This window comes from Dreissena polymorpha, chromosome 7, assembly GCF_020536995.1.
Source record: "Dreissena polymorpha isolate Duluth1 chromosome 7, UMN_Dpol_1.0, whole genome shotgun sequence".
NCBI classification, from domain to species: domain Eukaryota; kingdom Metazoa; phylum Mollusca; class Bivalvia; order Myida; family Dreissenidae; genus Dreissena; species Dreissena polymorpha.
Window position 1 is genome coordinate 83,011,727 of NC_068361.1, and position 144,179 is coordinate 83,155,905.

Consider the following 144,179-nt stretch of genomic DNA (forward strand, 5'->3'; position numbering starts at 1 on the left):
TGGAATGCTTTGTTCAACCGAAGTCTTCTTACCTATGATCCACTTTATGCAGAATGTTTCTCCCTCATTAGCTAACTTGGGACGATACTACGCAGATGCATTAAGCCCAGTTTTCCCAGAACAAGTTTCATATGGCGACCGTGATTAAAATATCACAGAAAGTCGGACATTTAAGAAGCGAAATTCGAAAATGAATAACAATTATCTTATACTGTGATTAAATAATTATAATACTTGTTGTGCAATTATCCATAATAAAAAAAAAACATTACACATACAATAAGTGAAAACTGTTATTTATATTAATTTTACGGGGCTGGATGATTTCTTCGCGTTTTGATTGTGTCCGTCTTTTTTCATATCGCATGCGTTTTTGTACTGTTTTATATCCTGTACTTTTACTTCTGTAAATAAACATGCGAAAATTACTTTAAACGTTTTTATTATTCTGCAAATAATCTTAATTAAACAAACACAAATTGCAGTGAAAAAGTTCGTTGTAGTAATTAACTCTCAAGTTTAAAAGGTTTGTTACTTCTGCGCTTGCTGTTTTTTTTGCATATTATAAACGTTTTTCTACTATTTTTCTTATTGCTAATTTATAAATTGTCTGTAATAACGTTGTGTTTGACATTGTCTGCATCGATTATTTTTCTAAAGAAATATGGAATAAACAATTGCAACTTGTTTTGTTGTATGTGATATTTCACTTTTTGAAAGTAATAGTATGTATTTTATGTATATTAATTATACACATTAAATACATAGCATTACTTTCAAAAAGTGAAATGTCACTCACAACGAAACAAGTTGCAATTGTTTATCATAATTTCTTTAGAGAAATTATAATATATGCAAAAACATTTTAAAATCATTTTTTTCAGATTAAGATATGAAGATAGTAAACGTTCATTAATAAATTTCCGGTATTTGAGTAAGGCACATATGTTTTGATTGTGAAGAAAATTTATTCGTTAAGGTACAAATATTTAAGATTTGCAAATCGGTGGCATATAATGCAAAATACAGAAATCCATATTAATTTATATATAGTCATATAAGACAAAAGGCAACAAACTAACATAAAAAGAAATAAACCAAAGCCGTTAATTAACGATAACATGATTAATCAGACTAATGTTAACACATAATTTTTATTTGTATTCATTTGTTGTAAACACACACACATATGTTTTTGAAAATTTACAGACTAATTATTACTTTATGAATGTTCGTTCTTTAAATAAAACCCAGATATAAAAAACTCTCACTCGTTTAAATAGTTGTTCTTACAAAACTATGTGAAGGTAAATAAATATATGCTCATAAGTTTCCTACAATGTATGACAACATGTTAACGTTTTTTTTTACATATATGGGTGTTCAATCTTTATCTATATTGAATGCGTTTTTATCGTATGCACTTTAGCCAACGTTAATCTTTATATTGTAGTTTATATATGGTAAACATCTTTTAACAAGTGTTATATACAAACACAGATAATAATGATAGCATCTATATCAAAAAAAATAATATAAACAAATCATCGTTTACATATATAAACAGAAATTTGCATGTGTCGGAAGTCACCAATAACGAATGCGATATGGGTAACTGGAATAAGGTGACAGTTTGAATTTCCTACGTGTACTCCGACTTCTCCACACAGCATAAAAACCACATCACAATTAAGTTTTTCAGTTAAAACTAAATAGCTGCTTTATTTCAAATTTATAAGCGAAACACAAGTGTACGAATGTGATAGACAAAATGCACAGAAACAAAACAAAAACACACATTAATAGATTTGGGGTCACCGGTTCTGAAGGCTGAATGCACACCCTGTTGTGAGGAGTATAAAACTTATAATGCAAACCGTGGGGCAGTTTCATAAATGATCGTACGACAATTGTAGCATACGAGAAAATTTTGTAATCTTAATAAGTAGACGAACTAGCTCGCCATGCTCGTCAAATATATACGGCGCTGGAGATGCCAATGTAATTGATTAAGTACTGAAAATGAATTAACATATGATATGGACTTTAGCAATTATGTATCTTCAAAAAATGTACCGTATCGTACATGTGTACTACGATGTTTATTGAAAGAGTCCCCTGGTTGTTATGAGTGCAAACCTTATAATGCAAACCAGGTGATAAGGAGTCCAAACCCGGTTGTAAGAAGTCAAAACCTTATTATGCAATCCAGGTTGTAATAAGTCCAAACCTGATATTTGGCTCAGAGTCACAGCCAAAACAAGTGTTTATAAAGATAGGATATGCGTAACAAAACTACAGATAGGCATTCTTGTCAAGAATACCATATAGAATTATATAATATTATGGACATATTTGAGTACCTGATAATAATCTGGAACTAAATGAAAACTAAAGGTATGCAACTTTTTCTGTTTGCATATAAAAGATTAATATATATTTGCAAAATAATCTGGTTACTGTTATCTGTAATTACAAACCTTAAAATCAACATGACACGAACCGTCTGTAAGAAGCAACTTAACACATATTATTATATGATTTATTCTAAGACGACAAGCAGTTTGAATTCTATAGCTAATAAGGGATCAAATGTATTTGATATTCTGCAATAGTCATGGGTATAGCAACTTTTTTTTAAAAGCAGTTCTGTAATATGTGCACAAGATGAACATATATATGTGCTTCAACGCGAACTAGAAACAACGCACACATATAATTTACTTCGCACATAAATAATGCAGCAAAACCAGTACATGATATCCTGTATTGGCTATGAAATGAAACTGCGTGGCGTGTTAGAATTCATGGTTTTTGTATACTTCAAAGACTTACAAAAAAGGCATGTATTTCATCAAGCATTTTCCATTAACGTTTACACACCAATAAAACGTCACAAAATGTTAAGATTATTTGTACTGGTTAAATTAATGCTTGACGATGCCTACTGTCAATGTATGATATCCAAGAGAGATCGAGACATTATAGTAAATACAATTGTACTCATTATCAGGTGTCGCAGTCGCAGTTATTGACAATTCATGAGTTTGAGGATGGAGTAATCAGAAGTCGCATTGATATTCTAGTAATGATTTCACGACTCATTCTGCAATCGAATTCTTTATATGAAACATCTTTAACGTTATCATCATATTTAGTACCGTCATGGACACCACCAATGTCACGTACAGACCAGTCAGACGCGGCATCATCATCATCAACATACACATCGGTTTGAATTGTCCGGTCTAATATTTGGAATCGCTTCACTTCAACATTTTTCCTCATCTCTAGTTCTTTTTTGACGACAATGTATTCCTCAGGTGGAATTCGTTTAAAAGTGGAATCGTCCAAAGACGCACAACAAAAGTCTAGGTTACTCTCGATTGTCTGAGTACATGCAGACAGTGCGTCCACAAGATCGCGTAATTCGGATGGAAGCAATACCATACAGTAGCTATTTAAATGCTTCAATGACTGAGGTAGCTTTATGTCGATATATGTCCAAAATACAGAAAGCGTTTCAAGCTGTTTAAGCGATGATAGTGACCGTGCTATCGACTCTGCATGCTCAATAGCACTCAGACTCAGACTCTTGATATTCAGACCATGGAGAGCCTCCAACAGACCGGGACTGTCAACATATGTGCAAATACTAAGCGTGTCAAGATAAGTGAGCGATAAAAGTGACTGGGACATAGAGTCTGCAGATTTTACATCAAAACCTCCATATCGACCACTCAGACTCAGGCTCTTGATATTCAGACCATGGAGAGCCTCCCACAGACCGGGAATGTAATCAGCCGCATTAATACTAAGCGTGTCCAGATGAGTGAGTGATGAAAGTGACTGGGACATAGAGTCTGCATATTTTACCTTTAAACCTATATTCCTAAAACTAAGACTCAGGCTCTTGATATTCAGACCATGGAGAGCCTCCCACAGACCGGGAATGTAATCAATGTGATCATACACTTTAATGCTAAGCTTGTCCAGATGAGTGAGCGATGAAAGTGACTGGGACATAGAGTCTACAGAATTTACCTTAAAACCTCCAAATCGACCACTCAGACTCAGGCTCTTGATATTCAGACCACGGAGAGCCTCCCACAGACCGGGAATGTCATCACATGATTTAATACTAAGCGTGTCCAGATGAGTAAGTGATGAAAGTGACTGGGACATAGAGTCTGGATATTTTACCTTAAAGCCTCCATACCAAACACTCAGCCTCTTGATATTCAGACCATGGAGAGCCTCCCACAGACCGGGACTGTCATTATTCAATACAATACTAAGCTTGTCCAGTTGAGTGAGCGATGAAAGTAATTGTGACATCGAGTCTGCATATGTTTCATTAAAAAGTCCATACCCAACACTAAGACTCAGGCTCTTGATATTCAGACCATGGAGAGCCTCCCACAGACCGCGACTGACACTTCCAAAAGCGTTCATGAGTGTCAATGTATCCTTAAAACTCAATAATGTTGCGTCTGTCTCTGTATCTTCCCATCTAACTGGATCTTCTTTACAAGATGTTATGTAACATGCAATCAGAATAAACTTCACGTAATGATCGAGTGTAAGCAATGTGCTGAGCAGACTGCGTAGCCAGGTAGACGAACATGTATTGTAAAATTCAATGTGTTTTATGCAAGGCAGAACTGGTTGAGGATCTGCACACTGGGCTTGATTTGCACTATTTAGTACAATACACACCGGAAGTGTCGATGAGACCGAACTCGACGAATCTGTAAACATTCAATTACATTTATAACAGTTATGGACATATTTACTACGGTAACAAGTGTTAACGTAGGTAAAAATTTTGATAAATTTAAAACGTTTGAACCTATCGCCATAACAAAATCCAATACATTGGGAATTATTACTTGGATTTGAAATGAGCAATACTACTTATACATTTTCAATCGGTTCATAAGTATTATATGCGTGTTGTTTATGTTTCTTATCAAATTTTCCTTTCCGTGTATATGTCGTGAACTATGTTCACATACTTGTAAGTGTTTGATCAGTATTCAAAAACGAATTATTCAACGCATATTCGTTTTCAATAAAATAGTATTATCGAAGGTAGACAACAATACACTTTTTAACAAACTCGTTATAACGCCATGTGTTGTACCATTAAAACTTACATCAAAAGTAAAAGCTTTGTAATTATTGGAAAGAAGCTTACACAATAAAATTCGTGCAACAACTTGTATAATTTAAACATGCAATCAGAACTTCGAAATTATGACAAACATATAAATATAAATACATATTAAAATTTCTAAAAAATGAATATACTTTGCATAGATTCACATTGTAATCGACTAAAAACGTAGATAGCAAATCCTCAACATGTAAATCATGTTTAAAGAAATGTGCTACACGGTTTTTACATTTTTACTCTAATATTTGTTTTGAGGTTTACTATCATTTATCTGGGTATTTATGTATTAGCCTATGCATAATTACGTGGATAACACGGACTGATATAACATACTTGTCAGTATATGCTTGTCTTTTGATGTTTTTAGTTAATGTTTTATATCATATACTAGTATCCGTATTTAAACATGTTAAACACACTTTTAATTGTTTAAAAGTTTTAAATATTTGATTAGCGTTTAAAAACTACTTATTCAACACAAATAATTTTCAAATAAATTTCATTATCTAAGGGAGAAACCCATACAGTTATATCAAAAACGCTTCATAAAAATTACGTCTCCTATAAGTTGTAACATTACAACTGCAATTGCAAGTATAAACCTTCAAGATATGATACGATTGATAATTAATAACGTGCTCTTATTAATGGGATCTTTTCACGTTTGGGTAAATTGACCACAATGAAAAAAGTTGTTTCAGATTCGCACATTTTCGTTTTAGTTATGATATTTGTGAGGACAATAGTAATACTGAACATTTACCATGGTCTAATATAGCCCTTATATGCATCTTTTGACGATTTAAAAACCTGAAAATTATAAAGCGTTGCAACGCGAAACGATTAAATAATTTGGAGAGTTCTGTTGTTGTCTTTTTTATGTTGAGAAACTACGAAGATTGCTTATATAAAGTATAAAATACGTCTTTCATATATACTTGGCAGGATGACCGAGCGGTCTAATTGGATTTTACTCCAGGACTCTGGAGGTCACTGGTTCGAGCCCTGATGCGGTTCAAAACATGCCAAAATCTGTGAAAAGGTCCCTTAAAATACGAATCGAAAAAAAAATAGTTGGCTAACAACGTATTTAGAAACATAAATGTAAATTGTTTAAATATTTATAATAGAATTTTTTTTTAAATAAATTCGAATCGCGTGTTAATAAAATAACATCGTATATATAAAGCCTAAACAAGTGCATCACGCAGCCATAAACGTAGTAAACAAAATGTACTTTTTTACTCAGTGTTCAGTATTACTGTTACCTCAAAAATATCATAACTTAAACGAACATTTGCGAATATGACACAATTTTTATAATTTTGTCATTAAAAAAAACGTGAAGAAGGCCCCTTTAATGTGACTCTTTATATTTTGAACTATGAACGTATTTTTTTACGTCAGGTAGCATAGTTTCAAATATTGGCACAATAATTGAGTACATAGGGACACATGTTTTGAAAATGTTTTATACAGATTGGAAAATAAGATTTGCTAATAGCGCATTAATAGCGCATTAACAATGTGTCACTTTGACCATATACGGAAATCCGCTTCGCTTCCTGGCGGTCATGATTTCAAAGGGACCAAACAATTGTTTAACTCGGAAGAGATACTATTACACAAATGTTCTAAACAAGTATCTTAAAAAATAAGACAAAAATGAGGCTTCTAGAGTATCATTGTTACAATATAGCAAATTGATGAAATTTCCCAATCCCCGTTTGGTCATGTTTTCGTTCGACAAACACAAACCATTTTAAAACTGAATGGAGACGTCATTACAACAAATGTTCTTACCAAGATTCATAAAGGTTCGACTTTAAATGTGTTTTCTAGAGTGTTTATAAGCCGTTTGTATAATTTGACATAGTGATCTAATGTTTTTTGATATTTTTGAGACAAACGTGTTGACCAGGATACATGAAGTTTTTTTCCAAAAGTTTGAACAATTTAATATTGACGACGGATGAAGCACGGCGCAGGACGAACGACGGACAAAAGGCAAGTACAATAGCTCACTATGAGCACGTTATACTAAGGTGAGCTGAATAATACCTTAACTGTCACCCTAACATATATTAACTTTCAATAACTTCTGTTGGTACGCGAGAGTACAAGAACAAGAACCGGTCATAAAATGAAATGAAGGTTGAGCGATGCAACAATGCGTAATTACCTATAGAGGTCTTGACATGAATAACACGATCATGCATTTAAATAAGTCGACTGCTCTCTTAAATTCGATTCGCGATCTCGCCCTTATTTATCAAAAGCTTAAAATGGCAAACCAACATCAACAAAAAAATCGTTGTTGCGCAATGTCTCTCTCGATCTCGAATCGTATTATATTAACCACAAACCGTAATCTTCCATCTTATGTTCGCATTCACAAATCGCATTTTCCATACCTCGAATATATTTTAGCGCACACGATTATGTTAAATGATTGTGTATGACAAAATATTCTTAAATACGATATGAACTCAAGTAAACCCAATGCGAATTTGCGAAATGAAATATCACGGTTTCGCATGTCTTTTCGTTCTTTTCGCATTTACATCGGTTGAGATTTCGTGCGTGGTCAACTACTTAAAATAGGAGGTCGGCATAATCCAGATTCCGTTTCATACCAATAATCATAGGCATCACCTCACCGATCACGGAGAACAATTAAAAAAGCCCGTAATTGTATTATGCTCATTCGTTTTCAGAGATGCAAAGCGTCAACGAATGGTAGTAAAGGACCAGCATACATTTTTAACAAGAAGGAACCATTAATATAATTACATGTTTCATCGAAAGTGTACACCTTATAAGAAACTAATGTATTTTTAACACTATGCAGCAGTAACTGTGAATGTGCATTTGTAACGGATATGAAACACATTTATGTTATATCCTGTTCCATCGCTAGCTTACATATAATAAAAACGGATGTATTTTTAACAATATGTCGGGCTTTGCACATGTTTTTTTTAAACGTCCCTTGTCATTATGGGAGGGTTAGGTGCCCACTGCTTACGTTGATATTTTTTTCACAATAAGCATTTTAAATGACGTTATTTGGTTCGTAATAACATTTAAATAAACTAGCTATTAAGTTATTGAAACGATACGTTGTTACTGCGTTCCGACCTTTCCACTATACATACACTCACAATACTTTGTAGAAGTTACTCGCATTCACATGTTTAAAAAATATGCAATTAATTCGTAGAATGTTCCGTTTCTTCGCTAGTGAAACTGAGGTAATTTTAATATATCGCACTACTTACTGTAAATTCTAACACAAAAAACCAACAATAAAGTGTGTTAGTTCTTCTACGACAATTTAATTTCCAACTATAAGGTGGGCGTACCGACGGATTGAATTATGTAGTTTTATCACAGAATTACTCTCAATATGGATTTTATCGTACCCAACATGACACAAAACACTATGATTTAAGGCTGAGAGACACCTCTTAATCGAAAAATTATTTTTTTAAAGATATTTATTGATTATATCTGAAATAAATTAATCAAAACACATCCCAATAAATCAGATGAATATGTTATTGTATTTTGAATCATATATTGCAATTACTTTTATTATGGCGGTTAATTACGCGTGAAAAACATATATCTACACTGATAACTGAAATTTTGAATCTTTTCGTATGAAAAAAATGACGATTTGTACATTATTTACCTTAAATAAAATAAGAATCTCCACATTTCCAAATATTCTTGCTAGTTACGAAACCCAACTGTATCACTTTGTCCTATTCTTGCAAGAATCGGGAAAGACTGACGTTTTAAATGACTCCCGGAACGACGTGTATATTTGTTTTCTGTTAAATCACAAACCTAATTTTTAACCAAAAAAAGAAATTCGACGTCAACAACCAATATGCATGTAGTTGGAATATTAGCGAATTTATATTTATCACAAAGATGAATGTTTTTGCATAAGGTAACTCTGGATTTCGGATCAAATAGTGTACCAGGGTGAAGGATCAAATGACTATGGGGTTTACAAATCGATGTTAACCGGTAAGTGGTGCTTTGTTCAAATAACTTTTTAAAACTATTTTTCATAAGCATTTAAACCTGTGCATTAATTGCAGTTTGTATGCGGCTAATGGTAATGTGAAAATCATCATAATTACTTTATTTAATTAGCCTGTGTTCTTGGCAAAAATTCGATGTAATCAGCAATTCATATACACGGTAATGCTGCACGCAACGTGAAATGTTGGCATCAAATTCATAAATTTTGAATAATATATTCTTAAATCTGAAAGGGACCTTGCCACGTTTTGGTAATTTGACACAATTAAAAACAATCCGATTCGCAAATTCTCGTTGTAGTTATGATATTGGTGAGTAAACAGTAATTATGCACATTTACCAAGCTTTAAAATATCCATAATATGCATGTCATCGTTATGTTTTGTGAAACTACGAGGGTGAAATGTTGGCATCAAATTCATAAATTTTGAATAATATATTCTTAAATCTGAAAGGGACCTTGCCACGTTTTGGTAATTTGACACAATTAAAAACAATCCGATTCGCAAATTCTCGTTGTAGTTATGATATTGGTGAGTAAACAGTAATTATGCACATTTACCATGCTTTAAAATATCCATAATATGCATGTCATCGTTATGTTTTGTGAAACTACGAGGGTTGCTAAGATAAAGTATAAAATACAACACTCTTTGTATGATCACGAATTGCCGAGTGGTCGAATAGTTGCACTTTTACTCCATGGGTCATTGGTTCGATTCCAGCTTAGGGATATTGTTTTCTTCAATTTTATTCTTGTTTTTTTTTTACTGAAGCTTTTTAGATCCAATGTTTACATAAATCAATAAAACATTTAACACCAAATTTCGATAATATCAAAATCTGTGAAAACCACATTAAGGGAACGGCACAAACTGCAATAAAGACTGCACGAAAAGTTGTAAAAACACGTATCTCTAAAAGTATCATTATGCAAGCGCAATGGTGTCTTTGATCAAAAGTTTCAAAAGCACGGTGTGTATTTCCAGAAAAATAATGGTCAAACCAAGCAATAAGTAATTGATCCCGTTCAAGAAAATGCATTTGACATCATGTACGTGATACGGGATATGATTATTGATTCCACTTTATGTATACCGATCAGAGCACGTTATTATGCATGCATAGAATAGCTTTATGAACTATTGATGTTAATAGCATAAAAAACTAAACACTCTGATATAAATTTCAATTATATTTTTATTCATTGTTCATTTTTGAGAAATAAAAAACTTGATCGAAAACCTACTATGTTGTTTTGTTGTATATATTACCTTGCATGTGTATGCCGCTTCCCCAAAGTTTCAAATATTTCAGATTGAGGCACGATGACAGGTCAAATTCAACCTGCGATGTTGGCTCGCCATGTGTAGATGAACTACGTATGGCACGATCCGTTTCGTCGTGTACCTCTATTTCCAAAGCCAGGGCATTGGACTTGTTTTCTCTCCATACGTTGTTCATGACCATTAAGTTGTTCCCAACGATATAAAAGTGACTGAGTCTGAGGAGAATGTCAGTTTGGTCATTTGAAACAGCTTCTCTGTATCCTGCCTCTATGATGCTTTGAAAAGCAACGTGTTTCATTGAACTGTATGTTAAACCACGTGCGTCCATTATTTTACTATGATGTTCATTTATAATGCCAGATAGCGTATTGGCAGCCGATATGTTCAGTCCACATAGGAATATGAACACCTGGGATATGTCGAGATATGCATCCGAATGACGTCCAAGATATCCGATAATGACGTCATCAATCAAATGTGCATTGTGGGCAATATGATAAGCAGCCAGGAATTCCTGCATGCTTTTGTGGATAAATGAGATAGACGAATTTAAAGCACTTTTGGTTTTCCGTTTTGATATCAGTCCCGCTTTGAGAGCAAACTCTTGTTCAGATGGTGTAAGATAGTTTGACAATTCCTGATCGTTGAATACAATAGACTTTTCCTTTTCAGGAGAATACAAAAGATGAAAAGCAGCTTTTGAAATGACATCTACGTTTTGAATGATAGGCCGAAGGTAACTTGTTCTTGAAAAACACTTCACATGAGGAGGGTTTAAATCGTTAAAAAAGCCAGTTGTATCGTTCGCCTTCTTACACAGGCTTTCAAGAAAAGTAGTATACAATGCACACAATGAAGATCCGTTCAAATGTTCCTCCTCCTCCATAGTGCCCACCCACGTGCAAATAACAAGTGTGTACAACATCGGTAAATTTGATAACCAGGTCAGCCGACGCTCCATTATGAAGCTCCAAATTTCCCTCGCGGTTGTCTTAAGATCCTTGCTCTTGTCAAGTATGCACCGCAGTACTCTTTCACTAAATGTATATGAATCGCTAATACCCTCGATCTCTACGAGGATGTCGATCCGTGAATTCTTGATACGCTCATCAGCAAGTTTCCATGGTCGAGAAGTTGTAAGAACCGCGCACTTGTCCTTTGGAAATCCCGCAATAGAAGGTTCAGCAAGGTTACTACCGTCAGGAGCCACCCATTCATCTAGACCGTCACGTATTACAAGGCATATTTCCGTCTCTATTATTTTGAGTAAAAGAGTGTACATGACCTGACGTTTTTCATCAGAATATATTGTGTCTATGATTTGTTTCTTTATCATATGCGTTACTTCGGTCTGACCTCTTGATTCTCCCAACGAGAGGAAAAAAATGAACTGGAAATTTTGAATGATTAACACGTCACCAAACGATGCATTTTTGTTGGGAGCTGCCGTTGAAGGCCGATTTTCGTCGCACCAATCATGAACTAACTTGGCTGCAAAGGTTGACTTGCCGCTGCCGGGCTCGCCTTGTACGTATACACGTCGATTTGACTTTGTGTCGTCTGTGTAAAAGAGTTCCTTGTATGTCAGTACTTGCTCCTTTTTAACACGTTTCCCATCACTTGCTATATCAAAAAGGTGCATTTTCGGCGTTGCATATATATCGGTTATACGTTTATCAAGACTCTGATCCAATACTGAGAGAGCCACATTGCTCGAAGTGTCATTGTAATGTTCCACTAAACGACGGCGAAAATCTGAAATGATAATGAAACAATGCCTTACATCAATATAAAAAAGTACGCTATTTAAATTTATTGCAAAACACGAAAGTGAAACTCGCAAACAAAGTCGCTCGCTACAGTCAAAGCATTTTACAACTGGTTAGATAATTTACATAAAGGACGCTACTGTAAATTAGCAAGTATCTATATCAAAATAACAATAATGTTACCCATAAACAAATAATGGTGCGATCTACGTACACAAGACTTGATATTTACGATTTGGTTGCTGACACTGATTTTAAAAGAAAGTGTAATGAATACACATGGTTCATGCTCTGTTTTGCTATTAATACTGTTAATGATGCATCCACTGAAGTGATATACATACAATATGTAACTATAAAGCTTTGTTATACGGTATACATGAAGAGGCTTAAAGGGGTCTTTTCACAGATTTTGACATGTATTAAAGTTTGTCATTAAAATGCTTTATTTGGATAAATGAAAACATTGGATCTAAAATGCTCAGGTAAAACCAAGAATAAAATTAAAAACAGAACAAAGTAACCTTCAACTGGGCTTGAACCACTGACCGCTGAAGTAAAAGTCTATCGCTTTGACCACTCGGCCATCCGCGTTCATACAATGAGTGATATATTTTATACCTTATATAAGCAGTCCTCGTTGTATCACAAAATATAACGACAACAACAGCACTCTCCAAATAAGTTAATAGTTTCGCGTTGCAACGCTTTATAATTTTCGTTTTTATTTAATCGTTAGACGATGCATATAATTAATATTTTAGAGAATGGTAAATGTTCAGTATTACTGTTTCCCTACAAATATAACTACAACGACAATTTGCGAATTTGAAACATTTTTTATTTTGTCAATTAACCAAAACGTGAAAATGTCCCTTTAACTTATTAAACAAATACAGCAATCAATGTACATCCGTGTTCATGTTATTAAATTTAGCCGTGTCCATTAAGTAGACTACTTAACGAATAAACAATAACATTTTAGATATTTTTTTAACTGTTTGTTTCCCACATTAGTCTTATGCTATGCCGTGAAGTTTGAAGTAAAATAGTGCTTATATCCATCTTCATCTACTATTAACTGTTTTAGCTTAAATTAAGAACAGCAATTCTGTTTCCTCTTTACTGCTTCACAACATAAGTTCGTCAAATGTTGCGTAATTAAGTACTAGTATGTTTGGAGATGTACTTGTTCAACATGGTATCTAAAACTTGCTGATTATAAAAAAAGATGGAAATGTTTTCATCAATTGATTATATACAAGCAAATTCGTTGAATTTATATTCCCCGCAAATAAATTGTGTTTATTATTCTTGTGCAAAGCAATTTTTCCCATGGATTTCTACACACACATGAAAAGTGCCATCACACAAAAACAACAAATGGCATTAACTCTTATTTAAGAAAGTGAAGGGTTATGTTTTCAAGCATGGCACTTCTCCTTATTAATATCAATACACCTATGAAGTTTCATGTTGAATTCCTGCATGATATCTGAGGTATAGCCCTGAAAATGTACAAAAGGGCAATTACTCTTAATAAAGAAATGTATGGTTATGGTTGTTGTACATGACATTTTGCCGCATTGATATCTATACACCTATGAAGTTTCATGTTCACATCTTATATAGTTTCTGAGATATAGACCTAAAATAATTGTGACAGACGGACGGTCTGACAGACGGACAGACAGGGTCAATTCTTTATCCCTCCGCCTGTGGCGGGGGATAATTAAGAACATCTTTCAGAGCGAGTGTTTATTGATTACAGTTGACAAAGAGAGTTTAATATCACATATATCTAAAATATGGTCATTGCGTCATAAAAAAAATATGCGTGAATCAATTTATGAGACCCATTTAAGATGAACTAGCTTGTATGAGGCTATCTATGTTTCTTTTGCTTTTGTATGAGCATTACAATACATACACACGACTAATAGTTATTTATTGCTTTACATCTGCTGAGACGAGTTAAAGGGAACACGAAATTGTGGGACTTTATTTTGTACACTTGCTATGATATATCCAATTACTGTGATTTTTTTATATTAATAATATGCTTCTAAAGCAACATAGGATGTTTTAAAGTGCTGTCAGTAGTAGACAGGCATACTCGTGAATTGGAATTTAATATGTATAAGCCTGCTTAGTAATATATCAGATATAAAAGAATTCGTCAGTAACCTGAAAGATACTGGGTAGTTGCCATTGTGTATATGGTATAGTAAAACATATATAGTTGTGTCGCACGCACCCCTTAATCTCATAATCGTATGTACTAAACTGTACCGTTTTAATTGAAAATAAGCGTTGTTGGCTTTGTAAAATGCCTTAAATGAAGACTCCAAAACATATTTTTAGTTTTAAATGGATATGATTTGTAAAGATCCAGTTCCAATGGACAACCCATTGTTGTTGCAAGAAAAGGTACTTGCACGCATAAACGTAACTCTAAAATTCGAAGTATTAGAAGCGGCATCGCTTTGCTAAATGGCACGTCGGAGTTTTCAGCTTTGGTATGTTTAACATGCGTTTTAAATGTCTACAACATATGTGAAGTAGTGACAGGGATGCCCAATGTTTGAACGCAGACGCTAGTTTTAACACCCCATCGGGGTAGAGATAGTACTTTTTCGTTTTGCAGCAGCTCCCAAGAGTGGGCTGGTACACCTGGTTCTCACCTGACACTCAAATCTCACTTCTGATTCCGAGACCTTGACACAACCACACCATGGTAACCGCTTCTGCTGACGAACGAAACAAAAAGAGGTGACTGGCTCATTTTCTATGAACAGATGCAAGTTCTTCGACAGAAAATTGGCGCCGCCAAGATTTATTCAAGCCTTTGGAAAGAAAATGCAGAAACCAAAAATACAGAATACAAAGCGGGCTCGGTCGGGGCTTGGAATAACCATGATCGCGCACTCCACTGTGAGTCCCCAGGGTGGATGTGACAAGTAGGATAATAAAGTTTACCAAGCGATCAAGATGGCAGCAAGGGACCAATCATACACACGTGAAACATCAGAACACTCCTTGCATGCGGATAAATCCACATACTTAAGCATGAGCTGAAGCACTACCGCTTGGAAATGTTCTTACTAGCCGAGGCCAGGTGGCAAGGCTTCGGAAAAACATCAACGGACAAACGACACAAGTTACGGATCATCGGAGAGAATTCCAAACATCGGGTTGCTTACATCGTTAGGAAGGAGGTAGCCAACAGCATCATCAGTTGCATCCCATTCTCCAGGAGACTCATCTCCATTTGTATCTCAGCTAGACCTCACAACATCAACATAATCAAGGTTTACGCATCGACATCAGACTACGACAACGAGGAGAATACATATACTATCTGCATAAATGTTGCACACTAAACTAACCCTAGCATTTGACCAACGCCTGCAAACCAGTTTACAGTACCGATTAAAAGCATTAACAATATGTCCATCTTTAATTGCCGGAAAAAGGTCAATTTTCGTAAATAAACCCCTCTAGTGTTATACTGCGGACTTTGTACAATGTTGTGTCATTAAAATTACATAAAAAACAAAGCTCCTACGGAAAGGTTTCATTTAGTAATATGTAATAGTTATATGTAAACATTTCCTATAGCATATATATTAATTATCATTTTAAATCAATTGATAAATAATATGCAAACTTAAAATGGTTATTATTCTAATTAATTGCAGGATGTAATGTTATGTGCCTTTTAAGGGACCTAGTATTAAACATATTTTAAGTTCAAATAGAATAAAATACATACACACTTTTTACAAACAAAACACCTAAACCAGATCATAACGCTGACGAACAGGTCAGAAGTGTATCTCAATCAACTCCTGTACAAATAATTGTGTAACTTAACACGTCTTTTTATGCACGAAATATATGGATTTTGGGGCAAATTTAAATCCTAATTGGGTTCACTTTGTTTTTGAAATGATAATTTGCAAATGGATTACTTATATTGAGACGAACTGGTGTTCAAAACAAAACCTGTTTACGAACCTGCTACGTCTCGTTCGTAGTTTCCTTGTGCAGTTTTGTTTGCTGCCTGTTGCATGCGCTCAATGCCATGCTGTACACTGATTTCGATGCGTTGTGTTCCATCATGTACCATGCTATCAATACATTGATCCGCATCGTTTGTCTTTTGTTCGATGCGTTGTTCCCCATTCCGAGTCCTGCTATAAATTATCTGTGCCCCAAATTGTGTCTTTCTTTCAAGGCGATGTTTCCCATCGTTTGTCTTTTTTTCGATGCGTTGTTCCCCATTCCGAGTCCTGCTATAAATTATCTGTGCCCCAAATTGTGTCTTTCTTTCAAGGCGATGTTCCCCAACTTTCGTCTTGCTATGAAGGCGTTGTTCCCCAACTGTTGTCTTCTTTTTAAGGCGTATCAGCCCCAACTGATTAGTAGCATCCAATTTCTGCAGATGTTTTGACAAGGTCTTTTCCGCCATCTCAGAAAAACGTTCGCCGGTCTTTTTTGCTTCTTCGAGCGTTTGATTGACCTCTTTCAACAGCTTGCCCAGTTCTTCAAAGGACATACGATCATTCTGCAACTGCATGCAAATCCAAACAAATATTGTGTTGTTTTTGCCCAAAACAAATATTAAATATGTCAAATCATGTTGAAAATAATACGGTTTGATGGATATGTGTTTATGTCCTTGAGAGATCGTAGTATCATTTCATGAATGGTAACATTTATTTTTCATGAGTTGCAGAGCCATTGGTGAAGTCATATCTTTCATATTACTTATACTTTTATAAAACAAAATCTTATATTGAAACATATTGAAACATAACATTATTTTAACTTAATATAACTGTTTAGTCCATGCCAATAAGTTTCGTGAACTGTGACCTTATTAACGCGTATTAGTATGATTTTATAGAAATGACGTTTAGTGATGAAACTGTACAATTGTGTTTCAATTTCTTCATCCTCGTCAATTGTCCCTCAATTATACTCGTCAATTTATTACATTTTTTTTCAACTTTATTTTACGTTTTATATTTTACATGTTTATATCAATTATACGATTTACAATTGATATTAATACATTCATAGCTGAATAATGATCATGTTAGTTGGCTCTTCGACTGAGTTTCTTTACCACAAAACTTTATTCACCATTTTTTACAGCAAACCAACAATTTGTTTTTAAAACTTTGCGCGTGTGCATTATCCAAACATTTATATATTGTACAAGATAAGTATTGATGCAAAGCATCAAAGGGCGTCGGGAATTTCAGTGTAAAAGGCACTCAATGAAGTTACATGGAACGATTTTTTTCTACTGTAAATATTAATCTATTGGCCGATTATTTTAAACAAAATAGAAAAAGATACTGGTATAACCATTATCTATGATTTTGTGTTATAACCCCAAATAACCATAATCTATGAAGTTGTGTTATAAACTCCAAATAAACATTATCTATGATTTTGTGTTGTAACCCCCAAATATTTCATACTTCATTTTATTTACATTGGTTTCCTTTTTTTACTGGCATCCGAGTGCAGTTTTCATTAATGGAACAGAACTGTGTAGGTTTTAAAAAATCTGCTTCTCCTTGTATGCGTAATTTATAAATTTAATATTTTTCTCAACTTCAAGGGGAGATGATTCTGAACTTATTCTTACGTTGCTCATTTACGATAGGGGTTGAGTACTCATTGATATGAAAACACTGTAAAAGTTTTAATGTGTTTACGACCCCCCCCCCACACACACACCCTCTCACACATATATTTTATGGGCATAATAAAAACAAACAAAAGATGTGTTTGTCAGAAACACAATGCCCCCTAATGCGCCGCTTTTTTATTATTTTTTTACCTTTGACCTTGAAAGATGACCTTGACCTTGACATTTTACCAATCAAAAGCTTCATGAGATACACATGCATGCCAAATACCAAGTTGCTATCTTTAATATTTTAAAAGTTATTGCAAAACTTCAATGTAAGGTTGTTGTTTTTTACCTTTAACCTTTAATGATGACCTTGACCTTAACCTTTTACCACTCAAAATGTGCAGCTCCATGAGATACACATGCATGCAAAATATCAAGACCCATATGAATCAAAATGCCTTAACCTTTACCAAACGACACATTTTGGACATTCCCAATTTGAAAGAGGTTGCAGACGACAATTAAATTGTAATGGAATCTGAAGGAAGGATAGGGAAGAAATAATTGTGATAAAAGGAGAAATTGCTCATCTTGAACAATTTCTCCTTTTATCACAATTATTTATAAAGTCGTCAGCTACAAACCTGTAAAATCCTGTTAGTGTTTGGTAAAGGGTTAATAATCTCTGGTTCCTTCTTAAGAGCCTTTCACACATTTATAACAAATACAATAGTAGTATCTTTCTTTGTAAAGAATCATCTCAAAATATAACAAGGGCTGTTTGTAAAACATGCATGCCCCCCATATGGGCTGTCAGTTGTAGTGGCAGCCATTGTGTGAATACATTATTTGGCACTGTGACCTTGACCTTTGACCAAGTGACCTAAAATCAATAGGGGTCATCTGCGAGTCATGATCAATGTACCTATGAAGTTTCATGATCCTATGTGTATTAGCTTTCTTGAGTTATCATCCGGAAACCATTTTTCTTTGTAAAGTCACCGTGACCTTGACCTTTGACCTAGTGACCTGAAAATCAATAGGGGGTCATCTGCGAGTCATTAACAAATTTGGTAGAGGACTATTACATACCAAATTTAGTAGCCCTAGGCTCTATAATTATAAACAAGAAGATTTTAAAAGTTTGCACAAAATAGGACTTATTTAAGCATATGTTCATTTTTGTGACACCCGGGGCAGGGTCAAATTTGTCCCCAGGGGCATAATTTGAACAAACTAAGTAGAGACCTATTAGATGTCACTACATACCGAATTTGGTAGAAATAGGCCCAATAGTTATGGCCAAGACGATTTTTAAAGTTTGCACAAAATGGGCTCAATATAAGCATGTTCAATTTTGTGACCCCTGGGGAATAGTCAAATTTGATCCCAGGGGCTTAATTTGAACAAACTTGGTAGAGGACTATTAGATGTCATTACATACCAAATTTGGTAGCCCTATGCAATACGGTTATGGACAAGAAGAGTTTTAAAGTTTGCACAAAACAGGCCTTATATAAGCAAATTTTCAATTTTTTGACCCCCCGGGCCCGGGGTCAAATTTGACCCCAGTGACATAATTTGAAGAAACACGGTCGAGGACTATAAGATGTCACTACATACTAAATTTGGTAGCTCTAAGCCCAATGGTTATGGACGAGAAGATTTTTAAAGTTTTCACAAAATAGGCCTTATATAAGCAAATTTTCAACTTTTTGACCCCCCAGGGCAGGGTCAAATATAACCCCAGGAGCATAATTTGAAGAAACTTGGAAGAGGACTATAAGATGTCACTACATATCAAATTTGGTAGCCCTAGGCTCTATGGTTATGGAGAAGAAGATGTCTAAAGTTTTCACAAAATATGCCTTATAAAAGCAAATTTTCAATTTTTTGACCCCCCGGGCAGGGTCAAATTTGACCCCAGGAGCATAATTTGAAAAAAACTTGGTAGAGAACTATAAGATGTCACTACATACCAAATTTGGTAGCCCTAGGCCTAATGGTTATGGACAAGAAGATTTTTACAGTTTTCACAAAAAAGGCCTTATATAAGCAAATTTTCAATTTTTTGACCCCCGGGCAGGGTCAAATTTGACCCCAGGGGCATAATTTGAAAAAACTTGGTAGAGGACTAAAAGATGTCACTACAATCCAAATTTGGTAGCCCTAGACCCAATGGTTATTGACAAGAAGATTTTAAAAGTTTTCACAAAATAGGCCTTATATAGGCAAATTTTAATTTTTTTGACCCCCGGGGCAGGGTCAAATTTGACCCCAGGGGCATAATTTGAAGAAACTTGGTAGAGGACTATAAGATGTCACTACATACCAAATTTAGTAGCCCTACTCCAATGGTTATGGACGAGAAGATTTTTAAAGTTTTCACAAAATAGGCCTTATATAAGAAAATTTTTAATTTTTGACCCCCCAGGGCAGGTTTAAATTTGACCCCAGGAGCAAAATTTGAAAAAATTTGGAAGAGGTTCACCCAAGGAACATTCCTGAGAAATTTCATCAGAATTGGACCAGTAGTTAAGGAGAAGAAGATGTTTAAAGAAAAAGTTAACGCACGGACGGACGCACGCACGCACGCACGACGGACACAGGACCATGACATAAGCCCGCTGGCCTCTGGCCAGTGGAGCTAAAAAACACAAGATAAATATAATTTGATTATGTTTTGTTTTTATGCAAAACCAGAAAGTTTCACCGGTTCGCGTATTTGCCCAGTCCCTGTGATCTTTTATTATTGCCCAGTCCCTGTGATCAGTTATTAATTAAAAAAATTAGCTTTGCATTATTTGCAATAAATGTTGTAGTAAATGTAATAGGCATAAATGCAGTACTTATTTACACTAATTTACACAAAAAAATCACCACTGTGCAAGATATTCTGACAACAAAAATATATACATTGATCCGTAAAATAACTTCTCCCATAAGCGAAAAAAAACGTATTACATACGAGTCGCCGCACTTCAGCGCGACGCCAATCATAATTATAAAATGTGCAGCGGATACATATAGGATCTGGCACTAGTTATTATATCAAACCATATTTTATTGAACGAGTTCAGGAATTTTGTAAGTAAGCGAGCCTATGGCGAGCTTACTTACGAATTTCCTAGACGAGTTTAATAAAATATGGTATGATATGACAACGAGTGTCAGATCTTTTTTATCACATGCTTTTTAGTGAGCAAATTAAATAAATATTTACGCAAATGATAAATTTCCGAATGGTGTTTACATTTCTTGTCGTCATTTGACGTTGCAACGTCATTTCAGCAAAATAACAAAACGCGATTGGACAATAAACGAAAACTAAGCCTATGAAAACGCTTGAAAAGTATATTACACATGTGTAAGATAAAATTATATGTAATGGTTATATTACATGGGAAACAGGGTATGTCATGTGATGAAATTCCATCCTTTATGATCAAACACCCATTAAGATGATTAAGCTGTGAAAGTTTGAGCGAAATTGGCCAAGAAGTTAAAGACAATCAGAGTAGACACATTTTATGCATATGTAATATATAATTGTCAATAGTGGAAACCAAGAAAAACCACAATAATTCTCCAAACTAATGTTGCAGCAAAATTCCACATTAAGGTAATTCAGATGTGAATATTATGCGAAATCAATTCAAGAGAAGGAGCTTCGGGGCGGTCTCACATATGTAGGTACGGACGGAAAAGTGCAATACTTATTGCCTACCCATTTCTGGGAAAACAACGATATGTTATAAAACATGTATTTTGCCTATGTGTCGTTGTTAATTGTATTATAGTTTTATGATTTGCACTATTCTTTGCTGTTTGACAGACGTTACAAACCATTCTAAATTTATAAATATATAAACTGGTCTCTTTAACTTACATCACTAAGTCTTGTACATGCTATGATGGCTGAAGGATCATGTTGTAAGTATTGTGGGTCAGCAAGGAGCGTGGACAGTGTCTTGAAATAGTCCTGCAAGTCAGCATCTTTAACCTTGCAGTCGGATGTGTGTCGCACATCTCGGCCAATCTGACGGACCTAAGAAAAAACAAATCATGATAAATAAACAAGTATTATATTCGAATTTTAAAGCGATTATGAAGAATGTTAATGTCGACATTTCTCTCTCACAATCTTATAAGCTTATCAATATGATTTATGCATGTTAATAAAGTTTATAAAAAATAAAGGACCATCAATGAAATAAAGTATACTGCAGTATACTGTATACAGCAAAATTAACGCCGATACCGACACGTTTATTATTACAAACCAAAGCGTGTCTGCGTGTCGTATGAACAAAGATGCGTCAGCTAATGGGCATTTCCAAATAGAGAACAATTCTTGTGCACATGAAGGATTTTTTACGTAAACAATTATTGCAATTTAATTAAACTTAATTTATTTAATGGTACTACTTTTTCTGAATTATTGTGTTTGTGTTTGGTGTTTTATTTGTTTTAATAACAAGTATAAATATCGTAAATACTCGCTTTGATGTATACATACTTGAAATGACAAGTGTGCGTTAATGCAGTATTTAGGAAGTCAGACAATAGAAGTTAATGAAATATGCAACAGCTTTTATGAAATACTCTTTAATGTTCGCAAACACATTCAGATATGAGTAAAACAAATAGACACACTACTGTTTAAACACTTAACTCGTGCTTTGTATTACCTTTTCTAGTGGACATTGCTTATCAGGCGGTGGAGGTGATAAACATAAGGAGGAGAGACATGTCTGGAAATGTAGGCAATTCAACATGATGCTTATCACACCATTAAAGTCCGATTCCTGGACCGAGGAAATGCTGCTATATCCGTCCGGAGGGAGGTAGCATTTACCTATTTCCCAATAGTCGTGTGCCCACTTCTCCGCATGAGTGTTCTTCAAGGAAGGTCCACCAAATCTGTGCTGTGATATAATATTCTGTTTTACGTTATCACATGTTGGGCACGGCTGTGGTTTCTGTGATTTGTGAAAAGGACACTTATTTCGTTTCCTCTTGTTACAATATGGGTTTGTGGGACAAGGTATGAGTTTTTCAATCGTACAGTTTCCACAACTTCTCCCAACAATGGTGTGTACATTCTGTAATTGTGTGTCCAAAAAGTTAGTGAGCCCTTGCTTCGTCACATTGAGTGCTATTGACGCCTTGAACCAGTTATTGGTCTCCTTGTCAGTGAACAATTTGGTGTTGGTGGCCATCCTGTCACAATTACAAGCACTGCTTAGTTGTGAGTTTGTCGATGCACAAACATAAACACGACATTAATTCCATTATATGTAAGACTCCTCTTTTTGATTTTCACTCCGAGTATATGACCGTTATGACAGTGGTATTCATACGTCATCTACAAGAAAAGAAGGTGATGTACAAAACAAATAAGCTATTTTTAGATCTACCCGTCTAGCATAGCGCGCTTATATACATGAGATAGGTTCATAGGCATATAAATAAAGTTTATCTACATGTACACTACGCGACCCGTGATTTTTGCCGCAATTCTCGTATCACCGCAATTGACATGACGCCTTATCATGATCGCTCCGCCCACTAGAATTGATCCACCAATCAGCGATCGATTAATCGGGCGCACTCGTTAGCAACGACCTGTCCGCCATTTTCTAGACAAGCTACATGTTTAGGTTCACTTTTATTCCAACGAGTTTCTTTTGTTTTTCTCTTTAAAAAAAACGATTAAAAATGGTTTAATGGTGTCAATGGGGATTATGTAACTCGGACAATCGATATCCTGAAAGATTAGTTGGTGACATCTAATTTATACCGTTTCCAAAGCCGAAAAGAGATCTTGAGAAGTGTAAGAGATGAATAAATACATGCGGTCGTCACCACGAACAACTGAACGTCAACACTGTCAAAGACAATTATAATATATTTTTATCGGATATACTAGCAGATTCAAATAGTTTATGTTATCGATCTGATTATCACATAATATTTCACTTTTTAAAAATAGTTTTATTTCCCAATCATTTAGTGCCCACTTTTCCGCACGAGTGTTCCTCCAGGAAGGTCCACCATATCTGTGGTGTAATATGATATTATGTTTTATTTTATGCTTTCCGGTGGTTTATAGAGAAATATCAGTGAAATAAAAGTGGTATTTCACTGTTTTAAACAGTGAAAAATAACAGTGAAAAATATCGATATTTTTCATTGTTTTACTGTGAAATGACGTCATTTTTTCGATGAAATGACGTCATAAATCCAGCTAAATTATGCAGTTTAAACTCTTTTACAATGTAAATAAACGGTGAAAAGAGCATAAAATAAAAAGAAAATTTGTTGGATTTGATGGAATATCGATTTTAATTCACTCGTGATAATATAAAATACATATTTTCACTCGTGGCTGCGCCACTCGTGAAAATATTATTTTTTATGATCACTCGTGAAATAAAATCAATATTCCATCGAATCCAACAAATATCCTCTATTTACATTATCACATATTGGGCATGGCTGCGGTTTGTGTGATTTGTGAAAAGGACAAGAATTCCGTTTCCTTTTGTTACAATATGGGTGTGTCGGACATTGTATGAGGTTTTCAATTGGGCAGTTCCCACAACTTTTACCAACAACGGTGTGTACTTTCTGTAATTCTGCGCAAAGAAAGTTACTGAGTCCTTCCTTCGTAACATTGAGTCCTATGCACGCTTTGAACCAATTATTGGTCTCCTTGTCGCCGATCAGGTGTGTGTTAGCGGCCATACTGCACCACTAGCATGTACTGGTGACTTTGTTAATGAACAAGCATAAACACAACATACATTCCTTGATATGTTACATTTCTCTTGTCAATATAGACTCCGATTATATGGCCTTTTGAGTGGAATTCATCATCTACAATAAACAAAACGTCCATGAACAAAACTCATAAATTTGATTTAGATTATAGCTGTTTAGCATACATTGTTTATATACATGCTATTGGTGCATAAGCATAAAGTTTATCTTTTCACTCAGTTATACTGGCTGACTGTGTGCATATGAGCTCTGCTTCATAAAATCCTGTCATGACAGTACGATGAGATTAGTCGAGATTGGCATTTTTGACGCCACATATAATATTGCCTCTGCATTTGACACGCTCATAAGACAAAGCTGTTTTGAATCAAGCCGATTTATAAGAAAGCCTTAGTGTTGCTATTTGAAACCAAGAAAAGTACACACTTATCTAAAGGACGTATATTTCGGATTTCGTGGATTTTTTCCGGCAAACTTTGTGTTTGAAAGATGATTTAAACTAGGTCACTAATGAGTCGCTTGTTGCAAGTATCATAGTCTCGAGATAGATTTGGTTAAATTTTTTTAAAAAGTATTGGTTTAGTAGAAAATCGGTAAATGTGAACGTTATTTTCCGCCAAAAACATGTCTATTTGTTTTGTGAGTACAAGTATTTGTTTAATTGTAAACCAAGTTTTAATGCTAGTGTCACGTAATAACACATTGTTCGTTGATAACACACAGTAACAACCAAAGTTCATTTCTGATTTAATCGCGATTTATTTATGTCGAATATTTCTTTAACACAACGCTTGCTAATGTACACGAACTACAATTTTACAGCGCGGCAGCCAACATGGCCGCCACGTCAAGAAGACGTGACAGCTCTCCAAGTTCTTTTCAAATCTAACCGCAGATCCTTTTTTCACTACTAACTAAAACACTGCATTTTATCCACAGGTTAATTTACATACATTTCCATTGGTCACCAAGGTCCGGGCTTATTACGGATTGGTTGACTTATTAGAATGTTCTAGAAGGAACAATATATTCATGTATTTACTTGCTCGCCAAATGCACTAAAAACTAATCAATTTATATTGGTATAGAGTAATCCCGTTATATTTGTCAGTGCCATAACTTGTGTATCCTTTGCAAATAAGCTTTTCGGTGACCCTTTCATCTGTGCTGTTTCGATGACCATGTGTGGGTACTATTAATCTCGTGTCTATATGCTGACCCTGAACTCATTGTTACGTATATGGTCCTTCGATTCTTTTATCTAAATGACTTTTCATTTTATTGATCCCAATTATACCCCACCCTGGGTGTAAACGTATCTGTGTTTTTACTTGAAATAAATCTTAAACCAGGTCTTAGTTTATGCAAATATCTCTCAAAAATGTATTATTAAATTCTCAAACTTCATCTTAACATTGCATATACATATTATTGAAATATCCCCTTATTAATTTCCATCATAAGAATAAACTCATAAGAATAAACGATATGTTATAAGCTGTTACATGACACTAGTCTGTAATTATCAGTACTGGCATGTTTTTCAAATGTTGGAAAAGTTTAACTATATTTGCTTTTAAAAAAGTTGAAATTTGGGATTTCAACATGATTTATAACAGAAGCACCGCATAACAGGTGCCACGCTCGGCTGCGAAAGCTTGTCAGAATATTTTTTTAGAGGTCACAGTGACCTTGACCTTTGACCTAGTGACCCAACAAGAGATGTGTTTGTCAGAAACACAATGCCCCCCCTACTGCGCCGCATTGAATTTTTTATTTATTTATCATTTGGCAGGTATAGAAATCATCTCCCTTTAAAGGTTATTACTTCCCTTGAATTTAGTCCAATCCAACCGGGGAGGGAGAGTCTCACAGTCAATTATGACCATGTCAGACATCACTGACAACCAAGGCCTGTGGTTTAATAGAGATCATAGCCAGAGTTGATCATACGTCCAAAGGTATGTAATGAGCTTGTTGTTGTTGTTTTTCTTTTTTATCGAGTGCACCGGGATTGTCTCCCATATGGCCATCGCCCCCAGAAAGACGTGTTAGTTGGTTACGGGGGATAGTGCAAGATACAGGAGACACCCCGTTCCAGAGGTGACTCTTGGTCTTTTAGTGCCCGGTGTATAGCACCTAGTACACTGCACCTCGGTTTAACGTCTCATGCGAAAGACGAGTTAGTAGGTTAGGTGCAGCGGGGGATCGAACCAGCGATCTCTGGATTGTGAAGCCAGTGTGTTACCACTAGACAATGTATGTAATGAGCATCAAAGAAATTATAATTATATCATTTAAAAAAAAACTTTGACAAATCAATTATTTGGGTTATACATAATCTTAATAATAAATCTGTACAGTAACTGTGAAAAGAACTTCAATTCTTGGTAAGGAAATATATACTATGAGATTTATAATTATATAAATTACTTCCCTTTAAAATAATTGTCTGTAACAAATCTCTATATTAAGAAGCAAATAATTAAAAGCAACTACCGTGACTGTAGATTCACCACTCACAATGTGCAGCTCCATGAGGTACACATTCATGTCAAATATATACAGTGGCTATGTTCAATATGAATCATTATCTCCCTTTAAAGCTTATTACTTCCCTTAAATTTGTATTTTTTACCGTAGACCGTAAAGGATGACCTTGACCTGACCTTTACCACAATGTGTTTGTCACAAACACAATGTCGCTACTGCGCTGCTTTGATTTATTTAACAAAATATATACGTGGGCAGGTCAGATAACTATGTCCATTTAAAGCTTATTACATTTATAATAAGAAACTAAAATATATTTAATAGCATCTTTGAATATCAATATGTCTAAACAAAGAGACGCACGATATTTTTCGCGACAGTCGCGGCGACGCACGATATTTTTCGCGACAGTCGCGGCGACGCACGATATTTTATGCGACAGTCGCGGCGATGCACGATAGTTTGCGCGACAGTCACAGCGACGCACGATATATTTAACAAGATATATCGCCTTTTGGGCTACCAACACAAGGGTGATATATCGTGTTAAATATATCGTGCGTCGCCGCGACTGTCGCGCAAACTATCGTGAGTCGCCGCGACTGTCGCGAAAAATATCGTGCGTCGCCGCGACATTCGCGAAAAATATATTGTATCGCTTCGTGTATCTAGTGTCGCCCTTGATGAAAGAATGGCGAGATTATAGATGGCACTATCCAGATTCCTTAGTTAAGTAACAGCATAAGATTAAACTGTTAATAATAAAAGAATTGAGGTTATTATATACTAAATAGTTTCCCTATATATATATTGTAAGCGAAAATAAATGCAACATGTTACGCATAGAGACCCCCATAACCATACATATTCTTAAAGGCCATTCTAAGCGGAATCGATTAATGCAATACAAAAATATCATGTTCAAACCAAGAAAGAACTTGACAAAAATCAAAATCGACTGTTTTTGCAACTTTTTTCCGGTCGTTTTCTAGTGGAATGTAACCTTTGTCAATGCAATGTTTTACTATAGTCTCTAAGTTTATAATATTTCAGGAACTAAGTATTGAACAACTATTTATGCCCTACCACTATCTTCAGAAGATAAAACCAGAACAATAGTTTATAGTGTCAAACATGCTTGCGAGTCAACTCTGATATTTTTTAGAGAGTACAGCTCTGCATAAAACTAGTATTTAGTATACTGTAACCTGGGACGACAAATCTGCGTGGAGATTGGTAAAGGTCACAATATACTAAAAGTTTTCCTTCACACATTAAATGTAAAAGCAATAATTTAACAAAACATAAAGTTAAACTTGTGCGCATAGAGACCCTCATAACCATACCTTTTCCCAAACAGCATTCCAAGCCGAATTGATTTAAAAAAATAAAAAATATAGGTCACGCGATATGTAAGAAAGAACTCGACGTGAATTAAATGTCACAGTTGTACGGCCATCTATTCACCGGCTTCTCTCCAGTAGATGAGGGTTTCCCGCAATCTCTCGAAGCCTTGTGTATTCCCCAAACTTCAAGCAAAAGAGTTAATTTCTGGTAAACAACAATGTTTCCATGCCACTTGCAGACAAAAATATTCTCAAATAAAGTCATTGTAAGTGACCCTACAGAAAATCGTGTCTTCAAATAAAGTTCAGGTTTTTAGAGGGTATAGCATTGCACACCAAAAGTATATACTGTAACATATAAGAGACATTTTATTCTGATAAAAATGTGTTTTTCTTGCATAGTATTATCTTCCTATGCATATTGAACCAACATATTAAATTTGGCTGGTTTATCTTTCGATGGGGTCATGCTGTTTCATATTTTCAAACGCAGGTGATTTAGGTCCAAATAAGGCGGTTTTGAGCCTTTTAAAGCTTGAATGTCCCTTTATGATTTAAAGCTGGTGCGTTGGATATTTTCAACAAAATACCAAAACAAACCAAATATGCGTGTTGTGTTTATATCGGGTGGGGAAAGAATGACTGTGTTAGATATTTTCACTCTTAGCAATTGTGATAATGTATTTTTGTGTATTTTTTTTTAAATCCTCCCAGTAATGTCAAGTTCATATTTAACAAAAAGCCAATTTGTTCCAAGACATTAGTCAAAATGAGTGATCAAATAAAATTTGAAGTGTAGGAATCATTCAGCTTCCAATTAACTGATTGTTTCACACCAATAACGTCAATTCATGACATGTAACAATGATGTGGGATGAATATATTATAACGACATCTTCATTTAAGATAAATACAACTCAGCATGAATTAGGTCTTGATTGTCACTATACATGCTATTTGAAGGTGACGCGTGATATCTTATCTAAATAACGGTATCTACACATGTGCAGATATTTGATGTCATGGGCATACACATACACCATTTTAATCCACACTTGGGACATCGCCTCCCAATTAGCGAATGCGTTCGTGCCTCTATCGCAAATAATTTTGTAATACCATTATCTTGCTTTAATTGATAATCCGTAATGAGGGTGCAGAATCAACGGGGTTTACACAAGGGTTAGAGAGAATGTAAACACACCGTTAAGAACTTCATTTTTAAAATATCCTAAGTTATTGAAATACATTTGCGAAAAATTTTAGCGCATATAATACAGTTTTTCTTGCAGTTTGCACCGATATCTTAAGGTGAAAGAATAAATCCTTAAATACGACTGAAATCTTTGACATATGTTCACGTTGCGTGAAGCATAATCGTGCAGTATACATGGCATTTTTGAACAAGAACACAGGACTATTAAATAAAGTAATTATGATGTATTTCACAGTGCCATTAGCAGTATAAAAATATTTCCTTTATGCACTAGTGGAATTTCTTAAGAAAATGTGTTTTAAAAAGTTATTTGGAAAGAAGCAACACTTACCGGTGTGTTTCTATACATTTACGTTTAATTGGGAACCAACAAAGACACGTGAACCTGCATCCTGGTTATTTATGAACAACCAAAGCACGTTTTTTCGTGCGTTTTTTTTCAGCGTACATTTAAACTTTATTACGAACATATAAAAAAGACATAGTTGGAAAATATAGAGGGCATAAGTGGAGCTATTAAAGTTTATGTAAGGCTCAAGTGTTATTCTGATTGAAAATTTGTATCGTTCATTTAGGATTTATAAATTGAGTAAATTTTGAGAACACACACAAACTTATTTACAGGCTATGGACTCTTATTGTCCCTGTTATACGTAAATTAAATGATAATTTAAAAATAGTTACCTACAAACGCTGATGTGTATTTTTAAATAAAAATAATCTGATATCTAACACCTTTTTCTAATGAATAGCTCCGGTGCTGGTTAATTTCAAACCACCTAATTCATTTCCGGCACGGGTGTGTTGTAGAAGCTTAAAAGCGATAATTGAAAGATATCAATAAGAACACTTAAGTTTTAAACTTAACTAGAAACATACTTTTTATACAAATTTGTTTCTACATGAAATTTTACAGACTTTCGCACAAATATAAATATAAATATGTCCGGACCAGTTTAAGTTAAAATCAAAAACTTCATTTCGTCTAAAGATCTTGTATAACCTTTAAAGCGAAATATCCATAAATAAATAGAACAGGTTTAGACAGTCAAAGATATGTACTATTTAATAAAGAATTGAATCTTACAATATTTTATACTGAGTATATCCGGAACTATATTTATATAAAGAAATAATACAGGTATAAACAAAGGCAGATATCTACTGTTTAATAAAATAGTCAACCTCGGCCTTACATCTTTCAAAGTTTCACAATTAATATCTCCGGCACAATTTAAGCTGAAATCACAAAGTTTACTTCAGACTAGATATTGCTATAACCTTAATAATTATTCTTGAAAAATTACCTTCCATATAGAAAACAAAACATTCTATGCAAGAGCATTATTAAAAGATTTGCTTAAAAAAAGCTAACACAGCCTCGCACATTACATGTTGTCACTGAATATTCTTGCAGAGACATATATTATATATATATATATATATATATATATATATATATATATATATATATATATATATATATATATATATATATATATATATATATATATCATGTGTATTTCTTATTTAACTTCTATTGATTTACGATGTATACGTATCGAAACTTTGTTCCGTGTTTCAATTGTTTTCTACTAAGCGAAATCATTAACAAGAGCTGTCAGAGGACAGCGCGCTATTCGAGTGCTTGACATAACGTAAGCCATCATGGAGAGGGGGTATAATAAGGGTGTGTTGTCATTTAAAAGATGATATTTCAAAAAAAGGGGGATTCTGGGATGGGGCGTGGGGGATGGTTTGGGTGGAGTCCATTGTGGTATGTCAAGTAAGTGTTGTTTTATCAAAGTATGAATCAAATGTGATCATAAATAAAGAATTTATGGCAATTTAAGCAAAATGTATTAATTTGACATTGAGAGTCGAGGTCATTCAAAGGCCAATGTCAAATTCAACTTACCAGGTACAGTAACATCATGATTGTAAGAAAGTATTTGAAGTTTGAAAGCAAAAGCATTGATTCTTTAAAAGTAAAGTGGATCTAAACACAAAATTTAACAAAATATTCAAAGTAACAAAGACAAAAAGGGCCATAATTCCGTTAAAAAGCCAACCAGAGTTATGCAACATTCCGTGTACAGTCCCCTTACGATAATTAGCGTGTTTTCTAATTCTAAAAAGTCATAGCTATGATACTCTAGAAGTAAAATGGACCAAAACACAAAACTTAACCAAATGTTCAATTATCCAAGTATAAAAGGGGCCATAATTCTGTCTAAATGCTTGATACAGTTGTCTGATCTTGTTTATACATCGGGGTCATGTTGGTAAAGAAGTATGCAAAATATGAGCAATATGTTAAAGGACATTGGAAATATTTGAGGTGGTACACAAACTTTAACATAGATTTATCAATAATATGCATATTCTAAGTGAAATAAGGGCCATAATTCTTACAAAATACTTGATACAGTTGTCTGCTCTTATTTATAGATTGGGGTCATGTTGGTATAGAAGTTTGCAAGATAAGAAAGCAAAATGTCAAAGGATAAAGGAAATATTTGGGGTGGTTCGCAAACATAAACATAGAGTTATCAATAATATGCATATTCTAAGTGGACAAAGGGCCTTACTTCTTACAAAATGCTTGACACAGTTGTCTGCTCTTGTTTATAGGTTGGGGTCATTTTGGTAAAGTAGTATGCAGAATATGAAAGCAATATGTCAAGGGAAATAGGAAATATTTGGGGTGGTACGCAAGCTTTAACATTTGCACGCTAACGCTAACGCCGACGCGGGGGAGAGTAGGATAGCTCCACTATATATATTTCATATATAATAGTCGAGCTAAAAACTGTATTGGAAACAGGCGGATGTACACACTGATTAAGATGTAAACTGCAAAATTGTTCAGTACCGTAATGACAGCGGGTCACGTGATAGCTAATATATTGGCGGTCAATTTATCGATTATGGGATTGTCTTTACCAACGATTGGAAATATCCATTTGGACAAATAGAAAGTATCAGAAATTCTCGCTGCGAATACGAGACTTGCCTCACGTGACATTAATCGATCAGTCTCTCGTGTCCCTATATTATCTGGCGATATCATTCGCAATTGCATCGTATCTGCCCGCTTGATTCAAATAAATATAATTCAAAACTTCGCACAATAAAACTAAAACATGTTTTTAAAAATTCCAATATTTATAGTAGCGTTGATATATAAAAAGTTATTTAAAAAAATAAAATAAAAATAGATTTGAAAAAAAAAGTCTCTCAACTAACAGTAACGCAACAATACATAATAATAGAATTTAACGCCGAGTTAGCTTCTTACAAGTTAACCTTTCTATACGCCATTTCCTTAAAACTTATTAGTTCGTTTTGGAAATAATTACTAAATTATAAGTATATAGCATATATCGAAATGTATAATCTATAAATTGTGCTTTTAACTGTGATATTCTCGCAGGTATTAAGTAAAAAAATGAAAGATTTCAGGCCGAGTTAGACAATTTAAAGGTATATATCTGCTTTTTCCAAAAACTCTATTGTTTCTTTATAAATACTTCTGATTTACGTTTTATTTTAAAGGTAATAATAAAATGTACATGGCTAAGAAAACGTTTTTATTTTAATGTGAATAGTCTAGCAGATTTTCATCAGCGTATCTTTGTAATATTTCAGGCCGGTGCAGATTTTCTCCTGTTGAAAAGTACATATCCGCCTTCGCCAAGAACTGTATTGTTTCTTTACAAATACTTCTGATTTACGTATTATTTTAAAGGTAATATAAAAATGTACACGGGTTCGAAAACGTTTTGATTTTATCGAAAATTGTCTCGGAGATATTCCTAATCGAATCTTTTAAACATTTAATGCCTTTCTATATTATGTAATTGAAAAATACATGTCCGCCTTTGTCCTCAATTTTACTATTTCTAAATTAACATTTCATGTTTGAATGTGTAGAGGTTATATAAAGAGCTATAGCCGAAAATATATTAAGCGATTTTTCGAAAGTAGTTCAGACGATATTCAGTGGAGAAACTTTGAAATATTTTAGGCCGTGGCTTACTTTTGTATTAAAAAGTTCATATCTGCCTTTGCCTTAATCTGTAATTTCATTTAAGTTTCTTAATCACGCATCATTTTAAAATTAATATAAAAAACCAACGGTTGAATTAAAATGGATTAATTTATATCAAACTGTTCCGGCGATTTTCTCTATATTTCCTAAATTGATATATTTCTACATTAAATTTTCCAAAAAAGGAATACATTTTAGAGTAAACTATACAACAAAATACAATATGTTGATTTTGCCTGCACTTATTAGTGATTTATAATATTAGAAAGACAATAAACATTTTGAATACACATCTGCGATGCAAAGCATTCTCCTCAAGGGAGACCATGTCTTCATTGTGGATCTACAGCGTTTACTGGTATGCCCATGACACCATATAACTGCACATGTGTAGATCACTTTATCACGATCAGATAACGCGCATCACTGACTCAAGTGACTTAAATCTCGTCGCCGGGCGAATTTTCGTGAAAAACGATAACGCTAATCAGGGACCTATACAAACAAAATTCCAAATTTGTTTGTATAGGTCCCTGCGCTAATATTTGATTCTTGATGGATCTTTGTACATAGCCGCTTTAAGTTGACTGTTTGATATTTGAATTCCCAATATTCAAATATGAAGATTGTCAGGGTGTTACGTACAATTAATCATATGCTAATAAATAACTGTTAACCACATACACTAGGTATCATATCTATTTACATGCTGCAAAGAGTTAAATGGTCCTTACACTCGTAATTTTCTCTAAACAGATGGGGTAATCACGTGATGTTCAAGATGGCGACGTCCATGGCGAGACAGTTTTTGTTGTTCGCCGTTTTATATCCGTGATTACTTTTGTTTAATATCTAAATGGCGCTCACTTTCCAGCCATATCAGTAAAAAGATGATAAGCGTTTATTTTGAATTAAAACTTGGTTAATATTTCGCCTTTACTCCCCGCGAATGTTATTAGCGGAGATGTAATGAGTTCATCCCGCTATGATATTTCGCAGTGAGTAAGGTCGAGATATAGAATGAATTTAATATGAAATAAACGCTAGTTACCTTCCTGCTGATTTGGCTGGAAACTGACCTGTATTTCAAAAAGTAATAAAAGTTATAAAGTGTAATACACGTCGAAAAATACCTGTATCGGCATGCACGTCGCCATCTTGATCATCACGTGGTTACCCCCTATGTCAATGTCATTTATCTTTATCAGAAGGTTGATTTGTCTCAACTAAAATCAACATCAATTTCCGCATGAAATAAAAGCTATGATGGCATTAATCGACATTATATATATTAATGTTCCGCGTGAATAAATATACGATAAAAAGCATTGATACGAATAATACTCAACTGTATTTTTCGATTGATTGAGTAGTAACTTGAACGTCTTTCAAATAACAGTTAATCAAATAATGGAAAGGGTACTTCTTCATTGCTAGAGATAGAATAAATAGGTTTGTTTTTCACTGTGCATATCACCAATACATTCCAATTTTAACCGGAATACGTCTGTGCGTACTTATTGTCACCGTGTTTTTTGTAAGTTTTCATGTTTTATTCACATAATAAGATATTAAAAAACGTGTTTATTTAATTCAAACATATGATGATTTAAAAGACACATTTTGTTCGTATTTAATCAAATAGTTTTTTATCTTAAATGTGTGTCAAAATGATTAGTGGATGTTAACTGTCTGAATCACTTTAGCATTTTTTGTGATCGGATTTATTATCTTCATTCGTCAGCAATAAACCAAAACACAAGCTCGTAGTGTACTACAAAAAAGGACAATTAAGTTCAAATGTATGCTTAGTCTGAATACAATTTGAATCACAATATTTATCCTTAAATAATAAGTATTATATTAAAAACGAGTAGAACTCTGAAATTCAAAAAACATCCTACCTGAGCACGCCCAGTCCTCAAACAATTACACAATGCGATGTTTACCCGGCCGTCGACAACTATTGAATGCAAACCGCAATGATAAGAGCAAGTTTATATGAACTTCGCGTGATATCAGGGTGCATGATCACGTGACTTTGTGGGGTTCCCAATTAAACGATAATGGATGTAAACACACCGGTTAGTAGTGTTTTTTTTTATATTTCAAATAACGTTTTAAACCATTTTACTTAAGCATTTCAACTAGTGCAAAAAAGACAGATGTTTATGCTGCTGATGGCAATTTGAAATACATCACAATTACTTTATTTAATGAGCCTGTTTCTTGTTCAAAAATTCCATGAGTACTGCACGGTTATGCTTCACGCATTTAAAAATTTTGACAACGATTTCAGACATATTTACGGATTGATTCTAATAGCTTAAGATATCGGCACAAACTGCAAGAAAACTGTTTTTTATGCATTAAAGATTTTTGCAAATTTATTTAAATAACTCAAGTTATTTGCAAAAGTAATATTCATAACGGTGTGTTTACATTCTGTCCAGACCGTGTGTAAACCCTTGAAAAATCCGTTGATAATTTACCCTATTGATATCGTTCTGTATTATGCACATTTTAAATAATATCTGACGTAAGTCACTCCATTGTTGAACACATATGGATAGTTTACATTATGGTAAATTGGTTATTATAACATTTTTTTTAATTTATCGCGCGATACTGAGTAAGGCATTTCAATAAAATGCTTTGAATTAATATTTTTAAAAAGCAAACGCCTAAAAGACGTTTTTGTTTGTGAATTTTTACAAAGATACATATCTATCTTAAGGTGGCTTATAACTGCATTGAGATAAACAACCAATGAGAAGTAAATTTTGAACAAGAATTACTACTTGTAGTAAATTACTGGTCCATATTCTTTCGCATCATTCTGACTGTTTTATGTTTCAATTACATAAAAGTACCAACCGGTGATATATGTAACATTTATTGGGACTACTATGTTATCAAATATATCCTTTGCTAAGTTTTGTCACAAACCTAGAGCAATACCCAATTCACGCAGTTTTTTTTATAGTTTTTTGTTGATACCATGTTACCTAAATCATTATTATACAAAGCAATGCGTCATGTTAACTTGTATGTGCTTTGTTTTTTATGTATCCTACTTAAGCGAGTTTTATCTCGATTGTTAATTAACAAGTCATTTTATAGGTCATTATATAACACGCTCGCGTTTGTAATATATACGTGTCATTTAATTTAAACTAAAAAAATGGTGTCAGTTGTGTGTACTTTAAGTCAAGCATTGTGTTAAGCAAGTACAAGTAAACCTCACACAGAACATCAACATAAATACTCTAAAGATGCAGTTCGGCTGGCTCCTTTGGATAATTGGTGGACTTCAAATCCGAGTGGTTCCTACACGGTACACATATGTTTTGCAGGGATTCGTTCTGAAACAAATATTACGCCCATTTAACCCTTACATTGGATTTAAATATGACAGTTTCCAATTAATAGCGTAGGCATGAACGATTAAAACTTGAAAATCTGAAGAACTAGGAAAAGTTTAATTAAGTTAACACTGGCCGCCGTGATAACAGTGATATAACTTTGAAACTGCTGGATAAGGCATATCCCCCTCCTTGCCATTACAACAGTATATAGGACTTATCAAGTTCTGATTTATTAATGAGATTTAGAGGCAAATGAGTGATTCAAATCGTGGATGTATCGAACCAAATTCAGCCACAGAGAGCAGTTTAGTATTAGCACATGGCAATAACCATGCAATCATGGTATTTATAATTATGCTCTTGTACACTGCACCTTCTGTCAATAATATACATTTGTCTATGAAACTTCATGTTGATCTCGGTGATAAATTTCAATATAAAAGTAGCAAAGATCTCCTTAACAAATCGTTCAAATTGTGGATTTTTCGAAATAAATACAGCCACAGAGAGCAGTTTAGTTTTGGCCATTAACACATGACAATAACCATGCAAACATGGTTTCTTTATCCCATTTTTATACCGACATTGACGGTATAACACCCCATGATATAAACTAGCCTGTATCCCACCTTGTTGAATATACCTGTCGCGTGCACGGATTACTTTGTATTCTACCACATAATTATTTTTCATAAGAAATCTCTAGAGTCGAGAAAACTTAAGCTTTAAAATTATACGAACTTCAACATTTAAATCTAGTCGAGGGACATAATTTTTCGCCACCTGTATAATGAATTAGCTGATTGATGGCGTCATAAAATGACATACGTATTGCGTCATTTTCCAAAAATATGTTATGTCATCGTTTGGTGCACACGAAACTAGTATGCGAAGTCAGGAAATTAAACCTTCGTGTTAATGTATCCTGGATGCAATTGTGAAACAATGCATATTCTATGGACTACTTACCTCGGATGGAACCGGTGAGACGACGGATTTAGATCTACATGTTGATCTAGCGTATTCGTCTAATTGATTTTCAGAATGTGCGTGCCTATTTGGATGTGAAATTGTGAATATAACATACTGCTGGGTGTGTATTTTGGTTCAGTATTCTATTCAAATTGTTTTGCTTTTGGATGTAAGTAAACGTAAGGGTATTTTCTTTGATGAATAAACTTTGTCTTTGTTATCTTATCAAAGAAAGCCTATTCAGTAAGAATAACCCGTTTGCAACAAGTGTTTCAAAGCTTAATATAATTATTACGGATTATCTTGTGTTTGGGTCACAAACTGAAGGATGTGAAGGCTAGATCTAGACTCCATCAAAATTTGCAGCGTCTATGAAAAAAGGAGTGTATAGTGTTTTGATAATTTATGTTAAGAACGACTCTGTGTGTAAATCTGCATGTACATGTATGTTGACATCGACATAATTTTGTTAGGAGCAATCGCCGTCATATTGGATCTTGATCATTTTCTTTCGAAAATCAAGTTAATTATGTTAAAGTAAAATTTATTTCGCGGTCGTAATGTGTTACAATTTGCATGCTGCGTTAAATTGAATCGACGCATATGGTGATATTTTTTCTCGTTGTACAGTTTTTGCGTGAAATTTTTAAAGACTTTTTTGCGAACCAGAACAAAAACATTCTCTATCATTGCGAATGGTTACATTCGTTAGATTTCGAGCGCTTTTACAAATGAATTAAAATTATTGTTAAGGGATTTATATATATTTATGTTAAATGTCTGTAATGTAAATGTAAATCAATGGGATAAATAGAATACTAGGGTTACCGTTGAATAGAGAGACGTTTATGTTGCTTGTCACAAACACCGAAAGCGCTCGCCAAGGCTCGCGCTCTATGTGTTCAAAGCTTCGCAACATAAACTTTTATCTACTCAACGCTAAGCTAGTATTCTCTATATAATTATGGCTCTCGTACACTGCACCTTCTGTCAATAATATACATTTATCTATTAAACTTCATGTTTATCTCAGTGATCATTTTAAACATAAACGTAGCCAAGCTCTCTTTATTTATTTAAACGCATACAACGCATTTACAACATTACCGGAGAGAAAACGCATTTAACGCATGTAAAATGTTCATAATTGACCAAAACAGGTCAAACGTAAAATTAAGCAATATGCAGACGTATTACCATAAATGTCTTGAACACAAATATATGTATAAAATCAGGAGTTACTTGAGTTGGACTGAAGTTAAATTTAACAAAACAATTCGATACGAAGTTAGTGGCAAATAGACAATCAATCACAAATGTAGAGCATCCAGACTTAAAATAAACTGTAGGAAACAGACGTTACGTTACCCTATTTTTTAAACGAAAACAAGGATCAATATAGTTGTAGGCAACTGCAAAACACGCAGACACATACACTTTAGAAAAAAATAATTGTCGATACGGCACACATGCTCTCTCATTTCACTTTAGTTTCAAAATTTGGCTATGTGTGACGATGACCATAAAGATATGGGGAAATGTATATCACGCTTAAAGTTATGTTATGTTTTTAATTAAAAACGTTCTAAATCCATCAATATTATGGCAAAATAGTTCGTATTATACAATCTGCAAAACGCTGTCCGAGCCGGACCAGTTACAGCATTCAAGACCATAATAATCTCCTTAACCTACTTTCGTTTCAACAAGAAGCGCTATGTCTCCTTACAGTGTTTGTGATGGGGCGTGTGGGAGGGGATGATTAGGATCTAACTTTTGATGTTTTATGATGTCAGGATTATACAATAGTAATGATAATCCTTCATTTATTTTCGATTTGTCGTAAGTAGCATAGAGTTTGTGTTATGGTAGTTGTATACTTACATCTTTTCATCGAGTATGGAATTGCCATGTAATTTATCTGCTGCAATCAGGGTTATTTGCCGGTGTGATTGATGTATTGGTTGGTATTTGGGATTTGTTGGTATTTGTTCTCACTCCGTCCCGAGACAGGTGTTCATTATGGCTCAAACGAGTACCCAAAAATGAATCGGATTCGCTGGTCAAAATAACCCGAGGATCATGAACACAATTTTTGCGAACGAAAATGGGTCGATAAACTGTGAAAGGGAAGACTATTTATAGGCAGGTTAATCAACTGGAGTAGACAATTTAATTGTCTTCGTAACTACTAACAACGTAGGTCTCATCCCAAGTTGTGAGAATACACCAACCAAAACGTTAATTTTCTTTATTTCGGACATCTCAATTCGCTTTAGGTAACACGTTATTAAAAGCAGTTTTATTTTGTGTGTGTAAACTTATCACACTCCTTATCAGATCCGTCCCAGAATTCCTCTAGTGTTTTGTTTTATTTGAACCTGCATACTCGACGGAATATTGTATTGACCTGTTCAAGCCATAGTGTTCATGGGGTCTCAAGCAGAATACAACGGACGCCCCAGAAGCAGTCCTGGTTCAATAAATTGCTCGATGTAGAGCATGAATTTAACAATTTAAAGAAAGAAAGGAATCTTCGGACGGACATGTTGGCACTAACAAATACGCTCTGATGGACAATGTTGTATGCGGTTGCTAACGTTATATATAGAACATTTGTTTTTCCGTTAAGTTTCAGTGTGGCAACCTTTTTTCCACGTCTGGTCACATATGACTACAGTATTGCTCGATTGGTCGTTTTCGGCTTAGGTACTACGGAGGGATAGAAACAAATAGTGGAAAGTAGTTGTTACAGACGCTCTGCTGTCTTAAGATGCTTGGTCGGCAGCAACCGTATCGAGCAACAAGCCATAATAAACACTTAGACAATTAAGAAATTTGTGTTCGGACAACTGGGAAATACAGCAATTTTGCTTACATTTTTTTGAAACGCTACGTGGACATAGACTTCTTAGAATATTTAGGTTCGGAACGACAGAGTAAAATTGTTGACTTTCAACTTGATCATTTCCTTGGTTGTGCATTGTGTCTGTGCATGTCACTTTTGCGTTTATTCTTGTCTTGGAAATTTGAGGTTGAAAACACTGTAGTAAATAAGCTGCAGCCATAGCCAGGTAAGCCATTTGCTCATTGGCAGTAGTACTAAAAAAGCCATATAATTTGCTCATTGGCAGTAGTACTAAAAAAGCCATATATTTAGTCTAAAAAATGCAGTTATCAAAATGAGCTGTTTACCCAAGTCAACATAAATTTCGGTACTTTATATAACCTAGTTTTTATTTGGGCCGGTTATAAGCAGTACTAGATTAGCACCATAGAGGCCCTTAGGCAGTGACACTTTCGGGGCCCAAGACCCAGGCCCCTAGTTGGCCTAGTGCTTATTAAAGCGTCAGTGCCCAGTCGAGTTCCATAGCCAAGGCTGGCAAGACCTTCTTACTATGCATTTAATCGTAAACATATCATGGATGAAAAATCATTGGATTTGTCAAGTCATAATATGAGGCTAAGTAAGTAAAAACTTTTATCCCATTTTCAACGCGGCATTGACGGTATAACGCCTTATCGAATATACTAGCCTGTATTCAACCTTGTGAGATATACCTGAGATATACCTGTCGCGTGCACGGACTACTTTTTACTGTACCACTGAATGATTTTTCATAATTAATAAAGTAGAGAAAACTTTAGCTTCAAAATTATACGACCTTCAACCATTAAATCTAGTCATATGACATAATTTTTTGTCGTCCGTATAATGAATCAGCTGATTGATGGCGTCATAAAATGACAATAATTGCGTCATTTTCCAAAAAAAAAATGACGATTTATTATAAACGCGACTTATTTCACATGTACATGTACTGTATATCGACATGCGGTATTTGAATTGTCAATTTATCACATTTTCCTTATTTCGTGTAATGTGCATTGTTTATAATGCATGCATATACGTTTGACATTTAAGAATGTACAACAAGTCATACAAATATCGCACAATTAATAAATTATCTGCAATATTTGCTATCCGATTTAATTCACGTTAAGCATAGAGCTGTGTAAAGTATAAGATGGTAAAAATAGCACCACACTGGAATTCGGAACGTCCCATTTTGTACACGGGTATTATCCCCTGATTTATTTGTTGGGTAATGGAATGTTTTCCATTCTTTGTGTTTTTATATATTAAATTGTTTTCTTGTACAATAAGGGCATTTACCATAGACAAATAACATTGTGCAAGTTTAATCATAATTATGTTTCACAGTTTGTATGCAGAAATCTGCAAATGCAACCTAGTTTACCAACGGCTATTATTTGATAAACTGCTCCGGTTCATTTTACAGCAGTAATGTACATAGAGTACATGACGTAGCGTTCGACGAAGATGAAAGTGTACTGAGTTCATAAATTCATTTGAAAATAGTGATAGGATGGCATAAGGGTCTTTATTTAACTATGCTAAAATAATTATTAAAGACCCTAGATGCAAAATCGCCAATTATTGAATTAAATGGATTATTAGATGGATTTTAAAGGATAATTAAAGGTAAGATACTAGTTCGAATGTGTTGGTTTTTGTTTGTACTTTTGTCGTTCCCTGACCCTGTTCTCGGGGAAATGATTTTAACATGGGCGCCATTGATTCATTGGATCACACACGGCATACCCATAACATTATATAAAAACACGTTCTGCGCGTCCTTAAATTCGTCGTCCGAAGTCGGAAAACGTATTGCCCTGCACATTAAGTCAAATAAAGTGTCAGTCGCTGCAATTGTCTGTTAACTCGTCGATAGTGTACATGTAGAATCTATGTTGACATCGACATCATTTTGTCAGGAGCCATCGCCGCCATATTGGATTTTTATCATTTTCTTTCGAAAATCAAATTTATTACAGTAAAGTAAAATCTTCTTTTCGCGGTCGTAATGTGTTACAATTCGCATGCTGCGTAAAATTGAATCGAGGCATATGGTGATATTTTTACTAGTTGTACAGTTTGTGTGTGAGTTTTTTTTAGACTATTTTGCGTACCAGAACAAATACATTATCACTACGCATGGTAACATTCGTTAGATTTTAAGCGATTTTTAAAAATGAATTAAAATAATTTTGTGTTTATGTTGGTTTGTATTGTGCTGTATTGTGCTGCTTTGTACTGTTTGGGCAATCGGTCACTTGCCTTAAATAAAGGAACCACTAATTGTTTTTAATGAAAATTCAATACTGCTCCAGCGGCTGGAGTTTCACTTCTTTATATTGACTTTGAATTGACTTGATCCTGAGTTTATTTGTCATCTGCTGCGGGATTAGTCCCAGTAGTTGGGGTAGGCAGCAGGCGGCTAGAGCGTCTAACCCCTGATTTCCACGCTCCTCTGTTCTGTGGGTCAGTGTCACCCATGCCACAGGTGTGCAGGTCATCCTTAATACAGTCAGACCACGATTTTCTTGGTCTCTCTCTACCTCTAGCACCAGGAATGGCCATCTTCGAGATTGAATTGATGCAAGAGGTGGCACGCTCGACATGCCCATACCACCTCAGGCGTCTGGCTCTCAGTGATGCAGTGACTTCTGGTATCCCTAGTTTGCCATACAGCATGTCAGTGTGGACTCCGCTAAAGTTATTATATCTATTTATGTTAAATGTCACGTTGAAAAAAATCAAATGGGATAAATATAATACTAGGATTAGCGTTGAATAGAGAGAAGTTTATGTTGCTCGGCTCGAACACCGAAAGCGCTCACCAAGGCTCGCGCTCCTCGCAACATAAACTTCTCTGTATTCAACGCTAACCTAGTATTCTCTATATTTCGTCATGGCCTCGTGTGGCTCCCTAAAGTTACAGGTGACATAAACAGTTACCAATTCTGTCTAATGATTAATCTGGGACAGATTATATTAACGATATTTCATTAATGGCCTCTGCTTGTGTTATCAAATTAAATCTACGTGACCTTCCTTCCAAAGGCGCATTATCTGCAAGTAAACACATACAATGAACAATGCAACTGAACATTTCAAGTCGTATTGCCTGTAAATAAAAAAGTCGCCGTGGTGTAATAAATAAGGTGTTCGCCTTGTGACAGGGAGGTCACGAGTTTGCTTCCTACTTTGGGAGCGTATTTAAAATTTCCTCCAGAAACACCAAGTACTGGTTCTAGGCCCAGGAAACAGACCCGAAAATGTTTCAAATAAGAAGTAAGTATTCAAATTGCAATCGAGCTAAAATCTTTATGTTTAAACTAACTAATTTGTGTAAACGACTAATTGTATTGGTTTGTGCACTTTATACACAGCAATAATAAAGACCCATAATTCCCAATCGGAAGTTTTCACTAGGCAAATGTTCCCTCTGACAGGGTTCGGGGCGGTAATTTGAAACAACTTTTCCCAAGTAGGCACACACAATTTCTGATAAGGGAGTAAAACAAACCATTGTCGCCATGCGACATGACACTCGAAGTTGAAGACAACATTAATTATTCTCGCCATGTAAAGCCATACATGTACCAGGCAGATTAAGTGCCAAGCTCATTGTACCATTTGGACCCACTCTTAGATGCTACTGGTACTTTGGACTTTATCTATGGAGCAAGGAGAAGAGATACTAGCTTAAAACACACCACAACCATAAATAAAGAGAAACCCAGTATGAATTTCCTGCAATAGAATGCATAATAAGGGGGCATCAAGAAGACAGCATAACATAACTTTGTATCATTCAAAACACACATCTTTAAGAGGAGAACCCCTTTGAAATCAATGTGAATGTAAACAAAAAAAAGTGATGAGCAGTAACCCTGTCCAGGAACAACCTAGATGTTAGCCAAAATAAGAACAACATGGAGAAGGCAGAGAACATCCACCAAAGTTCTCCACTAAGGATAACACACTAGAGCTGGTCGACTTCCAGCGAATTTTCCCAATTGCGAAATCTAAAACAAATAGATAGATAAAAGTATATAAACAACCCCACTCAATACACAAAAATCGGTGGTTTTCAATTTGCACTTAATGTCGATTGCCACTATTTGAAAACACAGATCATGAAAACAAATTATCCAGTGTTATTTGTTCATATAAGGCCTCGACAAAACGGCCGACTTTTCTTCGTCCCGTAAAAAGATTGACTTCAAAACGCGCTTTTATTTGGACCGACTTTATATTGAACCGCAACGCATGATTCAAATACTAGTAACCGATGCTTTCTAAATTATATATAGTTAAATGATCGTTTAATATACATCAGAAATCCATAAATAGGCCGGCTACACTACGTGTAATATGAAGGGATGAATATTCAAACGTGCATCATAACGAAATTGTATTGTATTGTATAACACCAATTTGAGAGTAATCCAACTATAAACCTAATGTGGACGATATTATCTGTTTCTAACGTGTTCTCTTATACATGGTGTTTTTAAAACGATGAACATCATACTCGTTGAAAACACCAATGCTCAACGTTTAATTTAAATCTCAAGTATTACAAGTAAATCTTTATGATTATGACATTATGTCTAACAAAGTTTAGATTATTGTTGTTTTAATTAGAAAGATTAATACATTTGTATTGTGAAATGTATTATTTCAAAGCACCACCAAGTCTTCTTTAAGTCCTCGGGTTGTGTTTTCAATAAAGCAATACATCACGTTAACAAAGACACGGAAACAAAATGATTGTATTCTTTAATAAACAAGCAAATACATATGTATTGTTGTTGTTTTTTGTTTATGAAAAAGGTAATGCTTCGTCATACGCGGAAAGATCTCATAAACTTCAAAACATTTATCAGCCAGTTTGTACACGCGTGTTTCATCTGAGCGATCCGGGTTCGATCCCCGCTCCAGGCGCATTTGAGGTTGGTGCTTGGGATAAGTGGAGTTTCCAGCGGGTACTTCGGCTTTCCACAAGAAAGCTGGCTGCACATTACGGTGTCATTACGATGCAGTCTGCCTTGCAGAAGTTGTTTTGAAGCCGCTACTAATTTCGAAGACAATTCTAATGACCCAAGGCATCCGATGTGTGTTTCAGATGTGTGTGAGATCAGCAATAAGATAGCATAAATGATCACGTATCTTCTAGTTATCTTACATTCATTACTCATACTTTAATGGCAAAAGAAATCTTGGTAAAAAAATGCAACACTATTATAGTGACTCTTGTTAAGTCACATGTATGGTCCAATCTTCATTAAAATAAGTCATATTTTTCTGATAATATCTGGTCCGAGTTTAAAACATGTTTCCGCTCCATTAAAAGGCTCGACCGCCAGGGGGCAGGTCTGTTTTTCGTATATGACTATAGTAAAACCTTGTTATTACTATAAACGTCACATTTAATCTGCACGCAACTTGGTCAGATCATTTGTTCTTATACTATATTGGTTGTGGATTAAAACTAGTTCCGGTTTCTTAAAAAAACATGATCACCAAGAGGCGGGGCAGTTTTCATTATATGGCTATATTTAAACCTTGTTAACGCTCTATGATCAGATCATGAAACCTGGGCAGAACACTTGCCCCCAATGAACTTGAGTTTGGAACTGGGTCATGAGAGCTAAAAAAATAGGCCATTAGGTCAAATATAAAAACTGATGTATATACTATAGAAGGCACTTTCTTTTTCCAAGTGTCATGAACCTTAGTTGAAACATTTGTTTAAAAGATATCCCAGACGAGTTAAAAAGGGGCCTAGGAAATAAATACATTGTGTTTTTGATTCTTAAAGTACTTTCATTATTTTGGCTCTACCTTGTCAGAAATATTTAGTTTCTTTGGGCTGAGGTGAGCGCCTTAGCTCATAGCCCCTTGTTTAAGTTTTTTGCAATAATGAAAAATGTTGTTGTTTTTTCCTTTCCATTATGTACTGTTTTTTATTATTTGATCTAAATGTACTGCCAATTGTTTAACCGTCTAATACGTAGTGTAATAAGGTATTGCCAATTGTTTAAATGTCTAATTATTTTACAAAAATGTTTTTCAAAATCTTTAAATGTCTTATTCTAATAGAATAATATACAACCATTTGTTTACCTGTCCAATGCTTTTACACTAATGGACTGCCAAGTTTAAAAATTTAAACGTTGCAATTGAAGTCCCAAGCCCTTGAGTGGTCACAAACCTAGATTTGTTAGATTTTATTTTAAGAACTGTTTAAACACTTTGCTGGAATTTGTCATTATCAACGTTATAAATAATCAATATAAAGAATCCGGTTTAAATGTAAACATATACAATAAAAATGAAATATATGAAATAAAAATAATCGCGAGTGATCTGAGCGAATGTGAATGTTTTCAATGGATGAAATATATTAATATGGACTATTACAGGAAAGCCAAGTAATGACATTTTGTTTAAACGTGCTTTAAATGGTAGTTCTCACTTGCAATACCCCTCGCTTTATTTTCGAGCGGGTGGGGTGCGATATTTTTCAAATCTTATAAAGATAAAGATAAAAATAGCATTCACAAACTTATAAAAAAACTGACAAACAAGCTAAATCCTTTCAGCTTAATACCCATTATGTTCAGTTAATTCGTCACGCTTGACCAGGTTTTTCTACTTGAAAATTTTGAAGTCGCGACGATCTGAAGTAACCGTTAATCACTTGCACGGTCACGGGAAAAAACTGACAACATCTCACAACTTCAAAAGCGCATTATAATGAGTAAAAGGCAACACTCATCAACAGCGAGTGAAAGCAACACAGCCGATACAAGCCTCCTGGATTTACCTGTCTTCGAAACACCAAATTCAATTAAACAAAGCAAGCAAACCAAAAAAAGAGGTAAAAAATCGAAGACAGAACAAGACAAAACAAACCAGAAAAGTATGGCTGACTTTGTGAACAAAACCGCGACAGAAAAAAATGAATCCTCGATCGAAAAACGCCTCGATGAAATCTGTTCCAAACTGTCCAATGTGCTAACTAAAAATGACACCTCCTTAATAAAAAATATAATCAAGGAAACACTGGATGAAATTAAAGAAAAATTCCTTGGAAGTGTACTAAAAAAGCTTGAAATCATGGAAGGAAGCATTTTCGAACACAAAAATGAGCTAGATGCATTGAAAAAACAAGTTAACGATCAGAAAGTCGAGATAGAGGCCCTTAAATTAAAACAATGCGAAACAGAATATAGCCAAAGTTCCAGTCTCAACGATCTAGAGAAATACGGAAGACGAAACAGTATCCGGATTTCTGGCCTCTCAAATGACACTGACCAACAAGCATCAATGACCGTGGCCGATGAAACTATGAAAATGTTGAGTCAAAAGATTGGCCTTAAATTGGGAAGTACGGATGTTGACGTTGCCCATCGTCTTGGGAAATACATACCAAATAAAAGCCGACCAGTTATCGTCAAATTTGTCAGGCGGCAAACAAAAATTGAGGTCATGAAACGTGCCAAACTATTGAAAGGTACTGGCATTTATATAAACGAGGACCTCACAAAGACAAATGCAGAAGTTTTAGCTTCATTACGTCTGAAAGAACCCGAATTAGTGGAGAAGGCTTGGTCCCGCGACGGAAAGCTATTCGTGCGATACCGAGGACATGAGCGCAATGAGATAGTGTCATCTGACAAAAACAGACTTTGGCTGGCAAAACCATGGCCAAACAGAAACCAGATGACACCCGGTACAACATATGCCCGCAAAGTGTCAGATGGAAGCAACCCAAGACCGGCCAACAGATCTTAAACCTTCGAACAGTTTCAATAACCCTGGTCCCGGATATGGCTCCATTGTGCACCCGTAGAAACGTTGTCGTGCAACTATTTCATAAACTGTTGTTTTTGTAACTGTTCAACACACAGACACACACACGCACGTACGCATGCACGCACGAAATGAACCTGGTACGAATGAAAAATAGTTATGTTTATTATACAAAAGTACATAATTGTCTAATGATGTAACATCTTATATTTGTCAATATAGCTATTCATGCTCATTTATACTTGATCCTAGATATTTTACACGTGCATTATTATAATACCACACATCTGTACACTGTTTTTATGTAATTGATATATACTTTAATATATAACGGATATGGCTCCTTTGAGCACCTGTTGTCTGCAACCCTTTTCATAAACTGTGGTTCTTTATAATTATACAACACACACACAAACGCGCAAGCACCCATGCACGCACGCATTCACCGACATATCATTATATATACCTACATCCCCTACAAACACGAGAGCACACACGCATGCACACATCACGTGCTTTACAACCACCGATTAACATAAAAACACATCCATTCATAAAAATATTAAAAATATGTTTATTATACAGTATACCATAATTATCTAATAATGTAAAATTTTATATTTGTCGATGTAGCTATGTTTATTATACAATAGTATACAATTATCTAAGGATGTAACATTTTAATATTTGTCAATGTAGCTACTCATGCTTATTTATACTTGAACCTAGATATTTTACACGTGCATTGCTATAATTCCACACATCTGTACACTGTTTTTATGCCACCGATATATATTTAAATATGTAGCGTGCGGTGCTTATAATATATACCGAACGTTTGTGCTAAACATGCAGATATATGCAATCTGTAAATTAGATTTACTCTATAATACCACATCACCTATGTTGTTATCTAACTACTCTCGTAAACATTTTTTAATCAAATACTTCATTCCCATTAGAGTTACACGCTCATAATTTTGATAACTTAGTATAAGCACATCCGGTAGTTAGTCTAGTTCATCTTTTTTTCGGAGCTAGATAAACTGACGGCCGGATACAGACGAAATTAAAATATGAGATTTTCATTCCAAATGTAGATTACTTCTAACAAACCTTTCTTTATTTAGTAAAAAGTGTGAGTACCCGTTAGTCGATCTAAGCATATTTCGTTTTTCGTATATTTGGATCGACAAGGAGACGGATGTACAAAATAACCTGTTAACCTGTTTTAATTTAGCAGTTTTACCCTACGTTTTCGTGTGCGTTTCTTTATAGAGCATATGTTTCTTAATATTAACACATATTTTTGTAACTGCAATAACCATATTTAGTTATTATTGTTATTAAAGTTATCTACGCTTAATAAGTATGATAACGTACACAGACGGGCAAACCCACACGTACGGACGCACAAACACATACACGTACGCGCAACCACATAGCGCGCATACCCAAAACTCACACGTTCGCGTGCACGAAAAGTTAAACCTGCATACGCACACACTCAATTGAATACACACACACACACATGCGCGCATGCACACACACGAAAGCGCACTCACGCGCACGCGGAAACACACGCGCTCACACACACGCACGTACACTCACACACAAACGCACGAGCACACACACGTAGGCACAAACGCGTGTGTGGATACACACGCGCTTACACACACACAAGTACACGCAAACACACGCACGCGCGCACACGCGCATACACAAACTTGCACACACACGCTCATGCCCGCACAAACGCGCGTACGGATACACACCCGCTCACACACACACGCAAGTACACGCAAACACACGCACAAACACAAACTTGTGGACACACGCTCATGCCCGCACCAACACAACACACGCACACAGCAAGCACGCACACACCCACATACCCACCCCCAACACACACCAGGTTACGTGTAACTTGTTAAATGTTGATGTCGATAATAACACATTGGTGGATCGACTCTTTTTACATTATTAAATGTAAACTATATCATATTGAAACCAGGAAACGTACATTTATAATACTAAATATAAAATCGATTTCTTTTTATACGTAGAAAAAGAAATTCACTATTCAGTGATTTATTTTCCAAAGAGTGATCATCCATTGCACGGTGTCATATATACTAATTGTTTGTTGTTGTTGTTTTTTTCAGATCATTATCAATAATTTTACGATGTTGACAAAACAGTGTTTAGTCATCCCTGAACATAATATTCGTATTCCTTTTTGTACATATAACCTTTTTGTGTTGTTTTCTTTTTAATCTTGCATGTGTATTTAGACGCGAAATCATCCCAAAGACGATAATACTAAGAAAAACACAAAGTATTTTTATGAAATAGCTATTTTTGTAATTTGGATTGTGATTTTCTGCGCACAGTGTACTTATCTGACCTTTTATTTCTATTACACTAAAATTATCTTTTGAAGATATGAAAAAACAACAACTGTTTTTTAGAATTTACTGCCATACATTTTATGTCTCAGATCACTTTTATTACTCAATTAGTTTGAGTATTTCCAGTGTACGGAAATATGTTTTTTTTATGTCTCTATTGGAAGGCAGTCGTTTATTGTTCTTTTTTTCTCACTTTTGTTATTATTTCCTTTTACTTCCTCATTTCTATGGTATATTCATCTTTTTGTATCTCTAATCTTTGTTTCCTTTTTTTGTTTGTATGTATGGACATATGTCTTAAAATAGAAACCAACTGGACAAGCACACACAAATTATCATGTACATTACCCTCTACTGCTTTAAATGATTAAAATATGTACTTTGAATGTAAAAGGGCTAAACAATAAAGACAAACGAATAAAAATCTTCAAATGGTTAGACGAAAAAAAAAAATACTTTATGCCTACTACAAGAAAGTCACTTGACACACTCTTTAGCACAAATCTTAAAGGATGAATGGGACGGAGACATCTATCTTAGTGGACAACATACTAATAAACAAGGCATTGCTTTTTTAATTAAAAACAATACAGGGATCACAGTCGATAACTTAAACGAAATAATAATTGGCAGACTAGCAAGTATAGATATCAAAATACACGAAACACAATTAACATTAATCAACGTCTACGGTCCTAACATAGACGATTCCACATTTTACGAAACATTACAAACCTTCATAATTAATAACCAAAATAAAAATATAATAATCGGTGGTGATTTCAATACTGTCCTGAACCCATCAGTAGATAAAAAGAAGGGAAACCTTTATAGTCATACTAAAAATAGAAACATTTTGAATAACATTATTGAAAACTACAATATGATAGACATCTGGCGTACAGTAAATCCAAAAGAAAGCAAATTCACCTGGCACTCAAACACAAAACCAACAATATTTTGTAGATTAGACTATTTTTTAATATCTGAGTCACTTTGAAACATTATTGACTCATGTAGCATTAAACCAGGATTTATGACAGACCACTCTCTAGTTGAACTTAAACTGCACAATATACAACCTGAAAGAGGCCCAGGATACTTTAAAATTAACAACAGCATCTTATTAGATACACAATACCAAACACAAATAAAACAGGAAATATTAAATACTGTTCAAAATAATAAAGACGCAAACCCAAACACCTTATGGGAAGTAATTAAAGGAAATATACGTAATACAACAATTAGATACACATCATTTAAACAAAAAGAAACACACAAACTTGAAACTGAAACCATCAAAACCATTGAAACACTTGAAAAACAATTGCATCAAACAAACACAAATGATACCACCGACATTGAAAATGAAATAACAATAAAAAAACAAATATTAGATGGAATCTATCATACACATCTCAATGGAATAATACTAAGAGCGCGTGCACAGCATGTTGAACACAATGAAAAAAACACAAAATATTTCGCAAACATTGAAAAACGTAGAAGTGAACAAAAAACTATACACAAATTAGTAGTCAATGGCAAAGATATAACAAACAGAACTCAAATACTAGAAGAACAACGTTTATTTTTCGAAACCCTCTATAAACGAAAAAATGTTGAAGATAACACCCTTTTTAAAAATACACATCACGCTTTAAACCAGGAGGAAAAACAACTGTGCGACGGATTGCTTAATGAATATGAATGTGGATTAGCCCTAAAAGAAATGCAAAATAACAAAAGCCCAGGATCTGATGGCATCACAATCGAATTTTATAAAATATTCTGGAATGATATAAAAACACATCTAATTAATTCACTTAACTATTCATTTAACAACGAAAACTTAACTACTCTACAAAAACAAGGTATTATATCACTTATTCCAAAACCTGGAAAAAACTTAGAATCGTTATCAAACTGGCGCCCGATTAGTTTACTAAACAATGATTATAAAATTGCAACTAAAAGTATAGCAAACAGAATTAAAAAAATATTACCATCAATCATTTCAAAATCTCAATCTGGTTTCATAAAAGGACGCTACATTGGTGAAAACGTTCGTCTTATCCAAGAATGCATCAACTATTTCAACAATTCAAATAATCCTGGTCTAATATTCTTTGCAGACTTTGAAAAGGCATTCGATTCGCTTGATCATTCATTTATGTTCTCTTGCTTAGAAAATATGAATTTTGGCGAAAGTCTCATTCAATGGGTCAAACTATTCTATACCGATATTAACAGTATAATCATAAACAATGGCTTCTTTTCAAACAGTTTTAACATCGAACGAGGGGTTCGACAAGGATGTCCACTCTCATCATCGCTATTTATTATTTGCATCGAGTATCTATCACATCACATCCAATCAAATAAACACATAAAAGGCATATCACTAGAACCTGACGAAGAAATCAAACAATCCCTATTTGCCGACGATGCAACTTATTTTTTAAATGACAAATACGATTCTTTCCATAACCTAATAGAGTCGCTAACCCTTTACGGAATGACATCGGGTCTTAAACTAAACAAAAGTAAATGTACTGTGCTACGAGTAGGTAAATTAAAACAAAGTAATGTTCAATATAAAAAAGAAATGAAATTTAATTGGACAACCGATGAAGCCACAACGTTAGGAATTACTTTCACAAATAATGAAAAGGATACAGTTCTTAAAAACATACTACCTAAATTACAGAATTTCAAAAACTGCTTAAAATCATGGCATCATCGTAAACTTACACTCATCGGAAAAAACACAGTATTGAAAACGTTTGCACTTCCTAAATTAATATATGTATTAACAGTTCTCCCAAATCCACCAAATGATGTTATTAACGATATAAAATCAGCAATATTTAATTTCATATGGGACGGTAAGCCTGATAAAATAAAAAGAACTCAGTTAATTCAATCTGTAGAAAATGGAGGTATCCAATTAACAAACATTGACTCATTCTTAAATGCAATCAAATGCAGCTGGGTTAAAAGATACCTAGATAATACCAATACGAGTAAATGGAAATTATTCTACCAGAAAATCCTAAAAAAATATGGTGACTCCTTACTCTTTGAATGTAACATCAGCAATACTATCTTACATGAAATTGCAAACGAAAACATATTTCTGTCTGATGTTCTATCAGCGTGGAGTGATGTCACTCATAACTTAGAAACCCAAACCAGCAGTAAAACAATTTTGTGGAACAATAAAGACATAACTTCAAACAATAAGACGTTTTTCTATAAAGACTGGTTTGAACGAAGCATTAAATATGTCGACCAATTATATGACTACAGAATTAAGGATTTCTACTCTTTTGATAATATATGCTACATATACGGAATACCTTCAAATAATTTTCTGAAATACTACACACTAATCAAAAGCATACCCATACATATTAAATCTGAAATCAATACAAATAATACACCATGTACTCAAACAACATTTGTAGAAAACATACTTGGAAGAAAAAACAAAACAAATAAAATATTTTACACACTACAAATTAAAAACCCTACAGAAAACTCCAAAATCCAAAATAAATGGCAAGTCCTTTTTGGAGAAAATGAACTTAATTGGAAACACATATTTACCATGCCATATAAAGCAACTATTGAAAGCACACTGAGAAATTTTCAATATAAATACATCCAAAGAATTATAGCTACAAATAAATATCTCTTTAAATGCAAATTATCTAACTCAAATCTGTGTGACTTCTGCAGTGAAAACATTGAAACTATAGAACATCTTTTTTGGGAGTGCAAACACATCCAGCCTATTTGGAATCAATTAATATCTTTTCTTGAACAACATCAACTAAACGTTAAACTATCTTTCTTAGATATAAGTTTCGGAATTAACTCATTGAAATCAATAGACTGTAATAATATTGTGAATTTTATGGTCATATTGATGAAATATTTTATCTTAAACATGAAGTACAAAAAACTAGTACCAAATTTTAATTGTTTTGTCCATAGTCTTAAACTAAAAATCCAGATTGAGAAAGAAATAGCCCTCAGTAATGACTCATTACAAATCTTTGAACAAAAATGGAATCGGATTAAATTCTCATAATGTTTTGTCCACTTATATACATTCACTATAATGTTAGTTTATCTCTCTAAAACAGTTATGTTTATTTATTTATTTTTGTCAATCTGACAAGATCACTGTGAATATACAACAAAACACACAAGTCCAGCATGCTTTCTTACGACTTTATACAACTCATCATTTTTCATAACTATTCCTCTGTTGTTCTTTTCTTTTCTCTCTAAAAAAATATATATTAGCATATCTTGTATAACATGTTTGAACTTTATTGCTTTGTACAATCACTATTTTGTATGATCATATGCATGTTTACATTGTATGTATGATATTGAATTATAAAAATAAAAAATAAAAAAATAGAGAAGTGAAACTCCAGCTGCTGGAGCAGTATTGAATTTTCATTAAAACTGTCAAATAATGATGAGAAATTGGGTGAATGTCAAATAATGATGAGAAATTGGGTGAAATATTTGGGTTTTCTTTATGTACGAAATATTGACAAGTATATCAAAAAGATTAAATATTTGGATCTGGTGTATGTTTAACAACAAAGGGGTTACGATGCTGTTAACACAAGCCTTGGGCTGTATTTGCATTATTTATTGGTATCACAATGCGGATTAGCGGGTGCATACTTGAATAGTGACTTCTCCAATGCTAGGTTGTAATTCAGCCAATCAGAAATAAACACGCATAGAACACTGACCAATGGGATTCATAACAGAGTTTCATGGGGCAAATGTTAGAGGGGAATAGGCAGTAAGCGTTTAGACCTAGAGGTGGATGGTTAGAAAAAAGACACAATCATGTAGCAATCACAACGTATTTGTATAACTGAAATATTAGTTAAGTCAGCCATTAAATTGGATTAGAAACAGATATATGGTGTTGTTGAATATTTTATCCTACGTAATGCAGAGAAATTAACTTTAATAGAGAGGGACCGACTTGTCCCATGCGTGACACGAGAAAATGGTAGTTAATGCAAAACTCGTCATCTTGGCAATACGCGCATGACGAGATATCGAATAATAGGCTACACACCGGTAATTTAAGAGTTATGAACATTGTTAGTAACTATGTGTCGTCCATGAACTATGAACGATTACGGGACACAGGACGTTAAATGGTGCTCGTGAACCAAGGATTCGAACAAAGAAATACTACCACTTACGATTACGAAGCCATGAAAAACAACGCGAAGAAACTCCGTTTCGGCAACTTCTGTAACCAGTAACAACGACCGTGAGCCGGGAACAACGACATCAGACCACACATATTCTGCAACTTCCGGTGAGTGACTGTTTTATTTCCTAACGCTTGTATCAAAATGGCAAATCAAATAATCCCTGAATTATTTCAAAATTTAAATGAACAAATTAAAGATGTTAAAACGGCCATAAGCACTCAGACTATTTCACAGGTTGTACAATCATTTGATGGAAATTCAAAAGAATTTCAAAATTGGATTAAAAATGTAGAAAAATATGGAACGCTTACCAATTTAGATGAGAATAAATTAAAATTTGTTGCTTACCAATCTAGTTAAGGGCTTGATAGTGATTACATACATCGTTTTTTGACTGATGATCCGACAGGGACGTGGACAGATTTAAAGGAACAGCTTAAATAAAGATTTGCAGAAATTCAAGACCCACAATACGCTTTCTCATCTTAAAGACGACTAAACAAAAGACCGACGAAAATGTTCAAATATACGCTGAGCGACTTTTATCTTTTGCGACTGATGCATACGAAAATATTGAAGGTAATTTAGACTATACAGAAAAACAGTTAGTAGAAATTTTTATCGACGGATTATCGCACGATTATTTGAGACTTAAATTAATGCGCGAAAATCATGCAACCCTATCACATGCTTTAAAAAGCGCTATACAGGAGCAAAGTGTCAGAGCTAGATTTGAGTTGCGATCACAGGTAAATAGACTTGATAACATTACGACCGATAATATTCAGACAGATATCGATTATATTAGGTCATCTATTGTTTGCACATATTGCAAGAAACACGGTCATTCTATTGAAATCTGTCGCCGTAGGCAACGCGAGATAAGTGCATATACGGTAGGGCGGAACAGTCATACGATAGATCAAAACGATAACAGGCGCAAAAAACGAATATGACAAAAATTGGAAAGATAAAATTGATTGTTGGAATTGTGGTAAATTAGGACACTTTAGTAGAGAATGTACTCAAAGAAAAACGTACTTTAATCGAAAAAAAACCTAGGTAATTCTTACCAAAAAGGGGTCTATGGTAAGAATGAAAAAGTCGAGACATATAATATCGCTTTGTGTGGTAGTCCAAATTCTTGTGTTATTTCAACAGGTGGGTTTCAATTAAGAAGCCTGATAGACTCCGGTGCTGAAGTTAGCATCGTGAGTAAACGTACTTATGATATGTTAAAACAAAAACCAGCACTGATAATTTAAAAAGTAAATCTGAAGTCGGTAAATGGAAATTCATTACATGTCCACGGAAGTGTAAAATTGAGATTCAAAATAGGGAGCATATATAAAGAGCACATGTTTTTTGTAGTAAGTAACATAAATAGAAATGTTATTTTAGGAAGAGACTTTTTACAAGATAATGGTGTCCGTTTGTACTTCGATTTAGGATGTTTGAGGATTGATAACTGTTATGTACCTCTAGAAGAAGATGTACACCTTTCAACGATAGCGAGATTAACTAGACATACTGTGTTAAAACCACAAACGGCATATAGACTCTTTGCTCAAGCTAAAAGAAACTGCATTCGTTCAAATACAAATTATGAATTCAATGGAATAAGCAATTCTTTCTTTGATAATGAACCTGGTTTAACAATTGTTAATTCAGTAGTCAAGACAACGCGTGATAGACAATTTCCCATTTTAATTATAAACAATACGCACAAAACAATAAGGCTTAGACGACACTGTGCCATAGGGCGAATAAAATCGGTAAATGATAATGAAATATGCTCAGTACAAGAAGTTATCAAAAATAATCAGCCGAAATCAGGCTTATCTAAAGATGAAATCTTATCAGATTTACGTGTAGATGAAGATCAAAAAGAAACTATTCTACCGGTACTCTTAAAACACAGAACTCTCTTCGCAAGAAACAATTTAGAATTAACACAAACTTCAGCGATAGAATTTACCATAGATACAGGGGATCATCCGCCCATTAAATTGAAACCGTATCGAACACCGTTAAACAATAAGGTATTCATAGATAAAGCCATCGACGAAATGCTAGCCGCAAACATAATAAGTCCATCAAGAAGTCCGTGGAGCTTCCCTATTGTTTTAGTAGATAAAAAGAAAAACAAGGGACAAAATTGTCACAAAACAAGGTTTTCATTGTGAAAAAAAATGTGATAAAGGGAGAAAACTCAAACTGAACTTTTGAAATGAACAAACAAAATTACCCCCCTTTGTAAGTTTGTTTTTAAAAAAATCTATTTTTAGTCGTGGCGACCTTGACATTGGAGATATTGACGTGATTCTTTCGTGCCACACACCGTCTCATGATGGTGAACAAATGTGCCAAATGATACTAAAATCTCACAATGAATGACATAGTTATGGCCAGGACAAGCTCATTTATGGCCATTTTTGACCTTTAAACTCAAAGTGTGACCTTGACCTTGGAGATATCGACGTAATTATTTCGCGCGACACACCGTCCAATTATGGTGAACAAATGTGCCAAATGATTTTAAAATCTGACAATGAACGACATAGTTATGGCCCGGACTAGCTTGTTCCGCCCGCCCGCCAGCCCGCCAGCCCGCCAGCCAGCCCGCCAGCCAGCCCGCCCGCATTTGCCATTCTAATAACCAGTTTTTTCCTTCGGAAAACCTGGTTAATAACCATGATTCAAATAAAGATAATAAAGATGAGAAAAGGTTTTGTGTTGATTTTAGACAATTAAACAAAATTACAAAACCAATTGCCTATCCATTACCATTAATAGATGATATATTGGCGTTATTAGGTAAAAGTAAATATTTTACCAGTTTAGATTTGATATCGGGATATTGGCAAATACCTATAAAAAAGAGGACAGAGAAAAAACGGTTTTTGCTTCGGGATTCAGGAGTCTATTTCAATTTATGGTTATGCCCTTCGGTGCCTCCTCTGCAGGTGCTATATTTCAAGAATTGGCTAATAAAGTACTCAAAGGTTGTGAGGGCTTCGCTGTGGCGTATCTAGACGATATACTAATATTCTCACCTTACTTGCAATCTCACTTAGCGCACGTAAATACGGTACTACAGAGTCTCAGTAAACATAACCTAAAGCTTAAACTATCAAAATGTCAATTCTTACAAAGAGAGACTAGATACCTAGGCTTCATCATAGATCAAAACGGTATAAGGCCGGATCCGTTAAAAGTGGAAGCGATCCGACAATTCCCTAGGCCAAAGTGCGTGCGCGATGTACGATCTATCTTAGGTGCTGCAGGATTTTATAGGAGATTCTGTCCGTCGTTTTCAGAATTAGTCGAGCCTCTCATTAATCTCACGAGAAAGAATGTTCCATTTAAATGGTCAAAACAATGCGAAGATAGTTTCATACAATTAAAAGACTCATTTACGCAAATCCCTTATCTTTCATACCCTGATCCGAAAAAAGGTTATATACTGTGTACTGATGCATGCGATAAATGCATAGGATCTTGCTTAACTCAAAAATGCGGGAATAACGAGACCGGGGATTATGTGGGCGAAAAGCCGATATTTTTCATATCGCACAGATTAAGCCCCACGCAATGCAAAAATAGAACTATTGAAAAAGAATGTTACAGCATATTTTACAGTCTAAGTAAATTACACCATTATTTACACAACGCCGAATTTGTTATCAAGACGGATCATAGGCCGTTGAAATTTCTTTTGGAAAATCCGATGCAAAACAAGAAAATACAATTATGGGCCTTAAGTATAGCGGGTTACAACTGCAAAATTGAATATATACCGGGAAAAAAGAATATTATTGCCGACTTCCTAAGCCGACCTCCAAAAACCAAAATAAAGAATCATCAATGCGATCAAACAGAACTAGAATTAGATATTAACGATAAACATTTTACGATTAATTCGCAAATAAATAAACAAGACCAAACACGCGAAATTAATGTAATCGACTCCACAAACATTGACCACAAGCAAAAAATTGATAATATTATTACCCCGCAGCCACTTCCAGTCGACGACACAGCGTCGAATGATAACATATCAGGGCTTAATATGCAAATAGAACAAGAAAAAGACCCTCATATATCTGAAATTAAAGCGAGATTAAGATTAGGGAAACAGAAAAAGAATGAAGATGAAAAATATATTACGGTCGATGCGATGCTGTACTACATATCAAACGTAGATGAAGAACCTACTCTCAGGCTTTTTGTACCGAAACACCTGACTGGTTCAGTTGTCAAGCAATATCATGATGAAAACAGGCATCCTGGGTCTCAAAGGCTTTTTCAGACACTAAAAGAGAAATATTACTGGCCTAAAATGTTCAAAGAATTAAATGATTATGCATCAAAGTGCATTATATGTCATAGTAGAAACTTAAAAGCAATTAAAGCTCACATATCGTCGCATACCTCAATACCGCCGTTTCCGTTTTCAGTTGTTTCCATAGATATATGCGGGCCATATCCGAAAACGCTTTCCGGAAATAGATATATAATATGTTTCGTCGATCAATACTCAGGATACATAGAAGCGTTTCCGTCGCCGGATAAATCTTCTGATAGCGTAATACACCTGTTAATGAACGAGATTTATTGCCGTCATAGTTGTCCTATAAGAATTATAACTGATAACGGAAAAGAATTCACTAGCACAGCGTTCACGGAAACATTAAAATCAATGAACATTGACCACGTAAAAACGACAATATATCATCCCGCGTCTAATGGCATGAACGAGCGTTCACATGGGACTATAAACAATATACTATCAAAACGGGTTCAAGAAAATGTACAACAATGGGACTTACATTTAAACATGTCTTTAGCGGCAATAAGATTTAGTACATCCGAGACTTCGAAGCACACACCGTTCTTCTTACTTTTTAATAGAGACCCTATTCTTCCAATAGACAACTTGCTAAAGCCTAGACGTAAATATCACGGTGAAGATTATCATAAAATAATATTAGAAGAACAACACAAATCATTTAAAAAGGTATGTGCCCAAATTCAAAAATCGAAACGTAGACAAGCTGATTATGCGAATCAAAATACGAAAGATATTAAATTCGAAATCAATGATCCCGTTTACTACAAAAACTTTCAACGTACGAATAAATTAGACAGTAACTGGAGGCCATATTATCGTATAATCGAACAAAAGTCGCCGTTAACATACGTAATAAAGAATCAGTTAGACAACTCAACTATTAAAGTTCACGCTGATCAAATAAGGCACGCAAAAATCGATGAATGGCCAATGATAGATAAACCACTAGCGCGCCCGATTAGAAAAGGAATTTAGCCTTTGCAGACGACACATTATCTTCTGATAGCGACTCAAATACGTCAGTACATGGGTTACCTGTAATTACGCAACAGACCCGACAGATTAGAGATAACACGGATAACGAGGAAAACATTCCGCTTGCGGAATTGCAAAAACATTTACGAAACAAACAATTCGCGGATATACAATCAAGCTCCAGCGAATCAGATACGATGCATTACGATAACAATAATTCGCAAAACTCACCTGTACGTAGGTTCGAAACTGATTCATCAGATGATCAGATGCAAATTGACGCGGTAGCGTTAAAACACAAAAAACGAAAATTGACAAAAACGACTTCACGTTCAAATAACGCCATGAAGAAAGCAATTTTCACGTGCCTTCAGACAATGGCTGAACACATGTGAATGGACTACAAAATAAAGCGAGATAGATGTCGAGTCTTAAAGACCCCCAAAATTTTGTATATAGAGAAATATGTTTTGAATGTATATGTATTAAATATGTAAAAAGAGGATTATAGAGGACGGTATCGTCCGATTTTGATAATGTATCGTCATTAGTATTGATTTACGGGTTTAGAATGAAATGAAAATGTCATACTTTAGTATACGGGTGAAATGCCAATTACCCGTGCGCAATAGCAACCAGCTCTGAAGCGTAATAAAACAGTTAGGAGATATTTACATAAACTAAGACCCGATTTTAGATTTATTTCAAGTATGAACACGAATACATTTACACCCAGGGTGGGGTAAATAAATTGAAAAGTTTAATACCATATGTTAAGATTAGGAAATTGAAGGATAATATAACTGACAGACATTTGATTAACGGAACAGGTCAACCTATTGACATATAAGATTGTTATTACATAATTTATCGTTGTAACGGTAAATATGAAAGCGGTCAACAGAAAATCTTAATGTACAGGCCATATAAAGTTTTATGTCACATCGAATAATGAAGTTTGAATAATTTATTGTGCAAATATGGTTTCATTTCCCCAATGAAATTCAATTATCGGGAACTTCTGTTGGTATGGTCTTAGCTCTATATAAACAATTAAGCTCATAGGTCAACGTTACTTCAAACTAATGAAATTTAAATAATTGATTATATAAGTGTGATTCCAATTTCCCAAGATTATCGCAGTGTTACGTTTCATATTAACAATGAGGTTTGTCCATAGATAACATCTGGTTATATCGATTTATTCTTGATTATAGTCTCAATTACATACAATACAACAATACAAACATTCACTTATATATATACAATAGACAATTGTATGTAACCTTTCTAAATAAGAAATATCAGAGACTTTTGCATTCTAATCATATAAAACCATATATATACATGTATAAAATCACCAGCGTTCCAACTCTGTACAAAACAGTTCTATATTACATGATAAACCTAAGAGGCTGTTGCTAATCCTAAACATCGTAAAAATAATTAATAAAAAAAAAAAAATGAGTTCAAATACGAGCACTGCTGCGCAATAAAGAAATTGTTTAGAAAATCGAGTACATGTATCACCCCGATCAGATCGTAGATGACCTGATTAGTAACAACTTCTTAGAAGCCTCTAAAATACATTATTGTTACTTAAAAACAGCGAAAAGACATTATTTACAAGCATATAAAAGACGACGTTTTAAAATATCATAACAGGTTTTGGCACAACTTCTTATCATTAATGGGGTTGTGAAGAGAAAAACTAACTGATCGTTTTTAGACATAGATAGAAAGTTAGGATTTACACTTACAGCTTTGTCAAATAACATATGTCTTAAGTCATGATACAAGTAACAATCAAGAATAACATGGCTCTCATCCTCAACATTATCGCAAAAGGGGCACTTCCGGTCTAGTACGTCCAGCCGCTCGTATCGCCCGGTTTCTATTCGCAGAGGTGCTACACCACAACGGAATTTACTAAATGCAGCCCGATGATACGGAGACATTATAAGCTGACAATAAGATTCCGTATTAAAACCGTCCTTAAATAGGCGATATGTACGCAACTTATTTCTGCCTCGACCGGAAGGACCCGTGACACTATTTAGAGATTGATACCAGTCTATCTTAAATTTATCAAATAAAACATTCATTATTCCATTCAATAAGGCATGTTTCGGTAAAGCTGACTCGATATTTATGTATTGTTGTAATCCATTTGTATTAAACATATCAGTGACAATATAATACCAATTTCTACAAGACCTTCCAGCTGAAGACTTAGCCCAGAGTGCAACACGCTTATTCATTCTAAAATCATGCATTGTTGATAGACGTGCCCAATACAAAGAAATGGACTTCCATTGCCTAATTTCCGGAGGCACCCACCCCATATCACCCGAGACTGCAATGTTGGGAGTATATCTTCCGACGCCCAAAAAGAACCTAATCGCTCGATATTGAACAGCATTGATACACGAATAAGAATGGTAGCCCCAAATGGCAGCTCCATAACTAATAATAGGCCAAACGCAACTATCGTATAGGTATGTAAAAACATTAAATGGAAGTCCACCAACTGATTTGCATTTTGCAATCAACAGACCAAGTGCACGGCTTGCACTCTGAGCTACAACCTTTGCCATAATATTATAATCCAAATGTTCATGAAGAACCAAACCTAGATACAGATATCGATCAACAGTCATAAGTATATCATTGCCACATGTAAACTGTATTATAGTTTTACAAACAGATTTAGGTCGAAAATGCACAATTTTACTTTTGTTACAATTTAGGTACATATCATTAATATTACACCAGTCATTCAATGCATTTAACAAGAGCTGTAAATCATGTTCATTCTCTGCTATCAACACAATATCATCCGCGTACAATAGAATGCAAAGTTTTTCATTCCCATACTCTACACCCATATCTAAAGCTTTCAAATATAAAGCAAGATCATTGATATACATGTTAAATAACAGAGGAGATAATATACATCCCTGCCTTAAACCAGATTTAACAGGAAACCATTCAGTATTTAACATATTAACCCTAACAGATGAAGATATGGATGTATATAAGGACTGTACAGCAGTTAATATTTTTCCTTTTACACCAATATTAAACATTTTCTTCCAGAGCATATCACGATTTATATAATCATAAGCTTTTTTAAACTCAATAAAACTACAAAAAGTAGATTGCCTTTTCTTCTTTCTAGTATCAATTATACTTGTTAATGTAGAAACATGGTCAATAGTACTTCTTTTTCTTCGAAACCCATTTTGCTCATCAATAATAATATTGTTATCTTCGGCCCACTTTCTTAATCTTTCATTTAAAATAGAACAATACAGTTTATAAGCAGAACAGGACAAGGATATACCTCTATATGATAAAGGGTCTCTAGGGTCTAAAGAAGATGACTTTTTAATAGGGTTAATTATGCATTTTCCCCATACAGACGGCACAGTGCCATTACTAAAGCAAATATTAAACAGAGAGTGTAAAAACATAACCGATGTATCATTTTGCAACGCTTCTGTAGGAATTTCATCTATACCATTTGCTTTACCCTTCTTAGCACAATCAATAGCCTTCTTAACTTCTAAAGCAGATATATCATTATTGTAACTAAGATTGGACTCATCTACATTAACAAAACTATGATCTGTATTACAATCAGACTTAGGGTTATTGAACAAAGAGCTAAACTCTAATTTCCATTTGGACATGACTACATCTACATCAGAAGACAAAGAGCCGTCATCTAGTATAACCTCGTTAGGAATCTTCTTTGTATTAGACTGTCCAATACCGATCCTGCCAATTGACTTCCAAAACCTGGATTGATCCACATTGCACTCGTTAAGTAAATCATTCTGGATATTATACCAATGACGCCTCTTAGACTTCTGTACCTCTGTATCAAATATTTTGCGAAGTTTAACAAATTCTGCTTTAAAATAAACTTTATCACTTTTACTGTTACAGCGTAGCCAGCGCTTTTCAGCTTGTGACAAGTTATCCCACATAGTTGTTAACTGGTCATTCCACCAAGGTTTACCTGGCTTGTATTTTCTTGAACAAGAATCAGACTTAATCTGTATAGTTTTATACGGTATATTAGAGTACATAGACATTTTTAAAATATCACACCAACTGTCATATGCTTTATCAATATCATATTGGGTTCTAAAACCTTGTTCTAAATTATCTATAGTTCTATTAACATCATATAAAATATCAGTATTGCTCAAAAATGAGCCATCAAAATAAGTTCTATCAAACTTGACATAAGAACTTGAGACATTATTGTCAACATGTTCATATATAGGTATAGAGCTATAACATTGCATTTTCCAGGACAAAAGTGAGTGATCAGGTATACATGTTGGTGCAAGTTCAGCAATATTACCACATTTATTTATAACATTTGATGTCAATGTAACCGAAAAATCTACAAAATTTTCAATGGCATCATGTTGTATAATACAATAATCAACAACTGATACACCTTTTGTTGAAACAGATGTGAAATCATTGTTTACCATATTTCGTCCGTTTAAGACACACATATTTGTATTAATTAAAAAATCTATTAAAAGCTCACCATAAGCATTTATATTAAAATCTTTGACATCTCTAGCAGGAAGACAATCGATACCAGCTATATGATCATCTAAATCGCCTATTCGACTATTAAAGTCTCCGCATATGAAAATTTTTCCAACTGATTGTAATAAATACACATTAGACAATAATGTATCATAAAAATTGTTAACATCATAATATCTGGACGAATTTTGCGGAGGAAGGTAACATACACAGGGAAATATTAACGATTTATCTTGCTTGTTACACATCCTTAACCAGAAAATCCCTTCAACAGTATTATCTTCAATGGAAATATCAAACATGTTTAAAACAGAGTTTCTTATGAAAAAACCAATTCCACCCGATCCAGATTTAGCTCTTATATGTATATTATTACGGTTAAACCCAAACCATGTGTACCCGTCTAATTGTAAAATATCATTATTTAAAAGATGTGATTCCGCTATACCTAAAATGTCAAAATCATTGTCTAAAACACATTGAGATCTTAAATTAAAATTGTCAGAGTTTCTATCATAATTCCACCCCTTCACATTCCAAAACCCGATATGAAGCTAATAATTGTGGTTTCTTCCGTTGTCGTTGTAACGCCCGTTGCGACCCCTGCCTCCAGCTCCACGCCCAGCACCACGACCCCGGTTTCGACCATGATGAACAGTTCTAAAACTGTCGTCTCGATCGTCATATCTGGAATCGCGCCTATCTATATCACCCCCCTGATCTCGCCTCTGTGAACCGTCTCTAGATCCGGGCTGACGGCTGTCATACCGGTTATCACGATTCCGCAAACCCGAATGGTGGTTGCCATCTCCGGAAGCACGATCACGTGGGGAATCAAGTTATATGATCAAGTATGCTTAATGAAACGAGGTTTCCTGTTCCCAAAGTGATAGTTGTGTATATATCTCAATCGGGTACAAACATGACAAAAAGACCACACCTGTCGCAACGGACGGTAAATACCCAATTCGTTTATCGATCTAGTCCATTTGACCGACGCTTTAGTATCGTATCAGACTAGTTTATGACAACGCACTTGACAACGACATTAACCAACGCTAGCTTATGCCCTACAGCGCTCAAGTAAAAACCATTTTCGGCATATATAACATTTAAATATAGTTTGTAAATGTCCTTAAAAGCAACGCACTGTATCTTTTATTAGTATAATACAAAAGATACAACTATATTGCTATGATTCATTAAATTTTTTATACTGATCGTATATATAGTTTTTTCCTTTCTTTATAAGAATAACTACATTAAGACAAGGGATTTTGTTTGTAAATTTTTGTTCTCTAAGTCAATAAAACATAATAAAGCACAATGCATTTTATTGAATAGACAAATGCGTATAGTTTAAATAAAACATTAAAAATTGTGTCATGAGAATAGCGTTTCTTTAGCACATTCATTTTATTGTGTATATTATCACAGGTGTGATAAGTAATCTGAGTGATAATATAGCAAATGCCATTTACAAATAATATGTAAATAGAAGGCCCGTTTATCATTTCATGTAATTAACCCTATAAGATTTGCCAATGCGATACAAGTTAAGGAGAAAAGCAGCGCTCCTGACATCGTTGGCGTGGTTTGCCTGCAGCAACATGCGTTCATAACGCATTTGAGATCGTGATCAGATCTTAACGCCCCGACACAGAAGAAGAATATGTCATCGACATACAGATATCTTCGACGACGATGTATCCGTCGAGGATAAGATGATGTAATAGACGACTTCAATTAGGATCAACATTGTCGACATTGATCTAAATTGTGAACCAGCATCAGTACCATACAACGAGTGGACTGTTAATGGACATTTCACGCGTCGTCGAAAATGATTTTTAAAGATACGATGATATGAATGGATTGGATGATGAAACATCGCGCGTACTTTGTACATATATTAAGTGAGAATTTTATCGTCTATGAACTTATATATATGTGTGTTACCTTAATTACGTGTACATAAACAATTATTATAATACTACAGTCATGAACGCAGACATTCTTCAAAACTCTATATAATAAACGTTTGAAGTATTCTAAATCGTGCAACAACCGAGGACCAACAGCTTCTCCGACCGACCATAATCGTCTTCATTCGGAAGCCGCCGTCTTCAATCGACTGCATGTTACCATCTACAACCAGATGTCACATACTCTCCAGCCGGACGTCTCATCTCTTCACCTAGACGCCACATCGCCTCCAGCAAAGATGTCAAAAAATGGACACTATTCGTATTGGATTTCCCAAACCAGTGACACATTCCACTTCATTGTGATTGACATTGATTATTTAAATATTCCGACGTTTTATTATTTCAGCAGAAACGTTCGATAAAAAATTCATTAATAATATGCAGATTTTCATCATATATATGTTTTAGTCACTTATGGTTTCATGTTTGCGTGTTTGATTTTCTACATCGTATGTATTAATATGTTTTCGGTTACTTCCATACTTACATCATTAAAGATTTTTCTGTATCCTAAAATACATAAAAATCAAATTGAGAGGATAAGTTGTGTCAAATAATGATGAGAAATTGGGTGAATGTCAAATAATGATGGGAAATTGGGTGAAATATTTGGGTTTTCTTTATGTACGAAATATTGACAAGTATATCAAAAAGATTAAATATTTGGATCTGGTGTATGTTTAACAACAAAGGGGTTACGATGCTGTTAACACAAGCCTTGGGCTGTATTTGCATTATTTATTGGTATCACAATGCGGATTAGCGGGTGCATACTTGAATAGTGACTTCTCCAATCCAAGGTTGTAATTCAGCCAATCAGAAATAAACACGCATAGAACACTGACCAATGGGATTCATAACAGAGTTTCATGGGGCAAATGTTAGAGGGGAATAGGCAGTAAGCGTTTAGACCTAGAGGTGGATAGTTAGAAAAAAGACACAATCATGTAGCAATCACAACGTATTTGTATAACTGAAATATTAGTTAAGTCAGACATTAAATTGGATTAGAAACAGATATATGGTGTTGTTGAATATTTTATCCTACGTAATGCAGAGAAATTAACTTTAATAGAGAGGGCCCGACTTGTCCCATGCGTGACACGAGAAAATGGTAGTTAATGCAAAACTCGTCATCTTGGCAATACGCGCATGACGAGATATCGAATAATAGGCTACACACCGGTAATTTAAGAGTTATGAACATTGTTAGTAACTATGTGTCGTCCATGAACTATGAACGATTACGGGACAAAACAATTAGTTGCAAGTATTAATTGTTAATGAGCATTATCTAATTGGTATCTCCATTGGGCATTTGACATATTTATTTCCCATTCAGAGGTTCAATTAATAGCAGTACATTACACATGACAATACTAATACTATCTCAGCTTTAATTCATAGCAGTACATTACACATGACAATACAAATACTATCTCAGCTTTAATTAATAGCAGTACAGTACAAATGACAATACTAATATTATCTCAGCTTTAATTCATACAAGTACATTACACATGACAATACAAATACTATCTCAGCTTTAACTCATAGCAGTACAGTACAAATGACAATACTAATACTATCTCAGCTATGTGACCACAGTAAAGCATAGGTTGTGGTTTATTTGAAAAGGAAGGTGCAAAATGTATTTAATAAAATATATTAAAATTAACTCAGTGTTGTGTAGTGTTTTCGTGTTAAAATATCAAAATAATGATTAAATGAGATGAATCAAGTTGAAACCTTAACAACCATCAAAAAGTATTACAAAACGCATTTAACAATATAGAACGCATTATTACAGACGTCTTAAAAGACGAATCTTTCAAAATATAGGCGCATACTTGAAAAGCTTTCTTACATTTCGAAAAAAATACTAACGTCGACATCTGGGTTCGAATCCTTGCAATATTTGTCCGCCTAATTTTCGATACCGGCTTTGGAGTCTCTAGATTAGTAGCCTTAGCGTAGTAGATGAGCCACTCGCTACTTACCTAGGCGACCCGTTCCGGGAAGCATGTGACTTTGGTTGATGGTTACCGTACCGGACAGGCGGGTGTTCTCTGGGTACTCCGGTTTTCCCAACAACACAATACCACAACAATCAGTGCACACTCTTTCATTAACAGCGATATAGCTGGGAATTTAAAACTATTATTCAAAATTCGTCAAATCGTCGTGCGTCTAGTAAGCTAGTTGTGTCCACACATAATGTAGCCTATAGCTCGAAAAAGACCTTATATACTTCGACATACACACACTGTCAGCCAATTTCAACATGCTGTCAGGTTAGCGCAGTGGTTGGTTCACGCGCTTCTCACCTATGCGACCCGGGTTCAACCACTCTTCCCGGAAGAAAATGAGTTTGATTGGTGGTCAATATACCGGCAACGTTGGCTTTCCTGCTGGTATTCAGGCGACTCCCCCCCCACACACACACACTACATAAGACCACACTCAAATAACAAATATGTATAAGTATCAACAAACAACAAAAGCTGGGCATTGCTGTTAGAATTCAAAATTCGTATCAACTTTCGTGAGTCAAATAGTTAATCAGGTACCACAGCTAGAACACATTCCCGGTCCACATATCAGGTCGCTTTGAGTCGTTCGTATGTACTAATAAAAGCTGAAAGGGACTTGTTCACAGATGTTCGTGTTTTTTTTGGAAAATATCGTTTAATTTGTTTACTAAGATATCTATAATTTTAACAAATTGTTAAACCAAGAAAAAACAACGTTGACAAAAACATAGTGTCATCCTCGTGTTTTGAACCCGATACCTCTGAAAGTCAAAGTAAACGCGCTACCGCTGCGCCTCGCCACCTTTCATGATGAGTGACGAAACAGAACCGCTTTAGTAATACTAGTCGACGTAGTTTCCCAATTATCGAGGAAAAGCGTCCCAAATGCTTTATTATTTTAACAATTTCGAATGATGATTATCCTTTAATTTATTATAATTTGAGACATTGTTTTTCGTCGAGAGCGTCATTATGCTTGTTTAAAGATAATTCATACATTTTTTTCCGAATATATACAACTATTTCAAAAATAGTCATTTAAACACACTGTTATCACGTTCTTTAGAAGCATTAAAGATGAACTAGGACACGACACTTTGCAATGGACGAGAAAGTAACTATTTTCATGGCCGAACCATAGATGTGTTAGGAATTATTCTATAGACACACCGTAGGCGGTAAACCTTGAACGATAAAATACTGTTATGTTGAACGTATAATTTGATGTAAATCCATAAACAATAGCGTTTCAATTATATAATTTTAACGCTTTTCTGTGGTTAAGGATGTTCGATCGTTATGTGAAAATTTTCAAAATATCCGGAATGCTATAATTTTTTGTATGGTGATTAATGGATCTGTATCTGAAATAAATATAAAATAAAAAAGGGAGGTCACCGTGAATAATTTTGAGATAACGAAGGTTTTTAAATGCCATGTGCGTTTGAAAAAATGTCATTTTTGCGGGGCATAAAATTGAGGGTACGGTAAAATGTTTGTGTTTAATACATTTAAAATGGCATAGTAATATTGAGATTGTATTAGATTAGCAACTGTAACATTTGTATTATCATACTGAACACTTTTAAAACCAAAAATATTGGAAATCGTAAAAAATAATGAGAATTAAGTATGACTAGTTTTTTGTTTGTTTTGAATTTTTTATTGCACAGTTCAAAATAGATAACATGCAATACAGATACATATTTCTGTTGATGTAATATTCATATTCATTTGAAGTTCTCAATAATTAAAGGAAACTAGCTTAGCATTAAAATGAAGTAAAGAAATTGATAGGTCACCGTGGATTTTTTTTTGCTACAGACATTTTAATATGGACTTAATTAAAAAAAATATAATGACTAACATTGTAATAGTAATTAAAACATATCTATATAATAACTGCTCTATAACAATCAAATTATCAACTGAAATGTGATACACGTAGAAATATTTATAATGTACATTGTTATGAAAATATTTCAGATGTAACAAATGAAAAAACAATGTTGATGTTCAAATAAACATCTTAAATTACCCCACCCACCTGTTACCCATGTTGTGGGTTGTAAATTGAACATATGTATTATTTTAAAATTATTATTTTTAGAACTGTGTGATGTGTATTAAAAGACAAGAGGGACATGATGGCCCTGTATCGCTCCACTGCTGAAAAAAGGCTGAAACAAATATTCTCGGCATGTGCAAATACTTTAATATAGGCCCTATTTAAGCACATGTTCACTTTTGTGACCCCCTGGGGTGGGTCAACTTTAACCCCAGAGGCATAATTTGAGCAAACTTTGTAGAGGACTACTATATCTCACTACATACAAAATGTGGTAGCCCTAAGTCCTAGAGTTAAGGACAAGAATATTTTGTTTTCACAAAATAAGCAAGATATAAACGTATATAATGTTCAATTTTGTGACCCACGAGTCAGGGTCAAATTTGACCCAAAGGGCATTGTTTGAACAAACTTGGTAGAGGACCATAAGATGTTAGTGCATACCAAATTTGATAGCCATAGTCCAAATGGTTTTCAACAAGAAGATTTTAAAAGATTTCACAAAATAGGCGCTTTATAAGCGTTTATTAAATTGTGTGACCCCGGGGGCAGGGTCAAAGTTGACCCCAGAGGCATTATTTGAACAAATTTGGTAGAGGTTTATTAGATGTCACTACATACAAAATTTGGTAGCCCTAAGGACCAATGGATATGGACAAAAGATTTTTAAAGTTTTCACATAATAATCACTTTATAAGCATATGTTTAGTTTTGTGACCCCCGGGGCAGTTTCAAATTTGACCCAATGGGCATAATTTGAACAAACTTGGTAGAGAACTATTACATGTCACTACATATCAAATTTGGTAGCCCTATGCCATACTGTTATGGACAAGAAGATTTTTAAGTTTTCACAAAAAAGGCCTTGTATAAGCATATGTTCAATTTTGTGACCCTCTGGTCAGGGTCAAACTTGACCCCAGGGGCATAATTTGAACAAACTTGGTAGAGGACTATAAGATGCCACTACATACAAAATTTGGTAGCCCTAGGCCCAATGGTTATGGACGTGTAGATTTGTAAAGTTTTCACAAAATAGACCCTATTTAAGCATATGTTCAATTTTGTGACCCCCGGGGCGGGTCAAATTTGAACCCAGGGGCATAATTTGAACAAATTTGGTATAGGACTATTAGATGTTTCTACATACCAAATTTGATAGCCCTAGGCCCAATGGTTATGGACGAGAGATTTTTAAAGTTTTCACAAAATAGGCAGTGACCCCCGGGGCAGTGTCAAATTTGACCCCAGGGGCATAATTTGAACAAATTTGAAAGAGGTTCACCCCAGGAACATTCCTGAGAAATTTCATCAGAATTGGACCAGTTGTTTAGGAGACGAAGATGTTTAAAGGAAAAGTAAACGCACGGACGCATGCACGCATGACGGACACAGGACCATGACATAAGCCCCGCTGCCCTTTGGCCAGTGGAGCTAAAAACCAGACATCAATTAATATATAAATTTTTTACAAATAGTACTGCTTTGTGCTGTGATACACTATTGTTTAGTGAACGACATTGTTACAGATACTGCAAAAAGAATGTCAATAAAAAAGGTATTGTTCATTTTTTTATGTTGTTCGCATGTATAATAAGGCTTCTTTTAGGATGTCAAAAGCTGGACACATGAGAAATACATTTGTCTTTTTTGGGGGCCATCTGAAGCTGATTTTTCATGGTTTTCTTATACAATCAGATAACTTTGCCAAATTATAATTTATGAAATTCAAGATAATGATTATTTCACTGTTTTTCGGACATAGAACAATGTAAAATATGTGACACAAATCACACACATTTAGCAAAGCCATGTTTGCAATTCATTAACAAAAATGTGTTGTTGTCCATATATAGGATACACATGTACACAACAACTACTAATGAGAGCAACAGCAATCAAAATTCAGACTACGCAAATACTTTTATCAGATTAGTGCATCTACAAAAAACAACATAGAATACAATTAGCGGGGCAATTATGTTTCGCACACCATCTGTGGTTTAATGCACTGCCAAAAATATCTTACAACTTAGGTGAAACATGAGAAATACAACTGACATAAGAATCACAACTATGTTTGTCATCGAGAAGGAAAAAAAATTATGTAACAGCTATTAGATTTCATAGCTAATCTATATACAAGATGAAAATTACAATTGGTTAGATGTCAGGCAACAAATAACTCGCTATTGCTCATATTTTTTTCTCTGATTTTGTTACTCTGATTTGTCCGTGTGTAACCTCTGACAGGGGGCTCCTCAAACCACTCAGTCCATTTCTTTTTGATACAGTACTCAAATCTTTAAGTTGCAATCCACTTCCTGCAACTTTCCTTGCAACACCTTGACTTACACACTTTTGTATCAATCATGGTTTGCAAAGATTTGATGTTGGAAGCAACATTTAGTTACACATTGTATGCTAATACTGCTCGGTCATAGCTGAATGAATATTTGTTTACAACATTTTGGTCAAGAGGAACAGAGTTCACTGACTTTTGTAAAGCTAAAACATCCTGTAGAGCGCCATGTGCCATGTATAATTCACCAATGACGTCTTTAACTAAATTTTTCCGCTAATATGATTTCATATTTGGTAAGTATCTAAAAAGCCACAAATATTTTGCTGAAACTGAGACATTTTTCCACAAGTATGGATAGCATGGAGCAACACTTTACAATCAAAAGACTCTATATTATGCCCAACTAAAATAACTGGTGAACATTTCTGTAAGAATGTTATAAAACTTGTCAATGCAGATTTGATGGGGACAGCTGTTACTGTTTGTCCATTGACAATCACAGAGTCGCCAACAACTGTCACTCCAGTTATTTCTGACGCTTTCAATGACATCTTCTTCTCTGGCATCACATGATGTTGAAAACTGACCAGTTGAATGCACTGCAGCTATCTGAATTATGTGAGAAGTATGCTCTGAAAAAACAAAACAAAAATTTTACATAGAAATTGCACAGAATCCATTTTAGCTCCATTAATCGGAGAGCCCTGGGTCGCTCACCCAAGTACAATGTAAACTTCTTAAAATACATTTGCAGTGTTTACAATAAACATAAAAAGGAAAAACATTGCCCCCCCCCCAGGACAGGACTTATTTTGAAGCTTAATTTGAACAATCGTAGAAGAGATTCCTTCACATCCGTTCTCTATGCATTGTGGTTTAAGAGAATTTTTCAGTTGAAGGGTTATTGATCGAAAACAATTTTCACACTTATTGTGACCTTGACCTTTGACCAAGTGACCATAATTTAAATAGGGGTTATATACTGTCCAATCCCTATGCACATGGAAAGTTAAAAACCAATCTGTGACAAAGTTGACAAATTATTGATCGAAAACTAAATGATCTACCGACAGACCAACATCCAGCAAAACAATATTAACTCTCTCTTCCAAGGGGGGCATAATAACTGTTATCATGAAAATTGAAACGCTCTTTTCTTCGATTCATGGATATATGAAAGTAAGTTTTTGGCACCTTATTTATTCATAAATCTGAAGAAGCGAAGAGAAGAGTGTTTAAATTTTTAAATGATGCACAATAATATACTATAGCCAGTTGTGGGTAATGTACCATTGCATCATCTAAGTGGTATTTACTATTATTTTATCAATAAAGATTAAGAATCATTTATTATATGAATACAAAATGAGAAATTAGTCTGAACATAACTCTTGTTGCAATTCAATCATATGCTAGGTTGACCAACAATTTACACGATATCTCACATTTAGTTACTCAGCAGTAGCAGGTTGAATTATGTTACACATGCAAGTAAATATGTATATTTTTTAATAGAAGTTCAACTTTGGAGGTTTAGAGTACCTAAATACCTGAATTGGACCAAGATAAACTTCTGTATGTGCAACACTGTGAATACGGAATATGTTAAAAATACACTTTACCTAACCCTCTTGTTTCCAAATCAAAGAAAACACATTCCTTCCCAGTAGTGTCTAGCCCTGCTGGACCAGGCTTGGGTGCAGGTGGGGGTATAGTTGTAACTTCAATATTTTGGTCCTCTATGTTTGAACAGTATGTTGGACCCTCTCGTACTTCTTGCACTATATCCTTTGAATGCCTGAACAGGAAAACAGCATTTCAAATTGGAAAATGTGCTTGCACCTTCATGGGTTATCTCCGATTTTTTTTTTAAAGAAATGATTACACAGCACATTAATGCTTTTACAATAATCAATTTACAAACATAAGCATATGCTTTTAAATGTTACTACTACTTTGCATATATAATTGATGGATCTATTGAAACAATCTCAAACAAGAAATGTGTCCACACGACACGGATGCCCCAAACTCAAACTTTGTAACTATATAAAAGCACAACCGTGTAAATAATCCATACAATTGTAAGAAACCCAGGATCCCACATGGCCATGTTCGAACTTGGTCTAGACACAACTTCTGACCAAGTTTGGTGAAGATCGGATGAAAACTACTAGAATTAGAGAGCAGGCACGAAAAGTGTGACGAACTGACCGACCGACCCACGGACAGTGCGAAAACTATGTCGCCAATTGGGGGCATACAAATGAAGAATACTGTGTTTTAAAAATAAAATGCACATAATTAAAAATACCTTTCCAGTTTTGAGTCTTATGCGTCGCTGTTTTGCTGCACGAGTAACAGCTATAGCCTTTCTTTTTTTGTGCTGAAGGTCACGGAGAAGGGCCATTTTCGATGTGAAAGTCCCAGGTGAAACACCCAGTTTCTGATTAACCTGAAACAGATTGCAGTAAATGACAAAACAGTTGACAATGCACATAGCTAAAATATGCTTATGTGGAATAAAATAATATTATGAAATAATGTCAATAATTTACAAAAGTTACATAATTTTATAAGACCTAGTGATCTACAGTACATACACACAAATAATAATTAATTTAAGCCCTTTATTTTCAAAACCAATACGTATTCAGGGGACAAAAATTCCACTCGTCCGCTCGTATTGACGAGTGAAATCTTGAAAGGACGAGTGAATTTCCCTAAAGCTCTCGTCCTACAGGACGAGTGAAAAAAAACTGATGTTAAAATATGTATTTTCTGACCAGTAACTCTTTTTCATTAAATAAAATCATTTCTTAAAGCATATCTATTCTAAAAGTAGAACGCGAATGAACCGGAAATCGTTATTGTAAATTTCATACAGCAGGTGCGCGTTGTTATGCGAGACTGTGTCCCAAGTAAATATTGGCTTTTTGGTGTAAACTTTGCGCGTCCATGTTGACAGGGAACCATCTAACTTCATTCACTGTAAGTATTGATTTTTTAAAGAATTATTTTACTGCGAAGTACGGTTTTAAACCAGTCTGAATTTCATCTGAAAAATGTCTCACATACGAGCGTTCTTTAAAGGGGGCAGGAGCGATGTTCAACCATCCGAAATGGAAAGCACGCAAGCATTAGAAAAAGGAAAAAACGAATTTGTCTTCATTTATTTATTTTGTGTTCCTCATAAATAAAGTAAGTTAACATTTCTTCTGTGATCAGCTGGCATGAATAACTAAGTAAGCAGCATTTTAGCAGTGATATAGGAAACATTGTTAGTCATATCAGTCCTTTGCAATCTTTCTTTCACACATATTTGAAGGACAAGTGCATGTGTTTGCAGGACGAGTGAAAATTTTTATGCACTTGTCCTGCAGGACGAGTGCAATTTATAAATATTTTTGTCCCCTGGTATTTGACGAATTGAGAATAGTTATGTTTTGTAAACTTGTAAAATTTCATATTTATTACCGATATTAATAAATAGGGCTGCAGGAAGAAAATAAACTCCTGTCACTTTAAAATACATGTATACATGTTTAACTAAGGACAACCATTCACATTTTACTGTAATTGTGTTTACTGGCAGTAAATCAGACAAAATATGAAGGAAAAATATAGCAAGTACAATATAAAAAAGTGTATGCATGTAGACTACACAGGAATAACTTACAGATAACTACCAGTATCTGAATGTATTCAAAAGTATCAGTAATTTTGACAATAAATCATGATATAATGCACCAATGTACCAAAAATACAAAAAAGTCTTACCCAATGCAAGCTTTGTGTTCATGTCATAAACTCTGCCATGTTTCCATCCAGTAGCCACATTATTTATTGCACCACAATTGCTACACTGTATGTCCAAAACACATGCCAGTCCGAAATCCCTGCTTTCTACTGTGTTAAGTAAATTCATGGCACTTGACAAGCACTGCATGCTGAAAGCGATTCGGCCAATGTGTCGAGTTCAACGACTCGTCTACCAATTTTCCAACTGGCATCGCTGTTGTCACATGCGGTCACGCTTACCGACGATTCGATAGAAAAATCGTCAAAATAACAGTGGTCATACCGGAAATCCTGATTGTCGGTGGAAATAGTATTTCTATTGAAATCCACATTGTGCTTTGAAACGTTTTTTAAAAAATTACCTTTTAAGTTTCGTTATGTATTCCGATTTATATCCAAATTAGACATTTTAAATGAAAATTATTAAGCCAAGTATCTGATTCTCAATGTTGACAAGTTATCGTTTCGTTATTAATAGACGCTTGTTTTTGCACAGAAAATTACATCTACAGCGCAAGTAAGCGTTTCATCGATGTCGATCACGAAGTGACGTCAAGCAATCGAACGCTTGGTGTCATTGCAGTAAATCTCGAAAATATGTAAATGCCGAAAATTTATAGGCGCATAATCAAAACAGTCAAACTAGAAATTTCACTCGTTTATTCAAACCTTATCTTTTGAAACCGTGAAAATATACAAAGGTTTTTAATTTTTACGATATAGTTAATCAATTAACGTAAAGTGGAAACGATCGAACATCCTTAACAGGGGAATATCAGATTTACAAACGAATATTCGCCGTATCAAAAAATCCTGCATGCATGCAGGATAACAGTAAAAAATATCGATACATTTACTTGTGTAGTGTTATTTTTTGCGCACAGATGTAACCTAGTTGCAATAATCCAACTCCAAGCTATTGACCCTCCGGGTTCTGGGAGTTGCAAATGGTTTCGCGATTTACCATAGCAAAATCACCGCCTGAAATCCGGGCGCTCATTTATTGGTAAAATTAGCAACATAAACTATTTTCTGGCATGAATTAACACAAATAGATCGTCAGTATATCTATAATGAGCAAATTAAGATAACTTACATGATATGGTGTGCTCGCAGAAGAAAGATTTTAATCAAAGTTTCAAACCGTTCAACCGTAAATGTAAATGTCAACTTCTTTGCATATGGAACAGTTTTTATTAACCAAAAGAAAAATTAAAGGAACGCACGCGGTGTGTTTACAAAAACATGTACCAATAAACGGTTTACCTATGCTTTTCTCCGAACATACAATTTATGTTTTTAAGAAAGGTTATTTTCAAATATTAAATATTTGTTTTAAATGGACAGAAATTTTATATATAATTTGTTCAAATTTTAATTAATACTTATGTTAATTGTAATGTATATGAATAGCGGTCAGATCTTCCGTAAGGGAATTATAATACAACATCTACAGCAGCAACATGTATAAGCTCTAAAGCATACAATTGCTTTTAGCCATATACAAAATAGAAAATAACAAAAGTGTAATGCATGGATTATAAGAATTATGATTTCCCCAGGCAATTTTAGCCCAGCGGGCTAAAATGCGGGCACTTGAAATTCTCACAAGCGCTTGCTGTCTGCATTCAGCGGTGTGTGCATAAGGGGCTTAGATAACATGTATGAACGATTTACGGGTCGTTCATGGGGATCAATTATGGTGTTTGTCCCCTAATAATGGCCGATATTGATCTATTATTACCGGTACATGTGGAGTAAGAGCAATTAAAGATATGCTCAAATTGTTTGTTTGTTCTATTTTAATTAGTTTAAACCTATTGATTGTAGCTCGATTGCATCGAAAGCCGTAGGCTAATATAAACGCTCTCGAGTCTGTTTTCTGGGACTTGAACCAGTACTTGGTGTCTTTTGGGGGAGATCGAAGGAACGCTCACAGTCGGGTTTTAAAGGGATCTTTTCAAGCGTTGGTAAATTGACAAAATTGAAAAAAGTTGTTTCAGATTCGCAAATTTTCGTTTTAGTTATGATATTTGTGAGGACACAGTATTACTGAACATTTACCATGGTCTAATATAGCCATTATATGCATCTTTTGACGATTTTAAAACCTAAAAATTATAAAGCGTTGCAACGCGAAACGATTGAATAATTTGGAGAGTTCTGTTTTTGTCGTTAAATTTTGTGAAACTACGAAGTTTGCTTATATAAGGTATAAAGTACGTCATGTACGTGTACTCGGCGGAATAGCTCAGTAGGCTAGAGCGTTTTTACTTCAGGACTCTGGCAGGACTCCAGGGGTCACTGGTTCGAAACCTGCTCCGGGCAATGTTCTTTTCCTTTTTTTAATTTTATTCTTGATTTTTTACTGGAGCTTTTACGATCCAATGTTTACATTTATCAATATAAAGCATTTAATGAATAAGTTAAAAAATGCCAAAATCTGTGAAAAGGCCCCTTTAACCCGTGACTTCCCGATCTCTAGGCGGACACCATATCCACTACGCCACAGCGATCTTTTAAATATTTAAATGTTTACGACTATTGCATGAAATAAAAAGTTTAAAGAACTTGCTTCAAAAACAAACCGTAACTGATGTGTGTTGCGGTTGTGCGTAATTTAAGTTATAAATACAAATAATTGGAATCAAACGTCTTATTTGATTGCTCTCGACCATTTACAGTAACATTAATACTCAAAATCATACAACATTTCATACAATTGTTCGTTAAATAAACTTAACCAATTAAAAATCAGTGTTCTTTATGGCAATTGCCGAAATTTCAACGCCAGATGTGGACTGGTAAAATAGATGTTTGTAGATACAAAATGCTCGTTTTCATTATTGTTTTGCATATCTATTCATACGACACATGGACACTAAAATGGTGTTCGTGTGTCGTATGAATAGATATATTCGCGGGAATTAATTGTGGCCACAAATAAATAAAGACGAGCATTTTGTATCTACAAAAATCTATGTAATCATATCACATCTAGCGTTGAAATTTTGGATATTGCTATAAGGAACACTGATTGTTAAGGTGTTAACTTTATTTTACGAAATACTTAACGAAATTTTCGTTGATTTTGAGCGTTATAGAGACTTTAAAATGTGTTCACATTATTTTCTTAACGGCGACTATAGCTTAACAGTACAAATATTTAATATATTCAGATCCAATAGATATATAGTTTCTTTCATATTTACGAAATTCGCTATATACCTGCAACACATTTTTCTTTAGTCTTTGTGCATGACAGAATACAATCTAATAAACGACCAGTAGTTGGAAGCAAGATTTTCCATGGGTCACAGAATGTTTTTCAATATTTTTTTTGCTTTCTGTTTATTTTGGTTGTTATTTAATATTATAATATATGACTTGAATGAAATGAACTGATGACAAATACACATAAATATTAAAAGGAATGCTGTGATTTGGTAGCTCCAAAGAAGTGTGGATTTTGATTTATAACATTTAGAAAGTATATAAAGAATTCGACACCAACCGCCTGCCGCAGTGCCTGACCAAATTCCTGGGGAAATGCCAGTATATATATATATTATTCGCTTGTTATTCTTGTTTGTTTATCACAACATTTTAATCAGTGACACTAATCAAATGAAAAATCTCTCCAAAACACCAACGCATCCGCATTTTGCACAGCAACTCGAACAACACTGACAAAAATCACACTCACATACAGAACAGTTCTTTAAAACGCAACCTTCCCTAACGCATAACACACTTTCACCCATCTCTTTAGTCAACCAAGTCTTTAATACAGACAGCCTTAAGCACTCAACACTCTTAAACGTCTCTCTCAGTCAATTGTCTCCCACTAACGAACGACCATACGGATAGACAACGGCAAGGGACGGGTTCTATATGCTTTTATTTTAATATGTATTTCAATATTTACACACATTATCAAAGCTTTACAATATGTACACTAGGAGACATACATCTATACACTGTTATTTTAATATTTATTTCATAATCACACACAGTATCAAGCTTTACAATATGTACATAAGTAGACATACATCTATATACGTTTATGCTAATATTTATTTCATTCCGTTAATTAATTAAGTACTAAATTGTATAGCATGAAAACAATAAAATATTTATTAAGTATTCCATACTACAGCCTTATCTCTAGGCAACGATTACCGGAATAAACCCCCTTCGGAAGAAACCCCCTTCCCTAAAAACGACATAGCGGAAGAAACCCCCTTTCACATTTTGCATACGCGGAAGAAACCCCTTCGCTAGTTTTGCATAGGCGGTACAAACCCCCTTCGAGTTTTCAGACAGGCGGAATAAACCCCCTTCGTGTTTTCAGAGAGGCGGAATAAACCCCCTTCCTAAGTGTTAAGTCTTTCCCGCAGAGGTAGTAAAAAACGCGTTAACACCAACTTACGGAAGTGTGTTTCGGATTTACAGTAAAAAAATGTACCGGCCGTTTGTTCACAGGTTGTTAATGAAGTTGTTAATGATACACACTAAATATTCAATCTGTGAAACACAAACATCGTTATCGTGATAATTGAATGAAGGTGCGAAAATCTGATTAAAGGAGTGTACCGGCCGTTTGTTCACAAGCTGTGAAGAATTAATCAAGATGGTAATAAAACGAATAATGTATGAATGGGGGAAAGAATTGTTATTGAAGGATAAAATAGACAGAAAATAGAATGAAATATGTTAACATTTATGTACAAAGATCAAGCAAGCATATAATAGAAAACATTAAACAAATTGTTGTTGCAAAAAAGGACACGCATTTAATGATAAAACAGGCATATATTTACATTTATTTACGAAGATCTCAAACAAGCATACCCGGTATATTAAAAAGCAATAAACTTTGCTTTGTTGTTGAAAAAAGACACGAATTTATTAACGATAAACAGGCATATATTTACAATTATTTACAAAGATCAAATCATTCCCTAAAATCACACAATTATAGCCGAATGGAAAGCTAATGTAATTAAAGGGGCCTTTTCACAGATTTTGGCATTTTTTAACTTATTCATTAAATGCTTTATATTGATAAATGTAAACATTGGATCGTAAAAGCTCCAGTAAAAAATCAAGAAAAAAAATAAAAAAAAGGAAAAGAACATTGCCCGGAGCAGGTTTCGAACCAGTGACCCCTGGAGTCCTGCCAGAATCCTGAAGTAAAAACGCTTTAGCCTTCTGAGCTATTCCGCCGAGTACACGTACTTGACGTATTTTATACCTTATATAAGCAATCTTCGTAGTTGCACACAATTTAACGACAAAAGCAGAACTCTCCAAATTATTCAATCGTTTCGCGTTGCAACGCTTTATAATTTTTAGGTTTTAAAATCGTCAAAAGATGCATATAATGGCTATATTAGAGCATGGTAAATGTTCAGTATTACTGTTTCCTCACTTATATCATAACTAAAACGAAAATTTGCGAATCTGAAACAACTTTTTTCAATTTTGTCAATTTACCAAAGCGTGAAAAGATCCCTTTAAACAAAACTGTTCATAACTTCACACGAGCCGCAAAAGCGCCGATCATGACACAACTTCTCATCATTGTCTACAATAGCCGGTATATTAAAGGACCTTTTATATAATTAAATGAAAGTGAGAAAATCTATTTCCAAACTGTTATGTGCTGAGTAAAGAGGTGTACCGGCCGTATGTTCACAAGTTGTTAAAGATGAGATGCTCGTGTGAATTTGTCTTGCACTCGTTTCAGTGAGATTATACCATTTTATATGCGTTAACTTGTACTAGATTGATGAGAAATATCAAAAACACAAAATTAGCGCCCAGAGCCGATAGTGACGAAGATATTTCGTACATATTTTCCTTCAATAACCGAAGCATTCGTCTTTAAACAAAATTGAATCATGCAATCATGCTGCCCGGGAACTTTCTGAAAATGAAAGTGAATTTCTGTAAACAATTACCGTGCGTCTGAATGAAACTAAATCGTCTGGAAGGGGGTTTGTTCCGCTATGGAAGGGGGTTTCTTCCGCCTATGCAAAACTAGCGAGGGGGTTTCTTCCGCCTATGCAAAACTAGCGAGGGGGTTTCTTCCGCGTATGCAAACTATGAAAGGGGGTTTCTTCCGCCCCGCCGTTTTTAGCGAAGGGGGTTTCTTCCGGAAGGGGTTTCTTCCGTACACCCTAGGCAACCCCTGTCAGTAATAGCTTTATCTACCCCTCGATAATCAGTACCCTCATCAGCTCTGAAATGGTCTATTGCCTTATCAAAGACATTCGCACGTGTTAATCCCTTTGTCAATGCACCGCAGAGTACATAACAGGGCGGTAGACTTGCTAAGCATGTAAGAACACCCGACACTACATCCAGATTTTTTTCCGGATTTTCAGTTTAATAAGCATACAGCGCAATAACTGTTTATACAATGCTGTATCTAAAAGCACGGACTCTGCCACTTATCCGATCGCAGCGAGAATACAGTAATAAGAATGTGTCATAATTCAAACTACACTGTTATGCGCAATACAATTTCACCTGCTACCACAAGACATCGTCAGATACTACAGTGAAAACAATTTGTGCAGTGTGATATTTTCTTTTGCTTTGCTCAAATCGACAATTCACAACTTTCGCCATGAACGATTTGTTATCAAGTTTATGTTTTGAGCATTTCTCAACAAAATACACGCAAATTGATGTCGATTGCAACAGGTATTGTGGTTGTAACAATGTATTAGGTTGATTTAACTCGATTTTATGGACATATGTGAGACATTATTTTTTACATTGAATTTAATTTTAACAAGAAGAACTATGAGCTGTACGTATGTACTCATAAAAGCTCAGAGCATTCAAGAAGAACTAAGATGTAACCCTTTACCAAATAAAAAAAATGAAAAGGCAGTTAATGAAGGTAAAGAAAGGGTTTGTTTTCGGTCAAAAGCGATGTTTATTCATTCATTATAATATAAAATAACTATTTTTTAATATTTTACCTCACATAAATTTGTTTCTACTTTGCGTATATAAACTTCTCAGTTTCGTTATTTTGAATAGTGCCCTGTAAAGATGCGCAGCATAGTCAGCGGGTGCTATTTTGAATAGTGCCCTGTAAAGATGCGCGCGTTTGTAATAGTGACCGTTATAATGTGTATTTGCAACATTTGTGCAAGTTTTGCAATGAATACAAAGATTCTCTGTTTCATATAGTTAATATAGTTAGGGTAAACGCACGATTCGTTTGGCAGGTTACAAGCGTGTTTTTGTATTAATAATCACTTGAAAAATACAAAAATTAAATGCTATATTTATGATCAATGTTTAGAAACACGTTGTCTGCAATGAAGGCAAATATAACTATATATAATGTACCTAATATGTGAAATTCTTTACAACAACAATGAATTTTGTATATAGTGCGATTTTTTCCGAGTCCTACTTTTTGCAGGGAGACAACTCCCGCACAAAAATAATGTCGTACATATTCTTATTTGTAACGATTCGTTTGACAGGTCACGAGTGTGTTTTTTTTAATATTATTAATATCATATTAAAAAATATAAAAATTAAATGCCATATTTGGGATCAATGATTTGCAACATGTTTTCTGTGATATAAGCAGTTACCTTAATATAATATATAATACTTTCGCAGGGAGACAACTCGCATACTTAATAGTAACTGATAAATATTTATGTAATTTATCTTGTATTTATCTGCACGAAAATGTTCGGCAATCGCAGAATAGTGACCAGCCAGGCAGCCCCAAATAGTATACGGACCCCAAATAATTAATCAAAGGATACATGTTTCCGTATGATGCCAGATGTCCAGTACATACATCCCGGCCTATATTATGCTCACCCCAAGACATGACAGGACACTAGTGTTAGGAGGTAGAATAGGTTTTTGTTATGTTATTTTATAAGTCTTTTGAAATTATTAATAACTTAAGATTGTAAATTAATAGAACTTTGTATCAAATAAAATTAGTGTTATGAATTGACTGAGTTGTGTTATCATACTTATAAAGTTAAAGTATAGCACTACGCTACACATTTAAATAGCACCACTGTTCTACACGACTGGTCATATATTAACCTCGTTCTGGTATTACTAGGCTAAATGCATGTGCGATACGTGTCATTACATATAAGCCTGTTCGGTCCACACGGGCTAATCATAGACAGCAATTTCCGCTTCTCTTGGAATGCTTTGTTCTTCCGAAGTCTTCTAACCTATGATCCACTTTATGCAGAATGTTTCTCCCTCATTAGCTAACTTGGGACGACACTACGAAGATGCATTAAGCCCAGTTTTCCCAGAACAAGTTTCATATGGCGACCGTGATTAAAATATCAGCATTATCACAGAAAGTCGGACATTTAAGAAGCGAAATTCGAAAATGAAAAACAATTATCTTAAACTGTGATTAAATAATTATAATACTTGTTGTGCAATAATCCATAATAAAAAAAAACATTACACATACAATTAGTGAAAACTGTTATTTATATTAGTTTTACGGGGCTGGATGATTTCTTTGCGTTTGATTGTGTCCGTCTTTTTTCATATCGCATGCGTTTTTGTACTTTTTTGTATCCTCTGCATATTTTACTTCTGTAAATAAACATGCGAAAATGACTTTAAACGTTTTTATTATTCTGCAAATAATCTTAATTAAAAAAAACACAAATTGCAGTAAAAAGTTCGTTGTAGTAATTAAGTTAATTAGCTTTCAAGTTTAAAAGGTTTGTTACTGCTGTTTTTTTTGCATATTATATACGTTTTTCTACTGTTTTTCTTATTGCTAATTTATACACACACACACAATATCTTTATTTCTGTCACGTTACATGATAATAACAGACATGGCATAAGCATAAACATCGCTATTGGTCGTGAGACTGTGTTCTATCACATGATATTCGATAAACATAATTGAAAGCATGTTTTCAATAACAGAGACATAATTGGGATTGTATACTATAACCAAACTTTTACTTTGTAAAAATGTCGTACCGGGGACAGTTGTGCGTAACATTTTTGATCTTTTTATTTTATGTATGAATTGAATGGATATTGTTTCAGTGATACTAATTTAAACAGATTGTTTTTTGCATTTATAGAGGTTTTCCGCGGTAATTTTATTAGAATATTTAACCTTTATGATATTAGTAAAGTCAAATAAAGAAAAATATATAAGTCCGAAAATAGTAATGGAAGATATTAGTATTAAAATGAGTGTAGTAAAAAGATCTAATGAATTGTAAGAAGCGTCCCAACGCCAATGATGGTAAATAGGCAAAAGTATCAACAATTTAAAGCATTTAGTAAAACGCACAAAGACATAACTTTGATGCAATATTCGAAGGTAGCTGGTTATAAGAAATAAAACATATACATATAAATACAACACATAGTACACATATTGGTTACATCTGTTAGAAGTTAGAAGTAGACTATACAATTGTTTAAGAAATTTGGTCATACGTTTTTTTAACGAAATATAGTCGAAGTGCATAAACAATTTATACTTGTTTACAATTAAGCATCTAGAAAAAGAAGTGATTAAATCGTACAACAATAATAGAAGTTAAATTGCGTATAACAAGTATGTTCATTGGATAATTTAATCTCATAGAGTCGAAGAGGTGGATTTTAATCGAATTCGTTTGCTTGAGTATGTAATCAGTGGCATGCAGCCTGTGATGTAATTATTTTTAGAACAATCGATGTACCCAATTGACCTGACCTACATGCCGAAATCGAGATCGCGTGTAGATCAGAGTTGGGTGTGTGTAAGCAGTGTGTTTATGAATGAAATTGGAAAGTTTTGCACGTGCTCTGCAAATATTCACATGCGGGATTACTAATTTGGATTTGCCCTAAATTGCAGGTATGTATGTTTATTTATTTTGATTTAGTCTCATGGATTAATTAGTTAATTATTGTGTGTTTGTGAACGCATCCATAATTTTACGAGTAAACAAGCTTGTGCGTTTAGCCATGTCAATGTTGTTGCACTTCATTATTTCAATGTATTTGATGATATTTGGGCGCGTGGAGTAATATCTCGGGATCAATTTACGCCTTTGTTCTGTAAAGTGTGGGCACACAAGGACGTAGTGGAATTCGTCTCCTAGTTCTCTTAATCCTAGCTGGAGGCAAAAGGGGCAGTATCTTAAGTTATGAGGAATGTTAGACCATCTTTGTACTTCAACAGGCAGTCTGTGGTTAGCAATTCGGAATTTAATGAGGTTTGTTGAAAGGTTACTTCAGGGGTTTTTTTTACAAAAAGGGGAAGACGCTGGACGCTGGGTAAAGGGGAAAATCGAGCGCGAAAGAGACATATTTGGGGAAAAAATAAAAACTGCTCATTTCAATGTCTATAACTCACCTACAGACTTCAGGTTTTTTTTTAGAAAAAGAGGCATGTCTCTGACCTTTTTGTTCTTAAACACATGAACAAGTATGATATTAAAGTCAAAGTCCTAAATAAAGTTGCAGGTGTAGATCTAATAATGGGAAATGTTTTCAACTGGGGCCGGGGAATGATGTCAATATTATGATTTCAATTTCATGATGAATGGGTTGACGATCCAGATCTGCTACAGTATTGGAAGGGAAAGGTGCGGCAGCTGCCGATTGTATACTTTCACTTTCACAATAATCCGACAGTATTAATCGATGTTGATTACATGTACCTCCGAATCTTGCTGGGTTTCAACGGTTTTTGATGATTCATTCTTAAAAAATGCGTCAACGCAATTAATATTTTCCGAGTCCGAACGTTTTATTTTGTTCGTGTATGAACGCCAATTGTGAGACTTTTTTTCTGTTTTAACGTTTATATCTTGGCTTTCACATAACCCGGATGAAAATTCGACTGGTTTCCGGTAATTAATTGACGAAACACCCTTCTCGCGCAAGACCGGAATCCAGTAAAATAGTCACATGATTAGTTGCCCGGTTTCCATGACGTAATTTAAGAGCTATATATAGAATCACTGGGATTCCGAGATTTGAGTGTTCGTCGGGAGAGAGCGAGATCGTTGTACATGGTACAAATTGGATAAGTGTCGACTTCCCAAAAGAAAAAAAACAACATTTCTTTGAGGGTAAAATATTATATTTTGGTGAAAAATTATATTTTTGGAGGGGAAATGGTATTTTTAGGGGAAAAATTCTGGTAGGGGAAGACGCCGAATATCGGCGTCATTTTCTTAGTAAAAAAAACCCCTGTACTTGGAAGTGATGTTATGTACTTTTCGAGTTTAATATTGTTTTTGAACAGGAGAAAGTGTTTGCCTTTGTTTGACGTGTTCAGTTTTGCTTCCCATTCTTGTAAAAATTGATCCATTAGGGTTTGTTTAATTGTCTGGTGGACGTTATTTGTGTTGATATGATTTTGGGCCTCGAAAATGTATGTATTTCCTGTTTCGTTGAATATCTGTTTAATGTAGTCGAGCCACTTGTAAGTTTGAGGACTATTTAGCATATACTTATATAGGATGTATGTGTATTTTGTGTGGTCGCCATTTATTATCTTTGACCAATATTTTATCATGTTTGTTTTGATTTGTATTTGAAGTGGAGAGGAACGAATTGGGTGTTGATTTTCTGGAATTTGTTATTTTCTTGAGAAAAGAAATATGTATTTTCTCCAGATTGTTTGTGTTTTCGTATCCAATTATTTCAGTGGAATATGTTAGAATTGGTAGGATTGTGCTATCGAATAAGGATATTTGCAAGTCGAGTGGAAGATCGAGATTGTTTATTCGTTTGTATAGTAGATGCAGTGCTTTGTTGGCTTGTTCTTCAATATGTGTTCTTGCTTTAAAAAAACTTCCACTGTGGCGAAAGTATGTTCCTAGATATTTATAATTGTCTACTATTTCAATAAGTTTATTGTTTATTTTGAATGAGTATTTATGCCAAGTTCTTTTATTGGTGCCAAATATTATGACTTTCGTTTTATCTACATTTACTGTTAATTTCCATTGTTTACAATATTTTTCGAAATCGTCTAGACATTTTTGAAAAGATTTGGGGGAATCTGCTAGGAGAATCGTGTCATCGGCGAACAGTATGGCTATTAGTGCTAGAAAATGCATTGTTTCTCCATCATGGTATTGAATTTGGATCCCTTTGTTGTTGCTATTTTTAAGGTATTCGAGTAAGTCATTTAGGTAGTAGGAGAATAAAAGAGGAGAAAGGTTGTCCCCTTGTCGGACACCCTGGTCGCAAGCAAAGAAAGCTGAATAGTCGTGTTTTGTTTGGACACATGATTTGATGTTGTCGTACATGTTTTTTATAATTCGAATGAATTTTCCTTGGACATTGTTGTTAATTAATTTATGGAATAGTTCTGCTCTGGGGATTAGGTCAAAGCATTTAGTAAAGTCTACAAAGCCCACAAATAGTTTACTCTTTAATTTTTTCATGTTGTTTATGAGAAAATTTAGGCAGAATATGTTGTCTGTTGTTGAGAAGTTTTTACGAAAGCCAGCTTGATTTTGGTGGATTATGTAATTTTCATTGCTGTACCTTGTCAATCTTTCATTTAAGACGGATGTAAATAGTTTGCCTAGACAGGATAAAATCGTTATGGGCCTATAGTTTTCGGGGCTTTCCCGTGGACCTTTTCCTTTGTATATTGGAAAGATGTAACCTTTTGACCAGGTGTCTGGTATAGTTCCACTGTCAAATATCATGTTGAAAAGTATTGTATAGATTGGCAACATCAGAGTTTTCGTGGCTTTAATATATTCATTGCAAATATTGTCGGCCTGGCTACATGTTTTGCCGTTTTTACATTTGTTGATCATTTTATCAATTTCATCACGGGTGATGGGAGAGTTAAGGGTAGTTTCTGTGTTATTGTCGATTATATTTGGTTCAACGCTATTGAGGTCATGGTCACTTGTGCTTTCATGTGGTGTTGTGTTTAAGTCTTTGAAATATGTATACAATTGTTCGATGCTTGGTTTAATTTCATCTTTGTGACTTTCCAGTGATTTTAGGTAATTCCAATAATGCTTTGGTTGTTTGTTTTTCATGGTTCGTAATTGGGTTTGAGTACGGTGTATATGTTTTTTGTGATGGAAATGCACGATCCGTTTGTATTCTTTACTTGCATGGTTCAGTGCGTTTTTATTGTCTGATGTTTTGTTTTGATTGTAGAGTTTACGCATTCGTTTGTAGGTTAATCTCTTGTTATTACATTGAGGCCCGTACCAGGGTTTAGATTTGATTGAATTTGTTGTGTGCCGTTGGTTTTTATGTTGAAATAATTTTGGTTGAAATGTTTGCACGGCTGTCGTATGGAATAGTCGTGCTATTTGTGTAAGGGCCATATTGATAATGTTGTTATTGTTGCGACTATTATTTTCGGTTTTGATTAAATTGTCGTGTTGAATAGTATTATTATTGTTTTTATTGTTGATGTTGTTGTTGGTGGCTGTTGTGTTAAGGAACGTAATGTTAGATGAAGTAGAGGAAGTAGCAGAAGTAATATTAGAAGAAGTAGTAGTAGTAGTGCAAGAAGTGGTAGTGTTAGCCGCACAATTTGTAGTATTAAGTAACGAGTAAATTGGTGTTAAATCATGATTTTCTAAATTCGAGACAAATTCCGCTTGTTTATCCGATTTCCATAGCCGATTTTGGTGTTGTTTAGGGTTTTGATTTTTCTTAATCTCGATTACTTTTGCAGGTTTGAAGTTCAAGGACAACACAGAGTGGCCATCAGAGAACAATGGGTCAAGTTCTACGATTTCAAAGCTGTGTAAGTATTTTAGGGTATGTACTGAGCAAAGGGTGTAGTCGATAACAGAATTCTCTTTGAATGTTGAACGACCTATATTCTTATCTTTACTAAATCTCCCATTTAAGATGAGTAGATTGTTGTTCCTACAAATATTTATTATAGCTTTGCCTATTGCGTTTATTTTAGGATCGCACGAGCTCCTCGTTATATTCATATTATGTTTGTGTAAATTATACTCATGGTTAAAATTATTTATCATGTCATTGTCGAAACCAAAGTATTCGGACAAGAAATCATCGAATTCTATGAAGTCGGTTAATTGGGCTGTATGACCGTTAGTGTCGCCTGTTATTATAACGTGACTATATTTGTTGCTCATATCAGTGACCTCTGTTTCGAGATTATTGAGCTCATCTTGGTTAAAGAATCTTGATGATTCTGGTGGGATGTACACTATCCCAAGTAAGACGTCGTGTTCGATTGTGATGCAACCTTTTTTTAGTTTTACCCAAAGGATATAATCGGAGTCAGTATTGATAATTTCTACAAATTTGAATAATTGTTCTTTGATAAGAATACCCACACCACCTGACTTTCTATGAAATTTCATTTTTCGTGGTTGGGCTATAAACTCAAATCCATCAATTTTAATCATATCATGCTCGTCTATTTTGCATTCTGTGCAGCAAAATATGTCATACTGATTAATATGTTCAACAAAGTCTGGGTAAAAACACCTTTTCTTTAGTCCACATACATTTAACGTTCCCATTTTTATAGTTTTGGGAGGATCTGATTTTAATGTTGTACTTATTGGGTTTTTTCTTATATTTTCAGGAACGGACGTTTTGCACGGAGAGGCGTTACGGGGAGTGTACGGGGAGCGGGAATTGGGGAGTGCACAGTGTACATCAACGCCATTTGTTCTGGGCAAGGTAGCGCCAATGAATACGTTTGACTGGCGATCCTTGGGATTTAAAATTGTATTGTCGCTCGCAACATTGGGAGTGTTGGATTCTTTATGCATCCGATTGGTTTGCGCGTCTAGTGTGCGCTGTAGCGCTTGTGTGTGGCGGCAGTGGCGTGTTTTGGAAGACGATGGATAGCTTAGGCATGCATCGCAGATATATGTGGTGATTGAGGAGTAAGGCGTATCTGGTAAAAAGTGTACGTTACTGGATACAAGACTGAGACTGTGAGTGTTATTTGGGAAGGACTCTTCGTTTATGTACGTATCGGCTGCGGAAGTGCATTGTGCGAGGGTTGAATTGTCATTGAAAATGATTGGAGACTGAATGACATTATCAAAAATGGAGTTAAAAATGGAATTTCTTACAGAGTTACATTTAAACGTTGTTTTATGTTGATCATATTCTATGTTATTATTAGGGTTAGCAAATACATGGTCACAAATGGTTTCACAAGTATTATAAGAATATTCATTATGTTTAACAAATTGTTTTTTGCTAAAAAATATATTGTCAGTGACATTTGATGATAAAGCTTTGTCAAAACCGTCGTTTGCCATATGTGGATTCACTGTCCCCGTGTTCTCCTAGCACATTATTTTGTCTACTGTTGGGGAATTTGGTAGGTTGCACTGTGTCGCCTCTTCATCAGACATGTTTCCATCTTTGTCCGTTAAAGTCAGGTATGATGGCTGCGTTGTCTTAGGTTTGGAAGGTCCCTTTCCGCGAGGCGAGTTTGGTGTTGACCTTGATCTCGGCGAAGCCGTGTGATTCGGCATTTTGATGGTAAGGTCCACTGGCTGTTGTCTGGATGTTTCGTCTGCCAATTTTCTATAAATTGTCTGTAATTACGTTGTGTTTGACATCGTCTGCATCGATTATTTCTCTAATGAAATATGGAATAAACTATTGCAACTTGTTTTGTTGTATGTGATATTTCACTTTTTGAAAGTAATAGTATGTATTTTATGTATATTAATAATACACATTAAATACATAGCATTACTTTCAAAAAGTGAAATATCACACACAACGAAACAAGTTGCAATTGTTTATCATAATTTCTTTAGGGAAATAATAATATATGCAAAAACATATTAAAATCATTTTTTTCAGATAAAGATATGAAGATAGTAAACGTTCATTCATAAATTTCCGGTATTTGAGTAAGGCACATATGTTTTGATTGTGAAGAAAATGTATTCGTTAAGGTACACATATTTAATATTTGCAAATCGGTGGCATATAATGCAAAATACAGAAATCCATGTTAATTTATATATGCTCATATAAGACAAAAGGCAACAAACTAACATACAAAGAAATAACCCAACACCGTTAAAATAACGATAACATGATTAATCAGACGGATGTTAATAAATAATTTTTATTTGTATTCATTTGTTGTAAACACACACACACATATGTTTTTGAAAATTTACAGACTAATTATAACTTTATGAATGTTCGTTCTTTAAATAAAACCCAGATATATAAAACTCTCACTCGTTTAAATAGTTGTTCTTACAAAACTATGTGAAGCTAAATAAATATATGCTTAGAAGTTTCCAACAATGTATGACAACATGTTAACGTTTTTTTTTACATATATGGGTGTTCAATCTTTATCTTTATTGAATGCGTTTTTATCGTATGCGCTTTAGCCAACGTTAATCTTTATATTGTAGTTTATATATGGTAAACATCTTTTAACAAGTTTGATATTAAAACACAGATAATAATGATATCATCTATATCAAGAAAATAATATAAACATATCATCGTTTACATACATTAACATAAATTTTCGTGTTTCGGAAGTCACCAATAACGAATGCGATATGGGTAACTGGGATAAGGTGACAGTTTGAATTTCCTACGTGTACTCCGACTTCTCCACACAGCACAAGACCACATCACAATTAAGTTTTTCAGTTAAAACTAAATAGCTGTTTTATTTCAAATTTATAAGCGAAACACAAGTGTACGAATGTGATAGACAAAATGCACAAAAACACAACAAAAACACACATTAATATATTTGGGGTCACCGCCTCTGAAGGCTAAATGCACACCCTGTTGTAAGGAGTATAAACCTTATAATGAAAACCGTGGGGCAGTTTCATAAATGATCGTACGACAATTGTAGCATACGAGAGAATTTTGTAATCTTAATAAGTAGACGAACTAGCTCGTCATGCTCGTCAAATATATACGGCGATGGAGATGCCAATGTAATTGATTAAGTACTGAAAATGTATTAACATATGATATGGACTTTAGCAATTATGAATCTTCAAAAAATGTATCGTATCGTACATATGTACTACGATGTTTATTGAAACAGTCCCCTGGTTGTTATGAGTGCAAACCTTATAACGCAAACCAGGGGATAAGGGGTCCAAACCCAGTTGTAAGAAGTCCAAACCTTATTATGCAAACCAGGTTGTAACCAGGTCCAAAACTGATATTTGGCTCAGAGTCACAGCCAAAACAAGTGTTTATAAAGATAGGACATGCGTAACAAAACTATAGATAGGCATTCTAGTCAAGAATACCATATAGAATTATATAATATTATGGACGTATTTGAGTACCTGATAATAATCTGGAACTAAATGAAAACTAAAGGTATGCAACTTTTTCTGTTTGCATATAAAAGATTAATATATATTTGCAAAATAATCTGGTTACTGTTATCTGCAATTACAAACCTTAAAATCAACATGACACGCACCGTCTGTAAGAAGCAACTTAATACATATTATTATATGATTTATTCTAAGACGACAAGCAGTTTGAATTCTATAGCTAATAAGGGATCAAATGTATCAGATATTCTGCAATAGTCATGGGCATAGCAACTTTTTTTTTTAAAGCAGTTCTGCAATAAGTGCACAAGATGTACATATATATGTGCTTCAACGCGAACTAGAAACAACGCACACATATAATTTGCTTCGCACATAAATATTGCAGCAAAACCAGTACATGATATCCTGTATTGGCTATGAAATGATACTGCGTGGCGTGTTAGAATTCATGATTTTTGTATACTTCAAAGACTTACAAAAAGACATGTATTTCATCAAGCATTTTCCATTAACATTTACACACCAATAAAACGTCACAAAATGTTAAGATTATTGATACTGGTTAAATTTATGTTTGACGATGCCTACTGTCAATGTATGATATCCAAGAGAGATATATCATTCTTATTTAAAATGTTCGAGACATTAAAAATACAATTGTACTCATTAGCAGGTGTTGCAGTCGCATTTATTGACAATTCATGAGTCTGAGGATGGAGTAATCAGAAGTCGCATTGATATTAGATTAATGATTGTATGACTCATTCCGCGAACGAATTCTTTATATGCAACATCTTTAACGTTATCATCATCATCTTCAGTATCGTCATGGACACCAATACCACGTACAGACCAGTCAGAAGCGGCATCATCATCATCATCATAAACATCGTTTTGACGTGTCCGGGCTTATATTTGGAATCGCTTCACTTTAACATTTTCAGCATCTCTAGTTCGTTTTTGACGACAATGTATTCCTCAGGTGGAATTCGTTTAAAAGTTGAATCGTCCAAAGACGCATAACAAAAGTCTAGGTTACACTCGATTGTCTGAGTACATGCAGACAGTGCGTCCACAAGTTCGCGTAATTCGGATGGAAGCAATACCATACAGTAGCAATTTAAATGCTTCAATGACTGAGGAAGCTTTATGGCGATATATGTCCACAAATATATAGACAGCGTTTCAAGCTGTTTAACGTTGATAGTGACCGTGCTATCGACTCTGCATGCTCAACAGCACTCAGACTCAGGCTCTTGATATTCAGACCATGGAGAGGCTCCCACAGACCGGGACTGTCAACATCCAATTCAATACTAATACTAAGCGTGTCAAGATAAATGAGCGATAAAAGTGACTGCATATTTTACCTCAAAACCTCCATGCACAATACTAAGACTCAGGCTCTTGATATTCAGACCACGGAGAGCCTCCCACAGACCGGGACTGTAATAATTCGCTTTAATACTAAGCGTTTCCAGATGAGTGAGTGATGAAAGTGACTGGGACATAGAGTCTGCATATTTTACCTTAAAACCTCCATACCTAACACTCAGACTCAGCCTCTTGATATTCAGACCATGGGGAGCCTCCCACAGACCGGGACTGTAATCACCCAATTCAATACTAAGCGTGTCCAGTTGAGTGAGCGATGAAAGTGACTGTGACATCGAGTCTGGATATGTTACCTTAAAACGTCCATACCCAACACTAAGACTCAGGCTCTTGATATTCAGACCATGGAGAGCCTCCCACAGACCGCGACTGACACTTCCATAATTGCTCATCAGTGTCAATGTATCCTTAAAACTCAATAATGTTGCGTCTGTCTCTGTATCTTCCCATCTAACTGCATCTTCTTTACATGATGTTATGTAACATGTCATCAGCTCATACTTCACGTAATGATCGAGTGTAAGCAATGTGCTGAGCAGACTGCGTAGCCAGGTTAACGAACATATACTATTGTAAAATAATCCAATGTAATTTATGCAAGGCAGCACTGGTTGAGGATCTGCACACTGGGCTGGATTTGCACTATTTAGTACAATACACACCGGAAGTGTCGATGAGACCGAACTCGACGAATCTGTAAACATTCAATTACAATTATAACAGTTACGGACATATTTACTACGGTAACAAGTGTTAACGTAGGTAAAAATTTTGATAAATTTAAAACGTTTGAACCTATTGCCATAACAAAATCCAATACATTGGGAATTATTACCTTGGATTTGAAATGAGCAATACTACTTTTACATTTTCAATCGGTTCATAAGTATTATATGCGTGTTGTTTATGTTTCTTATCAAATTTTCCTTTCCGTGTATATGTCGTGAACTATGTTCACATACTTGTAAGTGTTTGATCAGTATTCAAAAACGAATTATTCAACGCATATTCGTTTTCAATAAAATAGTATTATCGAAGGTAGACAACAATACACTTTTTAACAAACTCGTTATAACGCCATGTGTTGTACCATTAAAACTTACATCAAAAGTAAAAGCTTTGTAATTATTGGAAAGAATCTTACACAATAAAATTCGTGCAACAACTTGTATAATTTAAACATGCAATCAGAACTTCGAAATTATGACAAACATATGAATATAAATACATATTAAAATTTCTAAAAAATGAATATACTTTGCATAGATTCACATTGTAATCGACTAAAAACGTAGATAGCAAATCCTCAACATGTAAATCATGTTTAAAGAAATGTGCTACACGGTTTTTACATTTTTACTCTAATATTTGTTTTGAGGTTTACTCTCATTTATCTGGGTATTTATGTATTAGCCTATGCATAATTACGTGGATAACACGGACTGATATAACATACTTGTCAGTATATGCTTGTCTTTTGATGTTTTTAGTTAATGTTTTATATCATATACTAGTATCCGTATTTAAACATGTTAAACACACTTTTAATTGTTTAAAAGTTTTAAATATTTGATTAGCGTTTAAAAACTACTTATTCAACACAAATAATTTTCAAATAAATTTCATTATCTAAGGGAGAAACCCATACAGTTATATCAAAAACGCTTCATAAAAATTACGTCTCCTATAAGTTGTAACATTACAACTGCAATTGCAAGTATAAACCTTCAAGATATGATACAGGTGATAAATAGTAACGTGCTCTTATTAAAGGGATCTTTTCATGTTTGGGTATATTGACAACAATGAAAAAAGTTGTTTCAGATTCGCAAATTTTCGTTTTAGTTATGATATTTGTGAGGAAAACAGTAATACTGAACATTTACCATGGTCTAATATAGCTATTATATGCATATTTTGACGATTTAAATCCTGAAAATTATAAAGGGTTGCAACGCGAAACGATTAAATAATTTGGAAAGTTCTGTTGTTGTCGTTTTTATTTTGTGAAGCTACGAAGATTGCTTATATAAAGTATAAAATACGTCTTTCATATATACTTGGCATGATGACCGAGCGGTCTAATTGGTTTTTACTCCAGGACTCCGGAGGTCACTGGTTCGAGCCCTGATGCGGTCTACATTTTTATACTTTTTAAATTTTATTCTTGATTTTTTACTGGATCTTTTTAGATCCAATGTTTACATTTATCAATATAAAGCATTTAACTTCAAACTTCAAAACATTCCTAAATCTGTGAAAAGGCCCCTTTAAATACGAATCAGAAAAAATAGTTGGCTAATAAAGTATAAAGAAACATAAATACAAATTGTTAAAATCTTTATAATAGAAAAATAATTTGAATAAATTCGAATTGCGTGTTAATAAAATAACAGCGTATATATAAAGCCTTAACAAGTGCATCACGCAGCCATAAACGTAGTAAACAAAATGTACAGTTTTACTCAGTGTTCAGTATTACTGTTACCTCAAAAATATCATAACTTAAACGAACATTTGCGAATATGACAATTTTTTTTTATAATTTTGTCATTAACAAAAACGTGAAGAAGGCCCCTTTAATGTGATCCTTTTTATTTTGAACTATAAACCTATTTTTTTACGTCAAGTAGCATAGTTTCAAATATTGGCACAATAATTTAGTACATAGGGACACATGTCTTGAAAATGTTTTATACAGATTGGAAAATAAGATTTGCTAATAGCGCATTAATAGCGCATTAACAATGTGTCACTATGACCATATACGGAAATCCGCATCGCTTCCCGGCGGTCATGTTTTCAAAGGGACCAAACAATTGTTTAACCCATAAGAGATACTATAACACAAATGTTCTAAACAAGTCTCTTAAAAAATAAGACTAAAATTAGGCTTCTAGAGTATAATTTTTAAATTATAGCAAATTGATGAGATTGCCCAACCCGCGGTCGGCCATGTTTTCGTTCGACAAACACAAACCATTTTGAAACTGAATGGAGACGTCATTACAACAAATGTTCTTACCAAGATTCATAAAGGTTCGACTTTAAATGTGATTTCGAGAGTGTTTATAAGCCGTTTGTATAATTTGACATAGTGATAAAATGTTTGCCTACACGTGATCCAGTTTCCAACTCGGCCAAGATATTTTTGAGACAAACGTGTTGACCAGGATTCATGAAGTTTTTGTCCAAAAGTGTGAACAATTAAATATTGACGACGAATGAAGCAAGGCGCAGGACGAACGACGGACAAAAGGCAAGTACAATAGCTCACTATGAGCACGTTATACTAAGGTGAGCTGAATAATACCTTAACTCTCACCGTAACATATATTAACTTTCAATAACTTCTGTTGGTACGCGAGAGTACAAGAACAAGAACCGGTCATAAAATGAAATGAAGGTTGAGAGATGCAATGTGTAATTACCTAGAGAGGTCTTGACATGAATAACACGATCATGCATTAAAATAAGTCGATTGCTCTCTTAAATTCGTTTCGCGATCTCGCCCTTATTTATCAAAAGCTTAAAATGGCAAACCAACAGCAACAAAAAAAATCAATGTTGCGCAATGTATCTCGAGATCTCGAATCATATTATATTAACCACAAACCGTAATCTTGCGATCTTCCATCTTATGTTCGCATTCACAAATCGCATTTTCCATACCTCGAATATATATTAGCGCACACGATTATGTTAAACGATTGTGCATGACAAAATATTGCTTAAATACGATATGAACTCAAGTAAACCCAATGCGAATTTGCGAAATGAAATATCGTGGTTTCGCATCGTCTTTTCGTTCTTTTCGCATTTACATCGGTCGAGATTTCATGTTCTTAATGACAACACGATATTACAAGTACGATTCTAGATTAAGAAAGATATAACAAAATCCCGTATTGTAATCTGGCCAACACACATCAAATTTTTAAAATAAAAGTTCGGCATAATCCAGATTCCGTTTCATATCAAAATTCATAGGAATCACCTCACCGATCACGGAGAACAATTAAAAAAGCCCGTAATTGTATTATGCTCATTCGTTTTCAGAGATGCAAAGCGTCAACGAATGGTAGTAAAGGACCAGCGTAAATTTTTAACAAGTAGGAACCATTAATATAATTACATGTTTCATCGAAAGTGTACACCTTATAAGAAACTTAAGTATTTTTAACACTATGCAGTAGTAACTGTGAATGTGCATTTGTAACGGATATGAAACACATTTATGTTATTTCCTGTTCCATCGCTAGCTTACATATGAGAAAGACGGATGTATTTTTAACAATATGTCGGGCTTTAAACATGTTTTTGTTTAAACGTCCCTTAAATATCCCCCGCAACATATGCTTTGTTTGAGGATGGGTGCAAATCGGTCGGATGAACATTTTACGATTAAAAACTACTTTAACAAATATAAAAAATAATATAAGAATGTTATAAAATAAAACTAATTATTTAAAGACATAAAAACAATCATAATATATTGTCTATAACAAAAAACAAATATCAATAGTTTATAGTAAGCACATCTATGTTTCAATGAAAAGTAATTTTATTCAATTAATTAACAAAGAAAACAACCAAAATTTGAGAACATCTTATTATTTTTTATCTTAGAACTTTATAAAATTAAATTGAATGCAAATAAATATCCTTATTAGAAAAAACATGAGTTGACAGTATATGTACTTGAAATGTATTTATATTTTTTGTCTTATTTTTACATGTTTTTACCACAAATAGTCAAGCAAAATTAATTTTCAGATTGAGAAAGTATTTGTTACAACAATTTCCTTACGTTGGAAAACTAACTGCAAATAAGTAACTATATTTTTTAATAACAAATTAAACAGACGTATTTTTAAGTCATTAGGCATTCAGAGATACATCCAAGTTGTCGTATATTTACGACACTAGGAATTCACATTGTAGATTATTGGACGCATTTATATACGACGGTAGGAGCTCAACTGTAGGTAGATTGGACGCATTTATACGACGCTAGGTCTGAATGGGTTAATGGAGATGCTATAACCTTATAGTAAAAAGCATTTTTTCAAGATACCAAGGGCCATAACTCCGTTATTTACAGATGGTGTACAATGCCATTTGGCGTGCATCATCCTCTTATGCATATATATACTCATACGAAGTTTCAATGAAATACGCCAAAGCACTTCCAAGATATGGCTCCGGACACAAAAGTGACGGACGGACGGACAGTCGGACGGACAGCCGGACAACGCCAAAACAATATCCCTCCGCCTCTGGCCTCTGGCGGGGAATATATACTCAAACCAAGTTTCAATTAAATCCGCCAAAGCACTTCCAATATATGGCTCCGGACACAAAAGTGCCTATAGTAAAAAGCATTTTTTCAAGAGACAAAGGGCCATAACTCTGGTTTTAACAGATGGTGTTCAATGCCATTTAGCGTGAATCATCCTCTTATGCATATATATACTCATACGAAGTTTCAATGAAATACGCCAAAGCACTTCCAAGATATGGCTCCGGACACAAAAGTGACGGACGGACGGACAGCCAAACGGACAGCCAAACAACGCCAAAACAATATCCCTCCGCCTCTGGCGATGGATATATACTCATACCAAGTTTCAATAAAATCCGCCAAAGCACTTCCAAGATATGGCTCCGGACACAAAAGTGCCTATAGTAAAAAGCATTTTTTCAAGATACAAAGGGCCATAACTCAGCTTTTAACAGATGGTATACAATGCCATTCGGCGTGCATCATCCTCTTATGCATATATATACTCATACCAAGTTTCAATGAAATCCGCCAAAGCACTTCCAAGATATGGCTCCGGACACAAAAGTGCCTAGAGTAAAAAAGCATTTTTTTCAAGATACAAAGGGCCATTACTCTGTTTTTAACAGATGGTGTACAAAGCAATTTTGCGTGCATCATCCTCTTATGCATATATATATACTCATACGAAGTTTCAATGAAATCCACCAAAGCACTTCCAAGATATGGCTCCGGACACAAAAGTGCCGGACGGACGGACGGTCGGATTGACGGGCGGACAGACAGACAGACAGACAGACGGACAGACATACATACAGACAGACAGAGCTTTATGAGATACTCGTGCATGCCAAATATCAAGTTTCTATCTTCAATATTGCGAAAGTTATGAGCAACTTTAAAGTTTTCGGACGGACGGACGGACGGACGGACAACACCAAAACAATATCCCTCCGCCTCTGGCCTCTGGCGGGGAATATATACTCATACCAAGTTTCAATTAAATCCGCCAAAGCACTTCCAAGATATGGCTCCGGACACAAAAGTGCCTATAGTCAAAAGCATTTTTTCAAGATACAAAGGGCCATAACTCTGGTTTTAACAGATGGTGTGCAATGCCATTTAATGTGAATCATCCTCTTATGCATATATATACTCATACGAAGTTTCAATGAAATACGCCAAAGCACTTCTGGCTCCGAACACAAAAGTGACGAAAGGACGGACGGCCGGACGAGCAGCCGGACAACGCTAAAACAATATCCTTACGCCTCTGGCGGGGGATATATACTCATACCAAGTTTCAATGTAATCCGCCAACGCACTTCCAAGATATGGCTCCGGACACAAAAGTGCCTATAGTAAAAAGCATTTTTTCAAGATACAAAGGGCCATAATTCTGTTTTTAACAGATGGGATACAATGCCACTTGGCGTGCATCATCCTCTTATGCATATTTATACTCATACCAAGTTTCAATGAAATCCGCTAAAGCACTTCCAAGATATGGCTGCGGACACAAAAGTGCCTATAGTAAAAAAGCATTTTTTTCAAGATACAAAGACTATAACTCTGTTTTTAACAGATGATGTACAATGCCATTTGGCATACATCATCCTCTTATGCATATATATACTCATACCAAGTTTCAATGAAAAAGGCCAAAGCACTTCCAAGATACGGCTCCGGACACAAAAGTGCCTATAGAAAAAAGCATTTTTTCAAGATACAAAGGGCCATAACTCTGTTTTTATCAGATGGTGTACAATGCCATTTGGCGTGCATCATTCTTTTATGCATATATATACTCATACCAAGTTTCAATGAAATCCGCCAAAGCACTTCCAAGATATGGCTCCGGACACAAAAGTGCCGGACGGACGGACGCACGGACGGATGGACGGACGGATGGACGGACGGACGGATGGACGGACGGACGGATGGACGGACGGACAGCCGAACAGCCGGACGGACAACGCCAAAACAATATCCCTCCGCCTCTGGCGGGGGATAATTAACCAGCTATTAAGTTATTGAAATGATACCTTTCCACTATACATGCACTCACAATACTTTGTAGAAGTTACTGTCATTCACATGTTTAATAAAAAGGCAATTCATTCGTAGAATGTTCAGTTTCTTCGCTAGTGTAAACTGAGGTTATTTTAACATATCACACTAGTTACTGTAAATGCAAACACAAAACACCAACAATAAAGTTTGTTAGTTCTTCTAAGACAATTTAATTTCCAACTATAAGGTGGGCGTACTACCGGATTGAATTATGTAGTTTTATCACAGAATTACTCCCAACATGGATTTTATCGTACCAACCATGACACAAAACACTTTGATTTAAGGCTGAGAGACACCTCTAAATTGAACAATAAATTTTAAATAGATATATATTGATTATATCCGGAATAAATTAATCAAAACACATCCCAATAAATCAGATGAGTATGTTATTGTATGTTGAATCATATATTGCAATTACATATATTATGGCTGTTAATTACGCGTGTAAAACATATATCTACACTGATGACTAAAAATTTGAATCTTTTCGTATGAAAAAATAACGATTTTTACATTAATTTACTTTAAATAAAATAAGCATTTCCACATTTCCAAATATTCTTGCTAGTTACGAAACCACACTAAACTTTGTCCTATTTTTGCAAGAATCGGGAAAGACTGACGTTTTAAATGACTCCCGGAACGACGTGTATATTTGTTTTCTTTGGAATCACATACCTAATTTAAAAAAAAAAAAGAAATTCGACATCAACAACCAATATGCATGTTGTTGGAATAACAGCGAATTTATATTTATCACATAGCTGAATGTTTTTGCATAAGGTAACTCTGGATTTCGGATCAAATAGTGCTGTACCAGGATGCAGGATCAAATTACTTTATGGGGTTTACAAATCGATGTTAATGGATGTTGACACACCGATAAGTGGTGCTTTGTTCAAATAACTTTTTTAAAACTATTTTTCATAAGCATTTAAACCTGTGCAATAATTGCAGTTTGTATGCGGCTCATGGTTATGTGAAGACCATCATAATTACTTTATTAAATTAGCCTGTGTTCTTGGCAAAAAATCGATGTAATCAGCCATTTATATACACGGTAATGCTGCACGCAACGTGAAATGTTCGCATCAAATTCATACATTTTCAATAATATATTCTTACATCTTAAAGGGACCTTGCCACGTTTTGGTAATTTGACACAATTAAAAACAAGCCGATTCGCAAATTCTCGTTGTAGTTATGATATTGGTGAGTAAACAGTAATTATGCACATTTACCATGCTTTAAAATATCCATAATATGCATGCCATCGTTATGTTTTGTGAAACTACGAGGGTTGCTTATATAAAGTATAAAATACAACACTGTTTGTATGATCACGAATTGCCGAGTGGTCTTATAGTTGGACTTTTACTCCATAGGTCAGTGGTTCGATTCCAGCTGAGGGAAATTGTTTTCTTTTCTTTCATTCTTGTTTTTTTACTGAAGCTTTTTAGATCCAATGTTTACATTAATCAATAAAACATGCAACACCAAATTTCGATACATATCAAAATCTGTGAAAACCACATTAAGATAACGGCACAAACTGCATTAAAGACTGCACGAAAAGTTGTAAAAACACGTATCTCATAAAGTATCATTATGCAAGCGCAATAGTGTTTATGATCAAAAGTTTCAAAATCACGGTGTTTATTTCCAGAAAAATAATGGTCAAACCAAGCAATAAGTAATTGATCCCGTTGAAGAAAATGCATTATACATCATTTACGTGATACGGGATATGATTATTGATTCCACTTTATGTATACCGATCATAGTACGTTATTATGCATGCATAGAATAGCTTTATGAACTATTGATGTTAATAGCATAAAAAACTAAACACTCTGATATAAATTTCAATTATATTTTTATTGATTGTTCATTTTTGAGAAATAAAAAACTTGATCGTAAACCTACTATATTGTTTTGTTGTATATATTACCTTGCACGTGTATGCCGCTTCCCCGAAGTATCAAATATTTCAGATTGAGGAACGATGACAGGTAAAACTCAACCTGCGATGTTGGCACGCTATGTGTATATGAACTATGTATGGCACGATCGTGTGCATTTATTTCCACAAACAGGGCATTGGACTTGTTTTCTCTCCATATGTTGTTCATGCCCATTAAGTTGTTCTCATCGATATAAAACAGACTGAGTCTGAGGAGAATGCCAGTTTGGTCATTTGAAACAGCTTCTGTATCCTGCCTCTATGGTGCTTTGAACATCTTAGTGTTCAAATGAATGTAATGTAAAACCTCACGAGTCAACGTCCATTATTTTATTATGAAATTCATTTATAATGCCAGATAGCGTATTGGCAGCCGAAACGTTCAGTCCACATAGGAATATGAACACCTGGGATATGTCGCGATATGCATCCGAATGACGTCCCAGATATCCGGAAATGACGTCATCAATCAAATGTGCATTGTGGGCAATATGATAAGCCGCCAGGAATTCCTGCATGCTTTTGTGGATAAATGAGATGGACGAATTAAAAGCTCTTTTGGTTTTCCGTTTTGATATCAGTCCCGCTTTGAGAGCAAACTCTTGTTCAGATGGTGTAAGATAGTTTGACAATTCCTGATCGTTGAATACAATAAACTTTTCCTTTTCAGGAGAACACAAAAGATGAAAAGCAGCTTATGAAATGACATCTACGTTTGGAATGATAGGCCGAAGGTAACTTGTTTTTGAAAAACACTTCACATGAGGAGGGTTTAAATCGTTAAAAAATCCAGTTGTATCGTTCGCCTTCTTACACAGGCGTTCAAGAAAAGTAGTATACAATGCACACAATGAAGATCCGTTTTAATGTTCCTCCTCCTCTATAGCGTCCACCCACGTGCAAATAACAAGTGTGTACAACATCGGTGAATTTGATAACGAGGTCAGCCGACGCTCCTCTTTGAAGCTCCTAATTTCCCTCGCGGTTGTCTTAAGATCCTTGCTCTTGTCAAGTATGCACCGCAGTACTCTTTCACTAAATGTATATGAATCGCTTATACCCTCGATCTCTAAGAGGATGTCGATCCGTGAATTCTTGATACGCTCATCAGCAAGTTTCCATGGTCGAGAAGTTGTAAGAACCGAGCACTTGTCCTTTGGAAATCCCGCCATAGAAGGTTCAGCAAGGTTACTACCGTCAGGAGCCACCCATTCATCTAGACGATTACGTATTACAAGGCATATTTCCGTCTCTATTATTTTGAGTAAAAGAGTGTACATGACATCACGTTTTTCATCAGAATACATCGTGTCGATGATTTGTTGCTTTATCATATGCGTTACTTCGGTTTGACCTCTTGATTCTCCCAACGAGAGGGAAAAAATGAACTGAAAATTTTGAATGATTATAACGTCATCAAACGATGCATTTTTGTTGGGAGCTGCTGTTGAAGGCCGATTTTCGTCGCACCAATCATGAACTAACTTGGCTGCAAACGTTGACTTGCCGCTGCCGGGCTCGCCTTGTACGTATACACGTCGATTTGACTTTGTGTCGTCTGTGTAAAAGAGTTCCTTGTATGTCAGTACTTGGTCCTTTTTAACACGTTTCCCATCACTTGCTATATCAAAACGGTGCATTTTCGGCGTTGCATATATATCGGTTATACGTTTATCAAGATTCTGATTCAATACTGAAAGAGGCACACTGCTCGAAGTGTCATTGTTATGTTCCACCAAACGACGGCGAAAATCTGTAATGATAATGAAACAATGCCTTACATCAATACCAAAAAAGTACGCTATTTTAATTTATTGCAAAACAAAAAAAGTGAAACTCGCAAACAAAGTCGCTCGCTACAGTCAAAGCATTTAACAACTGGTTAGATAATTTACATAAAGGACGCTATCTAGCACGTATCTATATCAACATAACAATAATGTTACCCATAAACAAATAATGGTGCGATCTACGTACACAAGACTTGATATTTACGATTTGGTTGCTGACACTGATTAAAAAAAAGTGTAATGAATACACAAGGTCCATGCTCTATTTTGCTGTTAATACTGTAAATGAATGTATCCACTGAATTGATATACATATCAATATGTAACTATAAAGCTTTGTTATACGGTATACATGAAGAAACTTAAAGGGGTCTTTTCACAGATTTTGACATGTATTGAATTTTGTCATTAAAATGCTTTATTTGGATAAATGTAAACATTGGATCTAAATGCTCCAGTAAAACCAAGAATAAAATTAAAAACAGATTAAAGTAACCCTCAACTGGGCTTGAACCACTGACCGCTGAAGTAAAAGTCTATCGCTTTGACCACTCGGCCATCCGCGTTCATACAACGAGTGATGTATTTTATACCTTATATAAGCAGTCCTCGTTGTATCACAAAATATAACGACAACAACAGCACTCTAAAAATTATTAAATAGTTTCGCATTGCAACGCTTTATAATTTTCAGGTTTTTACATCGTAAGAAGATGCATATAATTGATATTTTAGATAATGGTAAATGTTCAGTATTACTGTTTCCCCACAAATATAACTACAACGACAATTTGCGAATTTGAAACATTTTTTATTTTGTCAAAATACCAAAACGTGAAAATGCCCCTTTAACTAGTCAAACATATACAGCAATTAATATACATCCGTGTTCATGTTATTAAATTTAGCGGTGTCCATTAAGTAGACTACTAAACGAATAAACAATAACATTTTAGAGATTTTTTTAACTGTTTGTTTCCCACATTAGTCTTATGCTATGCCGTGAAGTTTGAAGTAAAAAAGTGCTTATATCCATCTTCATCTACTATTAACTGTTTTAGCTTAAATTTAGAACAGCAATTCTGTTTCCTCTTTACTGCTTCACAACATAAGTTCGTCATATGTTGCGTAATTAATTACTAGTATGTTTGGAGATGTACTTGTTCAACTTTGTATCTATAACTTGCTGATTATAAAAAAGATGGAAATGTTTACATCAATTGATAATATACAAGCAAATTCGTTGAATTGATATTCCCCGCAAATAAATTGTGTATATTATTCTTTTGCAAAGCAATTTTTCCCATGGATTTCTACACACACATGAAGCTTCATGTTGACATGTTGTATCGTATCTGAGATATAGCCCTGAAAAGTGCCATCACACAAAAACAACAAATGGCATTAACTTTTATTTAAGAAAGTGAAGGTTTATGTTTTTTAAGCATGGCACTTCTCCTTATTAATATCAATACACCTATGAAGTTTCATGTTGAAGTCCTGCATGATATCTGAGATATAGCCCTGAAAATGTACAAAAGGGCAATTACTCTTAATAAAAAAATGCATGGTTACGGTTGTTGTACATGACATTTCGCCGCATTGATATCTATACACCTATGAAGTTTCATGTTCACATCTTATATAGTTTCTGAGATATAGACCTAAAATAATTGTGACAGACGGACGGACTGACAGACGGACGGAAAGGGCCAATTCTTTATCCCTCCGCCTGTGGCGGGGGATAATTAAGATCATCTTTCAGAGCGAGTGTTTATTGATAACAGTTTACAAAGAGAGTTTCATATCACATATATCTAAAATATGGTCATTGCGTCATAAAAAATATGCGTGTATGAATTAAAGAGACGCATTTAAGATGAACTAGATTGTATGAGGCTTTATTTCTTTTGCTTTTGTATGAGCATTACAATACATACACACGACGAATAGTTATTTATTGCTTTACATCTGCTGAGACGAGTTAAAGGGAACACGAAATTGTGGGACTTTATTCTGTACACTTGTTATGATATATCCAATAATTGTGATTATTTTTTCATTTATATTATGCTTCTAAAGCAACATAGGATGTTTAAAGTGCTGCCAGTAGTAGACAGGCATACATCGTGAATTGGAATTTAATATGCATAAGCCTGCTAAGTAATAGATCAGATATAAAAGAATTGGTCAGTAACCTGAAAAATACTGGGTGGTTGCCATTGAGTATATGGTAAAGTAAAACATATATAGTTATGTCGCACGCACCCCTTAATCTCATAATCGTATGTACTAAACTGTACTGTTTTAAATGAAAATAAGCGTTATTGGCTTTGTAAAATGCCTAAAATGAAGACTCCAAAACATATTTTTAGTTTTAAATGGATATGATTTGTAAAGATCCAGTTCCAATGGACAACCCATTGTTGTTGCAAGAATAGGTACTTGCACGCATAAACATAACTAAACATAAGTAGTTACAGGGATGCCCAATGTTTGAACGCAGACGTTAGTTTTAACACCCTATCGGGGTAGAGATAGTACTTTTTCGCTTTGCAGCAGCTCCCAAGAGAGGGCTGGTACACCTGGTTCTCACCTGACACTCAAATCTCACTTCTGATTCCGAGACCTTGACACAACTACACCATGGTAACCGCTTCTGCTGACCAACGAAAAAAAAAGAGGTGACTGGCACATTTTCTATGAACAGACGCAAGTTCTTCGACAGAAAATTGGCGCTGCCAAGATTTATTTAAGCCTTCGGAAAGAAAATGAAGAAACCAAAAATACAGAATACAAAGCGGGCTCGGTCGGGGATTGGAATAACCATGATCGCGCACTCCACTGTGTGTCCCCAGGGTGGATGCGACAAGTAGGATAATAAAGTTTACCAAGCGATCAAGATGGCAGCAAAGGGACCAATCATACACACGTGAAACGTAAGAACACTCCTTGCATGCGGAAAAATCCACATACTGAAGCATGGGCTGAAGCACTACCGCTTGGAAATGTTCTTACTAACCGAGGCCAGGTGGCTAGGCTTCGGAAAAACATCAACGGACGAACGACACAAGTTATGGATCATGGGAGAGAATTCCAAACATCGGGTTGCTTACATCGTTAGGAAGGAGGTAGCCAACAGCATCATCAGTTGCATCCCATTCTCCAGGAGACTCATCTCCACTTGTATTCTAGCTAGAACTCACAACATCAACATCATCAAGGTCTACGTACCGACATCAGACTACGACAACGAGGAGAATACATATACTATCTGCATAGATGTTGCACACTAAACTTAACACTAGCATTTGACCAACGCCTGCAAACCAGTAAACAGTACAGATTAAAAGCATTAACAATATGTCCATCTAAAATTGCCGGAAAAAAGTCATTTTTCGTAAATAAACCCCTCTAGTGTTATACTGCGGACTATATACAAAAATATACAATGTTGTGTCATTAAAGTTACATAAAAAACCAAAGCTCCTACGGAAAGGTCTCATTTAGTAATATGTAATAGTTATATGTAAACATTTCCTATAGCTTATATATTAATTATCATTTTAAATCAATTGATACATAATATGCTAACTTAAAATGGTAATTATTCTAATTAATTGCAGGACATGTTTTGTGCCTTTTAAGTGACCTAGTATTAAACAAAATTTACGTTCAAAGAGAATAAAATGCAAACACACGTTTTACAAACAAAATACCGAAACCAGATCATAACGCTGACGAACAGGTCAGAAGTGTAGCTCAATCAACTCCTGTACAAATAATTGTGTAACTAAACACGTCTTTTTATGCACAAATTATATGGATTTTTGGCCAAAGTTAAATCCTAATTGGGTTCATTTTGTTTTTGAAATGATAATTTGCAAATCGATTACTTATATTGAGACGAACTGGTGTGCAAAACAAAACCTGTTTACGAACCTGCTACGTCTCGTTCGTAGTCTGCTTGTGCAGTTTTGTTTGCTGCCTGTTGCATGCACTCAATGCCATGCTGTACACTGATTTCGTTGCGTTGTGTTCCATCATGTACCTTGCTATCAATAAATTGATACGCATCGTTTGTCTTTTTTTCGATGCGTTGTTCCCCATACTGAGTCCTGCTTTCAATTTTCTGTGCCCCAAATTGTGTCTTTCTTTCAAGGCGATGTTCCCCAACTTTCGTCTTGCTATGAAGGCGTTGTTCCCCAACTGTTGTCTTCTTTTTAAGGCGTATCAGCCCCAACTGATTAGTAGCATCCAATTTCTGCAGATGTTTTGACAAGGTCCTTTCCGCAATCTCAGAAAAACGTTTGCCGGTCTTTTTTGCTTCTTCGAGCGTTTGATTGACCTCTTTCAACAGCTTGTCCAGTTCTTCAAAGGACATACGATCATTCTGCAACTGCATGCAAATCCAAATAGATATTGTGTTGTTTTTGTCCAAAACAAATATTAAATGTGTCAAATCATGTTGAAAATAATACGGTTTGTTGGATATGTGTTTATGTCCTTGAGAGATCGTATTATCATTTCATGAATAGTTACATTTATTTTTCACGAGTCGCAGAGCCATTGGTGAAGTCATATCTTTAATATAACTTATACTTTTATAAAACAAAATCTTATATTGAAACATATTGAAACATAACATTATTTTAACAAATATAACTGTTTAGTCCATGCCAATAAGTTTCGTGAACTGTGACCTTATAAATGCGAATTAGTATGATTTTATAGAAATGACGTTTAGTGATATACCTGTACAATTGTGCTTCAATTTCTTCATCCTCGTCAATTGTCCATCAATTTCTACATACTCGTCAATTTATTACATTATTATTTCTCAGCTTTATTTTACGTTTTCTATTTTACATGTTTATATCAATTATACGATTTACAATAAATATTAATACATTCATAGCTAAATTATGATCATGTTAGTTGGCTCTTCGACTTTCTTTACCACAAAACTTTATACACCATTTTTTACAGCAAACCAACATGTTGTTTTTGAAACTGTGCGCGTGTGCATTATCCAAACATTTATATATTGTACAAGATAAGTATTGATGCAAAGAATCAAAGGGCGTCGGGAATTTCAGTGTAAAAGGCATTCAATGAAGTTACATGGAAGATTTATGCAATTATCTTTTAAAAAATATACTTGGAATAATTATTATGTTAAACCTCATATGGTCACTATGTCAGACTTTAACTGAACGCTCCCATCCGTGAGACGACACCGCTTTCACTACAGTAGAAAAGATTATGCTATATACCATTACCCGTGTTCCTCGGTTATTATCGCGAGCGGATAAATTGTATTTGATTTAAAATTAAGGTAAATACTTTGTTGTTACTGATCTTACATAAGAGTGGAACAATTTAACTATGGAAAAGGGCACACAATATGTGACAACGGGAAGTCCGTACCTGTAGCAAAACCCCAGTAGTTTGGCTACAGGTACGGATCCGTACCTCTAGAATCTGGTTCTAGAGGTACAGATCCGTAGCTCTAGAATATCGTAAAATAGTCTTGTGCCACCACACATTCCAAGAAAAACTGGCATTTCTTTGTAACACCCTCATAAAATGCACGTAGTGTGCGTATTTCTTGTGATTGTTGAATTATAAAGACTCTTAGACGGCTTGGATACTTTCTGATCTAAATATTGAAGATAGCAACTTGATATTTGGCATGCATGTGTATCTCATTGAGCTGCAAATTTTGAGTGGTACAATTTCAAAGTGAACATCATCCTCCAAGGTCTAGGGTCGAAAAAACAAAGTCAAGGGAAGTAATTTACTTTAAATGGACATAGTTATCTGACCTGCCCACGTATATATTTTGTTAAATAAATCAAAGCGGCGCAGTAGGCGGCAATGTGTTTCTGACAAACACATTGTTACAAACCTCTCATCTGCAAGATCAATAACATTTAAACACCGTCATCACTTACATTACGGAGGTCTTTCCTGACCATATTGATAACATGATTATGCTTCTTATATTAAAGAGTGTCCCAAACTTATGTGCATAGCAAACAACAACAACACAACAACAACATTTGTCATGTATGACAGAACATTAAACGCGCTACGTTGCTTCATTTGTCTTTAAATTAAACATGGACATTTCAGTGTTACCTTGCATAGACCTTTGCTTCTGTAACAATTGATCACCCGTTTTTTTCTGATTTACATAGAGAATAATAGGTTAGTGTTGATTATAGATCAGGTTAATCATGCGAGGCTTAGAAAACAAAAAGCACGAGCCTTTTTTATTCAGTTAACCTTTTTATTTAAACAAAATTAGTTATCATGAGTTTTTGTCGTATTCTTATAATGACTGTAGTGTAACCAAGGTCAGTGTATTACTCCGCGTTCCAAAAATAACCGCTGATCAAATAATCATGTTTTTAATCAGAATATCGTTCTGTGACAAAGAGTCGTGCGTTATTAATTACAATTTTATTCATATTTAATTGCAAATCTAAAAGTTTTTTAACATCAATGTAACATTTAGTTGTTATATATAAAAGGAACTACATTTCGTGTACAACGTAGCGTAGCACCACACACAATTCACTTTTGATATAAAACTATCAACTCGATCACGAGGTGCAAAATATTCGTTTCTCTGTTATAATATGTGGTTATTTCGTGACGAAATAACAATCATAACTTGGATTTAAACTAAATATATACATTAAAATTTTGAATGTGGAAAGTGGCACCAAAGAATTGTGAGGCAAAGTTGTTCGAAAGAGAGAAAGACATTTGCTGGTTAAGTGACTGGGTGGGGCGAACATCAAGATCAACTTGCTCAACGGTAGACAGTGGTTGTGTAGGCTGCATTTCGGCAATAGTTTGAGTGCATGAAGGTGAACAAGAGGAAGCTGTTGGGTTGTTACATTTACTGGACTGAGCAAGAATGTTGGAACACTTGCTGCTGTTCAACAGATATGGTGGAATTATTGGTTATGGGCTGGACATTTTTGTGCCCTGTAATGGCCATGATTTTAGTGGGTGGAATGTTTGCATTTCGAAGTTTTTGGACCAGGAATTTGCGAACTGAGTGGTTCGTTGTTCTCTTGTGCTCGGGAAAGCCGGTGTTTTTTGCCATGGCCTTCAGCATCTGACCTGGCTTGTTGAAACATACTTGTTGACGCAAGAACCACTGGGATGCAGTGTCAATTGTGCGTATTGCCAGGTAGAAAGGGTGCTGATCTAAAGAAAAATCAGATGGACGCATATCCGAGTACAGCTTGTAAATTAGCACAGGATTTCTGGGTCCAGAAGTGGCGAACATTTCGGGAGACACTTTTCTTATGTCAGCGATGTTCTCTCCTGTACGTGTTTTCGTTTGACGCTCGTTTAACTCGAGATATCATTTAATGTTTCGACTATATTTTTAATTCAAATTTATTTTACAGTTTTACTGTTTAAGGTGATTTATTAATTGCAAATGTATGTAGCCAGCGTAATAGTTTCTTTCGTATAGACTACACTTTTTTCCCAATTTTGTCATAAATGATACGTTTCCTGTTCAATACGCTATTTTGACAATTTTTTTTAGTTATAACCGTACATCTTAATTTTACTGTTTCTAAAGACTTTTTACTTTGCATTGTAGGTGTCCCTTGTGAGTGCAAATTGGGCTCCAGTCCCTGTCATAACTGAATATCCATAGCGATGTTGTTTCAGGTGCCTGTCAACACTAGCGATGATGCCACGGAGGGAGCTTGGTTCCAAATCTGTGCCATTTGACTTTTTAAGGGACAACAGGAAAGTGGCCAAATATTCATCAAGAAGAGTTGGTTCTATGTGGTGCATTTCTTTTCTTTCCTCTCAGCTGTTGACATTAGAAACCTTTTCAATTTGTTTATGTCAGACAAGGTCTTCGCTACAGTCTTTTTATTATCATTTTGGACAATGAAATCATCGACATCAGTGAGGTTAACATCTAAGAACTCATTATTGTCGGGCATGTCTGGAATATGATTTTAAGTTGGGAGAATGGCATTCCTACTGGATGGTGCATCTGAACCAAAGTTAGTACTGGGGCTGGTTTCATTCTCCGTTGTCAATTCAATCTCGTTTGCAAACATATTAGATAGATCAAACCCATATTGTTCCTGGAACTGGCTTAGTGTTAATTCCATTGTTTCAATTGCTTGTTGCTCATTTTCATCATTTAATTCATCCCAAATTAATGAGAAATTGGCTTTGTTAAATTCGTCAGACATTTTGAGGTGTTACAATTTCGCAGACGATTGTTTTCAAAGGGGAGCAACTCGAACTTACTCCGTCAAAGGGGAGCAACAAAAACAGAACCTATTTGCAAAATAGTGTTAAATTTACCTAAGACAAGAGGTTTTATGACCATTAATGACAACAAACACGTTATTTTACTACTTTTATTTGTTTTAATTGAACAACAGTTGAGATTGTTTTTATTATTGATGCACTTGGCAAATACAGGTGACGACTAGCGTGGGAAAAAGGTAGTCCCGATTCGCCAGTTGATGACGTCATTTCGTGCCGTTGATTTTTGTTGAAATTTAAAGAAACGGGGCTTTAATCAACCGAATTCGCTGTAAAAGTGGGATAAAATCATATAACAATACAATAAACATGGGTAGAAATCGGTGACTGTAACTGTACATAATTAATATAAATCGATAATTTTTCACAAACGCAAATGTTGCACCATGCGAAAGTTCGCCTTGAAATCCGTTACGTAGATGCTTAATATAAATTCTGAACTAGTAGTGTTAATTCTAAGAAAACATCGGCTTATTTTTTTCGACGCCAAATGGGCTTTGCGAAAAGTAGGTAAAACATCAATCCAACGAAAAATCACGGGTACTGGGATTTGACGTTTATTACGCGCTATAAATTGTTTCACACGTTTCCACATTACAGTAAAACAGATTTTGTAGGATTTTAAATTGGTCTGTTCCAATTTGATGACTAGGTGTGGAAAAAAACAAATTTATTTTGTTACATCTAAGCTGACTCATGTGGCTAAAAATGCAATATTTTGTAATACATATGAACATTTAAAAGCTGACATTAAAGAAAACCTTTTGATAATGTATAAGTCAAAATTATATCCTTAGACCGTGCTGTAATGTTATTGATTTTTAATGTATCCGTGCGTTTTGTCGCAGAATTAAAACTACTACACCTTTGACAACTGAATTTTTGAAGGTTTGTACCTTCAGCTATTTTTGCACCCGCTGCGTGGGAGGCATTAAGAATTGCACTTTTCCGTCCCTACGTACAATCGTCCGTATGTTACGTAGTTTGTATCTTTAATTCCACTTTTACAGCTGAATAACCTTAACATGTCGAGGATAATAAAGGAAGGAATTTTGGCTGATACAATTATACTTTTTTGGCTGAATTATGGCCCTTTATCTGCATTTTGAAGCTGCTATTTCTCTGTAAATCACATAGTGATATCATTAAAACTTTCACTATTGAATTACCGAAATGTTAAGGTGATTGTTAACATTAATAAATTGTGTGAATGTTTTGCAAAATTATGGCCAATTGCCTATTGTTCCTCTATAATAATTCCGAATGATTGTTGTACTCGACACCGCTCTAGCTGCTTGCCATTTTGCTTTTAGAGCTGAATGTCATTTAGGAGTATATTTGATCGTTTCATTAATTTTAGAAAATATTTTAAACAAAGATTTGATTTGATTAACAAAAGCGTTTCACTGAGTGGCAAAAGTCTATGATTTGAGGTAAAATTTAATTTATTGAATTTGATTTGTACAAGACATGTTGAAATTTTGTGGTTATACGTTTAAAACTTGTATGTCTATTACTTTAATAAAAGACACATTCTTGAAGCGTTTGCAAAGTAATAAACTTGTTGTATAAACCATGCAAGCATGAATGAACTAAAACATTGTACTGAATAAAATTGTTTATTACAGTGTCAAACATAGTTCGTTCTATTCCGTGTTGAACAGTTTAGTCTCCTAATGTGGTAGTTGCATGTTCGAACACTGACTCAACCTAATTAAGTTAGCTGCAATGTCTCTTTTTAGGTTGACAGAATACAATTTACACTATCCTATTGTCCTGCAATGTTATGCCAAGACGAGTGGTTGACGGCAGAATCTTCGATTCATCAAATTTGTGGTGGCAGCGTATTGACAAACAGCCCCTTGTGACTTCATGCGGTTTACTTATATCGGACCGTTTAGATTTTCGTTGCCGCTTTCCGTGCTTCGATGGTGAATCAAATGCATGATTTCTCTAAACAAAGAAATATACACCCAAACCAATTACATTAATGCAGCAATATCCTAAGAATCGAAGTAAAATGTAAATAAATCTAGCGGTTATTTGGAATTTAAATATACGACAGGTGGTACTAGTAAAATGACATTTCATGGGTGCTTTCATGTCTATTGCGCAATATATGGAAGTTAAGATCATAAGCTTTTATTACAAGAATTAATAATAATAATAGAAACAAAAATCTCCTCTATAATAATAAATAGTTCCGAATGATTGTTGTACTCGACACCGCTCTAGCTGCTTGCCATTTTGCTTTTAGAGCTGAATGTCATTTAGGAGTATATTTGATCGTTTAATTAATTTTAGAAAATATTTTAAACAAAGATTTGATTTGATTAACAAAAGCGTTTCACTGAGTGGCAAAAGTCTATGATTTGAGGTAAAATGTAACATTATTGAATTTGATTTGTACAAGACATGTTGACATTTTGTAGCTATACGTTTAAAACTTGTATGTCTGTTACTTTAATAAAATACACATTCTTAAAGTGTTTGCAAAGTAATGAACTTTTTGTATAAACCATGCAAGCATGAATGAACTAAAACAGTGTACTGAATAAAATTGTTTATTACAGTGTCAAACATAGTTCGTTCTATTCCGTGTTGAACAGTTTAGTCTCCTAATGTGGTAGTTGCATGTTCGAACACTGACTCAACCTAATTAAGTTAGCTGCAATGTCTCTTTTTAGGTTGACAGAATACAATTTACACTATCCTATTGTCCTGCAATGTTATGCCAAGACGAGGGGTTGACGGCAGAATCTTTGATTCATCACATTTGTGGTGGCAGCGTATTGACAAACAGCCCCTTGCGACTTCATGCGGTTTACTTATATCGGACCGTTTAGATTTTCGTTGCCGCTTTCCGTGCGTCGATGGTGAATCAAATGCATGATTTCTCTAAACAAAGAAATATACACCCAAACCAATTACATTAATGCAGCAATATCCTAAGAATCGAAGTAAAATGTAAATCAATCTAGCGGTTATTTGGAATTTAAATATACGACAGGTGGTACTAGTAAAATGACATTTCATGGGTGCTTTCATGTCTATTGCGCAATACCTGGAAGTTAAGATCATAAGCTTTTATTACAAGAAATAATAACAATAGTAACAAAAATGTCCGTTTAATGATTACGGTACGTTTTTTGTCTCCCACAATCTAGAAACCTATATACGCAGGTCGTTATGAATATCTTTCAGTTACAAGCACATGAATGGAAATTGCAGCCATACCGGTAGTTCAAAATTCGTCACCAACTTAAAGTACTATATTAAACGTTTGACATACGATGTAAACATGTTGTTTATAAAACATGCTGAAAAGCACGTAATAATCTGTATATGTATCAATCAATTTCGTGTATTATCCAGTGTGGTGTTTCCGAAATTTATCCGGTGCTAGTATATTGTGGTTTCGTGTGTTATCCGGTGCCCGTGAAATCAATATGCGACCCTTTTAAAACGCAAAAACTAACGTTTTTTTAAGTTGCCAGTAATTTCCTACCATTTCATTATAATTCTAAATGATTATAACAACAATGTAAAATAGTAGTATTACATGTTTTTTTCTCTCCCGTTACAAAAAAGCAAGTATTTTAAACTATTTCATGACTATGAGGTAGGTATGATTCATTTTTTTTTGGTGGCCAATTTCACGTCCAATACTAGGCGCATCCTGCATTTTACCTTGTTTATTTTCCGATATGATCCGTTGCCGTTTCGCGTATTATCCGGAAAAGTACAAATGTTTCCAGTATTATCCGTATTGGTTAGGCACCGTGATAATACAAATGCGTTGTTATCACCCGTGCAATTGGACTCTCCCTTGTTTATCGGCAGCCGCATCTATTAATAGCCTCAGATTATGAATGACTTGTGCTAAGCAAAAATACTACGTCATTAAGACGCAGCAGATAGTGGACTATTTTAATCATTCAGAAACAATGTCTTCCGCGACACGTATAATACAAACATTCTTTATTGATTCTTTTCTATATACGCCCCGTTCAAAAATATTCCATTTAATACAATATTCACATAATGTTTCCATTTGTGAATCAATAAAGTTGAAGAACTCAAACCTCTTGCATAAATTATACAACTCTCGCGCGGATGCGGCAGGAGTGGCGGGTATCCGGCTAAGCGTAGTTAACAGCGAACTGGCTTGAAATTTTTGGCACTGACATTAGTGAAACTAAAGCTGTTCTTGCAAAAACAAGTCATTCAGTATCACATCCTTAGATGCTTATACATGTATAATGATCTTAAAACTTGACTACAATTTATGAAAAAAATGAACTTCCATTTTCTTTTGCTGATTATGCTCATTATTAAATTACTGTCCTCGTATCACTTTTATCCAAAATTAACATTTGTTGCAATGGGAAGCAAATGTCTATTGTAAAAAATAAATAAAAATAAAACAAAAATCCTCCTTATAACGCATATATATCGGCCAAAACAACAAACCCTTTCTTTTCACAAAACAACGTTGACAACTCTTGCTTAACATGACTCCTACTCAGGTGAGCGACCCAGGGCCACCATGGCCCTCTTGTTTTTCTTATACTGTCACACTCTGTGTCAGCAGACGATTTATTCAATAAATCCTATCTTACGAAGGAGTCCGGAGATAGCCGATGTATCACGATTGATACTGAGTTCTGATGCAGTAATTCTCATCTGCTGTAAATGTAAAATCAAGACCCGTTGAATTAATCTTGCTATTGCGACTTAATGACCTACCAACGGCGAAACGAGCCTACTATTAGGAGAACGCAGTCCTCCTAGATATTTGGGCGTTCGTCACAGACGAGACGCGCGAACATCTTGCATCCGATCTCCTCTTCAAGCCATTGAAATCCCTACCACATACGAAGAATCTGTCATTCGATAAGCCAGTTTATTCGACGACGAAAATACCGTCGAAGAGGAGATGACGAAAAAGAAGACAACAACTAGGATTCCACATTGACGTCATCGATTCAAGTTGTGAACTATAATCAGCACCATATGATGAGTGGTCTGTTTGATGGTCATTTCGCGTGTCGTCGATAGTGACTTTATTGACACCTTGCAGGAGTGGACTTGCTGATGAATATTCGCCCATGTTTGTTTGTTTTCAATTAATTTATTTATTTCATTTCTTGTGTGTAGGCAATTGTTATGTCGCCTACAGTCGCAAGCACATACGTACCTAAGGACTATATCAGACTTTACTTGTTTACTACTACAATTATGAGGTTCTTCTACCGCGGACGAAGTCTGAATAATCACACCATCTCAAACCTTTAGTTACCGATACAACATTAGTTCAGCGACACGGACCGAGCCTCGTTACACAGATCAGCGAAGCAGTCTGCGTGAGAATTGACCTGGGCGGATTGACGGCGGGCCGATCTTCTTGACGGCGGCAGTGGAACATCCGATCAAACAGCGAATTCGCTGTACGACAACTTCGATGTTCGATGATAAACGCCTTACGTTACAACCGGATAATCAATCAACGTAATAGGGCCTCGGATATTGTTCCAGTTTATTTAAATTGACATTTAAGAAAAAATCCACACTTCATTATCATGCGTGTTTCTTATGATGTTCAAGTACTAGCATTGTTATAATAGCTTTTAATCAGAATATTTAGATTTATTGGACCCATGAAAATGACATTAATATCACAAACGTTGTTTGTTTTCTTTTTTGAAATAGAGAAAATCTCAAGCTTTGTGTATAACAAATAAGAACATTGATACAATAATTTTAAAGCAGTTAAATCACATATAATTTAATCTCAGTCTTAAAATTTCAAACTATTTAACAATATTTGCCAAATTATTAAGCATTAAACCGTGAACATTTGATGGTTTACACGCCTATGAGACGTCCAATTGTAAACACATATGAATAAATATTGCTTAGTTTTCAACATTAGGGAGTCAAATAAATAAAATTGCTTTAGTGGCGCCTTGCTTTCTAATTGAGCAATCTACAGACTCGCCATATATATTCACGTTCTACTACAGAATATCCAGTGCTAAAGGTAATACTCATGTGTACTTCTAAAATTTACTAGACATGACCATGAACTTCTAATTACAGACCTGCATATAACTACTGGCTTCCAATCTAAACTGGTTATCAATCAAACTCCTTACCGGCTTACACAGACCTCGTTGTGTTGTGTCATTCAAAAAGAGGCAAACATTCAGATCGAGATTTTTTGCACAGCCGGCTTCCTTGGTGAATGTGGCAGATTTATGTTGATTATGTAAGTCGTTTTTATCAAATACTGGTGAAGAATACTCCAAATGAGTTCAAATAGGTATCCTAAACACACGTGCAATTAGTTTCCGGCAAAACTTAAAAACTCAAATTATTTGGATTATTTTAACAAGAGCTGTCAGAAGACAGCGGGCTCGACTTTTCGAGTGCTTGACAGTATAACGTAAGCTATCATGGGGAAATTGTTCATATTCAATAAGGTCAAGGTAATATGTATAGTCATATTCTAACTGGAAGAGGACCATAATTGAAACATAATGATCGCTAATGTTTTAAAGAAGTGGGACATTATAGACGATTCTGAGTTCGGGTTTATTTTCCACAATCTATTGGACATTTGTAAAGACATTAAACAAACTAATAAGATTATATTTCAAGTTTGATAGCAATAGCTTGGGTGGGATGGTTGGACGGTCTTTCAAAAATAAAATAATAAAAATAAATATTTGTGGGTTTTTTACCATGTTTAAAAAAATAAAATATTTTGTGTGTGAGGGGGGGGAGGGGGTGGAGACGAGCAATAATGGTGGGGGGGGGGGGGGGGGGGGTGGTCATTTATTAGATGATATTTCAAAAACATAATACCCTCTACTGAGCCACTTTGAAGCCATATATTTGACCATTGACCTTGAAGGATGACCTTGACCTTTCACCACCCAAAATGTGCAGCTTTATAAGATACGCATGCATGCCAAATATAGAGTTGCTATCTTTAATATTGCAACATTTGACCTTTGACCTTGACCTTACACTACTCAAAATGTGCAGCCCCATGAGATACAAATGCATGCAAAATATGAGTTGCTATCTTCAATATTGCAAAATTTGACCTTTGACCTTGAAGAATGACCTTGACCTTTCATCACTAAAAATGTGCAGCTCCATGAGATACACATGCATACCAAATACCAAGTTGCTATCTTCAATATTGCAAACTTTGACCTTGACAGATGACCTTGACTTTGACCTTTCACCACTCAAATTGTGCAGCTCCATGAGATATAATGCATGCCAAATATCGAGTTGCTATCTCCAATTTTGCTAAATTTGACCCTTGACCTTGATGGATGACCTTGACCTTTTACCACTCAAATTATGCAGCTCCATGAGATACGCATGCATGCCAAATATCGAGTTGCTATCTTCAATATTGCAAAATTTGACCTTTAACCTTGACCTTGAAGAATGACATTGACCTTTAACCACTCACAATGTGCAGCTCCATGAGATACACATGCATGCCAAATATCAAGTTGCTATCTTCAATATTGCAAAGTTTGACTTGACCTTGCAGGATGACCCTGACTTTGACCTTTCACCACTCAAAATGTGCAGCTCCATGAGATAGGCATGCATGCCAAATATCGAGTTGCTATCTTCAATATTGCAAAATTTGACCTTTGTCCTTTAAGGATGACCTTGACCTGTCACCACTCAAAATATGCAGCTCCATGAGATACACATGCATGCCAAATATCAAGTTGCTGTCTTCAATATTGCAAAAGTTATGACCAATGTTAAAGTTTTCGGATGGACGGACGGACAATATATATTTGATCTTTGACTTTGAAGGACAACCTTGACCTTTCAACACTCAAAATGTTCAGTTCCATGAGATACACATGCATGCAAAATGTCAAGTTGCTATCTTCAATATTGCAAAAGTTATGAACAATGTTAAAGTTTTCGGAAGGACGCACAGACTGACGGACAGTTCAACTGCTATATGCCACCCTACTGGGGGCGTAACAAGAGCTGTCAGAGGACAGCGCGCTCGACTATTCGAGTGCTTGACAGTATTACGTAAGCCATCATGGGGAAATTGTTCATATTCAATAATTTATTAGACGATCTTTCAAAAAAAAAAGGAAAAAAAAAATTAGGGGGGGGGGGGGGGTGAGAGGGGGTATAATGTGAGGGGGGTAATTTATTAGATGATGTTAAAAAAAAATTTGGGGGGGGGAGGTTGGGGGGAGGGGGATGAGAGGGGGGTATAATGTGGGGTGGGGTAATTTATTAGATGGTGTTAAAAATATACACATATATAATATATATTTCAAAAATAAAAATAGGAAAAAAAATTGGGGGGGGGAAGGGGGGTAGGGGGGTGAGAGGGGGGTATAATGTGGGGTGGGGGGGTAATTATTAGATGATGTTAAAACAAATTGGGGGGTGGGAGGTTGGGGGGTATGGGGGGTGAGAGGGGGGTATAATGTGAGGTGGGGTTATTTATTAGATGGTGTTACAAAAAAAATTGAGGGGGGGGGAGTTAGGGGGGGGAAAGGAGGGGTGAGAGGGGGTATAATGTGGGGTGTGGTAATTTTATTAGATGATGTTTAAAAAAAATTGGGGAGATGGGGGGGGGGAGGGATTCTGGGTAGGGGCGTGGGGTATGGTTTGGGTGGAATCCATTGTGGTATTCAGGTAATGTTGTTTTGTCAAAGTAATAATAAAATGTGATCATAAATAAAGAAGTTATGGCAATTTAAGCAAAATGTTCAATTATCTAGGTGTAAAAGGGGCCATAATTATGTCAAAATTCTTGATACAGTGGTCTGCTCTTGTTTATAGGTTTGGGTTATGTTGGTAAACAAGTATGCAAAATATTAAAGCAATATGTCAAAGGATATTGGAAATATTTGGGGTAGTACGCAAAGTGTAACATAGATTTATCAATAATATGCATATTCTAAGTATAAAAGGGGCAATAATTCTGTCAAAATGCTTGATACAGTTGTATGCTCTTGTTTATAGGTTGGGGTAATGATGGTAAACAAGTATGCAAAATATGAAAGCAATATGTCAAGGGACATTGAAAATATTTGGAGTAGTACGCAAACTTTAACATTTGCTGCATATTCTAAGTGGAAAAGGGGCCATAATTATGAATAAATGCTTGATATAGTTGTCTGGTCTTGTTTATAGGTTGGGGTCATGTTGGTAAACAAGTATGCAAAATATAAAAGCAATATGTCAAAGGATATAGGAAATATTTGGGGTAGTACACAAAGTTTAACATAGCTTTATCAATAATATGCATATTCTAAGTATAAAAGGGGCAATAATTCTGTCAAAATGCTTGATACATTTGTATGCTCTTGTTTATAGGTTGGGGTCATGATGGTAAACAAGTATGCAAAATATGAAAGCAATATGTCAAGGGACATTGAAAATATTTGGGGTAGTACGCAAACTTAAACATTTGCTGCATATTCTAAGTGGAAAAGGGGCCATAATTATGACAAAATGCTTGATAGAGTTGTCTGCTCTTGTTTATAGGTTGGGGTCATGTTGGTAAACAAGTATGCAAAATATAAAAGCAATATGTCAAGGGACAATGAAAATAATTGGGGTAGTACACAAAGTTTAACATAGCTTTATCAATAATATGCATATTCTAAGTATAAAAGGGGCAATAATTCTGTCAAAATGCTTGATACAGTTGTATGCTCTTGTTTATAGGTTGGGGTCATGATGGTAAACAAGTATGCAAAATATGAAAGCAATATGTCAAGGGACATTGAAAATATTTGGGGTAGTACGCAAACTTAAACATTTGCTGCATATTCTAAGTGGAAAAGGGGCCATAATTATGACAAAATGCTTGATAGAGTTGTCTGCTCTTGTTTATAGGTTGGGGTCATGTTGGTAAACAAGTATGCAAAATATGAAAGCAATATGTCAAGGGACAATGAAAATAATTGGGGTAGTACGAAAACTTTAACATTTGCATGCTAACGGCACGGCCCGGAAACACCGACGCCGGGGTGAGTAGGATAGCTCCACTTTATATATTACATATATAATAGTCAAGCTAAAAATGAAAAAAAAACTATTTTTTTTTTTTTGGGGGGGGATTCTGGGGTGGGGCGTGGGGGATGGTTTGGGTGGAGTCCATTGTGGTATGTCAGGTAAGTGTTGTTTTGTCTAAGTATGAAACAATCTGATCCTAAATAAATAAGTTATGGCAACATAAGCTAAATTTATTTATTTGACCTTAAGATTCAAGGTCATTCAAAGGTAAAAGTCAAATTCAACTTGCCATGTACAGTTCCCTCATGATAGTAAGAAAATATTTGAAGTTTGAAAGCAATAGCCTTGATACTTTAGAAGTAACGTGGATCTAACACAAAATTTAACAAAATATTCAAAGTGACTAAGTCTAAAAAGGGCCACAATTCCGTCAAAATGCCAACCAGAGTTATGCAACTTGTCTTGCACAGTCCCCTTATGATTGTTAGCGAGTGTTCAAGTCTGAAAGCATTAGCTATGATACTTTAGGAGTAACATAGACCAAAACACAAAACTTCAAAATTTTCAATTTTCTAAGTATAAAAGGGGCCATAATTCTGTCAAAATGCCAGTCAGAGTTACATAACTTTGCCTGCACAGTCCCCTTATGATAGTAAGTAAGTGTTGCAAGTATGAAAGCAAAAGCTTTGATACTTAAGGAATTAAGTGTACCTAAACACAAAACTTAACCAAATTTTCAATTTTCTAAGTTTAAAAAGGGGCCTAACTCTAAATATAATGCTGACAGAGTTATGCATCATACACAAGTGTCTTGTTGCCATAAAGAAGTATTCCAAGTTTGAGTTAATTATCTTTGATAGTCTCAAAGTTATTTGACTTTATAATAAAAAATCACCAACCGAGACGGCCACGCCGGGGTATAGCTCTCATTTTTCTTCCAAAAGTCGAGCTAAAAAGGATCTTAAAACAAACTTTGTAAGAATATTTTATTCACTTATTGCACAACTGATGGGCATTATCGTTTCTTTACAACTGATCTTATTTATTTTATTACGGATTTTTCTTCCTATATTATGGGTAATTACGCAACACTTTAGTTTTATGCGTGTACAATTGTCTTTTCAGTTAACATGAGTTCTAGTTTTATGTAAACATTGTGTAATATCCTTTATTATCTGAATATTATATATGTACATAATGTGTTTATATTTAATAAAATTTATAAACAACGAGTTATGTAAAAATCCATGGAATTTGAGTGAAAACAAACATTTGTTATGTCTCAATATGTAAAAACACACATGTACATCAATCCCTTATGTGAAATGCTTTTAATTAACACACAAGGTAAGTCAGAAGCGCATTTACTACAGCCGCGTCAATGTAGCCTTGTGCTTAACCTTTTATGCTTTTGTAGTCTTTTCATACTCATTTGAAAAGCATCAAAAGAAGTGTACAGAGTATTGTCTTTACAAGGTTATAATATATGTGTATACATTTTAATACAATTGAACATAAAAGTAAGTGACAAGACTAACAATATTTCACAAAATTATATGTTCATGATACCATTAATGTTTATTGTTGAAATACCAAGGGATAATAACCAACGGTTCAATTCCCACTGTGACAAGAGATCTTAAAATCTAGCCCAAAAAACACACACCAAGAACTGATACTTCTTAGGAAACAGACTCTAAAGCATCTTAGTAAGTCTTAGGCTTTCGATGCAATCTAATTAAAATAACAAGGTTTAAATAATTATTTGGATTTCTGAATGTCATTAGTGCAAAATAATTTCATTCAATTTTGGAGAAAATGTGACAAGTTGGGAGTAGAATGCTCACAGTACAATATTTCAAGCTCTACTACCAGTAAACATTTCTGATTCTGGAGAAAAAAGCAATTTGCGTCGGTCATTTTCGGATGTATTTGTGTTAAAATTGCGGAGCAATCGACCCGCAACATCAACGAAAGTTAATGTCCAAACAATAATAATGATTTTACAGTAGTAAAAACTATGAATCTCCTTCCATAGCAACCTCCGCTTGTGCCCTAACAAAGAATGGTCCCTGGTTACAATACACCTTCAACTGTACCACATACGGTGGACCAAACACTTCCGAGACAGTTGGCGATTTCGCCAAAGTCAACACAAGGTTATATTTCCACTCCTTGCATTCTTTTGTCTTCTCCGTAGATCGGTCAAGCAAGTATTCACGAAAGCCTGGATGGTCAGACATGATATTCTGTGCCCACATCTGCCCTGCGAGGGCTTCTAACAAGGCGAGTAGGGGAATGCGTAGCTCGGGGAATGGTTGTGTGGCAAGTGACATAAGGTAGGAGAAAGTGTTGGATCCAAGACAGTTGTACCACCGCTCTGTCAGCTTCAACAGTTCACTGGTTTGATCCTCTATCTAGAGAAAATGATGCGAAGATTTATTGACAAGCAAAGATGACTGTATGGTCAGATACCTTGTGAACATTATCAGATGATTCATTGGCAAGCAAAGATGACTGTTTGGTCAGATACTTTGTGAACATTATCATAAGATGCATTGGCAAGCAAAGATGACTGTTTGGTCAGGTACTTTGTGAACATTATCAGATGATTCATTGGCAAGCAAAGATGACTGTTTGGTCAGATACTTTGTGAACATTATCATAAGATGCATTACCAGCAAAGATGACTGTTTGGTCAGGTACTTTGTGAACATTATCAGAAGATTCATTGGCAAGCAAAGATGACTGTTTGGTCAGATACTTTGAGAACATTATCAGAAGATTTATTGACAAGCAAAGATGACTGTTTGGTCAGATAATTTGTGAACATTATCAGAAGCTTTATTGACAAGCAAAGACGACTGTATGGTCAAATACCTTGTGAACATTTTGAGAAGATTCGATCATTGGCAAGCGAAGTTGACAATTTCTTTACTAGCTTTCTTCATCAAGTAGTGCAACAAATCATTATTATAAAGACATGAAGTAGACACATCATTCCCGAGGACTTAATTTTAAGTGTGAGTTTAAGAGAATTGTTTAGGGTTGAACATGTGACTTTTCCGTAAGCTGTACATACCACTTTCTGATATAGAATAGTTTCACTCTCAGCCTCATTGTTAAAAAGATTGTATGGGCTTTCCAAATATTACCTACTTTGAACGTAATAAAAAACCAATAAAGAAACAAGTTCCTGTTGTATGTGTACCGTTAACCAATTAATAATCTTATAGCATTGAAATGACTCTTCAAATTACCAATTTGAATTATTATCTACATTTGTCCTTTGTTTTGTTTGTGTTTTGTTCAGATGTATTGATATAATTATTGAATTCACAAACACAATCTTACAGATTCTTGTGTTAGTTGTGACATATACATGTATGTACAACATTCATCCCAAGACCAAGCCTATTTTATTTGAAATCCTTCGCAGACATAACAGGTTCACACTCAAACCATAACATGTACAAAGGGCTAACATGTACAAAGGGCTTATCACAACTTTGGGAAGATCACCTATAACCAATAGCTAAGGAATATTAACGTCAATTAACAATCTGACCTCAGAAAAGCCCAGGGTTCATTAACACAAAGCATCTGTCCAAAATTAATAAATTCGTAAGTCTCTATCTCTTTTGTGTTGAGGTCTTTGTATGTTAAAAGCCTTAAGTAAGTTATTATTCTTGAAAGCATCCGAAAACAATGGATGTAACATATATAATTTCAATTGAAATCTGGAGTATAACTTAACTCTTCCAGTGCTGGAACCAAATTTTGAAGGCCTTTGCAAACAGTTTGGATCCAGATGAGACGCCACAGAACGTGGCGTCTCATCAGGATCCAAACTGTTTGCTATTCTGATAGTATTCTTTGAAAAAAATCAAAGAAAATGCTAATTTTAGAAATTCAGCAGACGACATTTTTGCAGACGACAAATTTCCCAGCATGCAAAGGGTTAAGTTATGATAAACATTAGGAGCTCAGTAAACTAATTAATACAGAACCCCATAGCAATACGTGATTATCATGGTATTAAAGGTACATGGAACCTCACTAGACAGCTAAGGTCTTGTAGAACATAAGTACCTTACCTCTAGTCTCATGAGACAGCTCAGGTCTTGTAGAACAATTATCTTTATATCTTGGTGGGACGCCTTAAGTACCTTACCTTGAGTCTCATGAGACAACTCAGGGTTTGGAGAACAATTATCTTCAAATATAGCTGGGACTCCCTAAGTACCTTACCTTGAGTCTCATGAGACAACTCAGGGTTTGGAGAACAATTATCTTCAAATATAGCTGGGACTCCCTAAGTACCTTACCTCTAGTCTCATGAGACAGCTCAGGGTTTGGAGGACAATCATCTTCAAATATAGCTGGGACTCCCTAAGTACCTTACCTTGAGTCTCATGAGACAGCTCAGGGTTTGGAGAACAATGATCTTCAAATATAGCTGGGACTCCCTAAGTACCTTACCTTGAGTCTCATGAGACAACTCAGGGTTTGGAGAACAATTATCTTCAAATATAGCTGGGACTCCATAAGTATTTTACCTTGAGTCTCATGAGACAACTCAGGGCTTGTAGAATAATGATCTTTATATCTTGCTGGGACTCCCTTAGTACTTTACCGATACATCTCATGCCAGTGTCCATCTTGTTACCTGTAATATGGGTTACAGTTATTACCTACAACAATGAATCAAGCTTTCTGTCAACCAATAAAAAGCAGATGAAAAGCTAAAATTCCATGTGTGTCCTTACCGGTATACCTTGTACATTTTATTGGACTGGATTTGTGCACATAATCTGTTAACGAGTTTACTGACGAGGGAGAATGGCAAATCCTGTATGGTAACTAAATAATTTTTTGACAAGAAAAAAGCTTCCAAGAGACACATTTAGCAGAATAATACTTATTTTTTTTTTGAAAAACAAAATTCATTAAAAAGACAAACCCAATTTTTCCAGAGCCATTTTTCCTTCTATGGATGAACCAATGAAGCCAACAGTTTGTACAGCTAGACTCAGCATTGAGGGATTCTCCGGAGATGACAGGTTGTTGAAGACTGTTGCCACAAAGGACTCGTTCTGTGAACACACTTCTTTTGGGTAAAGCCGCGCAACACAACCAAAAAACTTTATTAGGCCTGAAATTTGACATATTACATGTTTTCTGATACAATATTGGTGAAAGCTTAACATTTGAAATAAATCTGAAAATTTGAACAAGGCTTACTCTACAGTGACAACGTATCTTCTCCCTTTACCACTAAGAGGCAAAGCGAAAATTGCAATGTGCAAACAGCATAAAACCAGAACAGCCTGCAAGTAACTCTCAGTCTTTTCAGGTTATATGCTGTTGCTGCTCATTAGTATCTAAGGTTTGGAAATGAAGCCTTAAACACTTGAATTTAGTAAGAAAGGTCTTCAATTCCTTAAACACTCTAAGGGACTACAAAGGCGTGAAAATATGTATCAGTGATAAAGGGTTATTAGCTTGATATATTTTATTTGACCAGGCAATAAATAAAGTCTGAGTTTGAGGTCTGACACCACAGTATATCATGCTAATAAAATTATATATCAAATTTCATCAAATGCACTTTCTCTGAAAGTCTGTGTTCAATAAATTAAAGACAGGAGGTCTGGTATTCTTCTAATTATTACAGCAAGCACACCATATAAGTGGCTTATCTAAATCAAGTAAATATTTCATTAAATTTTCAGACACTGATTTTGAGGGAATATTTATATTATCCAAATTGCAAACAAAAACAAACTATTTCTAAACGTAAAAAACACATTAACAGCAATTTTGATAATCAAAATTAAGTATATTTCACCAAGGCTAATTTAACTGACTTTGTCAGAGTTTGGGTAGATTTTCAGGGTGAATTCTAACAGTACATTTGAAGTCAAACATTTAATTTTTGCCACTGACACTTTACCAGGAATAAGAAATCCCGCTAGGGGTTCATCGTGGGCCGACCTCAACATGGTCTCCAGCCTGGCGATGACATCATGCTCCTTTAGATAGGCCAACCCATGCTCTGAAGAGGCCTGACCAACATAGTTATGATATGAAGTTTAAGGGGGGGGGGGGGGGGGGGGGGAATTAGTTTAAGCCTTTACTCCATGAAGCATAAGAAGCAAGTGAAAATGGCTTTTGCAACCAGCATAAAACCAGAACAGCCTGCAAGTAACTCGCAGTCTGTTCAGGTTTTAGGCTGTTTGCTCCTCATCAGTATCTTAGGGTTGGAAGTGAAGCCTTTAAAACTTGAATTTAGTCAAAAAAGGTATTAAATTAAATGTAATTTTCTAAGGGACTACAAATGCGTCAAAAAACATATCTGAGTAGTAAAGAATAAAGTAAAATAATAACAGTACAATTATATTATTGTTTACTTTTTATAGTAGATAGTTTCTGAAGATAAGAAAGCTGGTCAAGTTGCTGAAAAAAATACAATGCATTTAGCTGGCAATTATTGGACCTATTTATGCCTAGCGTCTAGAAAAAAAGGCCTTTGCAAACAGCGCAGACCCAGATGAGACGCCGCATGATGCAGCGTCTCATCAGAGTCTGCGCTGTTTGATTAAAGGAATTTTTATAAGAAATATTCTAAATATAGAATTATATATACTAGACATCCCTAATTTTGGAAATAAATTGATCCAATTTAGAAGGATGGGAGAGTCCACTAGGCATAAATGGATTGATTATGCCAACCCTGATACCATAGCATCAAGTGAATTCATAGTTATGAATTAATGAAAACATCAAATTTCAAATCCACTGTTGCTTACAAAACAGATGAGAGAGCAGTTCAAGACAGTTCAGCTGCACATTGCTTACATACCAGATAAGAGAGCAGTTCAAGACAGTTGAGCTGCACATTGCTCACGTACCAAATGAGAGAGCAGTTCAAGACAGTTGAGCTGCACATTGCTCACATACCAAATGAGAGAGCAGTTCAAGACAGTTGAGCTGCACGAGAATGTCGTCCTTGTGTAGCTCATTCAGGAACTGTTGTAGCAGGCCACTCTGGAAACTCATACGGAGACCTGCCTCACACTGGCCACTGATGTTCACAATGGTCTGTTATAGACAGAATATATTTTCCTATCAATTAAAGGGACCTTTTCACAGATTTTGTCATGTATTGAAGGTTGTCATAAAATGTGTTATATTGATAAATGTAAACATTGAATCTGAAAATCTCCAGTAAAAAATAAAAATAAAATTAAACAAAGAAAAACTAGAGCTTTGTCACAGATGTCATGTATACCCCCACATACTGCAATGACACAGACTATTCTGCATTCTGTCTTCACAACACAAGAGAAGCTAATTTATGGTGATTTTTAAGAATTATTATGCCATTATCATTTATGGCCATTTTGACCTTCGAACTCTTGAATTCTTTTGCATGACACGTTGTGAACAAAATAAATGTACAGAGTCATTTTAAAATATCACAATGAATGACATAGTTATGGCCCGGACAAAATTTTATATGGCCATTTTTTACCTTTGAACTCGTGTGACCTTGACCTTGGAAATATCGACATTATTCTTTTGTGTGACACACCGTCCAATGACAGTGAACGAATGATTTTAAAATCTCACAATGAACAACATAGTTATAGCACAGACAAGATCATTTATGGCCATTTTTGACCTTTGAACTTAGTGTGACCTTGAACTTGGAGATATCGACATAATTCTTTCGTGCGACATACCATCCAATGATGGTGAACAAATGTGCCAAATGATTTTAAAATCAAAACCATGAACAACATAGTTATAGCCCGGACAAGCTCATGTATGGCCATTTTTGACCTTTGAACTCAAAGTGTGACCTTGACCTTGGAGATATAGACGTAATTCTTTCGCGCGATACACCATCCAATGATGGTGAACAGATGTGCCAAATGATTTTAAAATCTCACAATGAATGACATAGTTATAGCCCGGACAAGCTCATTTATTGCCATTTATGACTTATGAACTCAAAGTGTAACCTTGACCTTTGAGATATTGACGTACTTCTTTCGCATGACACACCGTCCAATGATGGTGAACAAATGTGCCAAATGATTTTAAAATCTCACAATAAACAACATTGTTATTGCCCGGACAAGCTAATTTATGGCAATATTTTTGACCTTTGAACTCAAAGTGTGACCTTGACCTTGGAGATATCAACGTAATTATTTCGCGCGACACACCATCCAATGATGGTGAACAAATGTGCCAAATGATTTTAAAATCTCGCAATAAACGACAAAGTTATGGCCCGGACAAGCATTTTACCTTTGAACTCAAAGTGTGACCTTGAACTTTGAGATATTGACGTACTTCTTTCACGTGACACACCGTCCCATGATGGTGAACAAATATTCCAAGTCATTTCAAAATCTAACGATTAATTACATAGTTATGGTCCGGACAAACTTTCTGTGACCTAGTTTTTGACATGGCATGACCCATATTAAAACTTGACCTAGACATCATCTAGATACAGCTTCTGACCAAGTTTGGTGAAGATCCGATGAAATTTTCAGGACAGACAGACCGACAGACAGGCAGACAGACAGACAAAGTGACTCCTATATAGCCCCCATTAACAGTAATGGGGGTATGACAGACAGACAGACAGACAGACAGACAGACAGACAGACAGACAGACAGACAGACAGACAGACAGACAGACAGACAGACAGACAGACAGACAGACAGACAGACAGACAAAGTGACTCCTATATAGCCCCCATTACCAGTAATGGGGGTATAAAAAGTAACCCTCAACTGGGATCAAACCACTGACCCTTGAAATAAAAGTCTAACACTTAGACCACTCGGCCATCCATGCTCAGTCATACAGTGAGTGATGTATTTTATACTGTATATAAACAATCCTCGTAGTGTCACAAAAATTAAATGACAACAACAGAACTCTCCAAACTATTCAATTTTTTCGCGTTGCTACGCTTTATAATTTTCAGGTTTTTTAATTGTCAAAAGATGCATATAAAGGATATTTTAGAGCATGGTATGTAAATTTGCAGTATTACTGTTTCCTCACAAATATCAACGAAAATTGGCATATCTGATACAATCTTTTTCAATTTTGTCACTTTACCAAAACGTGAAAAGGTCCCTTTAATATCTCATAGTATCTTTTAATAGTGTGTTCAAATGTCTTTTACTGGATGATGGGTAATCCAGTTTCAAAATTTGCAGAGTCATCATTTAATATTAGATGTACAAACATGAGCATAAACACTGATCAATTGATCAGTTGTGACTTTGTTCCCGGCAAATGCTCTGTCAACAATTTTCAATCTTCAAAACTTTCAAAAAAACAACATCATAAGATGATAAACAGTGCACAAAGAGCAAATTAAATATGCAGAAATTGTAAATGACCTTATTAGGTATTTTTAGATGATACCATTCTACAGTAATCAACTGTCTGAAATTGAAAAACATAACTATTTGCTACTGTGAAACAAGAAATTATGAAAACATTTTCATGCAAATATCTGCACATCACCAATTAAGATTTGCATTAAGGAATTCACACAATGTGACAGATTTGCTGTACCTCATAGACTCTGAATCTGATAGTATCGTTGCCAAGCAACACATCTTGTATGGTGCTCATGAGGTTCTCTGAGTACAGAGTGGATAGACCTTCCTCAGAGGAACCTGGCATGTAGAAAAACATGGAAATGTGAAGTAAGGAGTCACAGATGGAAAATATCAAATTTGCATATGACTGCTGTTATTTACAAGAGCACCGCATAGTGGGTGTCAATGCTCAGCTATGGGTGCACTTTTGAATAAATGAAAGCACTTTGATTTTAGAGCCTGTGTTTAAGTTTTATATTAGAGGTCACAGTGACCTTGACCTTTGATGTAGTGACCCGAAAATGGGTGTGGCGTGTATAACTCATCAAGGTGCAGCTACATATGAAGTTTCAAAGTTGAAGGTGGAAGCACTTTGATTTTAGAGCCATTGTTAAGGTTTTAGCACGACGCGGAGAGCAGATGCCAGACAGCCAAGCTAAAAATATCTGGGCCTGTGTTACAATCAATGTGTACTATAGATTAACTATTTGTGCATTTTAAAATATTTAGCTCAACAACATTAACCTTGCGCTCGTAAACACAATAAGCAAAAGTTATATGCCTTGCACGAGTTTAATGAGGTCCTAACAGTTTGTAAACTATAATAACCCATTTTAATGAATTCATGCATGAAGATCATTGCCAAGTTTATATTGTCAAGTTTTAGTAAATAAGTTATTCTAAAATCATTCTGAATGAATAACACTATCATTATTGGTTCATGATAAGTTAGAGTCGGATTTTATTTTAAAAGTTCACTTAAAATAGGACAGTTTCAGGAATATGCTTGATCTAAAGTCTAAAAGGTTGATGGATCATGATCATAATTCAGGTTTAATTAGGGAAATAACTCAAACATAAAACTATAAGGGTTCTGATATATTTTTTATTATTCTTTGTTAAAAGTGATCAATGGCATATGATAAAGCACTGCCTTCAAAAACTTATCATCAATAATAAGACATTTCAGAAAGCTCATGCAATTTTCATCATTTCTTAAGTCATAAATGGCATATTTAAAAAAAAGCTTAAATCATTACCTATATGTAGGAGACTGCATCATTCTATGGGGGAAAAACACATATTAAAAATGTTACCTGACTGGTCCATTTTTTCAAATTGTCCTAAGCAGAAAAATGTTATCCAAGATATTTCCCCAAATTAACAATTATAAAATCTTGTGGTAGTCAATGACTTATTATCATACCAAGTTTTGTGAGGACTTGTGAAGCTGACTTTGCCACATCCAGACTTTCATCAGCCAGGGCTTTCACCAACTTTACCAGAATGTCTTCATACTGGGTCAACTCTTCAGAACTGATGTCACTCACCCTAAGAATCTGAAAAGTCCCATAAATGCGACCACTAACAAGATAGATGATTAAACAAAAATGTTTGCAACTGACATGAAAACAATTTTTTACTAACAATACTGTGTTGCGTTTTGTGATTACCGGTAAACAAAAACCGACATGAGAACAAATTTTTTCTTATGATACTGTGTTGCATTTAAATTACTTATGATTTATTTTGAGAAAGATATGTTTGAATATGAATTCAAAATATGAATATATACATTCAACAATAAAGCAACAATATTGTCAGCCCTTATCTATTTGAACTAATCGTGTTTTTGTTTCACTTCTATTCCGAATATTTTACAAAATACATCTACAAATAGCATGGATGTTTTCAACCTAACTCGAAAATAGTTCAGTGTAGTGGTGGTTAACCCTTTCAGTGCTGGAGCTGAATTTTGAAGGCCTTTGCAAACAGTTTGGATCCAGATGAAAGGCCACAGAACGTGGCGTCTCATCAGGATCCAAACTGTTTGCTATTCTGATAGTATTCTTTGAAAAAAATCAAAGAAAATGCCAGTTTTAAAAATTCAGCAGACAACATTTTAGCAGACAACAAATTTCCCAGAATGCAAAGGGTTAAACATAACGGTCACCTGTGAGAGACAGAGTTTGCGGACTGGCAGCTCATCATGTTGCAGACCCGTCAGAAGTTCGTCGTGGAACTGGGTGAGAATCACGTCTGGTGGCAGAGGGGACAGCAGCTTCTGTAGAACTTCACAGCACATCTCCAGCTCCTCTCTAGATGATACAACATGTGACAGGTTTCAAACATATTCTTATATGAGTTAGCAGCAGTGGTGGAAACTTGCATCATAATGCCTTGATACATTTTGAAAGGGTTTGCTTGGATTTTCTGGTTGAGAGTTTAAACAAAATAGACTGACAAAATAAAATAATTATGATATTAATACAATAAAAGTTTTAGTTGGATGAAATGGGCTTACTCCTTTATACATGTATTATATATATCTCATAGGAATACACCAACCTAATTATTGTTTAGTGCAATTTTCCAGAAGCATGGTTGCAACATAAATACATGTTTAAGGATTTGCAAGCTGCACATTCATATTACCACTAATAATTCATTTGAACAAAGCTTCAAATGAAGTATTTACAATAAATTGGGAAATAAAATAAACATCAAATTCACTTCTATCATTAAAATTTAAAATTATAATTGTTTAACCAAACTGTTCAAAGTTTATATTAAGTCCACCATACTCCCCTGGTATAATATGTACAATGTTGAACTTGCATATGCTGACACTTGCATAATGTATGTGCTATTATATTCATGCTGCTATTGATACTATAAAGTTTGACCAGACAAGAAAAATCATTAATTCATACAAAAAAAATTTGCTGCTGGAAAATGCATAGACTGGCATTAAGTGAAATCTGCCCTCCCCCCCCCCTCCAAACAATACACAAATTATGTTCAATTATTGGGACTCATAAAAATAATGGACTAATGTCCACTGAACATGTAGTATTTTGTAACAACTGACAACAACAAGAGCTGTGTTTGTAAAACACAATGCCCTGACTGCGCCGCTTTGAAGCCATATATTTGACCTTGAAGGATGACCTTGACCTTTCACCACTCAAAATGTGCAGCTCCATGAGATACACATGCATGCCAAATATCAAGTTGCTATCTTCAATATTGCAAAAGTTATGACCAAGGTTAAAGTTTTGGACAGACTGACATACAATGACGGACACATACAATGACAGACACATAAAATGACAGACAGACAGGCCAAAAATAATATAACCCTGATCATTGGATCCGAGGGGGCATAAAAACAAACAAGGGCAATAACTCTTATTTTAAAAAGTGTAATGTTATGGTTCTAAAACATGGGACTTCTTCTCATTGATATGAATACACCCATAAAGTTTTATGTTGAAATCTTGGATGGTTTCTGTGATATACTAGCCCTAAAAAGTTACAAATACAATTTTTGTGTGGAATGCATGTCTTTTTTTTTCTTCTTTAGCAAGGGGTTTACAAAAACCATTTCCCCCCAAGAGAAAGGTCCCTGCGCCAAAGAGTATTTCTTTAAAATGATGCAGTTTTTCCCAAATTCTCAGGTTACTTTGGGAATTGTTATCCCCAAAGTGGAAGGCCATGCGCTTTCCTGAAATCAAGAAAAAAAATCCCTGCAATGTGATTATAGATTTATGTTTTTTGTTGTAAAGAAATTTAGTACAAGAGCAGTGTTTGTGAAACACAATGCCCCCTTCTGCGCCGCTTTGAAGCCATATATTTTACCTTTGACCTTGAAGGATGACCTTGACCTTTCACCACTCAAAATGTGCAGCTCTATGAGATACGCATGCATGCCAATATGGAGTTGCTATCTTCAATATTGCAAAATTTGACCTTTGACCTTGAAAGATGGTCTTGACCTTTTACCACTCAAAATGTGCAGCTCCATGAGATAAGCATGCATGCCAAATATCGAGTTGCTATCTTCAATACTGCAAAATTTGACCTTTGACCTTGACCTTTGACCTTGAAGGATGACCTTGACCTTTCAACACTCAAAATGTGCAGCTCCATGAGATATGCATGAATGCCAAATATCAAGTTGCTATCTTCAATATTGCAAAATTTGGTGTTTGACCTTGAAGGATGACCGTTACCTTCACCTTTCACCACTCAAAATGTGCAGCTCCATGAGATGCACATGCATGCCAAATATCAAGTTGCTATCTTCAATATTGAAAAAGTAATGGCCAATGTTAAAGTTTTCTGACGAATAGACAGATGCCATATATTTGACATTTGACCTTTAAGGATGACTTTGACCTTCACCTTTCACCACTCAAAATGTGCAGCTCCATGAGATGCACATGCATGCCAAATATCAAGTTGCTATGTTCAATATTGAAAAAGTTATGGCCATTAAAGTTTTCGGACGGACGTACAGACAGACTGACTGACTGACAGTTCAACTGCTATATGCCACCCTACCTGGGGCATAAAAAGATATGTTGAGACCCCTCGTTCATGTAATGTGACCCTTTTGGTTAACCCTGACCTAACACTACATGTAATAATAGACAACAAATGAATGAATGAATAAATGCATGAATGAATGAATAAATAAATGAATTAATGAATGAATGACTAGATGACAATGAAAATACAGAGCCATTATATGCCACTGCAGTGCTTTCCACAGGCCATTTAACGGTCCCTCACCGGGGCCGGAAATCAGAGTCCACAGGGCGCCTGAAATTTTCTGATCAGTGTATTTTGGCTGTTATTGCAACTAGCCATTCTTAAGATCAAAGCGATATCGACTTTGCCGAAAATTTTGAAAGCCATTTACGATCCTCTGTCAACTACATCTAACGCTTTACCCAACTAAAGACAGCTTGAGGGCGGTGCTTCGCTGTATTGGATAATCAATATTGGCCAATGAGAGCGCACGCTTTGTATAAGGGACAGCACTCGTAGGCAGGCGCACTACCTGCAGTTGAATCATGCAGACGACTCGTGACGAACATGTAATTGCCACAGAAATCTTGGCTTAGAAGACTGATGATGGCTATGATCCTCGTGGAAGTTGTGCATTTCATTAATATTACTCTCAAAACATTTACTTGTCTGACACTCGTACAGCGTTTAAACAAATTGTCGTTGAATTCATGTTTTCTTGAAGTCTCAAATGAGCATAATTGTCCCCTACCGGTAAAACCGGAGCGGACTTATGGTTTGCGCTCCGCCTGTCAGTCTGTATGTCTGTCTGTCAGTCAGTCCGTCACACTTTTCTGGATCCTGCCGTGCGATAACTTTAAAAGTTCTTCATATTTTTTCATGAAACTTAAAACATGGATAGATGGCAATATGGAGATTATGCATGTCATTTAATTTTGTTCCTACGTCAAAAATTCTGGTTGCTATGGCAACAAATAAAAAATTAAAAAATACCGTAAATCTACAAATATAATACGCACTTTTTTACCTGTCGATTTTTTCTTCAATTAGGGGGTGCGTATAATATACGAGTTTAGAGCAAAACAAAAATGTTCCTGTGCAAGTTTTCAACTTAATCGCTGTTATTCGCTTTGCGGCAGCCATTTTAAACTACACAATTACATCAAAGGGGTGCAACAGGGCTCGCGCTGTCGTTGCCATTTGAGTCATTTGCGAAAATATTGAGAATTTGGCTCAATAAAAATCTTATTTGTGAAAATGCAAAAATCTAGTAAAATTTCATTGAAAACATCCGCCATTTATATCGGACTCGTTTTCTATATTTGTCTCTTTGTTTTAATGAAAGTGTTCGCAATTCGAACAGTAAACGAAACCCGGTCTGTACCTGATTATGAAACATCGCTTGAATTTATTGTTATTAAAGTGCGCATGGTAGCTGGCAAATCAACATTGAGCTCGCTTACACATGAAATGACGTTGTCGAAAGAAACGTGAGAACGGGAGGAGCTATCGGATAATATTGCTTCATTCATGCACAGACACTGTATACTTTGAATACACAGTTAATATCGTCGTCTGCCTACAAAATAGCGACTGGATGAAAAAAAACCCTGACAATACCCGTAAATCAATATTTCTTAGCTGACCACTATTTATCTTTCTACCGCATATTTACCATATCTGAAGTAAAGAGTGGTTATTAAATAATTAGTTTTATGATGCTTATAAAGTCTATTACACCTGTCTGCGGATTGCCGAATTACATTGAAAGGTGATAATTAATTAATTAGTTTTTTACTCCCAAACTAGCCTTAATGACAGCAGCGTATTTTAATTAAAGAGATCATGAAAAGCATGAGCGGTTTAATTGTATTTTAAGTTATATTAATGTATCGAGTTTGTAACTCGAAAAAAGAAAAAGTAATTCATCTAGACAACTATAAAAACGGAAGTAACCATTTTGTCTTCTTATTACTTTATTATTATTATAACTATTATCGTCCTGAATATTGTCAAATTGAATTCAATGTAAAAACAAAAAACAGCATCTCTGCTTCTTTCTTTTGTAATTATGACTGCTTGTCCCGGATGTCAGCAAGGGGCCCGTGTGTTATCGGTAACAATCAATGGTAATATAAACAATAGACAGAGATATTTATTATGCAACTGTCATAACAACAGCACTATAACACATCCCGATCAATATACGGGGGTAACAGATAGTTGACAACACCAAATTGATTTGCTATTTTCACAACACAAAAATATATTGACACATTTTTCCGGAAATGGCCGATTTCGGACACTGAATTTTTTAGTGCGTATTTTACTCGGATTTTCAATTTTTACTTGGGGGTGCGTATTATGCACGAGGGCGTATTATATTTGTGGATTAATGGTACTGACAATGTTGGAGTTTCACCGGTAGGGGACAATATTGCTTGGCAATCTCTTGTTAAATTTGTAATCCGAAACCCTCTTCTGAATGTAAATGTTAACTCTACGTTAACAGATTCTTGCTTCAAATAAACAGTGATAATTTATTTTGTGTTGACCATTTGTCTCAATAAAAAGGGCACGAAAATTATGCAGCATGTACAACGTTGCGTCATGTGCATAGAAAGGGTGGGTGTATTGAGCGTTGTATTATCAAGCACACGCCACGTCAAGCAATTTACACATGTTCAGTGGCAATATTTTATTAAATCTATAAATTGTCACTTATGCTAAAATTTATTTGATACTTGAGAAAAATGGCCATGTTTGTTGTAAAAGAAATTATTGAGCACTTTTATCGTCAATATTTACCAGAAAGTGTTTTTTAAAATGGGATTAACGGGTAATATAGAAACTTGAAAAGTAGTAAGTATGCAGTAATAGAGTCTGGTTGATACGGATGTATTGGGGAATTGTTCGAGTCGGGATTTTACTTTCTTTGTGGGAAAGTTTTAAAACAATTATTAAAATATGTCTTTATAAATGACTTTATAGCTAGGGGTGTTTCTTGAAGGGTCATAACGCACCAAATGACGTCTTTTGAAGCTGTTTTTCTGAGAGTTATAAGGCACCACAGAACGTCAATTGACACATATTTTCTTTTAAATCAGCGTTGGGATGGGACACCCGAAGCCAACCCTTTAAGCCCGGGGGCACCTTAAAAAAATCCTGTGGAAAGCACTGCACTGTGGTTGAGAGTTATGAATTTCATTTTGGTTCAAAACTTTACACACACACACACACAATGTGTTGTTGCTAGTTGTTGATCAGGACGACAGTCGACAGAAAGAGAAATAACTTCATAAGTTATCGCAAATGGGAAGATGACAATGCAGTTTTGAAGGTAGTTTACC

General features: G+C 35.0%; 2 protein-coding genes and 1 long non-coding RNA gene across 10 annotated transcripts in view; all 3 read right to left on the bottom strand.

The window, feature by feature from the left end:
• Positions 1–1,329: 1,329 nt before the first annotated feature.
• Positions 1,330–112,900, bottom strand: LOC127838087 (uncharacterized). Of its 4 annotated transcripts, XM_052365658.1 has the most exons (6): positions 22,644–22,837; positions 21,842–22,000; positions 16,317–16,872; positions 10,513–12,282; positions 4,053–4,751; positions 1,330–3,725 (listed from the first exon to the last, which is right to left on the bottom strand). In XM_052365658.1, the coding sequence occupies exons 1-6, from the start codon at positions 22,728–22,730 to the stop codon at positions 3,040–3,042; spliced, it is 3,957 nt and encodes a 1,318-aa protein (XP_052221618.1). In that variant the 5' UTR covers positions 22,731–22,837; the 3' UTR covers positions 1,330–3,039. The 4 variants fall into 4 exon arrangements, with proteins under 4 accessions (XP_052221618.1, XP_052221617.1, XP_052221620.1 ...); XM_052365657.1 differs by having other exon boundaries at positions 1,330–4,751; XM_052365660.1 differs by lacking the exon at positions 10,513–12,282 and having other exon boundaries at positions 1,330–4,751; positions 22,644–22,839.
• Positions 74,353–79,138, bottom strand: LOC127838097 (uncharacterized). Its single transcript, XR_008029658.1, has 4 exons — positions 78,643–79,138; positions 77,177–77,317; positions 76,485–76,660; positions 74,353–75,494 (listed from the first exon to the last, which is right to left on the bottom strand). It is a non-coding gene; the product is annotated as an uncharacterized LOC127838097 (long non-coding RNA).
• Positions 112,901–127,842: 14,942 nt separating the features above from the next.
• LOC127838090 (26S proteasome non-ATPase regulatory subunit 5-like) overlaps positions 127,843–144,179 on the bottom strand; it is a 158,837-nt gene continuing 142,500 nt past the window's right edge. For 3 of the 5 annotated variants that reach the window (XM_052365668.1, XM_052365669.1, XM_052365666.1), the window contains 8 exons: positions 138,467–138,611; positions 137,720–137,852; positions 136,487–136,590; positions 133,834–133,974; positions 132,827–132,938; positions 131,834–132,025; positions 131,430–131,539; positions 127,843–129,287 (listed from right to left, as the gene is read on the bottom strand). In XM_052365668.1, the coding sequence (XP_052221628.1) occupies positions 128,889–129,287; positions 131,430–131,539; positions 131,834–132,025; positions 132,827–132,938; positions 133,834–133,974; positions 136,487–136,590; positions 137,720–137,852; positions 138,467–138,611 (1,336 nt within the window). In that variant the 3' untranslated portion in view covers positions 127,843–128,888. Of the gene's footprint in view, positions 129,288–131,429; positions 131,540–131,833; positions 132,026–132,826; positions 132,939–133,833; positions 133,975–136,486; positions 136,591–137,719; positions 137,853–138,466; positions 138,612–144,178 lie in introns of all 5 variants that reach the window. The other 2 variants (XM_052365667.1, XM_052365665.1) reach the window with 1 other exon arrangement.

Coding starts and splice junctions, on each gene's coding strand:
- LOC127838087 (XM_052365657.1), bottom strand. CDS start 22,730: ATGTTGAATTGCCTACATTTCCAGACATGTCTCTCCTCCTTATGTTTA. Junction 22,001..22,643: donor AGCAATGTCCACTAGAAAAG/GTAATACAAAGC, acceptor GTTTTTTCTTAG/GTCCGTCAGATTGGCCGAGA. Junction 12,283..16,316: donor CTACGAACGAGACGTAGCAG/GTTCGTAAACAG, acceptor TTATCATTTCAG/ATTTTCGCCGTCGTTTAGTG.